Below are 110,784 nucleotides of genomic sequence, written 5' to 3'. Positions count from 1 at the left end.
TGTGGGTGGTTGTACGTAAGGGTTGAAAATTAAAAAAAATTAATCGAGCGCGTCAGATTTTCCAAGGGGCTGTTAAGTGCACCAAAAAAAAGCTCTCATTCAATAATCTGACGATTTCGATCTGACGGAAACTCGCGGCCATTATTATAATGTGCAAAACAAAATCGTCATTTTGAAATACTCAAGCGCGTCAAATTAAGATATATATGGTTTATCTTTATGTTTTAGACATGCTTTCTCATAATCTGACGATTATCTAGAGGGATTCGCCTAATCTGACAAAAAAATATTTTTTTGTTTTTCTTTAATCATTGAACTTAATTAATTGAATAGTCCAGGAAATAGCATGCAAATAAATAAGTGTATGTTTTTCAAGTAGAATACTTGTATATATAAAAAAATAATTTTATTTAATTTTTTATAATCGATAAATTAATGAAGAAAAGAGAAATGAAACTTTCTATGTTTTTTACCACTTTTATTTGTAACTAACGTTACTTCAGTTACTTATACAATATGTAAGTTTGAAAATGTCCTTATAGGACGAAACTGCAGTAACGTTAGTTACAAATAAAAGTGGTAAAAAACATAGAAAGTTTCATTTCTCTTTTCTTCATACCACGTAGGAACATCATCCATCAATTAATTGATTAATTAATCATCATCTTCATCACGAACGAGTCTCTGTGATCAGCTGTGATGGCGTCATGGCAACAGAATTCAGAGTGGGGACCGAGTCAGAGAGTAATAGATAGAGAAAAAGTGAAAAAGGAATAGAAACGCGGAGAGGGAAATATAGGCATCACGCAGCTGCCCGCATTAAACTTTCTCGACGAATTTTTGCTATTTCGGCTTGCGGAAATCGTCTGATTATATATTTTTTGATATCCTTGAATTATTTTCATCAGAATAAAAAAAAATTAGCTACGCTCGAGAATGTCTGGATGACGTTTTTTTTACAACTTTGCTGCCCTCCTCTCTCTTTACGTCACTCTCAAATTGTCAGATTACTGGAATATACACTTTTTAGCAGGTAATTAACTCACCCCACGTTAATCTGACGCGCTCGAGAATTTCTGATGATCAATTTTTTTTTAGTAATCTGATCCTTTATCCTGCACGGGCGACCTTATATATGGGGCTCATATTTGGTGGAGGTGCTTAACCGAGTACAAGGTATCCCCCTGTATATTAATCTGTCGCGCTTCAGTAAATCCTGAAATCCCCGCTTGGGCTCCCATATTATAAAGTGTGTTTTTTTAATGCGGAGTTTCATCGGTCACTTCTATCATATTTTTAAACTGGTTTGGTAACGTTTGACGAAAATGTTAAATGATGTTTACACAGATCTAACGTTGGTTTCGGTAGTACCAGCTACAAATTGATCCAAATTCGACAGTTTCTCATATGCTTTTGAAAACATTTTTTCCCTTTTTTAAAAAACGCAAAATTGAGAATTATTGCTAATTATGCATTTATCAATAATTAATAAACTTGACATGGCATGATTTTGTTGACGTTAAATGATGATCTAACCACGCCTCTATCTCGAAAACGATTCAACGTATAAAACACTTTTTGAAACAAACGTTGAAGCGAATTTAATCCTCTACAATATTGATGAGTAATACAAATAGGAAAAAATCTTCAGGAAATGAGATATTCGCCAAAAAGTGCAAAAAATCGATTTTTGTGACCTTTGACCTTAGATTTTAATAATCGTGACACTCTACCATAAGTAGGTTTTGGAACAACTTTTGGGATATCAGAGTACAAGTTTATAAAACTTTACAGCTGTGTATCTCAAATTCCGAGGTGAACTTACTAAGATGACTGGATCAATTGAGCTACTTTCAGAATTTGGGAAATTGAGTCAAAAGAAACAATTGAATCAAAGTGAGTTATGTTTATTAGGTAGAAATATATAAATGAATACAAGGATAAAAATATATAAAATATCATAAAAGATAAAAGACATATGAAATGATGTACCAAACAGCAATACTTTTTCGGAATAACCTGGTCGTGCATTTCTACATCACTACATGATTTCACCTAGATCACATAAATTATTTGAAGTTTCTAGATAAAAAGCATTTATCACTTTCTTAACATGTTAGGCTGGCCACATTATATTTAATATGAATGGTTAGTCAAAATCTCCACCTCAAATGATATTATTTTTAGTGCAAAGGTTAGTTTGTTTCAAACGATATATGACTGTTTCATATTTATGAAGCAGCCGTATGAAAAAAATAATTTAATCGAAAATTAATTTGCAAAAAGGCAGTACCAAGTAGCCATTAGTAAGTTAGTGACAGACATAAACAAAAACGTCTTTTCTTATAAAACATTTTTCATGTTAATTCGTAAGGGTACAAATATCAGTACCTATGTTAGTAGATTTGCTAAAAAAATCCGTTTATTCTTAAGTGGAAAAAGGGTTATTCAGGACGGTATAAATTACACACACACCACACGACGCTTAACATTATTTGAATAGGCTGATTTAATTTTCAACCTGATATAACGAATTCTTGAATTTTTTCTCGAGATACAATAATGGAGAACTTTACATTTTTGCAACATAGAGTAATGCTATCAATTTTGGTAAAATAGAACAAAATTGTGAACGATTTGTCAAAATACGAGAAAGTTGTAAGCAGTTGAAATTGCGCCTACAAGGATAATCCGGCGTGTGACGTCATCTAACTCAGGCGAAGATGTTCACATTAGGTTTGTTTTGGTTCACAATTCTGTACAGTTCGATCATGCGCAATTATTAAAATGTGTTTTGGTTCAGTTAGAGTCGTTCTGGTATCGTTCACAAAGTGTTCTGGTTTTCTCCGAACCGATTCGGAACTAATCCCAAACGGTAATTATTAGTTCGTACATTTGAGTAGGGACCGTTTAGAACTTCGAATTTGCTCTTGCGCACTAATAATATTTTTCATTTGCGTTGTGGATTCTGGTAGTAACGTTTTCTTAATCTCATTTTTATATGTATTTTAGTTGGTGTTCCATTTGGTATTTTATCTACAATACTGTCTTCGGTAAAACAAAAAAACTCGGAGAGTTCATTGCGACCTGTAAATAAGACAAATTTATATTTCAACATTATTCTTATACCATAACAGATAGACGTGAAATATATGTAGCAATAATAATAATCATTATTATTATCACATCTTTTACAATTCCAAAAATTTATTCTTGGCATGTATATTTTCAATTTAATTTTGGATAACCGGAGATAACGTCTTAGTTAATTCCTGTTACTCTCATTTTTTCAAAAACATCATTACACCTTAATTAAATATTTGATTAACTTCACTCTTGTCTTTAAACTTAACTCAAAACTCCAATGATCTTTATACCAAAGTAGAGGTACCTAACCTCCAATTTTTGTTTATACACTTGTCAGAATAATTTTTTTATATGTTTTGGTTTTTTACTTGTTGGGACCGTTCCAGAACTGTTCTGTGACTGTAATGTTCTGCGCATTGATTCGTCGTCGATACGGGACGGTTCAATAACAGTTCGAAATACAGAACCAAAACAAACCTAATGTTTAATTGTCTTAGCACCCACTTTAAGTTTCACAGTTACTTGTGACGCTGGTATCGTATTCCATCCATTACATTGGTTGGAACTTAAAAAAGAAAGATGACGTCATCTTCCAGTCGATCTGCGCTAAAATACGCCAAATTCAACGATCTATTTCTCAGTACATTCATTGATTATTTTTCAAATCCTTCCACTGGTTATTCTGTCATTAGCAATATCGTGAAACTTCTCTATTGTATATAATGTGCTTATTACAAAATAAATCATCTTAATGAACAATTTATTCAGACCAGTCTTCCTTACCTACACATGAACAGAAAACAACAACTCCTTGACTAATACCACAAAGAGTGTTGAATTATATGCGGCAGGTGTCAGTGCAGAATTGTTCATAAAAGAAATTCCTACATATGCTTTTGGCGATATAAATGCCGAAATCGATTTTCAATTATTGGAACGGATACACTTGCAAACCGGTTTCGTGCTACTTGGCTTCTCGTCAGTGCAAGGTAGTGTCCTACTTCAACACGAAGTCGATAACTTCCCATAATTCAAAATCAACTTCTTTGAAAGTATCATACCTCGAACAAAGCCGAAGCGAATGTCAAGCAACATATCTGTCATCGTCACATCTGCCCGTAGACGAGGTGCTAGCTAACTGCATATCCGAATTGCCCAAATCCTCGTATGAAGAAATAAATGTCGCCTATAGTGAGTAGGCATACTTGAAGACTGGTTATGAATCAAATAATAATCTTACTGAACAATTCGTTCAGGTCATTCTTCAAGTATGCCCACTTACGAGGATTTGGGCCATTTGGATATGGGGTTAGTATAGTCGAAGTAACCGGTATTGTGTATACTCAAGGTGTCGGCGCTGTCAAAGGCCAAAAAAACAATTCAGAGAAATAAATCCGCTGCCAACTAGTCCACAAGGACTGAAGAATTGGCGGTTCGTATTGGATGATTTTTACTAACCGAGTTTTATGATTGGCTAAAAAGCCATAAAATTAAATTTGAAGTCATGTTACGATGACGAATAGAATGCGAGCCGTCGTGTTCAATGTTCAGTTCAGGAACTGATCACGATTTGAGTGTTGAAAGTTGATGTTGGTGCAGTTATAATTACTTAATTTTTGTTATCTGTTTAAAATGTGGCGTCCTTGGACAAGTACTAATATTAATAACGATTGTGATAACAACGCAGACTTTTTCCTGTGTAGTGATTCCACAAGCAATGGTGAACAATGCGAAAAAGATATACCAGTGAATAATATTCGGTTATATTTGAATATTGAAACACAAAGAGTATGTTTCATCGTATATAAGAATCTACATCTCAAGTTTGGGTTCGAGGGAAACAAACTATTATTGATGTTGATGTTGATTTTCGCATAATAAAATCATTGAGAAAAAACAATATCACTGTTACAAAAGCAATGTGATTCCTACAACTGAAATCATAAGGAATAAATTGAATACTTCCAGCCATAACGTGAGCTGTTGTGACAAAACTCTTCAGAATTGGATAAAGAAACTAAGATTTAGATTTAAAATAATAAACAAACGTCAAACAGTTATGGAAAGCAGAAGAATAGTGGAATTGCGTAACAAATACTTACAACAAATAACTAAATATAGACAAGAACAACGGCAAATTTTCTAGTTGGACGAAACTGGGTATGACACTCACGATACAGTTACAAAAGGGTGAATTGATGGTTCGAGAATGTATACGCTTAACATGCCTGCAACCAAAGGAGCGCGACTAATCATTATGCATTGCGGAGGAAGTAAAGAATGGGTTCCGAATTCTTTGAAGCTATGTGGAAAAAAACTTGAGGACTGCAATGTTGACTATCATAAGAACATGGAAGCTAATATTTTCGAGGAATGGTTTGAAAACACATTGATATCAAATTTGGATGCGAATAATGTAATAGTTCTTGACAACGCTTTCTCATTCGCGACAGCTCATCAAAATACCAAATGAAAATTCGAGGAAAGATGAAATACAAAGTTTTTTAATTGATATCAATTTGTATTTTGAAGATTACTATACCAAAAACCAACTACTTGAAGTTTTACAGTCAAAAAAACATTTGAAAAAGTGTATGCCCTTGAGAGTATCGCTGTGAAGTATGGACACACCATACTGAGACTTCTCCCCTATTTTTGTGGTTTCAATCCCATCGAGTTGATTTGGGAAAATCATCAGGCGTAAAAATATTTTTTCCAAAATTTGATAAGAAGGTAATAGAACTAATTAAAGAAGAAGTATTTAATATTATATATATATATATATATATATATATATATATATATATATATATATATATATATATATATATATATTATATATAGTTATTGTGGTTCTTATATAATCAGAAATAATTTTTGAATAACGAAATTAGTTAGCTCCCTAACTATATTATTAAAGGGGAGCTGCTGGAAGGTAGGTTGCACTAGATCCTTTACTTGAACTATACCTCGTCTACTGGCAGAGGGGACCATGGCGGATATGTTGCTAGTCGTTCTCCTTATTCATTTTCAAGGTATGGCACTCTGAAAGTCATCGATTTCGTGTTGATGACACTACCTTGCACTGACGAGGGGCCAAATAACCCAAAACCGGTCTGCAAGCCTGTTCCAATAATAATTAAAAATCGATTCCGGTTGTTGTATCATCGCAAACAGCATATGCAGAAATTACTTCTGTGAGGAATCCTTCACTGACACCTGTTGGATATAATCCAACGCCCTTCGTGTTATTAGCCAGGGGAGAAGTTGTTTTCTGATATGTGTCAGTCCATGAATCAGTTGTGTAGATAAGGAAGACTGGCCTGAACGAATTGTTCATTCAGATGATTTAATTTATAACCAGTCTTCAAGTATGCCCACTTACTATAGGTGACATTACAAAGTATACTGTTCCACCAGTGTGGTGGAACAGTTGGTAACCCTCAATTAAAGTGAAAGAAAAAATCATTCTTTCGTGTTCGTGATTCGATGAAGAACTGTGTAAATGGTTCACATTCAATTAACTGACTTGATGATTTTGAACTAATAAATGCCGGTAGTTACTGTGTTTTACCGTTTTCATATTCCGATGATGGGAAGAACACAAGTCACGATTCTCTTGTTTGATTATTTTTGGAGGTGTATTTATATTCTTGGCAACAAGTACCTACCTTTCAAATCAAAGATTTTTCTCCGCCTTCAAAAAATATGAACGAAATGTCATTCGATTCGGAATAGCATGTATATGGTTCTTGAACAAAATCAAGTACAGAAAATAACATTCTTTTATTTTTTCAACTGCAATCTATTCGGGGAAATTTCCTCCTCCATATGAATATTTTTTTAAATTTGGAAAATGCCAGATAGTTTTTGAGATATTTGCAAGAAACCAAACCCAATTTCTTTACACTTAATTGGTTATAACTTTTGCAATTATCGCAAGCGGAACCTGAATGTTTTAAAAAATTATCTACCCACTATTCTGAATCGAATGACACCTCATTATTATTTTTTGGAGACAAAGAAAAAGGTGCTTGTTGACCAGAGTATTTAGATTTGTGTTTAAAAAAATTGCACTGGGTATAGCAACTACCTGGAAGTCAATAAATGCTTCATTTTTTTTGTCAGGATATCAGTTGAATATAAATTTCAAAAAAAACTATAATATATTATATATTCTGAAATTCATCATTTGAAATGAACCATCTGCCTAAATCTGCCTAAACAGTTCCTTCGCATTTTTTTATCATTTTTTTCAAGAAAGTTTTTGTTTGATAAGCACATTGATATTTTGAATTGTTATTGTTAATGTCAGCATTTCATGTTAGTCATTACAATATTTATTGATAAAAAAAATTAGTCCGATGAGTACCTAACTTCATTACGTTAGAATAAGTAAGTTGTTTCTTAAAAACAATACATGATATTTCTATCGATGAAATGTTTTTGTACGAAATTTTTTGTAGGGCAATGAATGTACATTGATCTCTAAATCCATAACTTGAGGTTTTATTTAAATGAGATAAACAAGTGTAATCGATATAAAACAATTCGAAAAACACACTTTAATACAAGATTTTTACAAAATGGTTAAGGCTTTCGGGGTCGATGTTTTCAGTGTCACTATTTTTCGGGTTCGAAGGCCGTGGATTTTGGTAATTTTTTCCTGACGTTTCGCCGGCGCCAGTGGCTAGCTTCTTCAGGGGTTTATACATCTCTGGGTACCCGAAAAATTGTGACACGGACAAGAATTTCACTTGGAAGTTTACAAAACCGCAACACGTGTTTCGCTATACAATAACATCTTCAGACGTCAACAATACTAACCAAACAAATTCTATAAACAAAACACTGAACACAGAACAATTTCTGTGTCAACAAAGCACATAATTTGTTCCGTCAGTATTGTTGACACCTGAAGATGCTATTTATAAACTGTCAAGTGAAAATCTCACGTTAAAGTGTGTTTTTTTAATACGTTATAGTTGATTTCCATCAAGTATATGTTGTGTCTATCATATTTTTTCAATATAAAACAATTTGCTTTTAGATTTTCACGATTGCTTCAACTGAAAAAAGAAAAATGTCAAGTGAATAAGGAATTGTCATCTCCTCTACTCATTGATGATTTCGAATAGGTAGCGAAAGGATTATTTGAAAGGCGGCATTAATTCAAGTTTGGGGCAGTATGTACGATACTGACTAAGAACATACGAGGTGGTCCCACAAGTACCCGGCCTGGCCTAGAGATGGCGGTAGTAGTTCGCAAAATATCACTGTATTGAAAAGTACACAATGTATAAAGCATATGTTTCACTTTTGAAGACGCTGCGTTGTTTAGTATTTGTTTGGTTTTCATCAATAGCAAAAGTTTCTGGTGAATTTATGAAAGTGGAGAAAATTGGTCATCGTTATGTGGTACAATACTATTATTTAAAAAACTTCAGCCCAACCAATATGAAACCTGAACTGGATTCTACTCTGGGTGAGTCTGCTCCTTGGTTTACAACAGTAATATATTGGGTAGCAGGATTTGAACGAAGCGTATGAACTGCCGCCGAGACGAGCTGAGAGGAGATTATGTTGAAAAAAAAATTTTATTCCAAAATTTTTGTATTTTTTGGCCAGGAACTTCTAGGATCACCCTCGTAAGTACATTTCTGGTAAAAGCGTTCCATTGTTAGGATATATTTCTTCGTCGGTCTCACTCCTGCTACGAGTAGTAGATTATAAGGATTATGTTAGTGATAAAATCGCAAAATATGTTAATGTAGGTTAGTATACGAGTATATATTGTATGGTTAAATGTTGGTATTAATTCAAACTTTGTGACGGGACAACTCAACTGAGAAAATGTGAAAATAGTGGCCAGTTATTTCAGAAATATCACCAGAAGAATCGATGAGCTTTTCAATTCAACTATAGTCGAACAGCAGATATTTTTCCAAACACTTTGGCATATCAAAATCTTCAACAGCTTCCATCAGTTTAGTCCGTAATAACGCCCTCAGAAATAATCTAACCTGCCTTTTCAGCGACAGGGGATACTTAGCAAGTTCTAAAAGAGTTGTTTTTTGTTCCGGGGATAGCACGTTATTTCTTCTTATCATGCATGGATCGAAGGATTCGCAAGCCTCCGTCAAGAGAAAGAAAATGGCGTCGCAGTTTCCAGATATCACATTTTGTAGAGAATTGAGCATGCCGTCTGGATCCCTGAACTGAGTTTTCATTACAACCTGAAACAATATCAAAATCAACCAGGCTGAGGAAAACAAAATTATTAATCAAACGAACAGTTGGGCTGGAATAGTTCGTAGGATAATATAGAAAAAAATTGTATTAAATTTGATTTTATTATTCAATATAGTTGTCATACAATTTTTTATATAATTTTTAGACTACGATTTGCTCATCGGCGCCAAATTTATTTCCAGTGAGCATTCTCTTGAGGTCTGAGAACAGGAAAAACTCGCTGGGACCAGATCTGGAGAATACGGTGGATACAGAAGCAATTCGAAACCCAATTCATGCAATTTTGCCATTGTTTTCATTGATTTGTGACATGGTGCATTGTTTTGAGGAAACTGCACTTTCTTTTTTTCAAATGGTGCTGTTTTTCCCTCCAAATTCTCCAATAACGATATGTAATAGTCGCTGTTAATGGTCGATGAATATTATAATTATAATAATGATGAATGGGCTTTATTCATTGACATAGATTGTTTATTAAGAAAAAGTAGATACAAAAATTAATGAAAGGGCGAACTTCAGCCGAGACTGTTTTACAACTTAACCTAGGGGATAGCATGTATTATATAGAAATATAAAAATAAATACGTAGTATACAATGGTAAGTGAGTAGTTTATGAATCTTTGTAAAACAAAGAAAGAAACAAAGGTTATAAATTCCAAAGTAAATATTAAAAATCTATTTAGCCTAAATAAGGTAAAATATATAGCAAAACATACACAAAAGGGAGACAAAAGGAAAACCATATGAGCAAGGCATAACATGAATATATTATCTATCCAGAAGATATGTTTTCAACTTTTTCTTGAAAATATATACGTGTTAGGAAGCACACGTTAAAAGGTAAGACCTCGTTAATCCTTAACTCGCACAAATTTCGTAGGGGGTGCGACAGCTGGTTAACGGAAAGACATATTTTTTTTTAAACAGTAGTGTCTAAATTCACTGGGCAGAGCGTTATATTGTTTGATGGAGTTGTAAATGAAACTACGAGAAAAGCAGACTGTCGAGTGTTTTGGAATAATGAAAGTGTGACGGTTTCGTGTCCTTGAATTATTCTGAGATTTGAAAGTTTTATATATTTCATAAATATACTTTGGCTTTTTGCAAATGAGGAATTTATGTGTATTGACGAGTAGGTGGAACTGCCAGGTTTTAGCAATCGGTAACCAACCTGACCCCTCGAACTTGGGGGATATATGGTCGAATTTTCTCACACGAATGCAATTGTTTTGTATTTTTTTGCAAGCGATACACATCAATTTGTATCAAAGCAGGCGCGTAGATTATATCGCAATATGCTAATCTGGACAATATGAGGGTTTCGCAAAATATCAACTTCAATTTGGAAGTCATAATATCTCTACTTTGATAGAGTTAACTTAAGATACTGTACGAGCTACGACAAAGTGAATTTATATGTTTGTGAAATCTCAGATCAGCATCTAGCTACCAAACCAAGTTCTTGCTTTCTGTAATTATTTGCAGTAAGTCTTTTGTAAGTCCCACATTTTGTGTTTCGGACCAAAAAGTATCAGCTGAGCTTTTTTAGAATTCAATTTCAGGTTATGGGCTATAGATAGATCCAGTAACTTTTGTAGATCGCTGTTAATTTTTTCCATTGCTACCTGCCAGTTACTTGGCGGATATCGATAATATAACTGAATGTCACCTGCATACTGATGAACTGTGCAATGATCAATTATGGAAGTCAGATATATATAGAGAGAACATAATGGGGCCAATGATAGAGCCCTGAGGTACTCCATAGTCAACAGGTAAAGCACTAGAACACTTTCCATCCAGACATACTGACTGAGTCCGATTTCTGAGATAACTTTCCGATAGATTTACAGTCCCTTATTATCAGTTGCTTTGTATAAATCTTGGGTAATTTTGACAAGAGCGGTGGTGGTGCTATAGAATGTACGAAATCCAGATTGAACATTTGTTATTAAATTATTATTGTATACAAAAGAATCAATTTGATCTTTCAGAATCCGCTCGAACGCCTTAGATAGGATAGGCAGTTTGCTAATAGCCCTCAAATAAGATAATTCAGTTGTATTTTCACATTTTGGCAAAGGGAGTACAATTCCATGTTTCCATGCAGAAGGAAAATGATTTGTTTCTATAGAGGAATTGAATATGTGTGTTATGTGGTTGATAAGATAATTTTCAATATAGTTCAACATAATGAGAGAAATGCTGTCAGAACCAGCACAGTTACTTTTTGTTGTGTACTACATATATTTATATATTTGGTACACCCGTTATATCATTAGTCGAAAATATTATCAAGTTGTCAAATAGCTGTCAATTAAAAAGATCCTAAAGAGAACTCACATATTCATTATAAAGTGGTATTAATACATGCATCAAATCAAATACTACTCATTCACAACAGTTTTGGCGACGAGGTGAATAAAAAAAGATTATAAAAATAAAAAAATTATCGAAAAAAAAACGTTCAAGAATGGATGCCCAACAGTTCAAAGAATTTATGGAATTTCAAACTGCAATGATATCTACTCACTTGTCTCAATTACAAAGTTCACAGAGTCAGACAAACCGTGAATCATCAAGCAAGGGAGAAATTGTGATGAACTTTTAGCTAATTTCGAAAATTTTGACAGCAAGAAAGAATCGTTTTCAAACTACAAAAGCAGGTTCCAGAATTACCTTCAAATGAAGCAGATCAGTACAAATAAGCCTTATTGTGCTCAATTGCTACTAAATTCTATTGGAGCTCAAAATTTCAACATGATTACAGCTTTGGCTGCTCCTAAAACTCCTGATCAGTTGACATATGATGAATTGATAAAGTTATTGGAAGAACATCTTGCACCAAAGAAGAACGTTTTAGTTGCCCAACATCACTTTTTGTCAATCTATCAAAATGAACAACAATCAATTCCAGAATTTGGAGTGAATTCACATGCGAGTGCAAGAAATCAGTTGCAGAAATCTTCCTGACAGCTTAATTCATTCGTGGCTTATACGATAATAGCATTCGTGAACAATTACTTCAGTCTGATAGTAAAACTTTCAAAGACATTTTTACGAGAGCAATTGCGCTCGAATCTTCGAAAATTGATACTCACAAAATTGCCCAGAAAACAATTTCAACGTCATCTTCAACAGTTGATATCAATAAAGTCAACTGTTAACACCAACATGTTCATAAAATGCACAGAAATCATTCATGTTCATATATTCCTTCAAAAAATAGAAAATCGAGGTACAATAGGCCACTCAGTCGCAAATATAACCTCGAATCACTAGGACTGCAGAATATTTGTCTTAGGTGTGGGAAATCCAATCATATCACAAAAGATTGTCACACTGAACAAACCTCACTCAAATGTACCTTATGCAACAGGACTGGTCACGTTTCTAAGGTCTGCATTACTTCATTAGTTGCAAATAAGACAAAATCTGAATCGACTAATCAAATTCAAAGCGACAATTCATGTGAAATCGCACGACAATATGATTATAACATATTGTTGATATTCATCAAAATCATAATAGTTCTGACACTGATATGAGTCGTTATTACGCCCACGTCAAAATAGAAGGAAAACCAATCAAATTCGAAGTAGATTCGGGATCAGCTTATACGTTTCTTCAACGTCAACAATTACAAGATTTGAATCTGAATATTCACCTTGAACCTGCAACCATCGGATTCCGCTCATATACTCTCATATACCCGATGGGAAGATTGTAGTTAACGTTTCTTATGGTAACATCAAAATAAAAGAAGATGTTTATATTGTGCCAGATAATTACGCTGCTATTCTTGGTAGAGTTTGGATCCAACGCCTCAAGATAGATTTGAACCAACTAAGTCAACAAAACACTTCAGTACCCTCTGAAAGATTCAACCTGTGGAGTGTAGACGAACTAAGCGCAAAATATCCAAATGTTTTCGAAGAGAAAATTGGATGTGTTCCAGGTTTCAATGTTGTTCTCAAGTTACGTGAAGGTGTACAGCCATGTTTCCATCGTGAACGTTAAATTCCCTACGCACTCAGCACATTGGTTGAAAAAGAATTGGATGCTTTGAAACCCGTTCATCATGAAAAATCAGTATCATCAAATAAAAAGCCACGACAATTCAGCGTGGGAGAAAGAGTTCAAACAAGGTATTACACAAATTATAAACGGTTATGGAAGACAGGAGAAATTATCAAGAAATTTGGGCTTCTTCACTATCAAGTGAAACTCGATGATGAACATATTTTGAAGACACATATTGATCAGATAAGATCGACCAACTTGCCCAAAAGTAAATCCGTCTTTTTCGCACCTGAAGTAGAAGTAGAAGATCAGCCTAATATAACTGATTGGGTGACGATTCCAGTGCAAGATGAACAAGTCAATCAACCGGATAATATTCAAAATGAGGTGTTTGAACCAGATCAAATTGAAGTACCTGATGATCAAATACCTCATCCACCAACCAACATAACAAAGTTGAGAAGATCAAGCCGCCCTGTTAAACTTCCATCGCGCTTCAACGATTACATAGTTGAAAAAAAATAATTCAATAAGCGTGGGAGATTGTTGTGTATTACATATATTTATATATTTGGTACACCCGTTATATCATTAGTCGGAATTATTATCAAGTTGTAAAATAGCTGTCAATTAAAAAGATCATAAAGAGAACTCACATATTCATTATAAAGTGGTATTAATACATGAATCAAATCAAATACTACTCATTCACAACCTTTTCATACCACTGATGTATTCTTGAGTCGGAAGTGGCGTCACTCTGCGAAAATTCAAAGTAGGTCCATTATAGGTCTGAATATCTTTCAATGAGTGTTTCATGATGATCAGATTTTGCAGGATGAATAATATTTGTGAAGTGGGAGTTTATTTGATTCAGATCTGATAAATCCGCGCGAAGGTTAGGGCTGTGTTTATTTCTCAAGTTTTCTTAGAGTACCCTTGATCAAACTGGAATTTCCGTTTCTCGAAACAAATTCTAAATAGGCTTTTTTTCACGTCGGATTGCTCCGGTGGTATAATTACGGAGTTCCTTATAGCTCATCCAGTCTCTATGAGACATGCACATCCCGAAATACTGATTCTGGTGTGAAATGATGGAGGCATGTTTCATCCATTGTCAAATATCGATGCCTAAATTCGGGTTTTTTTATGGCGGAACAGCTTCAAACACTGCTCAGAATCATCAATTCGTTATTTTTAGTCGATTGTGAGCTCGCGCTGCACCTATTTTGAACCGAGCTTTCGTATTCACAAATATTCACGCACGATATGTACAACACGTTCCTTCGATATCTTTAGGGCCTCAACTATCTCGATCAACTTCAATTTATGGTCATCCAAAATCATTTTGTGTACTTTTTTGATGTTTTCGTCGGTAATAGCCTCTGTTGTTCCAAATGTCATTGCCTTTATTTCATAAATATCAGGTTTTCTGGACCTATCCATTCCTCGCCAGAAAAAGTGCTGGGCTGAAAACTTGGTGGAACATGTATCGAATATCTGAGCAAAATGCGATTCGCTTCTGTCGAAATTTCCACAAAATTGATGTCAGATTTTGTATTAAGTCTGGACCTTGCAGAAGACGATCGTTAAGATATACCCCATTCGATTTTGCCGCTGCATCGAAGATCAGTCTCAATTTACCCTGTTTAGAGGGATTAGTTACCCCAAAGTGGGGTAAATACCAGGTTCTAGGACCACCTTTCTCTGCGTCAGTAATATCAAGCTGCCGAATGTAACCTTCTTCAAATATTCTTCAATTTTCTCGCCATAATCTTTCGCAAAACCTATATTCCTGTCAATTTTTCCCTCCATACATTTCAGAGGATTAAGTGCCACTACTTTACTATAGGTAGTGTTACATCATCATTCTTCCACAGGAGACCTATATCAAGGTGATTTTCAACTTGTTTAATGATATTTTCCATTATTTTTAATGCTCTATCATATTCCTCAGATCTTCAATTTCTTCTGGACTCCTTATCCCAAAACTGTCAATTTTGAAAGAGTCCCTCACTGAATTGTGAATATCTTCATCAATTTGTTCTTGAGACTTAAGACAAACGTGAAATACTAAAGACGATTCATCAGCAACTTTTTCCGGAGGGGTATCTGCCATGTACTACCCATCCCGGTAAAGTTTTTGATACAAACGGTGCATTCCAGTAACCTTGGTAAATTTTCCCTGCAAAAGTTAAAGCATATTGCTCCTGACCCATAAAAATTGTTGGCCTTTCTTGATGTATGGACAGATTCTACTCAGGTATTCGACATCATTGGTTTGTCTTGGAAGTGAGAGTCTTCTCACAGTTCGAACTTCATTCATTTTGTATGTTTTTGAGTTCTCTTACATTGAAGATACCTTCATTTTTTGTAATATTGTTAAGCCACTGGTAGCAGAGTGACTCAACAATGTTCCGTCTAATCAGTCCTGCTGTGAATTTTTTGGATTCAAAGTTGAAATAAACCAGGAATCAAACGTTTCCAGTGAATATCTTATATTTCGGGATTAGAGAACAAAAACAAATATGAATAATTGAAAATCACTTTATTGTTTTTCAAAATATTCCACATGAAGATCTATACACTTTTGCATGCGTTTGAACCATTTGTCGAAGCACTTTTGCCACTCGGATTGAGGTATTTCCAAAACATGCATTCTGAATGCAGCAACCGCTTCTTCAGGTGTCGAAAAACGTTGACCTCTCTGTTTGTTTTTTACGTGGGGGAATAAAAAGAGGTCATTCGGTGCCAAGTCTGGACTATACGGCGGATGACTCATCAACTCGATGTTTTGGATGCTCAAAAATGCAGTTGTTTGAGCCGATGTGTGAGAACTCGCATTGTCGTTGTGAAAAGTGATCCGTCTTCGGCGGTTGGTTTTCCTGATTTCTTGGAAGACAACTGGCAAACAAATGGTTGTGTACCACTTAGAATTGACTGTTCTACGTTGTTCTAGTGGTACGGTTGCGACATGTCCAGTTTTTCCGAAAAAACAGGCGACCATTTGCTTGGAAGTGTTTCGTGCGCGAACAACTTTTGTTGGATTTGGTTCATCTTGAAACACCCATACAGTCGACTGCTGTTTACTTTCGGGATCATGCGTGTAAATCCACGATTCATCACCTGTCACGATGTCATAGAAGTGTTTCGAAGCACCGCGATCTATTTTTTAAGCATTTCCTTCGACCTATCGACACGAGGTCGATAGGTGTGGGATCCAACGCGAACAAATTTTTTTGACAGTCAAATGTTTATGCAATATTGAATGTATGCTGGTCCCACTAATGCCTAAGGTTGTCTCAATCTCACGATAGGTCACATGACGATCTTGCAATATCAGTTCGCGCACAGCATCAATGGTTATCGGAACAACAACTGATTTTGGACGACCTTCACGAAATTCGTCTTGGACTGAACTACGACCACGATTGAATTCACCATACCATCGATAAACATTGATCCTTGTGGGGCTTCATCGCCAAAAATTGAATTAAGTTCATCCAAGCACTGTTTCTGAGTTAATCCACGTCGAAAATTGTAAAAAATAATGCACGAAAATGTTCACTATTTAATTCCATTTTTGGACCGAGATGAATCTTTTAAGTTACTGTAAACAACACAAATAACGCGCGTATGTCAAAATGTTCTGAGTACGTTTAAGCTCAAAATTGTCCAACTTTGCGATAGAGCTGTCAGTTGCCAAATTGCAACACTAGGGTTTCCAAATCCGGAAACATAAAAGGCAACCTATGTTATAACTTTTCAAAATTATTGTCGATGTCAGAATCGTCTTTTTTTATTATCAAATCATGATCAATTATTTCAACTACGTGAACAAAATTAATTTAAAGAAACAACAGCCTCTTTGGGGTGTCCACTGCGTGCATCATCCTGGGTGCCTATTTCACCTTGTTTAAACTTAGCAAACCAATTCTCAACGGATTAGTTTCCTGGTGCGAAGTCCGAGTATTGTTTATCAAGGACAACCTTGGCTTTAACAGTATTTTTTCAACCAAAAAATAATGCTTTATTAGTATACGAAATTCCTTTTTATCAATTTTCTTAAAAATAACAAAAGTTGTTTCACTCAAATTGTTCTATCCCACAAACTAATAGTCCGACAGCTGTGAAATGTGTACACGTGTCTTTTGAAGGTTAAGGTTAACTAAAAATCATATAGATTTAATGCTACTAGCGTCATATGTGTGTTAGCCAACGAACTTTCAAGCTCATCAGTTATGTCCCGTTTTTTTACCTTTGCTCCATACTGAAGTAACAAATGAACTACAGCTATGCTGGGATTCTCATTGCTGGCTAAATATTCCACCAACACAGGCCTTAATTGAGAATTTCTATCGAATTCGTCACTATAAACCTTCAAGTTTGGATCTGCACCGGCTTTGAGGAGCATCTGGAATAAAATAAATGAATAATTCAAGAACAGTTGGATAGAACTAGCCGATATTTTATTTAACTCCATATTTGTATAGCAAAACACATGTCGCGGCTTTTCTAGAGTGACAATCTTGTAGTGAATCGGTTATTAATTCAAGAACATATGAAACGAAAACTAATAGCAAAAAAAAATCAGTCTATACACACATTATACGTTTGCCTTCTAAGAATCATAATAAACGAAGTTAGATATGATTTAGTCCCAAATATATTCATAGTGATACAAGTTCTTCAAATTGAAAGGAATGTATTTTCAGAAGAAATAAGTTTTTGGGAAAAAATTTGCTGGGTTTCACTTCACCAACTTTATACAATGAATTGTGAGAAACTTCCAAAAGAAGGAAGAAAGCAATTAACTTCAAAATACACTTTTTGCAAAGATATGCAGAATGTATAGAAGTTTCAGACACAAACTGGAAGAGAAATCCCTCCCGAAACAACTACTCACTCATGAAATATGATACATGGCTGGGTTTGAATCAAATAATCGTCTTTACGTACTGTCACCATAGCATTAGCGGGTTTTTCTCATCCATAATATAATAATTAGCGAGAGGGTATTTTATGTTCCGCCCATGTTCCATGTTCCGATTTCAGGCAGTTCTTATTAGTTAGAATGACATAGGTCATGGTAGTGTTCAATTCTGGACATATTACGTTTGACATGAAATAGGTATGTGGTGAAGGAATAATGAAGATTTCTTATCTACAGCTTGGTGGGATTGAAAAGTGGATAGGCATTTTTTCTGAACTAAACGTAAGTATATACAACTATACAGGCCCAGAAATGGGTAATTTCACTCAGGATGCCAAAAAAACACCGGCTTGTTCATGAAATAGTAAATGTATGCAATAGTAGCATAGTACTCCATATTCAATATATCGTAATTTAAAGGGGGATATTTTTAAAACAGACAAAGATGTGTAGATCTTGCAAAGAAGTAAAAAACTGGAATCACACGTAAGAAAAACTACTTTCGAAACAACAACTTTGCATTCCGTGCATTGTCATTGTTATTTTCATATAAAGATGTATTCTTGCAAATGAGACATATAGCTTCTAAAACGTTGATGAGGTTAGTGTCAGTATTCCGTGTTTCAGGAAAAGAGGTTTGCAGGAAGTCAACCTATTCACTTGGCACAAATACCGCACCGCTCGCTTTTGCAACAAAATACACTCTCAATTAGTTCATTATTACACGAACCCCAGAACTGGATTGCGTACCTCAAGTTTGACTCAATGAGAGCAAAAAAAACATGTTTTGCTGCAGCATAACCTAACTTTTTAGCTGTATTCCTAAGGGCAAAACATCCGGATGATAATTTTTCTGTTTAGCATGTTAATATGATTTGTGAATTTCAAATTGGTATCTATATTGTTGTCAGATAATATAGAGTCAGCACCTAATTCTGTATCCGGAAGAAGACATTTAAATGTAAGAAATTTTGTTTGATTGAAATTTGAACATAAAAAATGTGCATCGCACCACGACCTGATTTTTTGTAGGTCTCTCGTTACATTTTTTCGAAGCAAATTCACATTTTCAGAGTGCCATAGGATGATAGGGTCATCGGCAAATAAAGTGAAGGAACCAGATATATAGGAGGGTAATATCATTTATGTACAAAAGAAATAGATATGGACCTCAAACTGATCCTTGAGGTAGTTCCCCAACTAACTTTTAGTAATCCGGATGTTTGGTCAGTTTTAACCAGTTGAGAATCTTCCAAAGAAAGAAAGAAAGTCATTATTTCACAAATAAACTCTTCACAAAAGTGTGTAAATAATACAAAGAAGTAACTTTGAGGCACAAACTGGAAAAAATCCCCTTTCGTAACAACTACTCTCTCATAAACATTGAATTAGACGAAAGAAAAAATACTTTGATACAAAACTCAAATAAAAACCATCAAAAATTTCTATCTGGTCATTTATTCACACCACATATATTTTCAGATAAAAGTTTTTCGGGGAGAGTTATTTTAGAACTAAAACCGAAGTTTTCAGAAGCAAATGTACATGACTGGTAAAGGTATGTTCTACTATTCCTTAAATTTTTTAGTAGCATTCAAGTTTACTTCATCGGTTGATAATAGGCTATCCAGTTTTGTATCTATTTTGTGTTTCAAAGTGAGGGGTTAATCCAGAAATACCTGAACATATGGCACCTCTATTCACAAATGATCACTGAAAATTGAAATAACAACATACCGTGATTATATCAAATCTACTGGGTATATTATCCGCACATGCTACGTGTAAAGGTGATCCTATTATGGGTGAACTGCAATTAACATTGGCACCTGAAAAGATAAGAGAAAAAAAGATTTAAGTTGCAGAACTATTCTTTATTTTCAAGAAAATATATGTTTCAATGATTCACTAATTTCTCCAAGCTTTAAGGTGTACATAATTTCATTATACCAACACCAACAAGTATAAAATAGAAAAAGGTCAAATGTAATTCCTTAATTCTAACTTGTTTCGGTTGTACTGATCATAATTTTCACACTTTGTCAGATATTGGAATGCATCTAATAGTCTACTATCATGTACCGTTCTCAAGTCCAAACAAAGGTCCTTTATACTCCAAAGTATGATAATTATTCTCTCTTGTGACGAGAGAAATATGATTTTTGAAATAAAATTTGAAATCATTAACTCACCAGATCGAATAAGCAGGTCAACTATTTGCGGATCTCCTTTGAGTATGGCCAAATCCAAAGGACTGGGTTTTCCAATGTCATATTCTTCATCGTAATTCAGTTTTGCTCCTTGTTTTATCATCAGATTCACTATTTCGTATTTTCCGGATAAAACAGCGTAGTGCAGAACCTGTAAAATATTGTCTCAAATGTGAAACTGGAGACCAACGTTTAAAATATTCATATTACATGCAGTCCATTGGAAAGTAAAATTGTTTAGGCCTCAGGATGTGGAGTGTACTCCAGATCACTAAGCCAAAGTGGGAAATGGGAAAAAATACCAGCGTGGTACAAACAGAACTGGCTGGTATCTCAATCGCCACAAAAGAAATAACCAGAAAAGGAATTCTGGCAAAAACATAACAATCTACACTGACAGCAGACAAACCCTATCAGCCTTGAAGAAGAGACAACGTTATCCTAAGGTGGGTTAAAGGGCACGACAGGAGTAAAGGTAATCGCATTGCCGACTTTGTAGCCAAGGAAGTGGCTGGACTATGAATTTTAGGACCCAGTGGCACCTACAGCCTGATGACTTGGCCAATTGCGGAACTAGCCAAATGTTACACCCATGCTCAATCCCTAAAGAGATGGGATGGAATCAAAGGATGCAATCTTGCCAGGATCACCCTGGGCGACCCTGGGAAGCTGGCGCCGAAGAAATATCTGGCGATGACCAGGAAAAATCTACGCTTAACAGTAGGATTTCTGACTGGCCACTGTCAACTAAGGAAACACCTCTTTAATATGGGGCTAGTGGACACACCTCTTGCAAGATGTGTGAACAGGAAGATGAGACTGTCAGGCATGTCGTATGCAAGTGCCCGAAGTTATCGTCAATAAGAGAGTGTGTGTTCGACGAGTCTTGGCCTACACCTGCCGATATAAAAGAGATGTATCCCAGTGATCTGTCCACCTTTCTGGAAAGGACAGGATGGACGATGATCTACGAGGACAAATCCTTGGGAGGATGTACAATGGGTCACATGTGGCCTAAGTACTGTGGGCTTACACTCACCCTCCCCACTCTACAGATACAGAGACAGAGATAGGCCTTAGCGTGCGTTTTTCAGAGGACACAACTTCATTTTTTTAAGTGTAGGGGGGTTGGTATAAGCTTAAGTTCAAGTTTGTGAAGTCGCAACCCTTGTCCTCCGGCCGCCATCTTGGGAAAAGGGATGCAGGTGTTTTCGCGCTGTATCTAAAACCGTCCTCATGCCCATAATACTGTATGCCTGCACTGTCTGGGGCCAGTGCGCACAGACATACACGAAGCAATCGTGTATGTCTGTGCACACACACACACACACACACACATACACACACAAAATCTCATATGAAAAAAAAATCTGAACGATCCATGCACCAGACACTTCAAGGTCACAACGCCTTGACTTCACTGTACAACAAAAAAAGCAAATAACACGTCATATTGGTGGGGGGAGGATTAGAACCGGGAAAAAAATTCTGAACGATCCATACACCACACCCTTCAAGGTCACATCACCTTGACTTCACCAAACAACAACCAATAAAAAAAGCAATTAATACGTCATAGTGGTGGGGGGAGGCCAAGAATCAGCTGTAAACAACTACTCGTGTGAAACTATACGAAATACGCCGGGAATATTTGAAATGCGTAGAAGGGCGGAAGCATGCATACTAAGTGCAGGTGGCCACTTCCAACAATTTTTATAATCAGTTTTGCTATTGTTACTAATTAACAAATTTGTGCTATTCGTTTAGACTTACTGTCACAAAATAAAATAAAACTCGTTTTTGTGAAAAATTTGTTTTTTTGCAGATTATGTTTTCAAATATTATTAGGGAATTGGTAATGCGTTATGAAGCAATTTTCAGATTCTCATTCATTTTAGAATTGATCTAATTTCTTAATTTGCTTTCTGTCGATTTTTATTTTTTTGAGTGAAAATCATGCGTCGGACAAAGAAATACCAGGAGATCAAATTTTCTCAAAAATAAATGAGGATTTCAAAAATGATTTTATTTTGAAAAGAAAGCATTGGCGTAGTACTTTTTCCCCAAAAATATTTAATGCGAAACCCGTAGGGATGCCACTGTTCGAAAAAATACAAATTTGTGTACATCAGAAAATGTGCCTTGAGGCATGGAACATATGTACCAAATATGCCAAAGATGTCTACAAAATCATCTCAGTTATTATTAAAAAACTGATTATTTTTGAAAACTTTGCCACCCTGTACCTCAAAAGTTGAGGCGTTTAGGACATACGTCCATAGGAAGTTTTTTTCTTAAAATGGGTCTAACAATTACCTCCTCAAATATTAGCATGTGTTTAAGGAACACCCTGTATACCAGATCTCTTCCCTTTGTCTAATTTAGGTTTGGCATTGAATAATCTGTTTCCTAAATTTCCGTTGGATGTGTAGGATGTTTGTGGATGGATATATATATATATATATATATATATATATATATATATATATATATATATATATATATATATATATATATACACATAGACTTGGACCTGGACCTGGACACGCAATATGTAGACGTGTATATGAGAGAACACGCAGAGAGCGTGTTCGATAGAATCAGATCGCACAACAACCCAACGCTACGCGATCTACACGATGCGTTGAACATGGATGACCCCAGGTTCCGAGAAAGGGACAAACATCCAAGTCCGACAAAGCAGAACCAAAGACCGCCCCCACGAGTCGCCGTAAGGCGACTCCGGTAAGCATAACTAATCAGATTTTCTTTTAGCAAGTTCACCGCAGAACAAATCGACCTCGATTCTAGAATCCTTAGACTCACTGAGGAACGCCCAACATTAATAACAATAGCCGCCGGTTAGTTTTTGGGGGCCCCCATACAAAAATTCAGTTAGGAATAGTCATGACAAAACAATTTTTACCGATCGCGAAAGAATAGCACCTAAAGGCTGACTTTCGACCAAAAGAGGTCGGATGTCAATCTTGCTGAAGTGCCCATCAGTAAGTTGAGGACCGCTCGGTGAGCGGGGGTGGATGGAGTGGGGTAGTAGGTTCTCCTCGCTAAATAAATGGGGGGGGAAGCTCCTACTTCAGGGCACTCAACCCGGGAGGGGGCATGGGGGGCGCTGTATCTCGTGAACTAGTAATCCTACAGAAAATTTTATGAGACAATTCAATTTCAATCTTCTACAATTTTTCGTTTTTACTTTTATCGTAAAATGGAAAATAAAAAAATTATAAACAAAAATAACTTAAAAATTTTCAACAAATTTTCTTTCGGGCGTTATAACTTTTTTTGGTCATTTTACAATAAAATAACATCAGAGCGATCTTATAGATGGTTCTTCAACGAATAATGTTCACCACGAATGTGGTTTAATTACTTTATCAAGGTTTTACAGCGCTCCGAAGTTGACCGGTTTCTTGAATACAGGAATACGATAAAAACAAACCATTACGTTTTGTTTTCTATTTTATATTTATTTATTCATATAATTCATCATTTTCTTAAGAATCATATGTTATTATTAATTCATTATCGACTCTTTTTCTCACCACCTATGAGGTCTGAAGACGCATTTTTTTATGTGGTATCTCCAGTAGGCCTAATCCACGGACAATTTCTAGGCGAGATGATATTGAACATAACTATATATTTAAAAAGTTGTTTTCCATCTTTTTTTTCATTTTCTTCGATTGTCCAGGCTGTGGATCAGGATCTAATACAGTCTCCGAACCGGATATAACAATGTCAGGTCAGACAATTGCGCTTTCTGCTTCGATAAGTTTGTTAGGGGTTAAAATGGAGACCAATATGTCTTGGCACAATCATGTCGATGGAATTTCAAAGGCTGCTTCTCAAAAGCTTGGAACACGCTTTCGAACCAGAAAACTGTACACACCTCAGCAACTTGTGATGCTTTATAAAGCTCAGTTCAGACTTTCTTTGGAGTATTGTTCTCATTTATGAAGCTCTGCCCTCAAACATACCCTGAGGTTGCTGGATTTCATCCAGAAAACAGCCATCCGCCTGATTGGAGACGATAACATCACGTGCAACCGTGATAGTCTGGAACATCGAAGAAAGGTTGGAGATTTGTCTTTCTTCTATAGATACTTTCACGGGAGGTGTTCAAGTGACTTGGCACATTTGATTCCACCAAGAGCGGTACATATCAGAAATACACGAAGGACTGTGGCTGCTCATTGTTTTGAAGTTCAACTCAGTACTCCTCGAACTTCACTGTGAGCCGCTCTGTGAGCTCCTAAAGAATTTTCTTGTAGTGCTTGTGTTTAATCCTTAAAAAAAGTATTTTCAGTTATTTTTGTTTATAATTTTTTTATTTTCCATTTTACGATAAAAAGTAATAGAAATAAAGTTATAGATAATTCAGCTTGCTACAAATAATGTTTCTTAAAATTTTCTGTTCGCTAGTTTATGAGAAAACCTTTTCTATCCCTTTTTTCAACATGTCGGCAGGAGGACAAGGGTTTTGTGACCCTTCCTACACGTCCTCTGAAAAACGCAACCTTTAATGTGTATTTTCAATGGACTATATTGATGCAGTAGGATTTACTAAAGAGCTTTGTTTATTTGACTCCAAACATGTCAATATTTGAAGATACTTTGGTAGTCTATTAACTCACCGTTCTGTAATCATGTCTCTCGTCGGCGATTGCATTAACATCTGCGCCATATTTCAATAAAAGTAGCACAGCTTCCATTCCCTGTAAATAAATATGAAAATAGAATAACAGTAACCATCATAAAAAATTCCACGAAACATATATTTTAAAAGTATAGATGTATAACACATTTATATAGGTAGATCTAGATTGTCAACGAAAGAAGACTTCGATCCAGACACAGAAATTACAGAAATCAAATATAAAAAAAACTTGAATTTAATATTGCAATTATATTTTGATTCTCTTTCAATTTGTCTTTGTGCCAGTTTATGTGTTTGTTTGTAAGTATTTACATTTCACGAAAAAAGATCAATTAATATCCATCAAACTTTTTTTGCTGCATCCACTACCTAAATCCTTTAACCGCTGCTTCGTAGTCAGTAATATAATAACTAACACATACAGTAAGCGCCAAACGTGACGGCGAGCCCGCCCCAATGCGCACAAACTCATTTTCAATGTAACCTCCACTAGAGCTCTTGCAAGACATACAAATGCTCTATACAGTGGCGTATCATTACTTATCTTTCAACAGTCATATTCAAAATGTTTGTCAAAAGTTGAACTCAGTGTTGTATTCAATGAGAGGTATTGGTCAGTATGTTGACACAAATGTAAACCGAATGGTCTATCATTAAAATTTTGAATCTGTTTGTAGGTATGGAATTATTTTTTATGGAGGTACTAGAAATGCAGAGCAAATTTTAATTTTACAGAAGACAGCCTTAAGAACTATGCTGAAACTAAACTCAAGAGAATCATTTAGAGGCAAATTCAGTAGTATTAAAATACTTACATTTATAGGAGTCTATATACAGAAACTCTTATTATTCCTTTTTAGAAACAAACATCTTTTTGAAAATTGTCTACCACAAAATGTATATAACACTAGAAATGTTGACTATGTATACCCAAAACAGTGACTAACTGTTACAGAAAGGAGCCCTTTCTATCAAAGCATGAAAATGTTCAACAAACTCCCCACCAGCATTAAACAAATAAATGAACTTGATGAATTCAAAAAGGGAATTCATAAGATTCTAATGAATATAGAACTTTATACTATTGCTGAATACCTCAGCCATACTGTCTGACATAATCCATCTCACTCGTGACGTTATTTCTATTTCTGTATCTTTTTACTATTATTCTTCAGAAATAAAGATATTATTATTATTATTAATACTGTTGGCGTTTGGCATTATCTGAATAATTTGTGTTGTTTCTGATAAAATGGCATCGCCTAACAAAAAACAAGTCATCCAGAGTGTATCATTATATAGCATTTTAATTAACTATACCACTACCTATAATACTAAATAAAATATGAAAAGAAATTGCAAAAGAAACCATGTTCCATTTGCTACCCTAATTAAAACTAATTATAGGTATGTACGACACTGGCCGGCAAGGGACTTATCGTAATCCAATAGTATTTTAGTTAGGAGAGTCTATACCTAAGCGATGTTTGGTGCTTGCTATAAACTGATTGATTTTTTTATATTCCAAAACACGGTAAATACAATTTGTGTTATGTTCAAGGTGGTGAGGATTATTCAATTCTAGCTGGTATCTTTAGTATTTCATAACATGCACTACATTCTGGTCTGTTTCCCGTATTAAAAGATAGAAGTTAATAAAATGAGAATGTCCAACGAGGAGGCGACTCGTGCTTTTCTAAAGAGGTTTTTTGGTGAGTTAATTTTGTCAGGGATGTTTTGGATGTTCTCAAATATCCTTTGACTCAGCAACACATCGCTGTTTATCCATTTCATCTGCTACCTTTGCAATATTATCAGCAGTTTCATCATTAGTAACAATTTTTTTATGTGAAACATCTATAGTCGCACGTAAAACCGATTTTTTAGACCACCAAAATCCTATGGAACTGTATATTTTTCTGACTCATTTCATCAGTTGATGATTTGTTGTTGTGGTTTACAAAAGTGTTTCATCTTTGTTCATTTTTTATCATCAGTGCAAAAATAATTGATTTATTGATAGTAATAATACCATTCCTCCTTATACTACTACGTCAAATAGTTTTAAAATGCAAACAAGCTAATCTAAAATTCAACAGAACATACCTGCGGTTGCCTAACAGCCTTCATCAATGGAGTCAGTCCGGATCTATCCCTACTATCAGGATGGGCCCCAAACGTCAACAGCAGTTCCAGAAATTCCAGATCCGTCACTAGATTAATTTCGGCCCCAAAGAAGTACCTTTTATTCGGGTCGGCCCCGTGTTCGAGCAGCATTTTGGCGATATCCATATGTTTGTTACGGATAGCCAATCTGAGGGGTTCGTCACATTGAGTAGTCCGAGGAAAGTCTTCATCCGTATTGGGTCTGTAATCAACTTTAGCTCCGGATGCTAGTAGAAGGCGAACTACTTCTGTGTATCTGCGGAAACAAAAGGTGGATATATTTTGAATACAGTTTCAGTCACAAAACATATTCACAATGAAATATAAACGGAAATAGTTCGACTATTGATCATTGGCGAAACTAGGGGAGTCTAGGGTGGGTCTAGCCCCCCTGGAGCAACGGTTAGCTCCCTTAAAACCAATCTATGAAAGAAATTCATGGTTACTAGCACAATAATAAAACTACACAATATTATAGTGTACCACTTGCGGTAACTCAACTACTGTCCCACCAAATCAATCATAAAACAGAACAAATATTCCGGCCGAAAATATGAAACTTGGGTTCCCAATGTTTTTCCGCCATCAACATGTATAAAATATTTTCCTAGCTAAAAATATTCCACTTATTTCCAAAAACACTCACCCATGCTCAGCAGATAAATGAAGAGGACTGTAACCACATTCGTCTGTTGCATTAACATCACCACCTCTTGTCAATAACAGCTGAGTTGCCTCGTAGTACCTTTGCCAAACTGCATAGTGTAGTGGCATTAGTCCTTGAGTAACAGGTTCGTTAACCTAGAAATAAATCATTACTACAGTTTACCCTTCGTCCTAAATTACACTCTAGGTTGATGTCAAATTTTCATATTCAAGTAAGATTCTATTGGGAGATTTTCTCTTATTGGAGCAAAAGTCATTTTTTTAGAAAAAAACCAGGGTTTTTAAAATTTAGTACCTTTTATCAGCTCTATATTCTGAATATCGAAGTTCTTTTTTTACCTAAAGTAGATGTATGTTGATGACTTCAACTTAACTATCATTTGCTATTTCATATAAATACATAACTTACTATTTGACGGATATAGCAGTATGTTATGTTTTGGTATCACACTCGTTTGTTAATATTTAAAAGAGTTCATATTTTCTACATTTTGTCGAATCCCCCTCCTGACATTTTGACATAAAATATCATTGAATATCTAGGGTTAGAAACGAATAAGTAAATTATTTTTACTGGATTTGGGCTTAAATGAAGTAAGCAATGTGCTATCTAGTTCTTGAAAATTTGTTAATTTAATCGTATGTTATGCGGATTACCATCAGTAATATCATATTTTTTTATAATGTTCGAAATTCCTATAAGTATAAAACTATGGAACTTCATCAAAAACCTGGTGAATTCCATTAGTTCGGACTTCCATTGTCTAATATTGTATAAAATGATTTAAAATCTCTGAAAAAATCAATAATAAAGAAAAAATAATAGCAAAAAAACCCTGAAATGAAATAACAGTGAAATAAAATACAAGTAAAAATAAAACAATTGAACTAAAAATAAAAAATTAGGAGATTCCAATCCAAGTTACTTCACGACCTTTCGATTGTTAGTATCCACAATCATCTTCGGGTGATGACTGGACTAATTCCTCTGAGAGATGACTATTTAAGGGTCGTTTCAGGTTTTTTTCCTTAACATAATTGTTATTTTCAGCTATTTTTTTTGATTTTTCTTTTTTATTGGTTCTTTCAGGGATTTCGAATTATTTTATATAATATTAGACAATGAAAGTCCGAACTAATGAAATTCATTATGAAACATTGTCAATCATCTTCAAACAAAGACTTGATGATCGACAATATAACTTGTTCGTATTCCTATACTTTCATCCCACTCGTACTCAAATCCCTAGGTGTGAATATCTATTTCGACTAATTTCCCATTTTCAGAATTACACATTCATATGTTACAAAGATGTCTTTTCCAAGTTCAAAATAATATCATTTTCTTCAACGATATTTCTCCATTCTTTATACTCCATCAAGGATCTTTCAAGTCGTTAGGTTTTTCAATCCAATTCAATTCAAAATGTACTTTATTGTCAAAGAAAACAAATTCTTATTGACAAAGCATAAATAAATGAAATGAATCAGTCAATTCACATCAGTGAATAATAACATTTTATTTAAGAAAAAACAACGATAAAAATAAAAACAACAATAAAAATTAATTGGCGCTCCAGGGCGACTTCATTGATTCCAGTGGCGCATTTGCTTTTTTAGCTGCAGGAAAACCCGGAAAAACCTGCAGCACCACATCATCTGAAGATCTTGATCTTGAATTAATTGAGGTAAAAATGGAACAATACAGGGCCTAACACTTACATGTAGGTAGGATATAAGATTCTACAAAGCAGTTAAGAATTCATTTACATGTATAAATAAAGTAAATCAGTCCATAGTCCATTTAACCTCAAAGGTTCTGGTAGTCAAAATCTGTCTTCAAGAAATTCTTTCAAGCTATAATATGCTTTCGCGAGTAGATGATTGAATATCTTCCGACTCTCAAATATTATAGAATTTTTATTTAATGTTGAAGTTTTCTTATTTGAATTAGACATACTGTTTCTAGAATGAAGATGCAGAAGATTGTTAGTATTTGTTTAATCTCTAGGCGCTGTCAAATAAAAATTCTTTGAAATGTAAGCCACAATGAAATATTGAACTGTTTGCTGCAGCAAACCATACCAAAATGAAACCAGTTCACGCTAAAATTTTTTAAAGAATACTAACCTAGAGAAACTAGAAATGAGACCTTTCTTACCTTAGCTCCACATGCCAGGAGAATTCTTATTTCGTCTAGAGGAACCATCCTTATAATCGAATCGGCCAATTCCCTCTGCAGAGGGTTGGTAATGCATTCCGTTGGCATCTGAAAATAAAGAAAACCATAGGTATTTTGAAAATTATTATCGATTTTAAGAGAATTTACGTGAAGAACACTATCTCGAGAGAAAGCTACATATATTTTTCCGTAGCTCTAACAAACATACAAATTAATTTGGAGTTCTACAAGAATGAGAACTAATGAAACCTAGTTATCTATAGAAACCTTCATTTTGAACACCTGCGTTTAGCCCCTGTCATTAGTTTATTAACTGTTTGAAAGCTTGGTTCTCAACTGGTGCCGATAGTTGCTTCATATGGAATTTTAATTAAAAATGTCTGACTTTCCTGGATTTGATAAATTCTGAACATTGTTTCTCAATCATCAGAATGAAGATAAACACGTCTGTCGATAGTCAACAAACCAATTGAATAAATTCCACATTCCCCAAATTCTGATGAATATTAGTTGTTATTTCCAATAACTAAAATCTTATTAATAATATTTCAAGTCATTAATTTGTTCTTTGTCTACCCCATAGACATGTTATTTACAATTACATTCATTTTAAATAAAACAATCTCGTTTTACAAATAATTCATGAAGTTATTATTGAAAACGAAAAACAGCATTCAACATTCATTTCATAAAAATGTACTCACACAATATTTTGTCAAATAATATATGTTGTTGTATAAAACTAAATCGAACAACATCATCGCTTCAGTTCAGAGAAACAGTGCTAAAATTGCAGTGTATTCAGCCTATGAGAATAAATGTATCAACACTTGCCTTTTGTCTATATTTAGATGAATATGACGTTTTTTGTACACAACAACAATGCTGATCCCTATCAAGTGGCATGGCGCAGTATAAACCGTGACTTTGATTTTTGGTCACATGTCTAAGGAATCTGTATCGGGAAGTAACGTGAGCAAATCAGGTGATTGCAGTAGTTTTTATTCTTTGGAAAAAATGTTTTGGGAATGAGTCAATGTCTGTGGAGTTTCATAGTTTTTTAAAACCAATAAATTACTCCAGATCAATGGAGAATCGTCGTAAGTATAATAATGGGGAACTAGGAAAAGTTACTGCCTGAACTCATGAAAAAAACTCGAAGTAGTTTCCAAGACACTTGTTTAATACCACTACACCCAGGGCGATCGCTATGGCCACCTGCTTTTTCAACTTGGGAAAAAGTTGGGAAATTCTGGCCCGTAAAGATAGAAAAAATAATAGTAAAAAAATTAATAAAAATTTAAAAAATGAAAATGAGAGAAAAGAAAGGGAGAGGTAATAAGGAAAGGGAAAGAACCAGGAGAAGGTTGGGATTTCCCAACATGCATATCTTGGATATTCCATACTTTGAAATTCTGAGTTGTTTGAAAACTTCAAAAAAGTTTAATTTCTCCCAAGTAAGAGAACAGTCCACAAATTTTGATGTGACAGTTTTACAAAATTCCCAACTTTTCGCTGTTTTTTCGACTTGGAAACAATATTATTTAGGTGTCGTTTTCTTTCACTTGTATTGAATATCCCTATACATGGTGGAAAATTTGGGGAAATTTGAATTCCCTCCCCCCTGGTTTTTCTTTTCGCTACGGCCCTGACTTCACACTTTATAGTAAAGGAATCACGTACTGATATTCTGAAGCATCGCGATAAAGCATAGAAGTCAAGAATTTTGTCGAGTTGGTAAATTTTATTGTTGCACAAGATTACTAGTATGAAGTATTACTTTTCATAATGAACACAAAACATCATTACACGCTATGATTAGTTTGAAAAATTGGAATGTATGTATGAGACCTTTGTAAAGTAAGGAATAAGTAAATTCGTTAAAATTTGAAAAATCTTCCTAGAAGCTTGCCCATGTTGACACTTCTAACAAAAAAAATGTGAACGCCTTTTTATCAATTACACCCAGTACTGTTCATGAGCTGGTTGCGAGAATTTCATAGCTTCTATCATATATCACCCATATTTGGAATAACGCAATCGAGAAACATGGAGAGTCGAAAGCTGTTGCGCTTGATATTGCTAAGGCCTTTGACCGTGTGGCATGAGGGTTTGCTAGCCAAACTTCGATGATATGGCTTGTTGGATCATTTTTGTGCATGGCTGTCCAGCTTCCTGAAACAACGTTTCCTGCAAGTGGCTGTCGATGGATATCTCTTGAATACTTTCACCATTAACGCTGGTGTTCCCCAGGGATCCATATTGTCTCCAACCCTCTTTTTATTGTATATCAACGACTTATTGGAAAAAACCAAGAATCCAATATATTGCTTTGCTGACAACAGCACATTCATCTCGTCATTACATTTAGAGCACATGTGCGGAAGCACATCTTCATCGGCAGCAGGAGGTTGAATATCTCAATGAAGATCTAAAAGTAATTTCGAATTGCCACAAAAACCCAGGCATCGGTTTTTTCCAAAAAGATAAATGTCTCCGAACCGGATATAATAATGTCAGGTCTTACAATTCCGCTTTTTGCTTCGATAAGTTTGTTGGGAGTTAAAATAGACACCAATATGTCTTGGCTCAGTCATGTCGCTGGAATTGCAAAGGCTGCTTCTCAAAAGTTTTGAACACTGTTCCAAACCAGAAAACTGTACACACCTCAGCAACTTTTGTTGCTTTATAAAGCTCAGATCAGACCTTCTTTGGAGTATTGTTCTCATGTTTGGAGCTCGGCCCCCAAAAATACCCTGAAGCTGCTGGATTCCAACCAGAAAAGAGCCAACCGCCTGATTGGAGACGAGAACATCACTTGCAACCTTGATAGTCTGGAACATCGAAGAAAGGTTGGAGATTTATCTCTCTTCTATAGATACTTTCACGGGAAATGTTCAAGTGACTTGGCACATTTGATTCCACCAAGAGCGGAACATATCAGAAATATGCGACGAACTGTGACTGCTCATCGTTATGAGGTTCAACTCAGTACACCTCGAACTTCATTGTTGTTAATTTGGAGAACGGCGTTTATGTGGAATATACTTCTTGAGTTTTTTCCAAATGGATTTTTCTCCAGCGATTCAAATCCAATATGAATCACAACTTTTGCACATGCATCGCTTTAAGAGCGCCTCAAGGATTTTCCTGTAGTGCTTATTTTTGTACTTAAAAAAACATACAAACCAAAAAACTCAACTATGCGAAATCTTCCATTCTCTATTCTCTAATCTCTTTGATTCTTTGGGGAAAAAAATTCCCTGTTTGGCCAATATAGAGTTTTGAGCAAGAACTACAAGTCAACTCATATACTCCTGATCTAACAGTGAAAATTTTCCGACGTATCAAAGATACCAGATATTTTTCAGTTTATTATATTTTTCAACATAAACTCCTTGTAACTACATACTTCTCCCAGCGATGCAAACATCTCTGTAACCCGTCCAAATAGTACACGGCGGTTTTCTTTACAAAATAATTATTCTCGAAGATGATTTCCTCTCCATTTGACGAAAATCTCCGTTCTCCAAGCGCAATTTTTAGATGCGGGATCAAAAAGAGGTCGCTTGGGTCTAGAAATGGTGAGAAAGGTGGATGGTCAAGCAGTTCAAGCCGTACTTCATGAATTTTCGTCATGGCAACCGCTGGTGTGTGAGACGGTGCGTTGTCTTGGTGAAACAGGATTTTCTTTATCTACAAATGTGGCCGTGTTTTTGCTAGTTCTGTTTTCAGCTAAGAGAAGTAGGTAATGATGCGTACTATACTCCTGTAATGGTTTCTCCTTTTTGAGGATATTCGATTAAACTAACTCCATGACTTTTCCAAAAAACAGTCGCCATCACTTTTCCAGCCGAAAAAACAGTTTTTGCTTTTTTGGAGCCGCTTCTCCTATTACAGTCCACTGTTTGGACCGTATTTTTGTTTCGAGTGTATAATGGTGTGCCAAATTTCATCTATAGTAATTCATCTGCACCAAAACTCGGATTTATTGCGCCTAAACTGCGCCAACAGAACGTTGGAAATGTTCACTCGAACACGTTTTTGGTCCAACGTGAGCAAACGCGGACAGCTTTCTCATGCCTAAAACACGTTCTTGTTGATATGTTCGTAACCTCTGCTCTCTCTCTTTCACTTCAATTCGGCGGTCGTCTAGCACCATTTGGTGAACTTTGGCGATGTTTTAGTCGATAGTTGAAGTTTTTGGACCTCCCGAACGTTAAACGTATCCCAAGTTTTACGGCCACGTTTAAACTCAGCTTTCCAAAATTTAACTGTACTAAATGATGTTGCAGAGTTCCCATACACAGAATTCAACTCATGTTTGATTTGCGTAGCCATATTGCTTTTCAAAAACAAATATTTAATGACTGCTCGAATTTTGTCCATTTTCATAAAAACACTCACATTAATTTTAGCCAAAATGGCTGAAACTTTGGTGAGTAACTGTCAACAGATGAACAACGAAATTCACTAGCTTTTATTTACGAGTGCTGCCATCTTCATGTTGAGATCGAAAACTTTCCGGACACCCTGCATCTTAAACTGAAGTTCTATTTTTCTTCAATAAATTTGCTCAATAAATGTCTTGTAACACACAGCATCGTTTCTTGAAGTTGGGTAGACCTGATCCATGGCCTGTTTTCGTAGTTTTTTGGAATGAATTCATTCGATAGTATTTACCTGGTAACCGTTGTTGACAGCAATTTGTTTGATAAATCTCAGCTCGCTCTGAAAATTACTTTCCGACAGTAGAATATTCATTAGTATGTGAGCATACTATTGAGAGGATGGTTTGCGGAAAACTGCAAAACCATGTTTATCATTGATTTTCATAATAGTCAAATCTAGATAATTTATTGAATAATTCATCCCCATTTCAGTGGTGAATTTTATTTGACGCGTGAATGGACTTGAAATATTCAACAAACTTGCCTACTTGCCTATTTGTACCAGTAAAACAGTCTAAGATATCATCTACGTATCTGTACCTGTCCAAAAAAAAGTTAGTTTACTAATTGTTATGGATTTCATTCTCTATGTTTTCCATGGAAATTTCAGCTAGCAAAGGACACGGCTGGTTTTCCATTATTAGTTATTCGCTGTATGAATATAACTTTTCATCGAATTGGAAATAATTTTGGGATAGACAAATAGTTGATCTGAAATTTCTTGTTTTATAAGAGGGATCACTTGGTTTTTGTCCAAAAGACGCTCAACCAGCTCACTTGGAAATACATTTTGGACAGCAAACGATATTAATTTAGCATTATCAGGAAGAGTTACGTTTTAATTATTAGATAGTTACTAACTGATATGTTTTATTGATATACTAAATCGCTCTTGAAATTAGTATAGGTTTGAATTAATTTCATGAAAATTTATGAAATTTTTACGGTTGAAGCCGTTACAAACGACACCACAGGTCTAATCGTGAATTTGGTTTTGTGTAATTTGATAAGAGAACAGTTTGGGTGGTTGTGGACTAATGATCACTGCCCTGCATTCATCACTTCCATTTATAACCAGCTCTATTTCCTATACCTCTTTTTGGTACAGATTTATAGGATCATTCCTCAGAATCTCGTAGCTTCCTGAATTAAGAAAATCTGGTGTTCTGCCTACGTAGGTAGTCTTTTTATATGACGCAATAACCGTGCTCTCGTAAAAATCACTTCATTATCATTTGCTTTTTGTTTAATTGGACTTGACTACTTTTCGAAACGAAGCATTTCGTGAAGAACAGCTGGGTATGTTAGAAGTCATCAACAAAAATAACATTTTTCGCTAATATTACAGCCGTTTGGCTTAAACATCTCAAAACAATGTATTGTGTTTTTATCTCAAAACGATTCATCATCACACACCCGAAAAAACAACTGTTTACTACATTCGAATATGTTAAAGTGTGCTGACTTTCTTTCAAATAATTTCGGCGTAGTTGATAGAAAATTCGTTAATAAAAATAAACAAATCATCTTAAAAATAACTCGGCCGGCTCGAATCTGTCGGTGATAGGGATTAATACGTTATATTTTAGGAAACGTTCAGCTGTTTATATTTTGACGCGAAAGAGCATAACAAAAACAATGCGCGTTGCAAAAAAATGGAATGGAACAAACAGTATGAAACTATTTTCCTTACTAACTATAATAAACTTATTTCAGTTTGAGTACGTTATTTACGACATGAAAACGCACTCAAATCAAAACCAACGCAATTCCGGAAACAAACAGTTCAAAATACTCAAACTCTAATAGAGATCAAAACGTATAATAATAATAATAATAATGATACCGCAGTCGCGTGATGGGTATAGAGGCTCCTGACACAAGGTGCAGGGCCTGCCGCGAGGCGCCCGAGACCCCAATGCACTTGCTATCAGCATGTCCAGCATATGCGGTCACGGCCTATATCCATCGACATAACGCAGCCCTTAGAGTGCCATATTATCATCTACAGCACTCTTACAGTATTGACGAGACACCGGTGTTACCCGACGCTCCGGGGGATATTGAATCCGTTGTGGGGAACGAGAAGTGCCGAATTAATTGGAACTATTCGTTCCAACCCTCAGGCTTATACAAGCTAATAAGCCTGATGTAGTCCTTCTCGAGAACCAGAGCAAAACTATATTTGTCGAGGAGTTTTCAGCTCCTGGCGAGACGAATATCGTCCGGAAATAGGAGGAAAAACGGATAAAATATAAAGATTTTCTTTTCTAACTCCGCAGACTCTATTCAGATCACTCTGTCAAGATGGTTGTTCTGATTACACAACATAACAAAGTTTCTGTTTCGGGGTTGAAATTAGATGATTTTAATGTATTTCCACGTGTTAAAACCGAAAGTGGCCATAAAAATTATATATTAGCTCTTGTTTTCAAGATTATCGTGTGAAGTTGATTTTTAAATTAATTTAAGTGCTGATCTGAAATGCCTCGAAAGTGTGTGAATTCTGTCGATAGCTTTTGCTATATATGTGGTGAAATAACATTTAAGCCTCAGAAACGTAAAATGACACCTATCGTTAAGACAGCCTATGAACATTATTTTGGTTTGAAAGTTGGGGACCAAAATAAATCATGGGCTCCTCATATATGTTGTAATTCTTGTTCCGTCATATTGCGAGAGTGGCTGAAAAATAAAAACCGGGCAATGGCTTTTGCAGTACCTATGGTTTGGCGTGAGCCTACCAATCATACAGACGACTGTTATTTCTGCTTAACTCCTCCCATTAAGCAAGGTTTATCTATGAAGAAAAGAGGAACGGTTAAATACCCTAATCTCCCATCTGCTCTTCGCCCTGTACCACACTCAGACAATTTGCCAGTCCCTTCTCCACCCCAAAACTATGAAATTTTAGAGGAAGGTGATGAAGACTGTTTAGAAGGAGCAACCCATCCTTCTACATCCTATGACCCTGATTTTGAGGTAAGCGATAGGTCTAGTGATCCGCACAGAATTAGTCAAGCAGAGTTGAGTGACCTTACAAGAGATCTTCGCTTGTCTAAGGAAAAGGCTGAGCTGTTAAGGTCAAGACTACAACAGTGGAATCTTCTAAAACATGATGTGAAAATATCTCAGTACAGACAGTGTCAAAAAGATTTGCTTCCTTTTTTTGAGAAAAAAGAAAACCTCATAGTTTGTTCTGATGTTAATGGTTTGATGGACTGCTTGAATTTGGATCACACTCCATCTGAATGGAGACTGTTTATAGACTCTTCAAAACTAAGCTTAAAAGCTGTACTTCTGCATAATGGAAATCAGCTACCCTCTATTCCTATAGGTCATGCAGTTCACATGAAGGAAACGTATATAAATATGAAAACACTTCTCCAATCAATCAAATATGAACAACACAAGTGGCATATCTGTGGTGACCTGAAAGTCATTGCTTTACTCCTAGGAATGCAATTAGGGTTCACCAAGTACTGTTGTTTTTTGTGTCTGTGGGACAGTCGGGATAGAAAATCTCACTATGAAAAAATGAACTGGCCTACATGAGACCTAAACCCTAATGAGAAAAATGTAGTTTACGAGCCTCTTGTAGATCCTAAGGATGTTCTCCTTCCCCCATTACATATTAAGTTGGGACTAATGAAAAACTTTGTGAAGGCCATGGACCAGGAAGGACAAGCTTTTAAGTACTTGAGAGCAAAGTTTCCCAGGTTGAGTGATGCTAAAGTCAAGGAAGGCATCTTTATTGGGCCTCAAATCCGTAAAATCGTAAATGATCCTGCTTTTGACATGATTTTAACAGGAAATGAAAAAAGAGCCTGGGAAGCCTTTAAGGGGGTTGTACATGGGTTTTTAGGTAACAAAAGAGATGATAACTTCACAGCATTGGTTAAAGAGCTTCTTCAAGCTTACCACCAACTTGGATGCAACATGTCCTTAAAAATTCATTTTCTTCACTCTCATCTTAATTTCTTCCCACAAAACTGTGGAGCTGTGAGTGACGAACATGGAAAAAGATTCCATCAAGACATTGCCTTAATGGAACAGAGATATCAGGGCCGTTGGAATGAAGCAATGCTTGCAGACTACTGCTGGTCTGTGTGTAGGGATGCTCCAGAAGTGTTTTATAAAAGACAAGCTAAACGACAGCGATCTTACAATGAATCGGATGGACTTAATTGAAATTTGGTGGTACAAACTTCTTTTATTTGTCAAAACACTAAGAATAATGTTTTTTTTATTAATTTTGTACTTAAAATATTCTAAAAGAAACATAACAATATTGTTTTATGTACTTTCACTTTTCACGTATAGTATAACTACTCTTTAAGATTAAGTACTGTGTATCTCAAAAACCAGAGCTAATAAAAATTTTTCATTGTTATTTTCGTTTTTATCACCCCAAAATTAGTAGAAATTGACTAATTTAGTGTAGGAAACATTCAAAAAATATTTTTTGTTGTGTTGTGTTATTGGAGTTCTTGGTGGAATGATGTCCTCTCTACTCTCGACTCTTAAAATCATACCGGCTTGCCGCAATAAGGCAGAGATCTTAGCCGAACGGATGCAAAAGGCTGTCATTCTTGGCTCAGGGCACAAGATTCTCGGATCCAATGATCACTTACCCCACGGCGTGGGGAGCAGTCGTTGGTTGATAATGCTGTCGCGCCCTCCCGAATGTATCGGGGCTTCAGGTGATAGGGCCTGACCAGCGCACAATCCGTTAAAAAAATAATAATAGTCGTCAATATTACTTCCACATTCAAAAGAATACAATAAATATTAGATATTAATGTTTATACAGGATGTAAAAGAAGTACGTTAAAATATTCAAGAGACGTATTCCCAAGACAATTTTAAGAAAAAAAGTCTCTATAACTTTTGCAAAGAATAAGTTATTTGCACGAAATTTGGTGCCTGGGGTTTTTTTGACGTGGAAATCATAATTCCGTATTAATTTTCATGAAACATCTATCGCTGCGTACGTTATATTTATTTATTTCATATTGCCCTAACCTTTTTGACAGTAAACTTTTCATACTTTTCATGAAAAAACCTAATTTCCACATCTTTTCCAAGTAAAATAGGTAGCCTTCCGCAACATCGCTTGAGGTGATCGTTTTCGAGATATTTACAATTTTCTACATCGATACATATTACTTAGCTCCTAGGGCGCCAAGTGATTAATCTTCCTCTTGAAGATGGTCACTTGGTGATCGAAACACGTGTCGAGGTGTTGAAATAATGGTTTGGTGTTGGAGTAAAACTCCAGTAATATTCATTACTACACCAAAAGTTCTAAATAGTGCATCACAAACGAACAAAAAAATTCAATTTCAACACCCTGTATCTCCGAAAGGAAGCATTTCCGGACACAAGTTATTATAGACTTTTTTCCTTAAAATTGTCTCGGAAATACGTCACTTGAATATTTTAACGTACTTATGTTTCACCCTGTGTATGGAAGTTTATTTTCTGTTGTTTAAACACGACAGAAAATATTCTTTCGCTTAACCCTAATAACCCTAAACAAACCTAGGTAGTACCTAATACAAAGAAAAAATATATTGTAAACACTTGAAAAAAACATTCTTATAAAATTTTAGATTGTAAAATTGTCTGAATTTGTTAACATTTTGTGTTCTTATAGTACCTATTCAAAACTGGATTGCATAGAGAATATATTTGTTAGCCAAATGACCGTCTAAAGTCTAAAATATTCCGTTCTAAAGGGAGGTACAGTTTTGTTATTATTTTATTATAAAGAATAACAGCATGATGTTTTCTTCTATTATCCATATTTAATACTGTAAATTAATCTCAGACATGAGTTGAAGTATCCGTATCTTGTTCTTATAAAGTGTTGTTAAATTAGGACAGTAGAGAGAGTCGGCATAATTTAAGGCTGATAAAACTAGCGTTTCACATAATGATTTTTCAACTTGAATGGGCAGCAAATGCCGATTATTAAATGTCATTATCAGATTACAGTAAACCCGTTATAATTGTCTAATTATGTGTTTTTCAAATCTCAAGTCAGTGTCCATAATTGATCCTAGGTTTCTTGCTTTCTTTACCATTTTCAGCTGCTTATTATTTGCCGTAATATTGAGAGTCCTCTACTTTTTGACACTGATATCTCCTTCCAAACAACATAAATTTTGACTTATCAGGATTAATAAGAAGGCGAAAGCCTCAAGATCATTATTAATAAGAAGAAATGCATGCATCCACCATATGTGAAAGGAAACTATGGTAAAGTTGGGTATTATCAGGAAATAAATGAATATTGCAGGCTTTTTCCCAATCAACAGCTGGGAGGAGAATATATAAAACAGAAGAGGCCCCAGTATATATCCTTGCGGAATACCTGACTTCACTGTTGAATATTCAGAGCTTTTATCTTCGAGAACAACTTTCTGCTGTCTATTTCTTGTGATGATTGCCTATTAACACTCGTGAATTTTCTGAAAAACTTATATCATAACATGTTTAGTAACAAATTGTAATGAATTGTGTCGAAAGCACGATTAAAATCTAGTAGAACTAGCAGTGTGCACTAACCTTGAACAGCAGCTCTCAGGATATCGTTGTAAATCATGCCCTAGAAAAAATAACGTTCGCCGCCACTTGCAGCCATAAACCAATTGTGATGTAGCTAAGGGCGCGCGAATATGTTCGCTGCCGTTCTAGATGTAGCGAGAATAATGCTACCGATATCGACGGAATTCCGGCAAATTTTCTACCACTTTCCTTTACGATATATAAACGCTAGCCGCGAGCATATCGACACAGTCAAGTGGAAGTTACAGTGCGGTACACGAAGCGATCTAGTGAGGCGATAGACGTTCGAATAATAGTTGAAGTTTTAGTTGAAGTGTTTGTTGTATTCGAAGTGAAATAAAGTTAAGTTTGATTATTCAGTATAGTCAATTATTGGTCAACCCATGAGAAAAAACGTAACAATATCATCGGTGACGTGGAGAAGTGATGCCGTTCAGATATTACCCCTACGGAAACCTGCTTGAATTGATTGTAAATGAGATTTGATCTGTGTTTCCATAGACTTCTTTAGAAGTATCGACAAAGTTGGCAACATACTTGTTGCTCTCAGATCTTCAAACTCATTTGTTTTTTTTTCTGCTTGGGTAAAACTTTAACGAGGGCATTTTTTCACATTGCCGGCTACTTATTGTCAGTTAAACAGAAATTCACTATGTGAGTATTGTACGGTGAATGACGACGCTCGCCCTGGACTAGGCGCTTTGGCTGTCCTTGTTCATCTTTCACTGCCTGAAACTGTGCATGCTGTTTTTGGTGAGTGCATTGGTTTGGTGGGGGTTGAGCAAATCGGTCATCGGATGCCTGCTTCCACGTAACCTCGCTGGATACGGGAATGACAGAATCACTTGTGGTTATTCCCTAACTGAATGGCATCTCAACGATGGCTTGAATTTAAGGTGTGTGTATCCGTGCCGAGAGAATGAATGACATTGAGCCTATCAGCTGTCTCTACGGAACCTTCGAGGTACAGGGCGCTCTTTTTTCGTAGCATTGCCTTGTCTCGGTAAAGCGGAGCTCTGCCGTGATTGACCTTCTTTCCCTAGCTACTCGTGGTACTTTTATGGACAGAGTAAACTTAAAAATTATTTCTGACGCTGAGTGTACAGAGGAGATGGATGTCGAGCTTACGACTCCAACTGACCTCCCTGTAAATTTAGATCAGGAGCGAGAGCTTCTCAACTCATCAACTCCTGATCCAATAACTAAACTTAAAAAAAAAGGTTTGGTGGTGCAGCCAGGAAACGACTGAGTCCTCTCCTCAAGAGCGGCGTACCTTATGAAACCGCCGTGCACCAAATTCTTGAGCGGCGTACGCAGAATCTGTCCCAGGTGGGTTAACAAACCCCCATGAACAGGTTAGCAAACGTTTTCGCTCAAGTGATGATTCACCAAAACCAGAGGCGTGATTGCAAGATTGAATCTAAGGCATCGTCAGGTGAAGCTGACGAGCAAAAACCCTCATATGGGAACGTTGTCGCGGGTATCAAGGTGAGAATCTTGCACCTTGACTATCCGACTACCACATTAACGATAAAACAGCAGAACATATACTTTGTGCCTGCCTTGCTGGGGACCCAATCAGGTTTAGAGTTCGGCAGAACCGTACTACTACCATCTGACCTGAAAGACCACTCACGATACAAACTAATCGGCTTCGTTAAGAAGCTGGGTTTATTTGTTCGAGTGTGACTAGATGTTAGTCACAATGAACCCTTGCGGGTTGCGGTGAAGGGTCGAATAAACCTACTCACTTTGGACCTAACCTAACCTAACCCTAATCTACGGTACTATATAAAGACAGACAATGAGTCCATCTCATCCCTTGGCATAAGTTTTGATCTCAAAAATTGTTTCGTAAACAAAATAGTTATTAACGTCTTCAATTCGAAATTTACGTATGTATTTCTCCTCCTTTCAGTCTTCAGACACGTTTTAACGTCTTGAAAATGTGAACAAGTGCATAAAAACGCCTGACAGTTCTTAACAGACATTTATTTTTCCTGCCATAGACACCAAGTAAAGCCTAGGCGTGCAAAAATGTACCTAATATTTTTGTTACTTACCGGATTATGAATTACGGAAATATTCCGTAATTTGATTTATTTTGAAAGAATAAAAACTACAAAATAACTTACGACAGGACCGTAATTAGAAATTGTTATCACTGAGAATGTTGGCTATTTTAAATGGAACTCTGTAGAATCATTAAGTCTGAGATTTTATACTACTTAATTGTTATGATTTTATAAGAAGAAAATGAAAAGGAAGAATATTTTACATAAAGAAAGCTATATACCCACTGTTCGATTTGTTTGACGACATAATTGTAGTATCTCATGGAACTTATGTACCGATATAAAATTATGTGATCACATCTTGGTATAACACGAAGAAAACCTCACCTTTATTTGATGGTATCATTGTTAAAAATTGAAGGATTTTTCACTTAAATTGAAGTGTATACATTATGTTAAATTTGATATTATGAATGAAATATTTGTGGAAAACCACAACACTTTTTCCGGTTATTCAGAAACATCAGTAATACCTAATGAGTTTCAATTATGCAACACCCTTTAATTGTCAGAATATTCAGTTAGTCCATGATGCAATGCTTTTTGAATAATTGTGAAAGCCTATGATTTGTCAAGGTATATTTTTACTTGATTATAAAGTTGAATTTTTCAGTCTTGAAAATATTATATTCATCAGTCTACAATTTTTGATAACAAATTTTCAAAAATTTCAGTTTCATTTGAACTAAAGAATCTTTATTCGCAAGACGTAGGCACAAAACAAAGGATTTATTTTGGACGAGTCTAATGTTCCTTTTGAAAAATGTAATGTATTGAATGAAATAATAAAATGGATAATACTGAAATTATTTTAAGGGCAATACTTACCTTTCGTGCTTCAAATTGTGTTTCACCACTGCTACTAAACAGCAAAAAATTTTAACATATGAACCTTTACTGAAAATCAGCAACTGCACCTAATCGTATTTGCGTCAAACTAGTAAGAAGGTACAATAATAACACCCAGTCTATTTATATTTGGAAAATATCTCGCGGTAAATCGGTATCCACTTGTTCAAGTCTGAGTAGGGACTTCCTGAAATATAACTGATTCTTCGAGAGAAGTTCCTATTCAGTATATGAAGAGAGAGCTGTTGATTTAAAAAAGTATTTTTGGACTAATAATTTTTTTGTTCGGGCATTCTTCGAAGTATTTCTGTATTTCCTCCCAATCACACAAAAGCTTTGAACCATCTCCAAGTTGGATGTCGGCCAAATTTGAAGTTTCTTTCTCTGTAAGGTTCAAAAGTGTGTACAGTTGCCATGCATAAATAAAATGTTACAGATTTACACCAAGGTCATTTTATGGTTTGGATTATTGAAAATTTTTATAAAATCTAGCGATAGGTTCTCTCAATGAGAATTGAATAACAGCACTTTCCAAAGTAATCTATAAAATCGTTGAAAAAAATATTCCAAGAGGCAACTACAACTCACGATTTGATCGTGAGTTGTAGTTTGTTGAAGTTGAAGTTTGTTCACAAACTTCATTTGAAAAATATATCACGATTTGATCTTCACAAACTTCATTTGAAAAATATATCACGGCATGTTTCGTTCAAATAGTGATTTGAAAACTACAAGTTGCTTCTTACGCTAATATTTATATACCACAGGTAACTATTCTGAAGTAGGTGTTCCTCAGGGTTCGGTCCTAGGACCTACCTTATTTATACTATATATCAACGATATTGTGAAGATATGTGATAGCTCAATTATTGTTTACGCTGATGATACATCAGTTATTGTATCAGATAGGGCTGAATATTGTAGTGTTACAGGAATGTAAAAAAATTTCCTTTGATATGGGTCAGTGGTTTAGAGCCAACTCGCTTCATCTAAATACAAATAAAACAAAATGTATACGCTTTCACAATAGACAAAAAGAAGCTAGTGTAGTTGATTTTGGAGACCTACAGTCAGTTGATAAGACCGTCCGATTTCTTGGATTATATATGTATAGACGAACATATTTCCTGGGGAGAACACTGTAAAATCTTAATCAATAAATTGAATTCTGTTTCCTATCAATTACGTAATTTGAGATCAGTTCTGTCTAATGATCAGTTGCTAATGCTCTACTATGCCCAAGTAGACTCCAGACTTCGATATGCCATCTCCCTCAGAGGAAGGTCTTCGAGAGCTAATAATGTATTTGTTGCACAAAAGTAATGTTTAGTCTATCCTCTCGACAAAACATGTAAAATCATGACGCTACTATCACTCTTTATCTTTGAAGTTTGTGTGTATATATTTAGTAACTATAACAGTTTTTCAACCAGATCTAGCCTTCATAAACATGACACAAGAATAAAAAATCAGTTGAAAATACCCTTTTCTAGGGTCCAATTATCTAAAAACTCTCCAAACTCACTAGGTCCGTTATTATTTAATAAATTTCCAGACTATGTAAGAGAGAGTCGAACCTTAACATGTTTTAAAAAAAGACTTAAACATTTTTTAATTGAAAGATGCTATTATAAGGTCGATCAGGCACTATAATAAGTATTTGTGAATCCTTTATGATTTTTCTGTTATTTGTGTATTTGGGTGAATATATGTATATATGTGTTACACAATTAATCTATACTGTAGATAAAACGAATATAATACCTGCAAATTTACTGTTTTGTTATATACAATTTAACTGAATGTTATCATGTTTTGTTAATTTTAGATAAACGACTACTCTATACAATACTTGTATTGTCCTTCTGGAGAATAAAGAATTATTATTATTATTATTATTATAACTACAATTGGGACTACCTCCATCAAATTACCTAAACGCTATCAATAGGAAAAACGTCCTGAATCGCTTTTGCGTAGACTAGTAAGATAATCAAAATTAAAATTATAGAGCTTTAACGTATTTTGGACAAACAACAGAAAAAGTGGCTTTTCATTTTTGAGAAAACGAGATATTAAAATTGCATATAAAACAAGTAATACGTTGGGAAAGTTAGTTAAAATAATTAGGACAAAACATCCAAATTCGAGAAGTCAAGAGTATATAGATTAAAGTGTGGAACGTGTCCTAAGGTATATATTGGTCAAACTGGCAGAACATTTAGGAATCGAATCGAGGAACATCATATGGCCTGTGTTAATAAGAAAACAAATTCAACATATTCAAATCATCTATTAGAAGAAAATCATATCTTCAACGAAGAGTTCAAAATTTTACACATAGAAAATAAAGATTTGAAACTGAATTATTTGGAAGTAATGAAAATTAATCAAGTTAAAAATCCAAACATTTCAATGAATGATGACTGGATTTGAATAGATCACCATTATTGAACTTGCTTTCTTAAAAAACCGAGAAGGTATTATTTATTATTGTTGTAGATCATGCCCGAAAGAAAGTAACGCTGGCCGCCACTGGTAACCATAAACCAAACGTGAGAGCGTGGGAATGCCCAATGTTATCTGCTGCTCGAGAAGCAACAAAAAACATGCTACCGATGTCGATGGAACTTCGGCGAAAATTCTACGATGTTCCATTGCGATATTTAAACGCTGACTGAAAGCGTATTCGGACAGTCAAGTATACATTGAAGTGGAAGATACAGTGCGATACGCGAGGTGATCAAGTAAGGCAATAGACAGTCAAGTGGACGTTACAGTGCGGTACGCGAAGTGATTTAGTAAGGCGATAGACATTAAAATAGGTAAATTTTTAGTTGAAGTATTTGTTGTATTTGAAGTGAAATAAAGTTAAGTTTGATTATTCAGTGTAGTCAATTATTGGTGAATCCACGGGGAAAAACGTAACATTATTGATGTAGAAGTGAGGTACTTAATATATTTCAGGCAATCATAATTGAAGAGGTACGTCAGGTATATGAGAATTGTAGACGTAAGTTAGTGAAGATCAAATCGTGAGTTGTATTTTATGAAATTACTATGGATCTTCATCAAATAACGGCCGAATCAATCAGAATAATAAAGATCGATTTTCATTAGTTACGTAGGTAGTTTTCATTGGGTGTATAACTCTTCACCTGTCATTCTGTAATCTTTATGAGGAGTCAAATCCGTCTTTGAATGGAAAAGTACCCCTTGCGATAATCCGATAACTAGACTTTTTATACCGAATACGAAAAAAAAGAATTAAACTGAGTTGATGAAAAACAGAGCTATTCGAACAGGCGTTGTAGAAGCTGCCATTGCAACAATTGTAACTTGTTTATAACTTTTGCTATCTCAAAAACTATGAAGAATTAACAAGAAAAAAAGATTTTAAAGAGGAGGAAATTTTCAAAAAAAAGACCCACCTCAAGAAACTATCTCTATTATTTATCACTTTAATTTAACACCGAAAATAGGCCCCCGCGGGAGAAATTGGGGATGCGGATGCGGCATAAAAAGTAGTCACAAAAAAATCATTTTTTGTTACTATTGAATATCAATTTGAAAATTTATAAAAATTAGGGTGTATTCTAGATACTATCAAAAATTGATTCCTGTTAGAAAAAAACTTGAAGTGAATTATTGAAAAACTAGTTAAATAGGAAATTTTTCTTTAATAATTCCTTTGAGCTGAATCCATCAAATGAAAATATATAGGTACGTGGACTATTCAAAAAATAAGGTGAATATTCAAATTTCGCAGCCCATCAACAATCGATGAAAATCTTGGGGAAGTGAAGAAAATTGTTATGGAGAATCATCGAATCACTATTAGAGAAGCTGCTGAGGATGTCGGCATATCGGTTGGCTCGTGCAATGCAATTTTTTTGGATGTTTGGCTATGAAGCGTATGGCAGCGAAGTTCGTTTCAAAATTGCTGAAATTTGATTAAAAAAACCGTCGCATGAGCATCGCTCAGGAATTATTGAATGACGTTAACGACGATTCAAATTTGCTCAGAAGGGTCATAACTGGCGACGAATCATGGGTTCGATTACCGTGTCGTATTATCTTAAAGTTATGCGCCACTTTCAAGAAGCAATACGAAAAAAACGCCTGCTCACTCGTCGTTGCTGGTTCATAGTAGACCGTAATCAGCCATCGTATTCACCAAATTTGACCCCATGCGATTCTCACAGTTTCTCTGGCAACTCTTACATTGAAGAATGTTAACTTTCACGGCCGAAGATAAGTGTGCCAAAGCTATTTGCCTGGTTTTTTTACTGTGATCTGCAGGTTTTTATGCCTGCAGATCACAGTAGTAGTCCAAACTACTAGACATTAATTAGAGAGTTTGTTGAGAGAGCACGACATATCTGTGAACCTGAGAGTCTACCTCAAAACGAATGGGTACAGCGAAAGAGATTTCGACCCAGAAAAGAACCCCAGCTAGGCTAGGCAAGGGTAAATCTTTCCTTCCCTATATTGAAAATGTTAATGACCGGATTGGGAATGATCCATATTGATATCTCAATACTACAAAATCTTGTAATCTATTTTAGTTTCCTGTCTGTGGTTTCTTAGTGTTTTTTTTTCATTCGTTCTGGAGGGGTAACACAAATGATACAAGTTGTAACTGACACTAAAACAAATATAACGCCAAATCGCTAGCTCACGAAAATAAAATAAAGCGAACCGAGAGGAAGAAAAAACTGCGTGAACCATTAGAATTTTTTCAATTCTGAAGACAGGGTAGATTTTAGACTCCAAAACGTTAAGATAAGTATCTGTATAAATATTTAGTTCTTTTTTTACGCTAAATTATTATATACGACAATCTAGGTACTGATAAATAGAACATTTTTCTTTGTGAAAAGTACCTTGAATTCACAGAGTAACTCATCGAGGTGAACTAAAAAGTTTGCCCTTCCTGCAACTATATAAAGTTCTCATTCATAATTTTTAGAAAGGTGAAAATACTAAATGAAAAGAGTGATAAAATCTTGAGGAAATCCTAGGAAGTCAGAAAATGGTAACATTTCCGTTGCCCACTTACTGATTAGTTAACTCAGGTTGAAAGTTTCTAGTAGTCACAAACTGTGAAGAGTCATTCTACTAGTCCTCGGTTAGTTAACCTAGTATCAACAAGATCCAGGAATGCTGAGTGATGAGTCAATTCCAATATTTCGATGTGAAAGTCGGTGATGCAGCTTACTAATCATTCGACGATAGCAAAAACTTTCGGAAGAGTTGTTTCTGAAATGGCAATAAAAACCACTATAGCTAATGCATTATAACGCTCATATGAAAATTCGTAGATTTATATTGGATGACAGATTTGATATTACTCCAATGGCCACCTTTGCAATTTTCAACAACTTCTGATCTATTGAAAAACTGTTATTTATTAACTATTGATCATTAAAACAAACAAATATCAGAATGGGCAGTTAATCACAGCTGGATACTAATATCATTAATAACATCATCATATGCACCAGAGAACTAGTGGAATGTTCCGTGTCAACAATGCTCAACCACAAAGAATTTTGACAGGAATATCTTCTTCTTCAGATTCGGTAAGACATTTCATTTGTCAGGCTTTGTTTTTATTTGTTCAAAGATTTGTTAAAGATGGCGATAATAAACAATAATTGTTGATGTTGTTGCTTATAGGCTGTTGATATTGATGTATTCATTTTAAATTAATGGACCGAACAAGAAAAAAGTAATGGTTGTTTATATATCCATAGTCGTTTCAACTTTGCCCAGGTATGTTGATGTTAAAAATAACAGGATCTTTATATTATCATTTCAAAAAATTAGAGTATCATTTTACAGTTGCATTTCTTATGTAATTATGTACAATATCATTGTCTGATTCGAATATATGTCATGTATTGTTATTGAATATCCATTACTTAATGAAGATATTAGAAATTGAAAGCTTGAAGTTTTCATTTTCTTCAAATATTTATTTCACTTCCAGATAGTGTTAAATGAACAACTGCCAAAATGGCTGATAGTCAAAGCCAGACAGTTGAATATCAATGGGCATATTCGATAATGGACTCAAGCAGAGTTTCTACATTCCTTATATCTATGCTTCTCATTGTTTATGGATCATTTCGCAGTCTCAATATGGAACAAGAGGCTAGAGAACGAGCAAACGGAACAACGAATTGTCTGTTGAACCCTCCCCAGACAGTTTCCACAGAAAATAATGTACAGACTTTAGACACAGTGCAGGCTCTATGTTTACCTTTAGGAGCAAGTGTCTCCTTGCTGGTTATGTTTTTCTTTTTTGATTCTATGCAGATGTTATTTGCAATATGCACAGCTGGTGAGTACACATAAGAAACCCTAAGCATTACAAGTCCACCTCATTTGTGAACAAGTTGAGTATTTCAAAAAGTCGAACATATTGTAATAAAAAAATTATTGAAATGTGTATTGATTGATAGCCTAGACGAGAAAGTACATATCTTTTAGAGAGTCTATAGTTTTCATGAAATGCCTTTTCAACAACATTATTTAAATTAACCCTTGAAATAAGTGGAAACTGAATTCCATTCAAAATTCTAAGAGGATGAAACTCGAAGCCAACAGACAATTATAACTAACATAATAACTAATGTTGAAAAACATTAAAGCTATTAAAAACAATCTTTCCATAACCAGTATTTTCATTTTGGAAACTGTCTGATTCATAACAGTCTTCAAGCATTAATTTGACTTGCACTTACAGTAGCACCCAAGCAATAATCTTAGCTTGCCAATACCAAAATCAACTCTTACAAAATATTCAGTTATATATGAAAGTAGAAAAATATATAACCACCTACCAGAATATTTGAAAGTATTGAAAAATCTTAAGCAGTGCTACTGTGTTATCATTTTATTAATTTTAAGTGATCTTTACATTTTGTATTTGTCATAATGATCTAACCCAACCTTACTGATTTGTAATGTACTGAACTAATTTTTCTCTTTCTCCAACCTTCATTTTATTAAAAATTATATTACAAAATTATTTTGATACGAAAATTTTATAACTTATATATTTTGAATTATATACTTACATACATACTTACATTAAATTTTTATATATATGACACTATGGATTGTATCACAAGTTATTGCACTCATCGCTTTGTCAATAAGGACTAATTCTTGGACAGTACAGTACAGTTTTGATTGATTGACAACTTGAATCATTAAAAAATCAATAATAGAACTCATCCTTACTTGATGAATATCCATTATAACGTATTCAATTGTTTAATTTGGACAAACCGGAATAACTTTTTCCAAAAGAATAAAAGAGCATAGAAGTAATTTATTAAATGAGAAAACAAATTCAATATTTGCAAACCATCTTTTGACAGAGGGACACGAGTTCAATCACGTTTTTTAAAATTCGGGATTTTTGCTCGATGATCAAATAGATTTGAATTGTTCCCCTTTATTGAATTTAGTTCACAAGAACGAAATTGGTAAATAGTATAAACCTTGAAAATAGGTAAAATGATGACTTAGGTGAAAATTCTCCATCAATTAATATATACTACGACACAGTAGAATATTTATCGAGATGTGGAGCTACAAAAACACTCGACATTAAAACGGACAAAACTTTTGAACCAACCTAATATCCCATAAATGTTCATTTGATAATTTTTTTTCAGTTATTGCAACTGTAGCTCTTGCCTTTCTCTTGTTGCCAATGTGTCAATATATTATGGGACCTTGTTCGGATGGCAATAAAATCTCGTTTGGAATGTGTGGTCGATTCACTGCCGCAGAATTATTTTCTTTTTCCCTCTCTGTGTTCATAGTTTGTATATGGGTATTGACGGGTAAGATAAAAACATATACTAGATATAACATAAAATAAAAATTTAATATTTATTTTTCATTTACTTCAATAGTTAAGAAATAATTGAGTCATATCTCCATCCATTTGGGAATCTATTCGAAGGAAATGGAGTTGCATGTTTTCACATCAAATTTTAAAACATAAATACTTGCTCTGATAATATTTTTTACTATGGAAAAGGAAACATCATTGTCCGTGTGTTGTCTATTTAATTATATCATATTGAACATTATTGTAACTAGGAACCCATTTATTTTAATGCAGAACCGTTTCAGGTCACTGGCTGCTAATGGATGCAATGGGAATGGGTTTGTGTGTAGCGTTTATTGCTTTCGTCAGGTTGCCTAGTTTGAAAGTATCTACTTTGCTGTTAACTGGTTTACTCATTTATGATGTTTTCTGGGTATTTTTCTCATCATATATTTTCAGCGCCAATGTTATGGTAAAGGTAGGTATTCATTGTTTTTTATTGCCAAATAACATGTTTCTCTTGAGTTTTCTTTGAAAAATGAATAGATTTTTATTGATTTTCATATATTTCCTCGCTTCTTTTATGAAATAATTCTCATTAATTGTATTAGTAAAAAGGTTTATCCATTGCTAAAGGGCAAATATGCAATGACAGAATAAAACATTCCAGAACATGATAATTTCCTAAGTTTTCCATCGAGGGTAAGCAAGAAAGTACTGTAGAACCCCGTTTATCCGTGATGCGTTTAACCGAGCTCCAGATTAACCGATGTTATGTACTGGGTGCCTCAAGCTTGGGATTCTGTGCACGCTTCCACTATTCAAAAATCTTGGTCAAAAGTTATTGACTCTGAGGACTCTTATGACAGTGAAGAAGGTATTCCATTGAATGATTTGGCTTCTAAATTGAAAAGCCGTTAAGGTCCCGGTTCTGTCAATGAGACAGATAAAATCAAGGAAGAAGAAAAAAGTTTCTTTGAAGTAATGCGAGCATTAGAGGGTTGCGAGAATGTGACAAGACAAGGTGTCGTTGAATGGATTACAGCAGATAACATAGAAGAAGAACTACGTATCGGAGAAATAACGGATGCCTTGCAGGAAACCGGAGAAGTCGATGACAATATGGTAGATGAAGAGCCTGCCACTAAGATGTCCCATCAAGAAGGTTTTGCTGCTTTAATTTATATTGAGCAGCAACCAGAGGCGACACCTGCTGGTCAACTCCTTCTTAATAGATGGGGGAACATTGCAGCGAGAAAAAGAGGATGCAATATGAAACAGAAGTGAATAGATAATTATTTTACTGTTTTGTAATGAACTTATCTACATTCCACATATCTAGGAACATAAATAATAAATAAATCCGGATTATTCGAGTTATCATTTATCCGAGATGGGATCCCCCCATTACCTCTCGGATAACCGGGGTTTTCTGTATTATAGTATGTAAAACCAAAATTATGATGTTGAGTCAAAGTTGATTGACCTGCTCATTTGATAGGATCATGGTACATGGTCTCAAAAAATAGGAAACTTAATTCACAAAATCGAGAGTTAAAAAAAACGATAGATTATTGAATTGAAAGGGGTGTTTTTTCTACTTCTACTTCTCCATCTTTATACAAAAATATATGGGAATCTTCCAAAGATAGGCAGAAAGCAATCAGCTTCAAAATTAACTCTTTACAAAGATGTGTAGATCATGCAAAAAAGTAACTTTCAGACAAAAACTGGAAAAGAAAACCCTCCCAAAACAACTACTTTCAAGTTGAAACATATACGATACTGTGTTGAAATCCTGTGAATGATATTCTTTACACATATACTTTAAACATTCCATAACGAATGTTTAAAGTACTGACTGAATAGAAAAATGTTTTTTGCATAATTCAATGCTCATATAAAAGTACTTTCAAAACTATTTTTTTTATGTAATTCATTGTTTATATGAAAGTAGTTGTTTTGAGAGGGTTTTTTCCAGTTCGTGTCTGGAAGTTACTTCTTTACATGATCTACACATCTTTGGATAGACTATACATAATAATAATAATAAGCACGAAAATTTTTTATTTGAATCCTGAAAAAAACAAATGGAATTACTATTATTTATTGACTTAAAAAAACTCGGATATGTTTTTCTACAATTGAAGTCAGTTTTTCTTTATAGGCCAGTAAAAAATTCAGTAGTTTTTCAAACAAAACAGTAACATATACAAGGTCTGTTCAAAAAATAAGGTGAGTTTTCATTTTTCTCAAAAAATATTTATTCATCAATTATTTTTATTCTCTTGAAAGAAACCCCCTCGAAACAGTTCTAATATGCACTTTTTGTATGTACTTAAGCTCTCTCAGCGATTGTGTTTTAATTTCCTCAATCGTCGCAAAACGCCGTCCTTTCATGGGTCTGTTCAATCTTGAGAACAGGAAAAAGTCGCAGGGGGCCAAATCTGGTGAATACGGTGGCTGAAGCATGATTACGGAGTTGTTTTTAGCTAAAAAGTTACAAACAAGTAATGACGAGTGAGCGGGTGCATTATCGTGATGTGAAAGTCATTATTTGTTTTTCCACAATACCGGGCTTTTCTTCATACGAGGCTTGCCTTTTACGTTTCGGGATTTGGCAATCCTAGTGTTGCAATCTGGCAACTGACAGCTCTATCGTAAAGTTGGACATTTTTGAGCTTATACGTACTCAGAACGATTTGACATACGCGCGCTATTTGTGTTGTTTACAGTGATTTTAAAGATTCATCTCGGCCCATAAATGAAATTAAATCGTGAACATTTTCGTGCGATTATTTTTTACAACTTTCGACGTGGATTAACTCAGCAGCGGTGCATGGATGAACTTAATTCAGTTTTTGGCGTTGAAGCTCCATCAAGGACCAGTGTTTATCGATGGTATGGTGAATTCAATCATGGTCGTAGTTCACTCCAAAACGAATTTCGTGAAGGTCGTCCAAAATCAGTTGTTGTTCCGATAACCATTGATGCTGAGCGCGAACTGATATTGCAAGATCATCATGTGACCTATCGAGAGATTGAGACAGCCTTAGGCAGTAGTGGGACCAGCATACATTCAATATAACATTAACGTTTGACAATCAAAAAAATTTGTTCGCCGTTGAATCCCACACAATTTGTCAGTTGCTCAAAAAAAGGCTTGTGTCGATTGGTCGAAGGAAATGCTTAAAAAATAGATCGCGGTGCTTCGAAACAAGTCTGACATCGTGACAGGTGATGAATCGTGGATTTACGCGTATGAGCCCGAAAGTAAACAGCAGTCGACTGTATGGGTGTTTCAAGATGAGCCAAATCCAACAAAAGTTGTTCGCGCACGAAGCACTTCCAAGCAAATGGTCGCCTGTTTTTTCGGAAAAACTAGACATGCCGGAACCGTACCACTAGAACAACGTAGAACAGTCTGAGTGGTACACAACCATTTGTTTGCCAATTGTCTTCCAAGAAATCAGGAAAACCAACCGCCGAAGACGGATCAATATTCACCACGACAATGCGAGCTCACACACATCGGCTCAAACAACTGCATTTTTGAGCACCCAAAACATCGATTTGATGAATCATCTGCCGTATAGTCGTGACTTGGCACCGAATGACTTCTTTTTATTCCCGCACGTAAAAAACAAACTGAGAGGTCAACGTTTTTCGACACCTGAAGAAGCGATTGCTGCATTTAGAATGCATGTTTTGGAGATGCCTCAATCACAGTGCAAAATTGCTTCGACAATTGGTTCAAACGCATGCAAAAGTGTATAGATCTTCATGGGGAATATTTTAAAAAACAAAGTGATTTTCGATTATTAATATTTGTTTTTGTTCTCTAATCCCGAAATATAAAAGGCAACACTCGTATTGCTTCTTGCAAACTGCGCATAACTTCAAGAAATATGCCGTATTGACGTTACGACCATGTCGCAAGAACCCCTGATGCACCACGCCACAGTAATCAAAGAAAACAGTAAGCAAAACTTTGACATTTGATCGAATTTGACGTGCTTTAGCTGGTCTTTGCTCTCTTGGGCTCTTTCATTGGGACAATTGAACTTTGGTTTCGATGTCATAAACATATACCCATGATTCGTCATCTTTTATGGCCCTTTTAAGCAAATCTGGATCGCCGTTTTCGTCATTCAATAATTCGTGAGCATGCTCATACGACGGGTTTTTTTTTGGTCAATATTCAGCAATTTTGGAAAGAACTTCGCTGTCACATACTTCATGCCCAAATTTTTCGAAAAAATTGCATGGCGTGACCCAACTGATATGCCGACATCCGCTTGTAAACATTTTCTGATTAGAGTACAATCACCATATGCCACTGTCAACATTTCAAGTGTTTTTGAGCAATTAATTCCAATTTTCACAGAACATTTGATGCAAAATATTTTATCTATTTTTTCCGATAGCGGAAAATCGCCGACACTTCTAACTTTTAAGCCTGTCACCAACAAACTAAACATTCTAAACAGCTGAAACTGTGAACATATGGTCGAGGCGAGTGTACCAACATAAAAAAAATCACTAATCGAATGTACGTAGCCGGCGAAATTTGAACATTCACCTTATTTTTTTCACATACCTTGTATAGTCTGCTGCACATAATTCGGATATCTGCATTGAAAATAATATTTAGCACGACTCACTATGTTGAACTTTGTTTATAGGTGGCTACCAGACCAGCTGAGAACCCTGTGGGAGTAGTTGCAAGGAAATTGCACATAGGAGGTGTTGCCAAGGAAGCACCAAAACTTAGTCTGCCTGGAAAACTAGTATTTCCCAGTCTTCATAACTCTGGTCATTTCAGTATGTTAGGTAAATATAACCTATGTTTCGACTCATTGATATAACATAACTGCTTTTTTTTTGCTTATAGTTATGAGTTATCTTTCCTTCAACAGAATTGTGTCAAATCATTGAAAAATGTCATCATTTCACGTATAACTGGGATTACAATCAGTCAGACTTCATTCCAGATTTTCCTTTTTTTTATTTCAAGCTGTGTGATTGCTTTGGATTCTAAAACATTACTCCAACCAAAACAGATAATAGGTTATCCCAAGCGGGGATTTCGAGATTGACTATAGCGCGGCAGATTAATATACAGGGGGATACCTTGTACCCGGTTAAGTACCTCCACTAAATATGAGCTCCATATATAAGGCCGCCCGTGGAAGATGAAGGATCAGATTAGTAAAAATAAAAATAATCATCAGAAATTCTCGAGCGCGTCAGATTAAGGTAGGGTGAGTTAATTACATGCTAAAAAGTGTAATCTGATAATTTTAGAGTGACGTAAAGAAAGGGGAGGGCAGCAAATTTGTAAGAAAATAAAGTCATTTCGACATTCTCGAGCGTAGCTAATTTTTTTTTATTTTGAAGGAAATAATTCAAGGATAACGAAAATATATAATCTGACAATTTCCGCAAGCCAAAATAACAAACATTCGTCGATAAAGTTTTATGCGAGCAGCTGTGTGATACCTAATTTTTTTGAGCATTTTTTAAAAATTATTCTCTTATAAATACAAGTATTCTACTTAAAAACATACACTTAATTATTTGCATGCTATTACCTGAGCTTCTCAATTAATTAAGTTCAATGATTTAAAAAAAAATTAAAAAAATATGTTTTTGTCAGATTAGGCGAATCCCTCTAGATAATCGTCAGATTATGAGACAGCACGTCTAGAACATAAAGATGAACGATATATATCTTAATCTGACGTGCTTGAGTATTTCAAAATGTTGCACTTAACACCCCCTTAGAAAATCTGACGCGCTCGATTAAATTTTTTTTCTTTTCACTTTCAACCCTTACGTACAACCACCCGCATCACGCAAACGATCAGATTAACATACGAACATTATTAAAAATACCTAGTACATTAATATCTGACGCGCTGACGTACATCAATATCTGACGCGCTCGAGTATGTCCATGCAACAGTATTTTTTTACATATTTAAAAATCTATAACCGCTTCCCCCACCAATGAAATGTTATATATTCTGTTTTGAAATCTGTTCTGTTTTTCCGTTAATCAGCTGCCGCTCCCATACGAACGACAACTCTCAGAAGTTGAGAAACTTGTGTGAGCTGAGGACTAACGAGGTCTTACCTTTTAACGTGTGATTCCTAACACGTTATCATTTTTTCTTCTTATCATCTAAGCTTTGCAACCTAATATGTCTCTATGACGCTCGAGTAAATCCCCATTTTCCACCGTGGGCTCCCCTATTAAAAACAAAGTAATTCAAATTCAGAAGACTATATATATCTCAAAAATGCATTTTCTGTTGTAAAGTACTGGTGCGACTCTAACGTACTTTTATTAAACTTTAAGAAAACCCACCCCCTTACCATTGAATGCGATCTTCAACAGCTCAGTCTGAATGATACCATTCTAGAGATAAAATTGGCCTCTAAATTGTAAGATAATAAATAATTTTAAATTCGAGGAGAATGTCAAACTGAATAAAGAACTCGCATCTAGATGTTTTTTTATTAAGTCAGTTTTTTCAAGAGAGTTAGGTACAAAATTTGCAAGATCTGCTGCAAACTGTTTCTATTTTACAAAAACGAGTAGTCCAGTATATGTGCAGAGCGAAGATTTATGATACCTGCAAGAGAATCGCTTTTCATTAAATATTGAAGTCTGATACATAAAAATATTATGACTGGACTGATCCGTTACTTGATGAAAATTAATAACACTATTCATGATAATAATTACACAATTTTCACAAATGACTGCTTCCCAATTATGGGGACCCAACAATTCGGATTTACATCCAAAAAAAAAGTCAGCTGAACTGGGTCTGATTACCTACGTTGATTTTTTTTGTCTGATGCTCTTTCTAAGGGTTTGCAAGTTGACTCTCTGTACACTGATTTCTCCAAAGCTTTGACAAAGTTAATCATGAACTATTGATCCATAAACTCTGTTTATATGGTGTTGATGGGCAAATATTGCAGTGGCTGAAGAGGTATCTTACGGAAAGAACGCAAATTGTTAGTTAATCGTTACTATTCTCATACCATCGCAGTTACATCGGATGTTCACATTTGGAACCACTGTTATTTAACCTTTTTATCAACGATCGAATCATTCCATGAAAGCGAAGCTTTGCTATTTGCCGACGAATTGAAATGTTTCGAAATAATTAAAAGGGAAGCTGATACATTGTGTCTACAAAACGATATAGATTGCCTATCTAACTGGAGTTCTCAAAATGGTATGTAGTTGAATGCATCCAAGTGCTAAATTCTTTATTCTCATCGAACACATCTCCCAAAATGCGTGTAAACTATGACTATACTGCATTGGAATGCATTTTGAACATACCTCCTCTTGGGGCTCGCAGAAAACATACAGATTAAATACTTCTATTCAAAATTATCAACGGACTAGGTATCAGCCCAGAGCTTCTCTCCAAAATATCTTTACATGTCCCCAGTCTTTCAACTAGACAGGTGCAAACGTTTTACGTTTATTTTCGCAGATTCAATTATTCATATAATAGCTTTATTCCCAGAACTCTTCAATTGGCTAACTCTTTAAATAACCTTCAAATCTTTAATGTATCCGTTTGCCGCTTTAAAAACCATATTCTTCACCTACCTACCATACCTTCGCTCTCGGCTTGTGTTGTTGTATTGTGTCTAGTGTTACTTGCCTATAAGAATTATATTAGTTCATATTGTTGTACATTTTAATTTTTCTTAAATAATCTACTTGTTATCTTACTTTGAAATTGTATTATTCTTATAATTTACTTTGAATCCACTGTATTGCATCAAGTACTACATAGCACTGTACTACTTATATCTGAATTCGGCTTGGCCGTGTATATACATAAATAAATAGATAAGTATTTCAATTTACAATGAGGATATAATTCAATGTCCAGCTTACTATTAGCCCTGGAAGTAGTTGTTTTTCGGCGGGCATTTGCCAGAGCCTGTGGTGTAGATACTTTAGGAAAGATGATTGTTTCAAATTATTTATTTTCTTATATAATCTTTTTGTTTGGCTATTTTCCCCTTTCAATAGTTTTTCTTCAATTATCGTTACTATGTCCTTCTCTATACTTCTCCAGTATTATTTTTATATTTCATTTATAATTATGGAAGCTAGCGGTGTCAAAATTATTTATCAATGGATTATTCCTTTTTTAAAAGTACATATTACATTTTGGTTGATCATGAAATGTCGATGTTAATTTAAAAAAATTTTAAAAGAGATTTCATGCAATGAAATTGCTCCGAGAGAGGTATGAGGCTCCTCTCTTTTGCTTTTTTCTATTAACCAACTGGCGCTCCCTTATGAATAACAACCCCCTCAGAAGTGAAAACTTGAGCGAGTATTAACGAGGTCCAATCTTCTAACGCATGATTCATAGCACGGTATTTTACTGTCAGGAAGGTAGTAAAATTTTGAGGGGTTGACAATTGAATCACATTTAATTGAATGGACGCAAAATATGAGTTTTGTATCCTACAAGATGTATTGCTAATATGTTTTCTATTTTATCATTTTTAGGGTTAGGTGATATTGTAATGCCTGGATTGTTGCTTTGTTTTGTTCTACGTTATGATGCCTATAGGAAATCTCAAGGTATGTCCGGATCCCGTCTCACCTATTTTCACTGCTCTCTCTTCGGATACTTTCTGGGACTCTTGACAGCCACTGTGACATCAGAATTGTTCAAAGCCGCCCAACCTGCTCTCTTATATTTAGTTCCATTCACCTTATTGCCCTTGCTCACAATGGCATACCTCAAAGTAAGTATCAGCTTCAAAACCAAGCTAAACAATATTTTACTTTATTTGAATGACATATTTAAGCGACTCATATATTCCAAAAAAAAAACGAAAAATTTTTCTTTATTCATAAAAATATGATAGAACAAGCTTTTAATAGATCCCTGTTGTTATAAAATGTTTTGGAATATAATAGGGTTATTTGGTGTCTTATGCTTGTCATAAAGAGAGAGACTTGAAAAAGTGCAAAATTACTTTAATAAATATCTGATTTGGAAACTTGGCCTACCCTACCTTGGATTTAACTCGCAAATGAGGCTGTCTGTATTAGATTTATTATCACTTGAGAACAGACGTAAATTTGCAATGGTTCTATTCCTTCATTAAATAATAAACTTCCACTACAATGGGCTTGTTTCATGCTATGGAAAATCACAGCTCTACAAATTTTTTTTTTTTTTGTTGCCCTGGATATTTTTGCAAATTTTTATGTTTTCGAGTGCCTAAATCACGAATATATTTATGAAAGTACTGAATGTGCTCTATTTTCTATGATTTTTACGTATCTTGTATTTTTAATAATAATCGGCTTGTTAGTAAAAAAAAATGTATTTTCTCAGTCATGATTAGGCTTCTGCGCAACTTCTTTGCGCGTACAAACATCACGTGATCCCCACTTCTCGGGCTCCTTGCTCTGCAAAACAGCTGAGAACTCAGTTATTTGATAATATTGAAGTACTAACACGGAAATCTGGATAAGTTGTTATATGTTAATATTTTGTTTCAATTGTTGAGTGACCAATCTAATATATTTATCTTGTCTTTTTAAACATGAGTTTGTCACGAAGGAAGTGCAAATATAGTAGTGATTTATTCTGTTATATTTGTGGTATTTATATATCAAAAAGAACAAAAAAGAAATATCACAGACTATGTTAAGGAAACTTATGCTGAATATTTCGGTTTTAAAATGGACAAATTAGATAAGTCATGGGTTCCTAATAAAGTTTGTAAGTCTTGCGTTGAGTCTTTGCGGTTGTGGAAAAAAGGAGAACGTTCTGGATTAGACTTTGGTATTCCTATGATCTGAATGCAGCCTAAGAATCATTTCGATGATTGTTACTTTTGCGTAATAGATACTAAAGGTTTTAATCGAAATCAAACGTGGAGATATCCAGACTTACAGTCTACAAAATGTCCTGTTTTACACAGTGAAAATCTCCCTCGGCCTATTTATGTTTCAAAAGTGATTCGCATGCCCTCAGAAACAATGATGTTGCCAAATTCACAGAAATCGAATCAGTCTACCAGTGGAAGTGAATGGGAGGGTGAACCATCTACGCCAAAGTTGTTTTCTCAAAATGAACTCAGTGATTTAATACGTGATCTAAATTTATCAAAACAAGGATCAAAACTGTTAGCTTCAAGAGTGAAAGAAAAAAATTTATTGGCAGTGACAGTTACAATTACAACGTACAAAACGCGATAAAGTGAGCTATTACAATTTTCTGATAAAAATGAAGGATTGGTATACTGTAATAATATTGCGAAGCTGCTTCTGGACATGGGTTTGAAAGAATACAAACCTACTGAGTGGCGTCTTTTCATTGATAGCTGTAAAAAAAGTTTGAAATGCGTCTTACTGCATAATGGAAATAAATTTGCATCAATTCCAATTGTCCATTCTACAAAACTCAAAGAAGAATATGAAAATGTCAGATTAGTTTTAGAAAAAATCAATTACTCGGAGCATCAATGGTCGATCTGTGTGGATTTAAAAATGGTTAATTTTTTACTTGGTCAACAAGGTAGATTCACGAAATACCCTTGCTTCATTTGTATGTGGGACAGTAGAGCAAAGCAACGTCATTGGGAACAAGATGTTTGGCCTGAAAGAAATTCTTTAACTGTCGGTAAAGCTAATGTAATCAGAGAGCCGTTGGTGAGCAGAGACAAAATTATACTTCCACCATTGCATATTAAGTTAGGAATGATAAAGCAATTCGTAATAGCTTTGGACAAGGAAGGAGATTGTTTTAAATATATTTGTAGAAAATTTCCAAAACTTGATGGTCCTCAAATACGGCAATTGATGAAAGACACTGATTTTATTAAAGTTATGACTGTTCCGGAAAGTAAAGCTTGGGAAAGTTTTGTGTTGGTAGTCGAAAATTTTCTAGATAACCATAAAACACAAAATTATGAAGAAATTGTACAAAATATGCAGATTCTAGGAGCAAATATGAGTATCAAGTTACACTGGTTAACGGAAAAACAGATTTTAAACACTATCTTCGCAACCATGATGGCCGCTTAGGAACAATTCGTTTTTTCATCGAGTTTAGTTTGTGTGTTCTAAAAGTGTTTTGGAGATATATTTGTATATTAATATGGTCATTCTTGTGCTGATTTTAATTATGCGGAAAGGAACAGGAAAACAGAAAGCTCATTGGTTTATAGGCAAGTTATTTCATATAATGAGTGTAGGTTCCCAAAGAATAAAATGATGCAAAAAAAAATGAGTGAAAGTATTGAAAAGAAAGAACTACAATCCATCTACTCTTCCAAGACTTTATAGAAATCATTTGAAAGAGGAACGAAAATATTGAATTCAATGACACAGTTTTTTATTTCAACTTCAAGTATTCTCCACAGAAAGTTTTATCTGGAGTCAATACTGTTGCTGAAAGTATGAAACAAAATGAATTAATATTATTGCAGAAAAATCAAAAACTTTTCATTTTACTTCATTAAATTTTATCATATGATGAATGATATTACCTCAGAAGCTTTTTTTGGATCAATTCGAGTACAATCAATTCTGTCTATACCCATTCAACCTTCCTCTAAAGTTTTGAAAGATTCAACAGATTACCCAAGCGAGCCTATAACACTTGAATATAGTAGCAATATTAGAAAGGGGTATTTATGTAGGAATCGTTTTTTTTTTTATAATAAATTGCAGTTGTACAGATTGAGGATTGTTATAATAAATTGAATATTTGAAATGATTCTTTAATCCAGTTTGCTATATTTTTTAATTTTCATAACTGTATATTATTAAATAATGCATAAAATCATAGTTTAGGTAAATATTTTGTAATCTTTCGACTTTGTGTACTGATTTTAGATATAGAACTTATTTCCAAACATGATTTTTCGTGTACATTTTATTTATTCATTTATTCACGGGTAACTCCCATTTAATATAAGTTACACAAATATCAGATTGTTAACACAAATCTTATCTAATTTAATTATAAGTAATAACAATTTAAACAGTTATAGTAGAGAATCGAAATGAAGCGAGAATAAAAGTAAATGACAGATACAAGCAATTTAAGAATAAGTATATCTTAACTTATTTCTAAGAATATCCTCGGAAATATGAAAGATATCGAATTTTGTATTATTCCCGTTTATGACTATTCTTGATAAAGGAGAATGCATTCCATAGTTACACCTATGGTAATCTATTGCAAAGTTTAGATTATTTCGTGTTTTTCTAGAGGGAACATGAACACGAAATAATCTAACCTTTGCAATAGATTACCATAGGTGGATCCTCCATTTGGAGGATTTTTCATTAATTGAAACGTTAACGGGTTCATATACACTTCCATAATCAAATCAATCAATCACTGGTTTCTACAATTGAAACTTTCTTGATGTACCATTTGGGATTTTATAACAATTCTGTAGTGTACTTGACCGAAAAAAAAAAATTAAAAAAAGTTTTTTTTTTGTTTCAGGGTGATTTACGAAGAATGTGGTCTGAACCGTTCAAATCGTTAGCTGTTACAAAGCATCTACAAGATGTGTGATAGAGATTCTCGACTGTTATCTACTGTTAATTAAATTTTTAATTAGGATATAAAAAGTGTTATATTAGTCAGCAAACGACAAACTGTGAACAATGTGGATTTTTATTTATTATGAAATGATATAAAACATCTGTTGTCAATTCAAAATCATAACTTTAAGGTTTAAACTAGGTTTGAGTTAACAAAGTACAAGTATGAAATCTGTTTTTTACTCATTATACATTTTGCTTCATTTATTATGGGTTACTAATTGATTTAACCTTTGTTCCTCTCCTCGAGTACTTACAAGAATGTTCTATCAGTTTGGATTTCATTTATTTATTTATCAAACGGGTAAACCAAAAGCTGATTCCTTATACCAAGAGCCAACCTCTAATATAATGAAATTATTGTTTTATGAGGGCCTAAAAGAATATAACAAACCTCCAGAACCTTCAAAAGATTTTAGTAGTGTTTCTCAATTCAAAAGAGTAAACTCATCAATTTCATAAAATCTCAAGTAAATGTTTCTACATCTTTTTTAATTAACCTTATTGCGATAATATTGTTATTTTTTAGTTTGTGTTATAGCTTTTCTTATATTATATTCTAATCTGATGTAATAACTCATCAGGATGCTTCTATTTGAAATGAAAAAAAAAAAACTAAATTCCTGCCGAAAAACAACTATTTTCCCAGCTAATACCGCGCTGGACATTGAATGATATCCGACAGAGATTAATTTTAGATTGAACCCTTTACAAATATGTACATTTCAATGATTATATGAAAGTATGAGGTCTGTTTAAAAAATGAGGTGAATGTTAAAACTTTGCGGGCTATGCAAATTCGATTAGCGACTGTTTTAATTTTTTTATGTTGGTACACGTGTCTCGAGTATATGTTCAAAGTTTCAGCTTTTAAGTATGTTCAGTTTGTTGGCTAGAGGCATGAAAGACAAAGAATTTGCATCAAATTTTGTATTAAAATTGAATGAAGTGCTCAAAAACACCTGTAATGTTGACAGTGGCATACAGTGATTGTACTCTGAATCAAAAAATGTTTACAAGTGGTATAAGCTTTTCACAGATGGTCGAGATGTGGATGACGACGCTCATTTAGAGAAGTTGCCGAGGATTTCGACATATCGATTGGCTCATGCCATGCAATTTTTTCGGAAATTTTGGATATGAAGCGTGTGGCAGCGAAGTTCTTTCCAAATTTGCTATTGAATTACTTTAACGGCGATTCAGATTTGCTTGCTTACATAACTGGTGACGAATCATAGGTATATGGTTACGACATCGAAAGCAAAGTCCAATCGCCAAGTTTGATCAATTGTCAAGTTTTCGCTGTTTCCTTCAGTTACCGTGGCGTAGTGCATACGGACTTCTCAGGATACTTCATGTCGCTGCTTGCATTTCATAGATTGAAAAAGTTTATACAGTGTGGTCCACTAAGTCTGCAACAAATGGGAAACTTTTTTTATTATCGATTTCTCAGAAAATTTTATTCTTGACAAAAGTTGGTGCATAGTCCAAAACTATACCAAGTGTACCTGAAATGGCTTTATGATAAACACCATACAGAATAGTAAAGTACCCTTATTTCAAAAAATATAGAAATATGTTGAAGAGAAAAGTTGCTTAGAATTAAAAGTTATATTCAGATACGAAGTCATGGCCTGAAAATTTTGAATTACCCCCGTATGATACATATTTTTACTAAGTTAATTTAATATGTATTTGAAGTAGCCACAATCAAATCAGTTTGGAGTATTTTTTATCAAATTGAAGTGTATTTGTAAAATTTACTCGGATTTGTATTTTTTTAGGTGACCGTCAACTTCATGTTTGTTGCAACGATATTTACCAGAACTCTAGAATAAAACAAATACTCTTTTTAACGAGGCAAATACTTTACTAACTAAATGTTCATATGAATAAACTGTCAATAAAAGTATGAAATTTCTTTTATTCTGACAACAATGCCTCGACTAGAACATATATTTAAAAAACAATTCAAAATGTATTGCAGATAGCCATGAACAAAAAACACATACGCCCTAAAACAATACTGTCGTTTGATAGTGTGGCTTCTTAAAACTTGCCTGTAAAACGATTTCATATTTGTCCTTAATTAAAAATGCCTCGCCCAGTATTATTAACGTTAACTGAAAAGGCAGAATTAGTTTTAATCTGTAGTGATGGTTATAAAACAATGCGCGAAGCTGCAAATATTTTCAACTAGTGGCATCCAGACAAACAAATTTGCTATTCATGTGTAAGTAGAATTTTTAAGAATTTCAAACAGACCGGCTCACGTGAATATATACATAATACAGAGCATACGAAACCTGTATGCACAGAAGAAAACCAGCATGACGTACTTCAAGAAGTAATAGAAAATCCTAGAAGGTCCACCCGAGAAATTAGTGATTATACCGGCATAAAAAAAAACCTCTGTGAAGCGTATTCTCAAGAAACATAAGTACCATGCTTACAAACCTACATTCATTTGTACATTTCAAGAAAGAGACTATGATTTGAGATATGATTTTTCCATGTGGATTCAGAGTGAAATAGAAGAACAACGAGATTTTTATCAATGTAAATGGAAATGAATCTGCTTTTACAACAAATGGGGTTCTATCATCACAAAATTGCAGATGGTGGTCAGATGTCAACCCAAATTTTATTATTGACAACAAAAATCAATACTATCAGAAAACAAACGTTTGGTGTGGTATATTAAATGATAAATTACTAGGCCAGTTTTTTTTTTTTTTTCGCGAGAATTTGAATGGTGACAGGTACCTGAACTTTTTAGAAACTGGAATAGGAAAGTTTTGAATGATATGGTATTAGAAGAACGGCAAAAGTTATGGTTCCAACATGACGGATGTCCTGCCCATTCTACTAGAAATGTTTCTCAGTGGCTCAATAGGACATTTCATAATAAATGGTTAGGACGAAATACCGATCCTCGATGGCCTTCTCGTTCTCCAGACCTTACACCTCTAGATTATTTCTTATGGGGATACTTAAACAAAAAGTCTACAGAGATTGCCCCTTCAATACGAGTTCATTGCAGAAATATTCCCGCTGTGTTACGATCTACATTAAACGAATTTTATGGGTGAACAATTAGATGCTTTGAAAGAGAAGGTGGACATACAGAGACGCTTCGATATTTATTGTTAGCACCTGTTAAGTTGTTAAGTTACCTACTGTATTTTTCTGTAGTATCGCTTATAGGTTCTTTTTTGTTCATGGCTATCCGCGATAGATTTTGACAGTTTATTCATATGAACATTATACTTAGTAAAGAACTTGCCTCGTTAAAAAGAGTATTTGTTTTATTCTAGAGTTTTGTTAAATATCGTTGCAACAAACATGAAGTTGGCGGTCACCTAAAAAAAATACAAATCCAAGTAAATTTTACAAATACACTTTAATTTGATAAAAAATACTCCAAACTGATTTGATTGTGGCTACTTCAGATACATATTAAATCAAAATAGTAAAAATATGTATCATACAGGGGTAGTTCAAAATTTTCCAAAAGAAAAAAAATTCGAATAGCAGGCCATGACTTTGTATCTGAACATGACTTTTAATTCCAAGCAACCTTTCTCTTCTACATATTTCTATATTTTTTGAAATAAGGGTACTTTACTCTTGAACGAATTTTATATTTTTTGGCCTATCCTGAATGGTGTTTGTCATAAAGCCATTTCAGGTACACTTGGTATAGTTTTGGAACATGCACCAACTTTTGTCATGAATAAAATTTTCTGAGAAATCGATAATAAAAAAGTTTCGCATTTGTTGCAATATATGGGTTGCACACTTTGTGGACCACACTGTATATATTTGTTGTGAAGGTTGATTCAATAAAAACCGCTAATAAAACAGAAAAGTACAAATGAAATTTATTTGTGTATATATCATATATTCAATCTTCATAACAATAACTGCCTTGCCAGTATATAAAAATTCTCCAATTTATACAAATAGGTACACAAGATTTGGGTGGTGGAACAATCCTAGATCTACTGCTGAAGAAAGAAATAATTTATTCATGGAACTAATTATTTTATGAAATGCCGCAAATTTTGAGAAGTTTATAGGATATCTTGAAATACCTTGAAAGAAAAATTTAATTTAAAAATATTACTCCAATTAAAACAACTGAAACATATCCAAACTTATTAGAATTTACAAGCTTACAAAACCGTATCAGTTTTTTTATTGTTACGTACCCACATCAATACAATGGTTGCTACTCAAAATGGAATAGTACAAGTCAGTTGGTTATTCTGCCAGTCTTGATATCATTACACAAGTAACCTGCCTATGAAAAAACATTTTTACCAAAAGAGCCAGACTGGTGATCAGAACAGGGTGCATACAAATTTTCAATATTGATACAGTAATTTTGATGTATGTTTTGTATGCATTTTTTGCATTATCATTTATTATATAATACGTTTTGACATTTTTCATCCATCAAAATATTTGTGTGAATTAATCCTGCCATTAAAATAAATATTGCATTGAAATTTTTGGTAAATGCCTTCTCTTCAGCGAAAATCGAATTGGAAACAATTTTGAGGATTTCAAGGATTTCCTTGAAATCCTGTTGCATTGAAACCAATGCAACAGATCTCGACGAGAGTTTGGAGAAAGCTATGTGATCATTTGAAGAACGCTCCGTATATTCTGGCCGTGAAATTGAATGCAACTCTGAAGGTAATCGTCAAAAAATTAGGTGCAATACCTTGAATATCACTTGATGTGTATCCTAAACCAAAACAGAAATCAAACAAAATCTCCCGAGTTATCTTCTAGGATTGTTCAATCTTACTAATAAGAACAAACAATTAACTATCAAGATATTGGTCCCTTCTCGGTCATTTCCACCAACATTTGTGAAGGTCATTCCACACAATTCATTATAATAATTTATTAGACGTCCATTGATAGTCAAGAACATTTACAAGAGTAATAGTACTTTCGATTTCCCTTCATCTGGTGAATTTCTTTTATAAAAGTTAATCAGTCTAATTCAACAAAACTGATTCCTGTTTTTATAAATGAAGTTGACTATTGAATCTCTTCTGGGGTTCAGTTCAACACTTGTAAGACTGAATTGTCATTCTCAGAAGATATTAATAAACTATTCACGTTTGTTTGAATATCAAAAGGTACCAAACTCTTTGGAACGGCTCTTGCAATCAAATGAATTATGTGAAATAACTCTGGTGCTGTCACATAATACTTAATAACTTAAAAATAATATTTACATCAAAGTGTTTACAACTTGAAGTTTGAATTATAGTACTTCAGTAAAGACAATGTAAAGCTACCCGAAAAGACAAAGTACACACTGCGTAACCTAATACTATCTCCAGATGCCAGTTGAAAAGACCATGAATGACCAGTCATTGCACATTTATATTCAAGATAAATACTGTCTTCTTTTGGTCAAAAGCTCTAGTCCCTAAAACATCAATAATGAAAATTAAAAAATTGCATGAAAACGCTTTTGCTGCAAACTAAATAGTAAAGTATTTATTCCCTGTAGATCTCATTTGCACAAATGTAATGTTGAAGGCTGCTGTGAACTTTAACAAAGGACGAAACATGTTCGTGAACATTCGCTCTTTGACAGTTTTCAACATACTACGGGTTATTTATCATTTACTCAATAAATATGCCTTGAGTTTTATGAAATATCAAGTATAGAAAAAATATTGTTAGGACTATATTTTAATTAATCAATTAATCACTTCAATTAATTTTTGGAAAAGAAATGTTTTGGCTAAATACAGTGCTAGTCAAAAGTCCCCTCCCCCCTCGTATCTTTTGAACGGGTATACTTATAATAATGAAATTTGGAGTGTGGAAATAAACGGATGTAGGCTTCTTAACTGGTCATAACAGGTGACGCAATAGTCATAAATGACGTCACAAGGCCATTGTGACCAAAAATTTTAAATGGGACCCTATGGCAAGTGACAGCTCGTTTGAAAGGTATTGAAAATACCTATTCAGTCATACCAATTTTGTTTGGGTTTCGGCTGATTTTGATTGATAAATTGAAGAAATACGAAAATTATAGTTTCGCATTTAATTAATAAAGATTTAAGAACCAGTTCTTATAATAAGTGTTCAAAATGTGCTCCATCTACTTCCTGGCAGTAATGCATCCTATTGCTAAACTCTTGTCGTACTCGTCCCAGTGTGTCAGCGGAAATTGCCCTACATTCTTCAACAATTCGTTGTTTCAGAATGGCAATACTGTCAGGTGCTGTAGCGTAAACCTTAGATTTCAAGTACCCCCATAGAAAAAAATCTAATGGTGTAAGGTCCGGTGACCGAGCTGGCCATTCGATCGAACCTCGTCGTCCAATCCATCTACCACGATATTCTTCATCTAGGTAACGTCTTACTGCACCGTAATAGTGTGCAGGAGCACCATCTTGTTGAAACGTTATTTCCAAGTTGTCGAATTCATCTGGATTATCTTCTAGAATTTCAAGAATTAACGCCTCAATATCAGTTTGTAACATCTCCAGATACAATTCACCGGTTAAGTTAGCATTGAGAAAAAAAGGCCCAACTATGTGGTTTCCCAAAATACCTGCCCAAACATTTACTTTTTCTGGAAATTGAGTATGTTTTTCACGAAAGATGTGAGGATTTGTGTCACTCCAATACCTCACATTTTGAGTGTTAACATTTCCATTGAGAAAGAAAGTACTTTCGTCACTAAAACAAATTGTCTGTATGTAGCCTGGTTGTTGGTTCATTTTATCGGACATAGTTTCACAGAATTCTAGTCTTCGGTCGGGGTCATCATCTGAAAGTTGGTGCACCATTTTTAATTTGTATGGATGAAATTTGTTTTTAGCCAACACCCTATGTACTGTCCTTTGACTGACTTCACAGATAGACGCAACTTGGGCTGTGGAAGAAGTAGGGTTCACTACCATTTCTCCAAGTATGTCAATTTTTTTGTCATCACTAATTGTTGGTCGACCAGATCGTTTGGCATCTTGAACACTACCTGATGCTTCAAACTTCCGAAGAAGCTCCCTCAAATAAACCCTCGATATAGGGCGATCGGGGTACCTCTCATTAAACAGTCGTTCCGCTGCATGGAAATTGTTTCTACATTCACCAATTATTAAGATAGCTGCTACTTTGTCGGCTACAGTACGTACCATTTGGCTATGTAAACACTTAAACGTCTCGTTAAACAATAGCTTAGGTAAATTTTCAAGGTATAAACACTTTTGACAAGTAGATGATTCAAACACGTCAACCTTTTTGACAATGAACCAGAGGCGTATTTTAAAATCTTTATTAATTAAATGCGAAACAATAATTTTCGTATTTCTTCAATTTATCAATCAAAATCAGCCGAAACCCAAACAAAATTGGTATGACTGAATAGGTATTTTCAATACCTTTCAAACGAGCTGTCACTTGCCATAGGGTCCCATTTAAAATTTTTGGTCACAGTGGCCTTGTGACGTCATTTATGACTATTGCGTCACCTGTTATGACCAGTTAAGAAGCCTACATCCGTTTATTTCCACCCTCCAAATTTCATTATTATAAGTATACCCGTTCCAAAGATACGAGGGGGGGAGGGGACTTTTGACTAGCACTGTATATCTCCATCTTTATGAAAAAAATGTAGTTTATTTCTAAATTGATTGCTTTCTTCCTCTCTTTCCCAGATGAAATATCTCTATAAATATAGTTTAAAAAACTAAAAAACACGCTTTTAAAGAACATCGAACTAAAAAGTTAAAATATTTTTTTTAAATAAGCTTAAAACAATAATCAACCGTACATTGTTTAGAAAAATGACCATTGATATTTTCCGATTCCGGAGAGGATGCCTGAAAATCAGCTACCAAGCCCAAGGCAGCAGACGCGCAAAGGAGGTTTACAAATAAGGCAGCAAGCGCGCGTGTTAATAAAAAAAAAACACTTTCTCAAATGAAGAAATACATGTAAAGTGAGTTCGAATTATATCAAGAAAATTACGTACAGCGCGATCTGTCCGCGAATAGATCATGCAATAATGTCGATATATCAAGGTTACGTACAGCGCCGTCTGCTTGCGAGTAGATCAAACAATAATGTCAATATATCAAGGAGGTTACATACAGCGCCATTTGCCCGCGAATAGATCAAGCAATAATGTCGACAATTTTGTTAAATACAGATCCTGATATGAAATGAAAAGGAGAGTTACAAACAAACATACATACATACAGGTCAAGCTAATATAAAGCGTGTAAAAAAATGAAAACCGGATTTTCTTTTCCTGCCAATGTGGCCGTTTTTCCGCAAGTTCTATCTTCAGCTTGTCAATCAATGACCGAAAAACAGTCGCCATCACTTTCCCAGCCAGAAAAACAGTTTTTTTAAGGACAAAACCCAAGCACTGTGCAAAAGTAGTGATTCACATTGAATTTGAATCTCTGGAGATTAAATCCATTTGGAAAAACGTTCTCAGGAAGTTTATTCCACTTTTATTTTTTGGAGCCGGTTCATTTTCTGCAGTCCAATGTTTAGAATGTATTTTTTGTTACGGTAGTATAACGGTGTATCCATGTATCCATGTTTCATCTACAGTAATTAATTGACGCCAAAACTCGGATTTATTGCGCCTTAACTGCGCCAACAGAGAGTTGGAAATGTTTTTTGAAACGTTTTTGGCACTCAACGCTCGAACAGCTTTCTCATGCCTAAATGTTGATTCGAAGTGACAAACACGTTCTTTTGACACGTTCATAACTTCTGTTCTCTCTCTCACTTTGATTCGGCGGTCGTCTAGCACCATTTGTTGAACTTTGAGGCGATGTTTTCGTCGGTGGTTGCAGTTTTTGAACGTCCCGAATGTTCGTCTCCCAAGCCATTAAGCAACGTTTAAATTCAGCTGCCCAAAATGATGGTGCAGATTCCAACTTATCTTCGATTTGTGTAGACGTATTGGCTTTCAAAAACAAATATTTAATGACAGCTCGATACTTCATTTTGTCCATTTTCATAAAAACAACTCAAATCAACTCACTCAAACGACTGTTACATGCCAACTGCGCGTCCAAAATGACTGAAACTTTGGTGAGTAACTGTCAACAGATGCACAACGAAATTAACTAGCTTTTACAAGTGCTGCTATCTTCATGTTGAGGTCGGAAACTTTTTGGAACACACCATGTATTGATTGAATACTAAAGTCTATCCAAATCCAAGATAGAGTTAAAAAAAACCGAATCGTGGTGTTCACGTGATCGCCCAGTGTCAGATGGAAAGGGCAGCGTTCATTGTTGAATTCGCCTTCTTGGTACGAGTTCGGTACCAGCACAAGGTTGTAATCAGTAGTTTGCGTGGCGTGCGTTATAGTATATTGTTTAAAATTGTTTTCCAAGATGTCCAGTACAGACACTGCTGATGACACTGTGAGCTATCCAGCCAGGAAACGATCCAAAAAAAGACATTTGAGTGTTGAGATGAAAGAAGTGATTTTAAATGTGTTCAAGAAAGAGATGGAAGAAATTGAGACATCGACTATCGACGAAGTCGTATCGAAAGTTTCCGATAAAATTGGAGTGTGTTGCGCTTCGATTTACAATGTTTTACGGGAATATAAACAAAATCATACATTTTCCAAACCGAATACAAATCAGAATCGTCAAACCATTATAAAATCAATAGATGATGCTGATAAACATGCAATCAGTAGGAAAGTGCATGAGTACTTTTTCAGAAGTGAAATACCCACGATAGACAAAGTACTCACAGAAATAAATGAAGATGTTTAATTGCCAAGTTTTAAGCGGTCAACATTCCACAAAGTATTGAAACGTTTGAATTTTGTATGGAAAAAACGAGGGCGCAATAGTTTATTATTGGACAGAGAGGAAATTGTGTTATGGAGGAGAGAGTATTTGACCAAAATTAAATATTATAGGGAACAACAGAGAACAATTTATAAATAGATGAAACCTGGGTGAATGTTGGTCATACTACCCCTAAAGTATGGGTCGATGAAACTGTGACCTCATCTAGGAGGGCCTTTCTAGATGGACTATCCACCAAATTAACAAATCCATCAGGTAAACTTATATTTATATTAAGACCTGCCTCAATCTCAATAAATAAAAATTAACCCTCGTGAATCTTTCGAACAGTGGTTTTCCAAAGTTCTACCCCATCTGGAGGATAATGCTGTGATTGTAATGGACAATGCACCTTATCATTCGCGACGGTTAGAGAAGATTCCGACAACGTCTTCAAAGAAAGTTGAAATCCAAAATTGGCTGCGATCAAAGAATATTAGCTTTGAAGACTCAATGCTAAGAGTACAGCTACTAAAAATTGTGAAGGAGCGCAAGCTTGAATACCAAAAATATATAGTCGATGAGATGGCAGCAGGCCAAAACAAAATTGTCCTTCGCCTGCCTCCATACCACTGCGAGCTCAATCCCATCGAGTTAATATGGGCGAATGTGAAGAATTTTGTAGCTCAGCATAACACCACGTTCAAATTTGCAGATCTCAATGTACTTTTTGATGAGGCTTTGAAAAGAGTCATAGCGGAGAAATGGGAGAAGTGTGTTCGGCATGTAATATCGGAAGTCGAGACAAAGATGTGGAAGCTTGATAACATAATAGAGCACAAATCTAGCCACTTATAATTCAGATTGGTGAGGATGACACTACTGTTGAAGAGACAAATTCATCCAGTTGAATAATTTTCATTAATATTCCTTTTGATTTTACATAAAATAAAAATTATCAATAAAGAAATAATTACGTCTCTTTTCATATTATGCTTGAGTGAGCTGTGAAAAATCCAGTGAAAATCTTTTTATAATACACATATTAACTGCATTTTTCCCATTTAACTGCAAAACTTGTGCATTTCACTCGTTATTATAAAAAAGTTTTCCTAAGTATAGTATTTGCAATCAACAAGATGTTGGTTCAGAATACGACCCTGACCAATTCTTGGGATTTTCAATATCACGTGCATAGGGCATGTCAATGTTTACATCCACTCTATCTTGGATTTGAATTTGCTTTAATCAACTACAAATATGATAAGATACCTTTATTGCACAGTTGCCCCATTTCCATTACTTTGGTCAGTTTTCATCCTCTTTGTTTGTTTTTGATGTTGTTCTTGAAAATCTCTTTCAGTGATATCCAGTCGATTTACCTGAAAAAAAAGAAGTTTTTCAAGAGAACTATAAAATTTGATAAAAATGTTACACAAAAACTTTTCCTATACATACATTGTAGATGAGATTTTCCTCTGATAAGATCTCCTCTGGTGGATTCCTTATTCTAGCTAAGGTTTCACAGAGTCCAGGGCATTGCCTTCTACTTTTAGCAGTTCCAAGACAACCTTTAATTTAAATTACAGATAGCAATATTTCCACAACTTGCTCAAATAAGAGGGAGAGAGATGTGAATATTATGAATTGAAGGGGTTATATTTTTAGGAGTGATTAATTTTTGGGAAAGAAAGTTTTTGGCTTTCTACTACTCCATCTTGATACAAAAAAAAATATGAGGGAATCTTCCAAAGAAAGGAAAGAAGTAATCAATTTGGAAATAGTAACTCTATACATGGATGTGTAGATCATGCAACGAAGTAACTTTCAGACACAAACTGAAAGAAAGTCCTCCTGAAACAGCTACTTTCATATAAACATTGAATTACACTAAAGAAAAAAATTCTTTCGAAACAAATACTTCTGCATGAACACTGAATTATACAGAAGATACTTTTCTCTACTCAGTTTGTATTTCAAACATTCGTTGTGGAATAAAAATCAGATATCGTTCACATGAGTTCTACTTTAAATGAATGGTAACAAATTGCACTTACATGGAACACTGTCATCCTCACTGGTATACATCGATGTTTCGCCTTAAGACACTTGCCCCATGGCTCTTCAGTACCAAATTGGATAACATTATAGAAAATACACACAATTAATTCATGAATTACAATTTTTAATGTCACAGAATAAGCTTGATCTACTTATGTCATCGATGACATCGTAATGACATTCATTCATCTATTTGATTTAATCCCAGCCAAGTGGAATCTTATTTGAATTGAAGAGGTTATATTTTTAGGAGTGATCAATTTTTGGGAAAAAAAGAAAATTCCCTCATTCTTTTTTTTGTATCAAGATGGAATAGTAGAAAGCCAAAAACTTTCTTTCCCAAAAATTAATCACTCCTAAAAATATAACCCCTTCAATTCAAATAAGATTCCTCTTGGCTGGGATTATATCAAATAGGTGAATGAATGTCATTATGATGTCATCGATGACATAAGCAGATCAAGCTTATTCCGTGACATTAAAAATTGTGTGTGTTTTCTATAATGTTATCCAATTTGGTACTGAAGAGCCTTGAGGCAAGTGTCTTGAGGCGAAACATCGATGTATACCAGTGAGGATGACAGTGTTCCATGTAAGTGCAATTTGTTACCATTTTTTTTTACTCTTGGCGTGCGTGCGTGCCATGACATGTGTTTGTGTGCTCTCCAATAATATCAAAATTAGTTGTTGACATAGTGTGAATAAATAGTTAAAGTTTTGGTCCAGTAGTCAGTGAGAACAAACCCTGTAAAAATAGTGCATCATTTCCATGAAAAAGTTTTCAGCAAAAGTGCAATTTTGTTGCATTTTTGGCTAATTCCAATCAGAAACCAGCAACAAAAAACGCCAATTTCAAGCAAGAAGATAAGCTTCTTATGGCTTCAGCAAAAAGTACAAACAAAAACCCAATATCGAGCTATCTGATCGTACTCCAGGAAAATTAGGCAAATTTCTCCAAATCCTTACCATCTGAACATTTGATAACATTCTAAATTGGAAGTGACTAATTGACCAATTGTAAGTTATTATAACGAGCAGGATACTTCAAACCTAATTATATAAGATGGAAGGTAAATTTGGTTGCTGCAAAAAGGATCTTAGCAACTATTGCTGTATAATCTGTACAAAGGTTTTTCATCCCAGCTGTCTCGAGAGAAGAAAGGGCTACAAATTCGTCAAAGGACATAAAATCATATGCTGCAAAGAGTGTGAGTCTGAAGATTCACTTAGAGAATTGGGGGATGTAAAATTAAACGCTCTCTTGGAAGAAGTAGAAAAATTGAAAGAAGATTCACTCCAGAAAGAAGCATTTATCAACACACTGAGAAGAAGAACACAAGACTTTGAAGATGAGGTGTATGAGGCAGAAGAGCAACATGTAAAAAAAATGAACATCCAGCAACAGATGATTGATAAACTTAATAATGAAATAAGTGAAATTAAAGCTCAAAATATAAAACTCGAAAATGATATCACTTCGAAGAACCATGATCTGATAAAACTTGAAAATGAATTAAAGGACCAGATTGAAGTAAACAGAAATATGCTTACTACAATTTCTGTACTTGAACAAGAATGTCTGTACTCAAAAAAAAATAAAAATTTATTGGAACTGCAATGCAAAGAACCTCAGAAAAAACGTAACTGGTATAAATATTCTAACAATATGGAAGGGAACGGGACTGAAATTAATACTTTAAGCACTGAACATCAACCTCGAGAATTAAATGAAACGAAAAGCACCAAGAGTAATCTGAGGCAAAATAATTTTACCCTACACAATAGTAACATAAAAGGCCTAAAGTCTGTGGACGAAATTAGTTGCAAATCTCCAAGTACTAATGGAATTGATACACGCCTTTGGGATAAGGAATCTGTGGACAACACCAGTAGGGAATTGAACGATGCTATGATGGCAGACATTGTACAAGAATGCAGAACGACAAAACCCATTCCAAAGGAATACGCTACAAAAGAAAGAAAAATACTATTAGTGACAACTTCGCATGGAAGAGACGTGGCATATTACATGTCAAAAGAAAGATCCACTTACTCAATTTGTTCGTTTATAAAAAGTGGATCTGATGATAGAGAGTTAGTTCGAACCGCCCTTGATGAGTCAAGAAATTTTACAATGAATGATGTTATTATATTATGGCCTAAAGTAGCTAGCCAGAACTTATTTAGTGATTTCATTGAAAAGGTCCAGCACACCCGAACTATTATATTATCACAACCATATAGGTTTGATATGAGGTTTCCAAATCAAATGATATATGAAAACAACCTCAATTTTAAAAAAACAATTCACAAACAAAGGATTGAAACTACCAGATTCCTCGACTGCAACAACATCCTTAGATGGAATAATTATACCAATGATGGATTTAATCTAAATAAAATCGCCAAAATGTTTATAAGTAAAGCTTTATACAAGTTCATAGAACAATGGAACTCAGGATATGATAAAAACTCTATGGTACATGGTAATGATTTAGGAAGTGAACCCCTACAAGAAGATAAAGGATTTTTGATTCTAAAAAATAACTCAAGTAATGCTACTTTTTTAGAGAAAAAAGGGTCAATGACAAGAATATCTACCTAATGTTACTGAATATCCAATCCATTAGGAATAAAAAGGATGAACTATATGCATTTATAAATAGTATAGATAATCCAGACATTATATTAATTACTGAGCATTGGTTGGGAACCGAAGAGCCTTTCAACATTACTGATTATTCTATAACCTCTATCTATAGCAGATCTCAATACTTGCATGGTGGAACGATGATATTAGTTAGTAACTCAATGTTAGAAAGGTACAGCTTCGAAAAGATCAATAAATTCAATAACTTAATAGTCGAAAAAACATTTGAGCTATCGGTTGTGTTTTTCAAGAAATTAAATGTTTATATAATATGTCTTTATAGAGCACCATCCTCAGATGTGCATTTGTTCTTCAATAATTTAGAGCTTATGCTAGAAAAATTGCCAATTTCATCCTTTATTATTTTAACAGGAGATTTCAATATTAACTTTGCTGATTCTAATGCACCCCATACACAATATTTAATCAATTTATTGAATTCATTTAATCTCATGATGCACTTAAATTCACCAACACGCGTTTCACAATATTCCTGTACCACTATTGACTATGTTTGTACCAATTTCCCAGACTCTCCAACATGCAATGTAATTCCCTCAGGTCTCTCTGATCATGAGGCTATATTGTGCTCACTAAAATTAAACTCTTGTCATAATAAAAAAAGGACTGAATTTGGTAGAATATATAGCAAGAGAAACTGTAATAGGTTCAATCTATTACGCTCTGATATAAAGTGGAACAACATTCTATCTCTAGATGATCAAAACCAATTTACGGAGTTCTATAATTATCTTTTAATCGCTTTTGATGAGTCATTCCCCGTGAAAAAGTTGAAACATAAAAAAAAAAACAATGGCTCACTGAGGGCATAAAAACTTCATCCTTAAATTTACGATGTCTACATTATTTGAGAAAATTTACAAATGACAATGAATTTCACAATTATTTCTTGAAATATCGTTCAATTTACAGGCACACTATTAAACTTGCTAAAGAAATCCACTATAAAAATAAAATAATTCAAGCTGAAAACAAAAGTAAAGAAACTTGGCAAATAATTAATGACCTCAGGGGTCACCAGTGCAAGATAAATGAAATACCTGTTTCCCCGGATATTTTAAACAATTACTTTTGTACAATTGCTAATCAGCTTAGTAATAGTCTAAATCCCATAGAAGATCCTTTTATTCATATAAAACATCATCAAATTAATGAAACTTTCATTTTGTATGACAGTGATCTCCAAGAACTGAAATTAACTATTTCAAATATTAAAAATAAGAAAACATCCGGTATTGATGAAATATCAATCCGTATTATAGAAAGTCTACCTGATGAAACATTATCAATTCTGGTTCACCTGATTAATAAATCTTTCCATATTGGTCTATTTCCTCACCAACTTAAAACCTCTGTAATAATTCCATTATTTAAAGGAGGGGACCCCGAAGTTTCAGCCAACTACCGTCCAATTGCCATCATTCCCACTATTGCGAAAATAATAGAAAAATTAGTGAAACATAGACTCCTTAACTTTTTAGAAAAGCACAAAGTTATAAGTACTGCACAATTTGGATTCCAAAATAAAAGAAATACAACTGATGCAATTTTTCACACACTTTTTGAAATTTACACTGGAATCAATGGTGGCGAAGGGGTTGCGGCAGTGTTTTGTGATCTGTCTAAAGCATTTGATTGCGTTGATCATAAAATTCTGCTGCAAAAACTTCACTACTATGGTTTTAGGGGTCTTTCCTTCCAGTGGATTCAATCATACATATCAAAAAGAAAACAAATGGTCAAAACTACAGAATGCTCGGGTATGGAAAAAGTCAATTGCGGGGTTCCTCAGGGCTCCGTCCTCGGACCAATTCTATTCCTACTTTACATAAATGATTTAACATACATCAAAATCTCGGGCAAATTCACTCTATTTGCCGATGACATCTCTATTATTTGGCATAATAAAGACACTGATGTTCTAAAAATACAAGTTGAGAACGATTTAACAAAAGTCTTCATCTGGTGTGAATCGAATCGTCTCTCATTCAATATACAGAAAACCAATTTGATGACTTTCAAATGTAATTTTGATGACTTAAATATTAACTCGAAGAATATTGGAAATATAGGTACTGTGAAAACACTGGGAATACTAATTGATGATAGACTAAAATTTGATAATCACTTGACTGTTCTTAAAAAAAAAATTATCTTCTGGTTGCTATGCAGTTAGACTAATCTCTAAAGAATTAAGTTTTCCAACTGCTAAAATTGTATATTATTCATTATTTGAATCACACTTAAGATATGGCATTCCATTTTGGGGCAGTTGCTGTAATTTTCTGTTCAATAGCATATTCATTTTACAAAAACGTGCCATTAGATACATGTGTAAAGCTAAATTTAACGACCACTGTAAACCTCTATTTAAATCTCATAAAATTCTAACTGTAGTAGCATTGTATATTTTAGAAACGGTACTCATTGTAAAAAAACATTTGAATAAATTTGGTTCAAATTCTTCACATTACGTAACTCGGCAAAGTAATGACATCAAACTCCCACTGCCTACCACGTCTCTTGTATATGACTCTTTTATCTACAAAGGTGGCAAAATATATAATCACTTACCACTTGCAATAAAAACCATTGGATCCTTCTATAAATTCAAAAGAGCAGTAAAAAATCTATTATTAGACAGAGCCTATTACAGTCTGAATGAATACTTAAGTGAAATACTAGAATAATCCTTTTTTAATTTCCATATGTCGCATAGTGTTGCTCATCTTTTATTATGTATAGTTGTGTAGATTTATATAGTATTAAGTGTGACATGTTACCTTTTATTAACAAGTTTAATTGTTGTTGACATATTTTCTCTGGTATCAGTGCTATGTATATTTTATATATTTTTTTTTTTAATTTTTCAACTTTGTAACCATGATGTTATTCATGAACAATAAAGTACTTTCTCTCTCTCTCTCATTCATTTAAAGTAGAACTCATGTGAATGATATCAGATTTTTATTCCACAACAAATGTTTGAAATACGAACTGAGTAAAGTATCTTCTGTATAATTCAGTGTTCATATAGAAGTATTTGTTTCAAAAGAATTTTTTTCTTTCGTGTAATTCAATGTTTATATGAAAGTAGTTGTTTCAGGAGGAATTTCATTCAGTTTGTGCCTGAAAACTACTTCTTTGCATGATCTACACATCCATGTATAGAGTTACTTATTTTCAAATTGATTACTTCCTTCCTTTCTTTGGAAGATTCCCTCATCCTTTTTTTGTATCAAGATGGAGAAGTAGAAAGCCAAAAACTTTCTTTCCCGTGAATATTATGGTTTTTACAAAATTTCATCAACCTTCCACTCACCAATTAAAATCACTAAAGAAGTTTTGAATAAAACTTTGACACCTTCGCAAAGGAAGATATCCCAGATTCTCAACAATGTGTCCCAAGGCAAAGTTCTTGTAAATGCACATAAAAACCATTCTGTACAGTAAAACATAGGCTCGGCATTAACTTTCTTCAGATGTCGGTACACAGGCGGACATACTTTTTTCAGTAACCCTAAAATGGTAAGCTCATAAATACAGGGTGTTTCTTAATACGATACGCAACTTCAGAGGGTGATTCGTTAGGTCGTTTTAAGGGAAAAAGTTCTCATGAACATATGTCCACAGTTGCTTCGTTTCTGAGATACAGAGCGTTAAGTGTGAAATATCATAAATATTGAAAAGAGAAATGAAAATTTCTATGTTTTTTAGCACTTTTAATTGTAACTCACGTTATTGCAGTTTCGTCATATATGGACATTCTCAAACTAATACAATAAAGTAACAATGATTCATTACATTCGCCAATATATACCATTCAGGAACTTGATTGAGATGAGGTTTTCCAATAGTCCGGGAATTTGCCAGATGATAGGGAATTATTAAATATATGGAAAAGTGGTCGAGCTAAAATAAAGCTAAATGATTTAAGAAAAGTTGGAGGAATTCCATCAGGACAGGGGCCTTTGTTGATATTAAGTTCGGACAGTTTTTCGCTAAACGTTTGGGTAGGAATGATTGGTGACTACCTAATTGGTCCATTTTTTCAACCAGCAAGATTAACAGATGAATTCTACACTAACCTTTTGCGAGATCATTTATCCATTTTGTTAGAAGAGCTGGTACTTGTAAGAGACATGTGGTTTATGCACTACGGGGCTCCAGTTTATTTCAGTGTTCTGGCTCGGCAGCATCTTGACGTCAACTACCCTAATCGCTGAATTGGACCTGCGGGAGCTCAACATTGGCCAGCTGGAAGTCCTGATATGAATTCTCTAGAGTCTACTAGAGTTATATTTATGGGGTCATCTGAAGGCTCTTGTTTATATAACTTCTGAACTAGATGTGAATGACTTGAGGAATCGACTAATTGACAATTGCAATGTCAAAAGGAGTACTCCAGGTATTTTTGAACGTGTCAGACAATCAATGACAAATCGATTGCAGTCGTGTATTTTATCAGAAGGTGGACATTTTACTCATTTACTTTAAGGTCGAAATTGTTTAAAATTTGCTTTTAGTTTTTATTTTGTTATCCATGGATAGTTTTTAGAAGTATTATTTTTTCTTGAAAACGAAGCTTGACATGAAGACAGCACAAGCGACGAAAAAGTTACATTTTCAGTTGCTTGATCTAAAAAAATGTTAAAACTACAAAAAAGTCAGTGGCGTTCTTTTTTTTCTCAATATTGTTGGGTGAGACTCCACTGGACCTAATAATTTCAAACTTCAACGCCCTGTATCTCAGAAACGAAACAAATCCAGACATACTTCATCAGTTCGGACTTCCATTGTCTAATATAATATAAATTGATTTGAAATCCCTGAAAAAAATAGAAAAATTAACCGAAAATAACAATTTTATTAAAAAAAACTGAAATTACAAGGAAATAACATACAAGCTACAACCAGAAAATAAAAAATAAAAAATTGAAATATTAATGAAAGCTGAAAATCCAGACATATGTTCATATGAACTTCTTTCTTAAAACGACCCAACGAATCGCCCTCTGAAGTTTCGTACCGTAGTTAGGAAACACCCTGTATAAATGTTTCTACTAAATGATTTCAATTCATTCAATTTCTTCTCCTGGCAATTTACTTCTCAATATCAAGACGAAGATGCTAGTGGCCATACTTAGAGTTTCTTGAATATTGCGATGTGATTCAAAATTTTCTTTACCTTGTAATATTAGTCCGTCCCGCTGAACAACTTCCATTGTGGGAGAGTAGTAGTTTTCAAGGTACTTATTAGAAATGGAAACTAGGCACCAAAATGCCTGTATAGCTGGCATATGCATCAGGAGGAAAGCTGCCACGGGTGCCTGGGCCTGGCAATATCCAATGTCCGGAAAATGAACTGTGTATGCTTTCAGTACATTGAACAGTTCTTGTTGTCTGAAATAATGATCTCGAGTTATGAACGAGAACCTATTATAATTAAAAATATTAACAAATCTGAACCCAGAATGGGCATACTCTTATATCCACCAATATGGTGCGGTTAAGAAATTATATACACAAAGACATTGTTGTAAATTATCCCCTGAAACAAAATAACACCGGCTGCCGCTGGTCTTCCTCAATCGACTGTGACTTGGCAAAGGTCACGCTCTACTCGACTTGCGCTTCTCGATCGACCTAGATGTCGCCTCGCTTCAAGAGGCTTCCAGAGACTTCTCTATCGCCTTCCAGATACTTCCAACAAGCAGATGAGGCAAGTCTAGTGGAAAGTAAGGTACGAAGTGATCTAATAAGGTGACAGAGATTTGAGTATCAGTCTGAAGTTTCATTCAAAGTGTTTGTATTGTAATGTCAGTGTGGCAGTGAAATAAAGTTGAGTTTAATTGTACAGTTTAGTAGTAGAATTAGTATTTATTTATTTAGGTTACCCTAATTTACAAACGTTCAATAAAAACATAATACATAATGTGAGAGTAAGTAAAAAGTAGATAATAATAAATTAATAAAAATAATATATAGTTCTTTTAAAAAGTCAATATGATAAAACCAATGATTAATGAAAATTGAATAATTAAAAATGAAAAGTATATAGATGTCATGAAAAATTAATAATTAAATTAAACTAATAAGTGTAGATACAGATGCACTCATACGCATATATTAAAATTTATTATCTTTGATATGCTGCAATAACGCTTTTTTGAAACTGTGAATACTTTTGTTTTTCTCAAATAACCAGCAGTTTGTTAGTCAATACCCCACAGTTATAACGTGTTATAAACATCTGTAAAATGAATTTTACAGATGTTTATAACATCTGTAAAATTTATAATAGTTTCTATTGAGAATGTGATATTTTTGTTGTTCCATTTGGACGCTTCAAGTATATAATTCGTAACAAACTACTTTTTATGCAAGTCGAACTACAATCTAATTTCAACCCATAAGTGAAATACTGTGTTTCAACTCTCTGCACACTGCCAATTCTATTAGAATTCTATAGTATATCTTTTTTTATTATTATTATATGAATGTATCACTGTATAATATACTACTCTATTACTCTGCTGATTTTAACGATTAATAAATAATATTATGTTGAAGTTATGCGCCACCTTAGAAAAAATATAAAATTTTCTGTTAGCCTACAAACTTTTCAGCCCAACTGTTATGTATTATGATAATAATATAATAATAATATATATATTTTCATAAACATGATTGTGTAGTACAATAAAAGTATAAATAAATAAATGAATAAATATATGGTAAATATAACAGTTAACCCACGAAAGGATATATCCTTGTACGTGGGGTTATAAGAGAAACAATAACCTTTTTATATAGATATCATAGAGTATATATACATATACACAGACATATATACAGACGAATACACATATACACACATATATACACACATATACAGACACAAAAATATACATATGTACACATATATGTACGCATATATATACACATATATAATATACAATAATAATTTGCAGGTAAACAGTAAAACAATACTATATTAACAATTTGAAATTGAAAAAATATGGAACTAGGTATAGTAATTATTTTTCCTATCTATCCATTTGTGTATTTCCATTCTTGGCATAGAATGAAGCCATTTTTTTTTAGAATTTTCTTGAATACACCGAGTGAATGGATTTGAGTAAGGTTTGTTGGTATTTTTAAGAATATGATGGGTCCTAGGTACGTGAAGTGTCTCTGCGATAATGTTTTCTCAACTTTTGGTAAAGCAGTTGTTTTCGCTTTATTTATCGTGTTGTATACTTGATCTATTCGCTTAAAATCAGTTTTATTTTTATAAAAATGCAATATTATACTTTGGAAGTATAGTTGCCGTGCATCTAGCGCTTTGCTTTCTTTATATAAAAGTTCTGAAGGGTAATTGAAATTTTTATTGTGGATTATTTTTAAGATCGGCTTTTGGGTAACTTCTAGGTTTTTGAGGAAGTTGTTGGTTACTCCACCCCATGCTAGAATGCCATAACTTATATGTGGTCTAACAAGAGAGTTATACAGAATTTCCATTTCCTTTGGATCAAACACCTGTTTCAAAAACTTGAACATGGGAATCAATGATATTATTTTTTTTACAATATGTTCAATGTGGTGATTCCATTTCAATTTGCTGTCTATGAGTATGCCAATATATTTTATTTCATCTTTGGATTTTACTTCTATTTCCATATCACCCGTATTAAGTTTCAAAGTTTTGTACATCGGCATGTTTTTGGAATATTGTGCGAAAGGTATAAAAAAAGTCTTATCTGAATTTATCGTGAGAGTTTTACTGACAAACCATTCGATAATATTTGGGAAGTCATTTTCGACGATGGTTTTCAATTGAGCCCATGTGTTCGAATGATAAATAACTACCGTGTCGTCAGCAAAACTCACTATGTCACCAGATATATCAAGATTAAAAAGGTCATTTAGATATATATTGAAAAGGAGCGGACCGAGGACTGTTCCTTGTGGTACCCCGTATTCCATTGTTTTGCTTGAGCTCATTTCCTCTCCAACCATGACTTTATATTGTCTATTTTTCAGGTAGTTTTCAAAGAGTTCATACGCGATTCCACGAAATCCAATTTTTTCTAGACATTTCAAAAGTTTCTCGTGACAGACAGTATCAAATGCCTTAGCTAGATGACGAAAATGCATAGGGAAGGTCTAGTTTTATCTAAATTTTTGTAATAATATACTTTATTGTCATTAAGAATAAATATTGTGGACAAAGCTTGTGAAAAGTACTTACAAATGTAAGTATAGAAATATAAAATGTGAATATAAAAACACGTATAACAAAATAAAGTTAGACTATATACTATACTTCAACATCGAAATTTTGTCTCAACATGATGATACATGGATTGCGATAAAACTTTTTTTACTTTTTTCTCTGTTTCGGATCTCAGGTGTTATAATCTTTAGGATCAATAATTACATTTGTACTGCTTTCATTTGCCGGAACAATTCAAAGAAATTATTGCTAATTTGTAATATCCAAGGCATAATTGTTTAGTCTCTCTAATGGAGTTTTGTTGTGGATTCTAAATTTACTCGATAACTCAGATGAAAGTTTCTGGGTAATTCCCTCAACAGCCGTAATGATGGAGTGAAACCCCATAAATGCCAGGAATGGCTTGTGTATCTCCCCAAATGAAATTCATATCATAAATACACTTTTACTGGAAAATATTGAAAAATTTTAGGAATTCAATAGTCATACAAAATAAAATACAATTACAAGTAGTTTTCAACTGCACTGCAAAATCTTCTAAAATATTAACACAGTTTTTCTTACCCAGGCTTATCCTCTGAACTGAACATTTCGTGTAACGGAAACTGACGGTGAATGTCCTTTTTTATTTCTTCAATACATTTTGGATCTGCCACGGCTCTAAGGCAATCATCATACTTATTTGGTTGCTTATCCATCAATAATTTTCCACCACAAAGATACAGCCAAGCTTTTGGTCTCATTGACATCGGGATGCCTTAAATAAATAAGATATATTGATATTTTTTATTTTTCTATGTTGGTACACTCGTCTCAAACATATGTTCACAGTTTCAGTTGTTTTGCATGTATAGTTTGTTGTTGAGAGAGATGTATAATGGAATTAAATGCTCAAAAACACTTTAAATGTTGACAGTGGCATACGGTGATTGTATTCTTGAGTCAGAAAAATGTTTACAAATAGTTCAAGCTTTTTACAGAAGGTCGAGAAGATGTGAATGAAATGTTGAGAATGTGAAAAAATTGGTTATGGAGAGTCGTCGAATCACTATTGGAGAAGTTGCTGAGGACATGGAACGCGTGGCAGCGAAGTTCGTTCCAAAATTGTTGAATTTTGACCAAAAAAACCGTCGCATGCAAGGCCGTAAGCAGAAAACAATTTCGGGGGGGGGTTTGGTTTGGTGGAACAGTAGAAAAACATGAAATATAAAAATAACGAAAGATAGAAAATTGTGTTACATGATCATATATATTTATTAGAAAACCATTACAGAAATATTAACGTCTTTTTACAAAATCAAATGTAGTTTTATAGCTTTCTTTGCAGCAAACAAATCAATTACCTCCTCTGTGTCGATGTCAATTCTACGGTGGACTGACATTAACGCCTAACCGTTTAGTCGTTACTGGCTTGTGAAGTTTCTTAAATAAATTTTGAGGCGTTTCAGAGAAGAGAAAGTCTTTTCAGGGGTACATGTGGAAAAAGGTAGTGTCGCCAAGATCTTTGAAAGTTTGTACGCACATTGCCATAAGGTTTCCATTGTGTTTCAGGGAAGTTTTTTTCAATTTTCTCTTTCAAGTACTTGGTTCGTTTCACCAAGGACTTGATAAAATTTCCAACGGATTTCATAATTCCAATAGTATATGTAACTGTAGGTTACTAGTAGACATCTCCTTTATATCGGCAGGTGTAGGCCAAGACTCGCCGAACACACACTCTCTTATTGATAATGACTCCAGACACTCACATAGGACATGCCTGACAGTTTCATCTTCCTGTTCACACATCCTGCATAGAGGTGTGTCCACTATCCCCATATTATGGAGGTGTTTTCTTAGTTGACAGTGGCCAGTCAGAAATCCTACTAGCGTAGATTTTTCCTGGACGCTTACCAGGGACGCCCAGGGTGATCCTGGCAGGAGGCGGCAATGCAATCACCTCAACTCCTGTTGTGCCCTTTAATCCACTTCAGGATAATGTTATTATCCTGCTATCAGTGCAGATTGTTATGTTTTTGTCAGAAATTCCTTTCCTGGTTATTTTTTGTGGCGAGTTCTGTTTGAACCATGCTGGAATTCTTCCCATTCTCCACTCATTCCTTAGGCTTAGTGATCTGGAGTACACTCTACATCCTGAGCCTCCTTTGGTTTTTGAGCCGTATGTATATATGAGTATTGCATTTGTAGCATCTAACTCTGTGCTCTGTTTTATTTGTATTTTGCAGGGTTTATTAAACACAAACCTGGGTTCAATTGCATCACTGGTTGCCTGCAGCAGAGGTTGCACAGTGTGCGCCATAAGCTCTGCCTCAATTGACCCTCTCCTACTTCGAGGTTTATACCAGCCGTGTGCAATCGTAACATGGCCATTGACGCAACCTCCTTAACGTACAGGTCAAGAGGCGTCAGACCAGTAATTAATTCCATTGCCGCGGTTGGTGTTATTCTCATGATTCCTGTGATGTTCAAACAAGCCAATTGTTGTATTTGATATAATTTTTGGATGGCCGTTGCTTGTTGAACTTTCGGGGGGGGGGGGGGTCAATCCCCCTTGATCCCTCCCCTGGCTACGGCCTTGGTCGCATGTGCGTCACTTAGGAATTGTTGATTATCAACGATGATCCAGATTTGCTTAAAACGGTCATAACTGGTGACTAATCATGAGTATATGATTGCAACAATATCTTGAAGTTATACGCCCCTTGTGAGAAGTAATACATAGAAAACATCTGGTTTTGTGAAAAAAAATTCATGGTTTTTGCATCACGATAATGAATCTGATCACTAGTAATTTTTTGCCAAAAACACCATAATCATGCCTCAGCCACCGTATTCACCAGATTTGCCCCCTGCGACTTTTTTCTATTCCCAAGATTGAACAGATTTCGTATACACCAATATATCATAAAAAATGTATATGATAAGTCAAAATAAACATATATGTGAAATGAGTAAAAGTACATATGAGTAAGAAGTAACAACAATTTTTTTATAAGCAAACTATATCAGTTCAGCAAAGAATCATCCTAATTACATAAATGTATTCCAGATTCAGTTAGAATTATATATGTCTGGCAAAAATTATCTCAATTGTTAAAATGATTCATACATTAGTAGTTGATAAATTGGGGTAATTAAGATTGCCACATGCATATTATATATTTTAAATAATGACAGTGGGAAATTTAGATTGGTGTTACTGAAACATCTGTTATTGATCAGAAACCATTTTGTGATGAAATTGGCAGAGCACCTAAGTAAATCAATTGTGAAGGGTTAATTTGTATAAAACTAATTCAAACAAATGAGCCGAATAAATAATTTTTTGAGCTAGGTTTTTTGGCCCAATACAAATAAAAGTATTAAAGTGCTATTTAGCAGACGATGCAATGTAATGGATTGAAAGTAAATTATAGGAATCAGTTTCAAAATAGTAAGATGTAGATCAAAAAATAATCACAAGATATAACAATATGAACGTATCTAATTTTTGCAGGCAAGTAACACTAACACCCCAAGCTGAAAATATTAAATAGCTAGGTCAAGAATATGGTTTCTGAAGCAGGCAAATGATATATTAAATATTTGAAGGTTATTCAAAGAGTTAGCTAATTGGAGAGTTCTGGGGATAATGCTTTTGTATGAGTAATTGAACCTATGGAAAGGTTTGCACCTGCCTGTAAGAAATATAGTTGTAAACAAATATTTGTATGAGATGAAATTTGAATTGGAATTTCACAAAGTATCTGGTTCTATTTATAAGCTCATAAAATTTGAAGATAATAATAATTTTCTGTAATTCCTTCTTGAATTTAATTCTCAGCAAAAATAGTGTGTACCTTTTCGACACCTCTCCTTGATCTTTCTGTAATTTCTGTCCATATAAAAATTCCATTGCGAAAGCATTTTCAGCCATTTTCGTTCTCGTCTGAGTACCGTTTCTGGAGGAGGTCCTTGTCTTGGTTCTGGAGAATACTGAGTGCCCCCTAAAAATCCATGGCGATCCGGTACAGTAGATATAACACTGCCATCAAGAAGTGTTGATGCTTCAGAGCACACAGATACTGTGTCTGTGATTTCAGAAGTCATTTTATGTGTTCATTGGTTTAGGTGAACAGAAGCATGATGAATTCTGAAAAAATATTCATATAGGAACTTAATTTTTGGATGTAAAATATTTTATTTTCAATACCACACTTCAACATTACTTCAGCTCCAATCCCTATCCGGATGCAGAGGGTATGAAAAAGTGATTTAATTCATAATCATGGTTAATTTTTCCCAATTTTTGACCAAAAAATGTATACTTCAATAACAAATTATGAAATTGAAATTTCAGGCTGAGAACTGACAAGCCTGCCTGCAACCATGCCTGCCTCACAGGTGGTGACGAAAAGAATTACAACAAGGTATTTCTGTGCAAAACTAAAAACTTCCACTAATAAAAAGCTAGCTTAGAGTTAGCTAGGAATATGGAGCCTGATAGAAACTGTCAAAATTAAAAATGTTATCACCAAGAAAATTAAAAACTTATCACCTATAAGACATTCTCAGAGAAGGGGTGAGTTACTCTCTTGCATGTTTAATACTAGATAGCTGCAAGTTTTTGTATCTAGAATTAGACTACTATATGAAAACGAAATTTTCATCAAATTGATGGAAATTTTCATCCCATCAATGATAATTCATAAACTGAAATCCAATAATAAAAAACCTACTCTTTTTACTTATGCGTTGAACGTTGCCTTGAATTCACATTTGAGTAAATCATTGAAAACCTCAATTCAGTAAGTACTTGTTTGGCTTAAAAGGGGAAATATCTTTGATTATACTGGAATTTCCCATTTTTGTGAATACTCCAGAAAAACGAGTAGATAAATACTTACCGACTAATACCTCTTGAAGAGAATTAGGCAACTTGTCATAACGCAGAGTGGGCCAATAAACAGGATATTTTGTATATTTGTTTGTGCTAAAAATAGAGATGTTTACCTATAGATGTTTTCAGCTGTATCAATTCATAAAATGTAAATTCTGATATTTCACTGCAGTCACATCTACATGTAGATAAACAATTTTGATTAGATACAACTTTTGAAGCTGTTATCTGACATGAAAGAAATCCAAATTAATTTTTAATAAAAATGTAGGCGAGGCAAACCTTGTTGACAAAAAGTGACATACATCATGACACATTGACACATGACTGATGACTGTTCACTGTCAGTCACTGGTCATACTACGGGTAGTTGGTAATTCCCATGAAAAGTTTTTAGCTATCTCTAGGTGTGATTTTTTTCGAACTAATCTTATTCCTCTACCTCTCTGTATGCTCGTTTAAAATGCATCGAGCAAAGATGACGAATAATTTTTGATGGAAATGACTTAATCTGGCTGTCAACAAAACACAGCTTCTGTTCAATCATACAAGTGCGATCATTTCACGCTATTCTCATTCCAGATCTACCATTTCCAATAAAAAATATTAGCCTTTCGTTCTCTCTACTCTACGAAAATATAGTTGTGTTTTGTTGGCACTTAGCTATCTCTACTCTTTATTTTATGAATGGACTGACCCGTTACTTATAACACTATTCATGACAATAATTTAACAATTTTCATAAACATTTTATTAATTCTAGATGCGTTTCTCGAACAGAGAGAGTGAATAACTTTAGCGAGTTTGGACCACTCTGGAAGAATTGTGCTAACAAAACAGACCTATATTATTAGATACCACACACTAAAACTTAAATACCTACGTTCAATATCAGACGAAAGGTGCATCACAGACTCAGAAAATGCTGAAATCATTGAAAATTCAAACAATGGGTAGTTTTCTTTGTATTTCAAACCACGCATTATATCAAACGGATTCAAATTCCCCTCGCAACCAGAAATCCCTCTCTTTAACTGTCCCTGCTCATATATCTTTTCAAATACACAATTAATTATGAAGAGTATTTGCATATACAAATGCCCATTGATTATGATAATTAACAGGAATGTAGGCACGTTATCGATCTGTAGTTTCCTGTAAAATATTTTAAATCCCCTTGATAGATTGAATTGGACCTTCTAGCGTGAACTCTATTAATAACACTTTTCCTACACCAGAACAGAATACTGAAACTAGGAATATCTTGCAGCTCTTGAGATTCTGCTTGGCCTTCCACCACTACATGTCTATATTTAAAAAGAAGCCCGAATGGTGACACGAGGGTGATGCAGGGGCCAACATCAGTCAGTTGCACGGGAAAGAAACCATGAAATTGTACAACAAACTGAAGACATATCCAATACTGAAAATGCTAGTGGACAATGAGGTCTCGTAGTATAATTTTTATAAAAGCTTCAGGACCATCACACCAAGCAGATGTGATCGCAAAAAAGACCTAACTGTTAAAACGGAAGACACTTGATATACGAACGGCTCAAAAACCCAAAAAGAAGTAGGAGCCGGCATATATGGAGGTAGAGCGAAGAGGAGGATCGTACACAGCGTCAGGCAGAACGCAAAGGTGTTTTAGGCAGAAGTTGCCGCTATCGAAGACTGCTTAGGGGAATTGCTCAGACAGAAGGTTGAAAATAAAACCATTGCAATTTTTTTCGATAGCCAGATGGAAATTGAGGCGCTCATCTCCTACCCAGTATTTTACGAATTCCAGAGAGCTGTCTTAGTGCACTCAGGTTCCCACAATAGGGTAACCTTAGTCAGGATACCCGCGGACGCGAAGGACACAAGGGCTATAAGGAACTCGATACTTTAATCCACGAAGGTGCTTCCGAAGCCAGATAGATCCTAAACTTTCTGTATGATGTAAGATGAAGACATCTATTAAATTGAGGATGAAATCCAAATCGCTAAATTGGTGACAAGCTTTCAGAATAAGGCAAATGAAAAAGTTCATAAAGGAACCATCGCTCGAATTTACAGAAAACCTGCTGAACCACAGCCGCAAGTGGTAGGTCTACTAACAGAAAATTGTCGGCTCATTGAACATATGAGCATTATGGGCGTGGGGAAAGACGCTCCATGCAGGTTCTGCCGGGAGGACGAAGAAACCCCCGCCCCTACACGTACTAAGTGAATGCGGAGCATTAGCACGGCTAAGGCATGGGAGATGCGGGAATGAGAAATCAGAGACCATATGAAGGAACCAATATCAAAACTTCGCAGTCACATCAAAGAGATCAAGCTATATGAACAGCTCTGATAACCAAGGAGCATCACAACATATCTGCAAAGGTCGCAGTGAAACAGGCCGCATGCCAGCTCCTCTCTCAATCGTATCTAACCCTAATGACAAATAAACAGAGGAACCAATTCAGTAAAAGTATATGTGCTCTAAATTTAGATATATTTGAACCAAGTGAAATAATTAAAATTTGAAAAGCAGTCATTTTTTATGTAAATTCACGGTTGGCAATAGTTGAAAAGTGTCTAATAAAAAAAATGGTGGTAGTAAAAATTGAGATATCCTTTCGACGTGCACAATCCCTCTTTGATTGCTTCAATCGAAAGAAACGTGCTCTAATGGACCAAAAGATGATTCCATGAGATCAATCGCTGGATTCGACTATGAATTCAAGAACTCGCCTAAACAGTAAATATGATTATTATGAAAAAGTGCCAAAGCACAGTGAGTTATTTAGTCGTATTCTCCGTGAAATTTTTTTGTATCGACGATTTATTCCGGACTGCTATAACAAAGAATAGAAATTTTGTATTATATCAAGAATCAGTATTGATAGTTGAAAATTAACTAATTATATAGTTTAAACCGTAATTCGATGCCTTGAATGTATTTCCAACTTCTATAAATTCTTTGCCGAAACAATGCATATAGGTACACTAATAATTGAAAAATCAACACAATCATGAAGTCTAAAAAATATAGAAATACTCGAACAAATAAATCAAAATCCCAAAATGTTTAATATGCAATTATGCACCTCGTAAAACATCGTTTCGTCGAATCTAACGTTCAAGTGTATGAGTGACATACGTCGCCAAAACGTGGATCTCTCCACCCTTTTTTAGTTGTTGAAGTCACTGTTCTCTCTTCAATGGCTAGTCCATATTATGATGTTACTGATGTCAAATGAAACAAATTTCAGTAAAATCACCGTATAGAAGTGTTTACTTCTATACGCTGGTAATGTCTTATGTCTTATTATTCTTATGGTAATATCATAGAGTATAATATCTATTCCTGTCAACATGGTTATGTTTTTTAATTTGCCTGAAATTTTATTATGACAAAAAAATTGTACAAAAACTAGTATACTATTTGAAAAAATGATAACGAAGAGCTCAAGGTTCAGTTTGAATATTTTCACAGATTCATTTATTTTACATTTTGTACCTCGTAATTCTGTATTGAAATAATTCCTCAGAAGAGAGAATATCTTCCTAGAAAAACGTTACTAAGATGGCTATGCTACCTCCCGACCCTGTTCATCGCTTCAAGGAAGATATGGGATATATCCATTGCCTCTGCTTTTGGACAAGGGGAAATAATGATTATGTTTCCCACATATTGGCAGCAACAGAAAAAGGAATTGTTTATTTTTGGGATCTAGAGGTGAGTTTCAACCCAGGAACTTATGTTGATTTAGAAACTATAACATATAGATATACCGATATCCAAAAAATCTATCAAAAAGTAATTTCTTCTTCATAGTGATTTATGTTACGTAGTGATTCCTCTCATAAGAGTGCCAGTGGAATATCGCAACATTTTGGAATTTGATAATAAATATAATTATTGACTTCACTTTGTAATAGAGTACATAACAAAACCTTTTATCTTTATTCAAAATAACATAGTTTCGAAAAAGTCAATTCAAAATAAATTGAAAGGGGGATAATTTTTTACGAATTTTTTTTTGACTTTTTATTTCTCATGTTTATACAAAAAATGCGGGGAACTTTTGAAGGAAGGCAGAAAAGGATTAAGTTCAAAATAAACTTTTCATAAAGATGTGTAGATCATTCATAGAAGGTTCTTCCAGATATGCACTGGGAAAAAACCCCTTCGAAAAAATTACTTTCTCATGAACATTGAATTACATGAGAGAAGAAAAAAAACGTGTAATTTAATGTTCAAGTGAAAGTAGTTATTTCAAACAGGCTTTTTCTTCCCGTTCATTTTGAACTTGATTTCTTTTTTCACAAGTATCCCACATTTTTTTGTAAAAATATAGAGAAGTGGAAGGCTCAAAAGCTTGTTTTCTAAATTCAGTATCTACTAAGGAAATTGGTTATTTGATTCAACAGTCCCAATAATTATCATTTTCTTTCATTTCATTAATCATTCCACTTTATTTCTATTAGCATTTTTCATATGTTGTCATCTTGAAGATTTTTGGTATATGTCTCTCTTAATTGAAATAAACTTTGCTACATTTGATGGGAAGCCAGAAGATTGGCCACCATTTATATGCCATTTCCAAAAAGTATCTTCAATGTATTATTACATGCCAAAAGAAGCAATGATAAAATTACACCAGTGCCTTAGAAGAGAAGCGAAGTTAGCCGTTAATGGATTGATAATCAGTCCTGAAAATCTAGAGCAAGTTATAAAAATTCTAGAAATGAGGTTTGGCATTCCTAACAAAATTATTGATATAATTTTACATTAATTGAAAGTCTTCAACACTATTTGTGAAAACAACATGGACACCCTAATTCGGTTCGAAAGTTATTTAAACTCATTAGTAACTATAGTAGTCACTTCAATATAACGCACATCTGTATAAATTACCCAATATGTTGAACTTTGTTGGGAGAAGTTTGAAAAAAAATAATGTCAACCTTATGATTTCTCAAAATAACATATGCAAATCTCTAACGTAACTTTACCAAAGGCGTATTATTATTCAAAAACTTCAATGAAAAGTTTCCACAATAGCCGCAAAACTGAGAAAGCTTCGATCATACCTTCAAAATCGATGTTTTGTGCTAATTGCAAATCTACTGGACATAAGAGCCATGTTTGTCAAAAGGTGGAATCTGATGACATAGAAACTAGGTGGAAAATCGTGAAATGAACAAATTATGTTTCTTATATCTTCAGAATAATCATCAGATGACATGTTGTATCATCTACATAGAGATGAATATACAGTGAGGACGTAAAAAGTCCTCCCCCCCCACCCTTAACTTTTGAACGGAACAAGCTATCGAGGTCGGGTAAAATTCAGGTAAAATGGTACTACTTTTTGGCATAAAGATGAGTGTGGTCACGTGGCCTTATGTCAATAGGGCACCATTCATTTTTTTTTTAATGTAAAAGGTGCGTCATGGTAATTACACCTAGCTTCAGCGTAAATTGAAATTGCTTCGGTTTTTTCTTCCAAAGGACGGGGACAAGGCATTTGAAAATTATAAAGAAATGCTGAAACATATGAAAACTGTCAAAAGTATCGATATGATTAACGTCAATATTAGACTGACATTGAAATGAAATGTTATTTGGAGTCTCCAACAAAATAAGTAAGGTATAAAAAAAATCCCAATTTAATATAACAATAATATGCCCACCTGTTTTACCACAAAAAATTGTCTTTTCGACCAGAATCAGTAACGGAGTTAACATTTTGCTGCAATTAATAGTTGAAATAATTTATTTGTTAAATATTTGGAGCAAATTTCAAATGCTTGTCAGTTTGAAACGGCTCGGCCGATTTTCTCAAAAACAGCGGTGTTGGATAGAGACTCGGAAGGCTTTCAAATCCAGGAGCCTCATGACCCCTCTTTACATTTAAAAAAGAAAGTTGGTGGTGTCCTTTTGACACTAGGCCACGTAACCACAATCATTTTTATGCCAAAACGTAGTAAAAGTAGTACCTTTTTACCTGAATTTTACCAGACCTCGATAGCTTGTTCCGTTCAAAAGTTAAGGGGGGGGAGGACTTCTTACGTCCTCACTGTAGAATGAATTATGTTGAACCTGACTAATCAAAGATACGTAGATATAAGAAAATAAATATTCCAAAATAAAATCTCTAAATATTCATCTCTCCCAACTATCTACATACTAGGTTCTGGTAAATGCCTGCCAAAAAACAATTAACTTCCCGGCTAATACCACGCTGAATATTGACAGCAAAATACCAGGGACTCGATTAATTTCAACGTGACTCAATTGCGTGTATTAAACCTTCACCTAAGAGAAAGATTGTAAACAATCTCTCCTAGACAGGATGGCACTACTCCAGTTGTAATGTCGGGCTTTGTTTGACCGAAAAGTCTGTTTTTTTAAATTCCACTAGAGATTAATTATTTCAGTTTGGATTTTTTATGTTTTGTGTTCAGTTTTCCTTGTGGTCCTAATATAGAACAACATTTTATTGTTGAATCTTGCAAAAACAAAGCAATACATTTTCTTCTTAATATTTTTTGTGTGATTTTTATACCACAAACAACAAATGAATTATAATAGTGAAAATATCTGTTTTCCTCTTATATATGAAAAATCATCATTTTCTATATAGGTATCCTTTTTTCGATTGTAGTGAAACTGTAAATAGTTTGAATTGAAGGGGTTATATTTTTTAGGAGTGATTAATTTTTGGGAAAGAAAGTTTTTGGCTTTCTACTACTCCATCTTGATACAAAAAAAAGAAGGATGAGGGAGTCTTCCAAAGAAAGGAAGGAAGTAACTCTATACATGGATATGTAGATCATGAAAAGAAGTAACTCGGGAGCTCTCGTTTTTTGATAATAATAATAATAATAATAGCCATTTACTGGGTTAACTAAGTTTGTTAAAAAAGTGATATAGATCCTTATAATTAACAAAGTTACAATTTGAGAAAATGAATAACAAAATTGTAAAAAAAATTTAAAAAAACTATACCAGAGAATTAAAAATATACTGAGATGCAGTGTCAACAATATATTCCAGGGAATCGAAATTGATATCACACAAGAAACGACATTGAACTTATTAATGTATTATAGCAATTGTAGAATGGATACCATAGAACAGAGCAATATGACCTTACGTAGGCTACATACAGAGTAAATAGAGCAGATATGTTTGAAAAAGATCTACAATTGCGAACTATAAAGCCATAAACTCTCAATGCTTTACTTAATTTCGATCTAATGTGGTTGGAAAAAGACAAATTTTGAAAATATACACCAAGATCTTTAATTGAGTTACTTCGTGACAGTGAAATGACATCTACTCGATAATTGTAGTCGATGACTGACATTTTCCTACTATAAGACACTACTTTACATTTGGATGCATTGAGATATAGTTTGTTAACTCCACACCAAGTCTGTATATTTTCTAACTGCCGTTGCAATGTACTACAGTCTTTGATAGTTTCGACAGGTAAATATATTTTTGAATCATCTGCAAAAATAACTTATTACAATTCAAAACTAACTGATTACATTTAAATCTGAGTAATTTATACCTATGTTGCTTATTCTATCATAAATGATTTGATATACCTGATACCCGGTACCTGCGTCATATACCTGTAAAATCCATCAGTGAACATGAATTTCCACAAAATAAACAAGTCGTCAATCGAAGAAGTAATATGAGGGCCCTACGCATGATTAGGAAATACACTACAAGTGATTTCTTCCACAGCTTTTTCAATGAGTACCGAAAGATTTATAGAAGAATTATAAGATATGCAAAAGAGAAATATTATAATAGAGACTTTCCAAAGCGTCCAATAAACCTAAAGAGAACTGTGCTATTTTCAATGATCTGAGAGGCAAAACAAACAAGCTTCCAGTGCAAATTGACATCAACCCTGATAGCCTCAATGTGTATTACTGTACAATAGCAGAAAAACTTAAACTAAACATATTTATACAAAAAAACCCTTTAGACTAACTGAGTAACGTAATAATTTCAGAAGAATTCATTTTAGATCATACAAATATTGAACAACTTGAGGAAACATTTAGGAAACTGAAAAATAAAAAAAACGCATGGAATTGATGAAATATCAGTAAATTTATTAGAAAAACTGCCAGATCATGCCTTTTTTGTAGTAGCAGAATCAATTGATATATCATTTTCAATTGGTGTATTTCCGGATGTACTGAAAACTGCTATAGTGATTCCGTTTCACAAGGGTTGTGATCTGAATGAGCCATCCAATTTTCCTCCTATTTCACTAATATCTACTTTGTCAAAAGTGATAGAGAAGCTTGTAAAAAAAGGTTGCTAAAATTTCTGGAGACGCACAATATACTGAGTAGCTCACACTTTGGTTTTCGAAGATCCAAAAGTAAAAATTATGTTTGATTTGAAAGGGATATATTTTTAGAAGTGATTAATTTTTGGGAAAGAAAGTTTTTGGCTTTCTACTACTCCATCTGATACAAAAAAAATGGATGAGAGAATCTTCCAAAGAAAGGAAGGAAGTAATCAATTTGAAAATAAGTAACTCTATACATGGATGTGTAGATCATGCAACGAAGTAACTTTCAGACACAAACTGAAAGAAAGTCCTCCTGAAACAGCTACTTTCATATAAACATTGAATTACACGAAAGAAAAAAATTCTTTCGAAACAAATACTTCTATATGAACACTGAATTATACAGAAGATACTTTTCTCTATTCAGTTTGTATATCGAACATTTGTTGGGGAATAAGAATCAGATATCATTCACATGAGTTCTACTTTGAATGAATGGTAATAAATTGTACTCACATGGAACACTGTCACTCTAACTGGTATACACGTGTTTCGCCTTAAGACACTTGCCTTAAGGCTCTTCAGTACCAAATTGGATAACATTAAAGATTAAATCAAATAGGTGAATGAATGTCATTACGATGTCATCGATGACATAAGCAGATCAAGCTTATTCCGTGACATTCAAAATCGTAATTCATGAATGAAGTGTGTATTTTCTTTAATGTTATCCAATTTGGTACTGAAGAGCCTTAAGGCAGTTAGAGTGACAGTGTTCCATGTGAGTACAATTTATTACCATTCATTCAAAGTAGAACTCATGTGAATGATATCTGATTCTTATTCCCCAACAAATGTTCGATATACAAACTGAATAGAGAAAAGTATCTTCTGTATAATTCAGTGTTCATATAGAAGTATTTGTTTCGAAAGAATTTTTTTCTTTCGTGTAATTCAATGTTTATATGAAAGTAGCTGTTTCAGGAGGACTTTCTTTCAGTTTGTGTCTGAAAGTTACTTCTTTGCATGATCTACACATCCATGTATAGAGTTACTTATTTTCAAATTGATTACTTCCTTCCTTTCTTTGGAAGATTCTCTCGTCCATTTTTTTTGTATCAGATGGAGTAGTAGAAAGCCAAAAACTTTCTCTAACTGGTATACACGTGTTTCGCCTTAAGACACTTGCCTTAAGGCTCTTCAGTACCAAATTGGATAACATTAAAGATTAAATCAAATAGGTGAATGAATGTCATTACGATGTCATCGATGACATAAGCAGATCAAGCTTATTCCGTGACATTCAAAATCGTAATTCATGAATGAAGTGTGTATTTTCTTTAATGTTATCCAATTTGGTACTGAAGAGCCTTAAGGCAGTTAGAGTGACAGTGTTCCATGTGAGTACAATTTATTACCATTCATTCAAAGTAGAACTCATGTGAATGATATCTGATTCTTATTCCCCAACAAATGTTCGATATACAAACTGAATAGAGAAAAGTATCTTCTGTATAATTCAGTGTTCATATAGAAGTATTTGTTTCGAAAGAATTTTTTTCTTTCGTGTAATTCAATGTTTATATGAAAGTAGCTGTTTCAGGAGGACTTTCTTTCAGTTTGTGTCTGAAAGTTACTTCTTTGCATGATCTACACATCCATGTATAGAGTTACTTATTTTCAAATTGATTACTTCCTTCCTTTCTTTGGAAGATTCTCTCGTCCATTTTTTTTGTATCAGATGGAGTAGTAGAAAGCCAAAAACTTTCTTTCCTAAAAATTATGATATCTTTGTCTTCCTAGAAGAGTTATATGTAAGACTCAATAAAGGTGAAGTGGCTGCGGCAGTATTCTGGGACTTTTCTAAAACCTTTGATTGCGTTGATCACAGAGTGCTGTTGGAAAAATTGTTCCTTTATGGGATCAAAGGAACAACCCTTAATTGGTTCCGATCCTATCTTTCAGATAGAATTCAAATGGTAAAGCTGCAGAACAAAAATTCTAGTCTTTCGAAAATCACCTGTGGAGTCCCCCAAGGATCAGTGCTCGGTCCCATTTTGTTCCTTTCTATGTGAATGACCTATCTAATATCGACATACAAGGAAAGTTTACAATGTTTGCAGACGATATAACTTTACTAAGGGCATGGAAATAATACAGGCGCTCTGAGAAATATAATTGAAACTGATTTAGAGAAAGTGAAACCTTGGTGTGATTCCAATTCTTTATGTTTCAATGTGAATAAAACTAACATAATTTCGTTTAAATTTGTTTCGGGAAACCTAAGCCTCCAGAAGCATGTCATCGAAAATAAGATGTGCACCAAATTCTTGGAATTATGGATTGATAATACCCTGAAGTTTGGTGAACACGTAAAACATCTCAACAAAAAACTTGCATCTAGCTTCTACGCTATTGGGGTCATCACCAAGGAGTTGGGGATAGTAGCAGAAAAAACATCTTATTTTTCATTAGTAGAGTCTCATCTGAGGTATGGTATCGCTTTCTGGGGTTTATGTAGCAAGCAGTTGATGCAATCAGTGTTTGTTCTACAAAAAAAGGCGATAAGAGATACAGGGCTTTTCATGATGAGCGTTAATTAGCCGTTTCTGGCAAACTATTCAACGGATCAACCTGAAAATTTCACAGTATGCATAAATCAATATGACCTACACGTCTGAAATATTTCAGACGAAGCGGCGTTGTCGCTTCTACTATAAAGTAGCGGCTTCTTTGATTTTTCAAATGGAATACCCCGTATATAATATCATATTATGATTCATTATCACTTTATCAACAAATTCATATACTATTTTCCTATACCTATCTATTACCGTTTAGAAGATATAAATTAATTTCGATGTTTTTTTACCAAACATGAACTTTTATAAATGCTGATAATCTTGAACTCTCTTGCACTAAAACGATCAAATTTGAATTGGAGTGGAGTGATACTATGAGGATCTTCACTCCGAGTCATATTTTCATTTGCCTCATACAGGGTCTTCAAAAAATGCAGATACTTTGATCTCATGAAAAAATGAGTGGAACTAAATTTTTTCAAATGGAACACCCTGTATATTTCAACATTTTTGAGCTCTATACCCAATTTTAGATTAACTTTGTTCAGATAATACTATTTCTATTTGGAGCCGTTTTCGAGATAAACTGTTTCAAACGGAAATTGACATGGTTTCCTTGTTCATCACTCATTTTCGTAAAACAGATTTCGTTTAATGTTTCTCGATTAGTCACAGATAATACGATGAAAAGATAATTATTAAAATACTCCTCAACGATCGAATGAAACTTCTCTTCAAACAATAGTTTTATTAACGCTGAAACACGAACTGAAAATAATAAACCCATAAATTAATGAGTTAATTTAATCGTCAGAGTATTTCAGAATATGTTCAAACACATCTCCACCTCTACTTCAACAAACATGTAATCTCTTAAAAACATTGTCATGTGTAGCGCTTCTGATCAAGTCTGGAGTCAAAATATTGAAAGCAGTTGTAACTCTCAATTTCATATCTTCCATTGTTGTTATTGGAGTAGAGTAAACCATATTTTTAATGAAACTCCAACGAAATAATCTAATGGATTGCCATCTGGTGTTCTAGGAGGCCAACGAAAAGGTCCATTATTACCAATCCATCTGTCTTCGAAGATTTCAGTTAAAGCTTCGCTGACTGAATGAGAATTATAGGGTGGAGCACCATACATTTGTTACCATACATGTTCTCTTCCTAGTCTATTATTTAAAATCATTTGAATTCCATTCCTCCGTAAATCTTCATATTTTGATGCATTCAAATTATCATCATTAAACTCGAAATAAAAAATTGATTCATTCTTTATGGCTCAAAATACATTGAATTGCCATCTTTCTTGAAAACCACTTTGGCGGACAACATGGGGATTTTCTGGCGCCCAATAATGACTGTTGTGTCTATTGAAAACTCCATTTTTTGTGAACTTGGCCTCATCTGTCCATATGATTTTGTCAAGGAAATGTTCATCCTCTTGAGTCTTGACAAGTAACCATTCAAAGAATTCCACTCTACGAAGTCAATCAGTCTCTTTCAAATGTTGGACACAGCAGAACTTATAGGGATGCCATTTATACTTATTAAGAATTCGACAAATTGTCACGTAGGGTATACCTATCTCCCTTTTAGCCTCGTGTAGAGAAGCATTTGGAAATGCATGAAAGTATCCCAAAACTGTTATACCATTGTCATCATCATCCACTTTAGTCTTCTTACGAATGATTTTTAGGCGGAAGATTTCATTCAACCTACAGTTTTTTAGTAGTCGATTTATCACATTATTATTCGGCTTCAGAAGTTGTGGATATCTTTCATGAAATATTCGGCATGTTCTACTTGCAATTCTATTGCACTCACCATAAATTATTAATAAATTCAAGAAATCTTCATTACTGTAACCTAATCTTGACATTATTCTATTATAATTGGTAGCTATCACAATCAGTCAAAACCACCAACGAAAGTCTGACGTTAAATAATTGGTTTATTTATTTTTCCAAAGCACACTATTAAAAAATATTGATGGGTACTGTTGTACGTTAGAGACCAATACCTCAATGTATATAAATTGTAACTTTTTCTAAGGTAGGTACATACCAATTTCGAATTGACTGATCTGAGACAGTTAAAAAACTGGATCAAAAAGAAATATTACTAAGTATAAAAAAAATGTTGAATATCCAAAATAAGTGATGAATTCAAGAAAACGAGCAAGAAAACCACGTCAGTTTCCGTTTGAAACAGTGTATCTCGAAAACGGTTCAAAATGGAAATAGAATTATCTGAAATATACAGGGTGTTCCATTTGAAAAAATTTAGTTCCACTCATTTTTTCATGAGATCAAAGTATCTGCATTTTTTGAAGACCCTGTATGAGGCAAATGAAAATATGACTGGGAGTGAAGATCCTCATAGTATCACTCCACTCCATTTAAAATTTGATCGTTTTTGTGCTAGAGAGTTCAAGATTATCAGCATTTATAAAAGTTCATGTTTGGTAAAAAAATATCGAAATTAAATTATATCTTCTAAACGGTAATAGATAGGTATAGGGAAATGAATTTGTTGTCAAAGTGATAATGAATCATAATATGATATTATATACGGGGTATTCCATTTGAAAAATCAAAGAAGCCGCTACTTTATAGTAGAAGCGACAACGCCGCTTCGTCTGAAATATTTTAGGCGTGTAGGTCATATTGATTTATGCATACTGTGAAATTTACAGGTTGATCCATTGAATAGTTTGTCAGAAACGGCTAATTAACGCTCATCATGAAAAGCCCTGTATATGTAGAGCCAAGCGTTTGGATCACTGTAGACCACTTTTCATAAAGAGTAGAATACTAACAATCTACTGCATCTTCATTCTAGAAACAGTATGTCTAAGTCAAATGAGAAAAAATACTTTTCCTTCCGAAAGAATATATAACACCCGGCAAAATGCCAATATACCTCTGCCAAAGCCAACTTCAACATTAACACAAAATTCCATAATATTTGAGAGTCAGAAGATATTCAATCATCTACCATTTGAAATGAAAGGTATAATAGATACAAGAACATTCCGAAAACGTCTGAAAGAAGTATTACTCACCAAAGCATATTATAGCTTGGAAGGATATCTTGAAGACAGGTTTTGAGTACCTGAACCCTGGAGGTCGAACGGACTGATTTATTTATTTTATCTATACATGTAAATCAATTCTTAACTGCTTTGTAGAATATTATGTCCTGTCTACATGTAGCATTAGAATCTATATTGTTCCATTGTTACTGTGAATTCTACCTTTTTTTTAAATTTATTTAAGCTTTGTAATAAAAATTTTTTTCTTTGGCAATGAAGTACATTTTTGATTGGTTGAAATTATGCACGTTTTCAGACGAATCGACTCCAACATAAACAAAAGATGGGCAATTCCATTCAGGCTATTCATTGCGTAAATTTCAATATCATCACCCAAGATAAAGCTGGATTTGTTAATTTGTGGTCAGTTAGAGGTAGCAAATATGAAATAACGGACAGCAGAGATTGTAGTGGCGGATATTGCAAAAGTATATTGTTCGAAGGCTCTTTAATAATTGCCAAAGAAGATGGATGCATTGAAATATTGCAAGTATATAATCTCCAAAAAGTAAAGGAATTGAAACCTAATAAGGAAGGCCTGGGACATATTATGATACTAGACCAGGTTTTATTAGATAATAAAGTTATTATTATAGCTGGCTATGAAACAGGTGAGTTGACCTTTTTTTTTGTTGGGTTGGGTTGTATGAATGAAGACAAGTAAAAGCTTTTACTATCGTTCCATCTCTGTCATCAGTTTTACCACATAATAATTCTGTCTCAAAAAATGTGAGCAAAAGTATTTGCTCCTGTTTTATTCATATGGATCTTTTTTTTTCCAGTTAATTATAAATCAACACTACATAAACAATTTGACTTTAGCACCAACTAATAATCCTCGATAATGTAGGTACTTATAGAAATAGATTTATTAGAAAGAGATGTCCTAATAAACAAAGATTATACAGATATATCAGTTATTAAACAAAATACAAAATGAACTAAAATATATAAGACCTATTTAATTTCATTAGGAAGCTTGTTATAGTCCAAGAGTCCAGAGTTGCACCCAGAGTTGCTCACACCAAAAAAAACACGTGAAATATATTGAATACATATTTGGAAATTTGTAAAAAAAATTGTACCAGAATGTAAACAGACACTCGGCTACGGCTTATAATGATCGAGTTAAGCGCGACCTTGGCCAAGTCACAATCAATTGACAAAGACCAGCAGCGTCCGGCGGTATTTTTTCTCAAGAGATAATTTACATCACTACTAATAATAATTTCAAATCTGATTTATCCTTTGTAAAAATATATTAGATCATGTCAACGATCACTTTTTTCTTCTGTAGTTAGAGGGTGTTCAAAAGGTAGCTAACAATAATAGCTGTTTAGCAATATTGTTGAATTGAAGATATTATTATATCTAATATGAAATACATAATTCCTTACATGTTTTAGGTCATTTGGTGATATGGAATATGGAAACATCCGAATGTTATGGATTCTTGAAAGTACAAGAACATTTACTATCCTTAACATTTGATCCAGAAACTAGGCGAGGTATATGTGGGAATACCTCGGAAACTTTGCAAGTGTTTTCTATAAACAACGACTATAAAATGGAACTAAAAGCAGAAGTGTCGATGACAAACGATGGCTGCAACGTTCTGAAACTGCGACGGCCAGAGTCGAAAATTATGCTCGCAGGTTGTAGCGACGGTAAAATAAGGGTCTATTCTTGGAGAACACTGAGAGTACTGGCAGCTCTGTCAGGACACAATGGACCTGTTACTGATATACAATGTTCACCTTGTAAAGTCAACTTTTGGAAAGCTAAAATCTTTGCTGCTAGTGGCGCTGATGGAGTTATAAGTCTGTGGAATGTGTATAACTGAAATTTGAAATGTTTCTTTTGCTGTAGCTTTTTGAACGATTGTCTTGAAGATTTTTTGATAATTCGTATATTTTATGTTCAAATGTTAATTTTAATGATATAGTAGTTGTAAACACCAAAATATCTATTTTGTGAATATTTTTATATGTTTTAATCTACTTTTTTACTGTGATATGGAATATTTAAAATAATTGATTTTGAATGAAATGAGACAATTTTAATACCGGGTATGTGAACTACCTTGGTTTAGGGAGTGTAATTACGTTGGTGGCCTAGAAAACGGCCCAAGCGAAGCTCTCTGGCTTACAGAGACAGGCTTGTCTGGCTATCAGTGGTGCCATCAGTACCACATCGTCAGCGGCCATGGAGATCCTTCTAGATCTACCTTCACTCCACATTTTCCTGGAGAGAGAGGCTAGATGGACTGCATTCAGACTAGTGCACATTGCCAATTGCACAAATCAATTCAATGCAGAGTACAACAGACTGTTGGTTGACATTGGAAGTCACAGCATTCTGGAAATGACCTCTGACTTAATGCCTCCAACTGTCAACTACGAACTGCCTCATAAAGTACTATTCCCGAGTAGAGAGGACTGAATCCTCCGGGAGAAGTTATCTACCTGCTTAGGAACTTATGCGACTGCATTTCAAGCGGAAATTAACGCTATTGAATTATGTGCGGAGAGATTGGATAAATCCAACCCCACTCACAAGTCAATAAAAATATTCTCGGACAGTCAAGCGGCGTTGGAAGCTCTTGGCTCCTACCGAGCAACGTCTAAATTGGTAGCAAATTGCCAAAAACGACTCTTCTCGATACGAAGACTTAACAGATTGTCTCTGATCTGGATTCCTGGCCATACTGGCCTGGAAGGCAATGAAGCTGCTGACTCTTTTGCGAAGGAGGGTGCTGCAAGCAGCTTCATTGGACCAGAACCTGTCATTGACATCGCTTTGGGCTTTGCCAAACAAACACAACACCTGGATGGCAAGAAGATTTATGGACTTCTGGCAGAATCTTCCAGGATTGGCTTACTCCAAGGCGTTTATTCACCCTTCGAAGCTCGAAAATTAGGAAAAAAAGGAAAATTAGTTGCATCATCCAAAATATTTACATACATATACACATATATAAAAAAACGATAAAATCGCGAGTCAGAACACTGAAACTAAAGCAAAACAGCAAGTGAAAAATTAGAACGATTATATATCTTATTATTCTTCTGTGAAAGAATCCTCTAAATATTCCTTATGACTGTAGTAACATTTGTCCAGTAATAAGTTTTTAACTTTAACAAATTTGCAGAATTCAATCTCTTTATAGAAAGTGGCAGTCTGTTATAAAAACTTATGGCATTACTACTACTACACTCTTATGCGAAGGGACCCTCAGAGCAGTAGCATGGCGAGTATCACGACCGTGAATGCTCAAGTTCGTCATGTACAAGTCAAGGTTCCTGTGCACAAAAATTACACATTTCATTATATATATTGCGGGTGCAGTCAACAAGCGTTCTCTTTTGAAAACGGATCTACAACTTTCTCGGTACCCCAGGTTGACTATCAATCTTATCAGTCGTTTCTGAGAGATGAAAACTCTAGAAAATTCCTTCGCACATCCCCAAGCCATTATGTTGAAACTGATGTGGACGTATGCATTCGCAAAGTAAACATTTAGTAAACCAAACCTATCTAAACACTATTTTAACTGTTTGATCTAATAATAAGCTGAATTGAGTTTACTGCACAATTTTTGTATGTGACTTCTCCAGGTAAGATTCTCATCTAATGAAGTCGCCCCGGAGCGCCAATTAATTTTTATTGTTGTTTTTATTTTATTTTTATCGTGTGATTCCTCCTGTGATTCAGTGCCTCACATTCGCATAAGATGTGTAGAGCTGTTTATATCCCTTCATTGTATAATCTGCAACTGAGGTCTCCGTTGTACAGTCCCATTTTATTCAGGTGTCCTCTAAGCGGACAATGACCGGTTAGTAACCCTGTAATTATTCTGAGCCGATCCCTACTATATTGAAGTAGTTCTTCGGTTCTTTTCTCGGACGGTTCCCTAATGAAGGTTCTACTGTGTTTGTTGCCAGGTACTTTTGTCCAGTACTCTGTGTGCTTCTTATTGGTCCATGTCCTAATCTGGTTTCGTACCAATGATTTTGGTACCCCCAGAGCTGGTTCAAGACCTATATATGAAGTTGATGATCCGCGTCTGGCGCATTCATCAGCTTTATCATTACCTGTGGTTCCTGAATGCCCTGGCACCCAGTACAAAGTTAATTTGTTCCTGTTTGCAGGTTCATGTCTCCTTCGCGTTTGTCAGGGTCCCTAGTGCGTTCTTGCTGTCTGTAAAAATATTGATCCGCTCATTTCTTTGAGGTCTCAATTTAATAAGCCTTGCACACTGCAAGATATCATACACTTCCGCCTGAAAGACGGATGTGTATAGTCCTAGCGGATAGCTGTAGTTTAGATTTCTATCCGCTCGGTATATTCCAGCTCCCGTTCCATGTTTGGTCTTCGAATCATCTGTATACCAGGTGTTTTTTCCAAACATATTTTCGGGATGACTAATGGTCTTCCACTCTTCACGGCTTATGATTTTGGCCGTGAAGTTTGTGTTAAAGGTGTACTTCGGT

The 110,784-nt window shown here is 34.4% G+C and overlaps 4 protein-coding genes across 7 annotated transcripts; 2 read left to right on the top strand and 2 right to left on the bottom strand.

Annotated features, from left to right (window-relative positions):
* Window positions 1–1,891: 1,891 nt before the first annotated feature.
* LOC141479840 (uncharacterized) lies at window positions 1,892–44,361 on the bottom strand. Of its 2 annotated transcripts, none has more exons than XM_074174118.1 (9): window positions 44,123–44,361; window positions 30,175–30,282; window positions 27,994–28,148; window positions 27,288–27,603; window positions 25,159–25,239; window positions 20,489–20,657; window positions 20,034–20,125; window positions 17,622–17,777; window positions 1,892–9,323 (listed from the first exon to the last, which is right to left on the bottom strand). In XM_074174118.1, exons 2-9 carry the CDS (start codon window positions 30,280–30,282, stop codon window positions 9,003–9,005), a joined length of 1,398 nt encoding a protein of 465 aa, XP_074030219.1. In that variant the 5' UTR covers window positions 44,123–44,361; the 3' UTR covers window positions 1,892–9,002. The 2 variants fall into 2 exon arrangements, with proteins under 2 accessions (XP_074030219.1, XP_074030218.1); XM_074174117.1 differs by lacking the exon at window positions 44,123–44,361 and adding an exon at window positions 30,900–31,050.
* Window positions 44,362–49,727: 5,366 nt separating this feature from the next.
* LOC141481843 (signal peptide peptidase-like 3) lies at window positions 49,728–64,842 on the top strand. Its single transcript, XM_074174113.1, has 7 exons — window positions 49,728–49,921; window positions 50,139–50,492; window positions 51,838–52,008; window positions 52,304–52,476; window positions 56,684–56,831; window positions 60,562–60,803; window positions 64,535–64,842. The coding sequence occupies exons 2-7, from the start codon at window positions 50,165–50,167 to the stop codon at window positions 64,604–64,606; spliced, it is 1,134 nt and encodes a 377-aa protein (XP_074030214.1). The 5' UTR covers window positions 49,728–49,921; window positions 50,139–50,164; the 3' UTR covers window positions 64,607–64,842.
* A 1,180-nt stretch (window positions 64,843–66,022) lies between these two features.
* On the bottom strand, window positions 66,023–92,619 carry wkd (TBC1 domain family member whacked). 3 transcript variants are annotated; one of them, XM_074174115.1, is made up of 8 exons: window positions 92,311–92,619; window positions 91,264–91,556; window positions 87,989–88,181; window positions 84,374–84,588; window positions 82,508–82,705; window positions 75,912–76,024; window positions 75,726–75,835; window positions 66,023–66,047 (listed from the first exon to the last, which is right to left on the bottom strand). In XM_074174115.1, exons 2-7 carry the CDS (start codon window positions 91,511–91,513, stop codon window positions 75,728–75,730), a joined length of 1,077 nt encoding a protein of 358 aa, XP_074030216.1. In that variant the 5' UTR covers window positions 91,514–91,556; window positions 92,311–92,619; the 3' UTR covers window positions 66,023–66,047; window positions 75,726–75,727. The 3 variants fall into 3 exon arrangements, with proteins under 3 accessions (XP_074030216.1, XP_074030215.1, XP_074030217.1); XM_074174114.1 differs by lacking the exon at window positions 66,023–66,047 and adding an exon at window positions 68,495–70,090; XM_074174116.1 differs by lacking the exon at window positions 66,023–66,047 and adding an exon at window positions 68,495–70,090 and having other exon boundaries at window positions 92,417–92,619.
* Window positions 92,620–95,576: 2,957 nt separating this feature from the next.
* LOC141481840 (guanine nucleotide-binding protein subunit beta-like protein 1) lies at window positions 95,577–108,340 on the top strand. The gene is made up of 3 exons (XM_074174104.1): window positions 95,577–96,012; window positions 106,548–106,902; window positions 107,698–108,340. The coding sequence occupies exons 1-3, from the start codon at window positions 95,860–95,862 to the stop codon at window positions 108,132–108,134; spliced, it is 945 nt and encodes a 314-aa protein (XP_074030205.1). The 5' UTR covers window positions 95,577–95,859; the 3' UTR covers window positions 108,135–108,340.
* The last annotated feature ends 2,444 nt before the right edge of the window (window positions 108,341–110,784 follow it).

Source organism: Leptinotarsa decemlineata, unplaced genomic scaffold (assembly GCF_025532065.1).
Source record: "Leptinotarsa decemlineata unplaced genomic scaffold, Ldec_3_MD MMD2_tig00000505_RagTag_RagTag, whole genome shotgun sequence".
NCBI classification, from domain to species: domain Eukaryota; kingdom Metazoa; phylum Arthropoda; class Insecta; order Coleoptera; family Chrysomelidae; genus Leptinotarsa; species Leptinotarsa decemlineata.
The sequence above is the reverse complement of the archived record's forward strand: the minus strand, read 5'-3'. Positions and strand labels throughout refer to the sequence as shown.

Coding starts and splice junctions, on each gene's coding strand:
- wkd (XM_074174115.1), bottom strand. CDS start 91,513: ATGACTTCTGAAATCACAGACACAGTATCTGTGTGCTCTGAAGCATCA. Junction 84,589..87,988: donor AGTTCAGAGGATAAGCCTGG/GTAAGAAAAACT, acceptor TCATTATTTCAG/ACAACAAGAACTGTTCAATG. Junction 76,025..82,507: donor TTCTTTAGTGATTTTAATTG/GTGAGTGGAAGG, acceptor TTTAAATTAAAG/GTTGTCTTGGAACTGCTAAA.
- LOC141479840 (XM_074174117.1), bottom strand. CDS start 30,956: ATGATGTTGTTCGATTTAGTTTTATACAACAACATATATTATTTGACA. Junction 28,149..30,174: donor TCCTGGCATGTGGAGCTAAG/GTAAGAAAGGTC, acceptor ATTTATTTCTAG/GTTAACGAACCTGTTACTCA. Junction 17,778..20,033: donor GTAGATTTGATATAATCACG/GTATGTTGTTAT, acceptor ATTTTATTCCAG/ATGCTCCTCAAAGCCGGTGC.
- LOC141481843 (XM_074174113.1), top strand. CDS start 50,165: ATGGCTGATAGTCAAAGCCAGACAGTTGAATATCAATGGGCATATTCG. Junction 52,477..56,683: donor GCGCCAATGTTATGGTAAAG/GTAGGTATTCAT, acceptor CTTTGTTTATAG/GTGGCTACCAGACCAGCTGA. Junction 56,832..60,561: donor TGGTCATTTCAGTATGTTAG/GTAAATATAACC, acceptor TATCATTTTTAG/GGTTAGGTGATATTGTAATG.
- LOC141481840 (XM_074174104.1), top strand. CDS start 95,860: ATGGCTATGCTACCTCCCGACCCTGTTCATCGCTTCAAGGAAGATATG. Junction 96,013..106,547: donor TTTATTTTTGGGATCTAGAG/GTGAGTTTCAAC, acceptor GCACGTTTTCAG/ACGAATCGACTCCAACATAA. Junction 106,903..107,697: donor TATAGCTGGCTATGAAACAG/GTGAGTTGACCT, acceptor TACATGTTTTAG/GTCATTTGGTGATATGGAAT.